The 113027-nt window shown below is 42.4% G+C and overlaps 5 protein-coding genes across 9 annotated transcripts; 4 read left to right on the top strand and 1 right to left on the bottom strand.

Moving 5' to 3' along the window:
• Positions 1-24815: 24815 nt before the first annotated feature.
• eda2r (ectodysplasin A2 receptor) lies at positions 24816-30331 on the top strand. The gene is made up of 7 exons (XM_036523798.1): positions 24816-24987; positions 27603-27702; positions 28253-28431; positions 28625-28713; positions 29099-29263; positions 29402-29506; positions 29700-30331. Exons 2-7 carry the CDS (start codon positions 27619-27621, stop codon positions 30329-30331), a joined length of 1254 nt encoding a protein of 417 aa, XP_036379691.1. The 5' UTR covers positions 24816-24987; positions 27603-27618.
• Positions 30332-45169: 14838 nt separating this feature from the next.
• On the top strand, positions 45170-49676 carry LOC118774263 (prefoldin subunit 3-like). The gene is made up of 6 exons (XM_036523473.1): positions 45170-45358; positions 46467-46591; positions 47157-47223; positions 47319-47417; positions 48319-48457; positions 49160-49676. The coding sequence occupies exons 1-6, from the start codon at positions 45278-45280 to the stop codon at positions 49234-49236; spliced, it is 588 nt and encodes a 195-aa protein (XP_036379366.1). The 5' UTR covers positions 45170-45277; the 3' UTR covers positions 49237-49676.
• A 3902-nt stretch (positions 49677-53578) lies between these two features.
• On the bottom strand, positions 53579-58388 carry LOC118774261 (ras-related protein Rab-39B-like). Its single transcript, XM_036523471.1, has 3 exons — positions 58021-58388; positions 56513-56739; positions 53579-55793 (listed from the first exon to the last, which is right to left on the bottom strand). Exons 2-3 carry the CDS (start codon positions 56725-56727, stop codon positions 55367-55369), a joined length of 642 nt encoding a protein of 213 aa, XP_036379364.1. The 5' UTR covers positions 56728-56739; positions 58021-58388; the 3' UTR covers positions 53579-55366.
• A 1002-nt stretch (positions 58389-59390) lies between these two features.
• On the top strand, positions 59391-62552 carry LOC118774262 (ras-related protein Rab-38-like). The gene is made up of 3 exons (XM_036523472.1): positions 59391-59769; positions 60672-60952; positions 62288-62552. Exons 1-3 carry the CDS (start codon positions 59577-59579, stop codon positions 62453-62455), a joined length of 642 nt encoding a protein of 213 aa, XP_036379365.1. The 5' UTR covers positions 59391-59576; the 3' UTR covers positions 62456-62552.
• Positions 62553-68974: 6422 nt separating this feature from the next.
• Positions 68975-107829, top strand: LOC118773950 (phosphatidylinositol-binding clathrin assembly protein-like). 5 transcript variants are annotated; one of them, XM_036522999.1, is made up of 20 exons: positions 68975-70100; positions 81311-81453; positions 86382-86457; positions 86654-86756; positions 86929-87022; positions 87723-87834; positions 88599-88705; positions 90471-90512; positions 92450-92535; positions 92920-93043; positions 95529-95662; positions 96061-96161; positions 97660-97770; positions 98968-99084; positions 99686-99716; positions 99908-100043; positions 100873-100896; positions 102211-102267; positions 102426-102542; positions 103209-107829. In XM_036522999.1, exons 1-20 carry the CDS (start codon positions 69971-69973, stop codon positions 103221-103223), a joined length of 1860 nt encoding a protein of 619 aa, XP_036378892.1. In that variant the 5' UTR covers positions 68975-69970; the 3' UTR covers positions 103224-107829. The 5 variants fall into 5 exon arrangements, with proteins under 5 accessions (XP_036378892.1, XP_036378891.1, XP_036378895.1 ...); XM_036522998.1 differs by having other exon boundaries at positions 98953-99084; XM_036523002.1 differs by lacking the exon at positions 97660-97770.
• The last annotated feature ends 5198 nt before the right edge of the window (positions 107830-113027 follow it).

The raw sequence follows: 113027 nt of genomic DNA, 5'->3' as shown, positions 1-113027 counted from the left end.
ATGTGTCTCAATATCAACCAAGAATTTCACTTATCTACATGTAAAGACCATATTTTGACTGGTAACATTTATTTGGCTTGCATAGGAATAACAAACCATAATGCCAACATTGCATTTATTAAACCATTTAGATCAGCAATCTTCCAATGTTTCATTAAAGTTATGCCAATGAATTATATTTTATTAATGTCTAGTAGGAACATTCCATATAATTGGATGTGGTCATTTTTGAATGAAACCACTGCATGGAACAAGAATTCATTAACTTTCAAGTCCGCACTTAAAAAATACCATTAGCCACTATTCATCTACAGTGCATCTGTTGCCAAGCAACATGCATTCCAGAAACAGCAAACAAAATTGTGTAGGCCTTGTGTAGTATTTTGCAGTTTTCTGTCATTGTAAATTCTGGTTCCTGAAACAACTGCCTTTTTTACATAACAGATATTACTCAGCAATATATGCTTTAAGTTTATGTTGCATGTATAGTGGAAACACAATGAAATATTAAGCACTTGTGCTTTTTGTTGTTGTGACAAAGCATACAAAACTGGAGCACACGTCAATAACTGAAAAAGTTTTGGAAGGGAAATTTTCAGACAATCCCTCACACAAGTACTTCTGGTGTATGAAAATGCTCTCCCTATTAGCTGTTTCTGACACCTCTCCCCCATCTCCATCTCTTCCTCCCCATGCTCTTTCAGTGTGTCCTTGCAGCCTGTGCAAACCCCACAACGGACTCCAAGACCAAGTTCAAATGTATCAGATACAATTCACAACAGAACTCCTTTCTGCACGTTTCATTTGACTGAAAATTGTTTATACTACAGGAGTATACAATGTATATTTTCTTGTCACAAAGTCTACATGTACATGTCTACATGTAGTACGTGTACACAGGTATACTCCCAAATTAGGACATACATGTGTTTGAACCTTTCTCAAATTTCACAGGATACATAAAAACATTCCTGGTAACCCAGATTTGTTTTATGGCTGCCTTTTCCCTTTACTGTCTGCCCATGTATATTTGTGTGACATATTTTTTTATTGTTTTTAAAACAAAAAAGACGTGCAAATTTCCATTTACTGTCTGCCCATGTATATTTGTGTGACATATTTTTTTTATTGTTTTTAAAACAAAAAAGACGTGCAAATTAAGTTTGAGGATGATCACAAAAACAGAACCCACAAAAACAAGAAAGCGATGACAACAAAACTATTTGACAAACTGTCAGAGCTTAAAAAGGAGGGGGGTACAACCAATATTTTTGTTACACATTCCTATCTAAAAGAACAACACATACAAACATAACCAAGGCAGGGGAGCTCATAAACTGAGTGTGTTGGATAATGCTTGGTAAACCCTGTTAATGGTAGGGACAGGGGCTTCATTAATTGCAGAAGCTAAGGAAGAGTGATGAAGTGTCGTTTCATTCAAGTTGGATTATTTTGTGCACATTTGTCTTTATTTTACTTTTTAATTTTTAAATATTCTGTCAGGTTTAAAATATTTGGTCAGGTTTTATACTCTTCTTTCAGTCTCTAATTAGCCCTTGGGGTCCTTTGCTGATGGATTGTTCAATAGGATGTAGGTGGGGCTTTGCCTTATTTATGGGCTGTCATATTAAATGAGTTTGGGATGAAGTGAAATATTGACTCTGCACACAATATTAGGGGTGTTCCTCTGGACCAGTAGAATATTTTCCCTTAATTTTAATGGACTAATTATGTTGCAATATTCGTGGAATTTCCTGGTGACATTTCATATTGCCTTGGTCAAGTTTAAAGGAGAACAGCTAAAATGTAATATACTGCTCTTTAGCAAGTCATGTTTTTCTGATCAAAATTCAGTCCGTCAAAAAATGTACAGATCACTGTACTGAACCTTCCAAGCCATTTACTTTTGATTTACTTCTCAAAAAAGAAAATGAAGCAGAATATAAGTTTTACTTTTATCCATCTATCTCCAGTCCAAAGAATGCACTGTGAAACTGACTGTACCCTGTCTGCCTTTTAGCACATGGCTACCACCCTGATAAAGGGAATTCTCACAGTAAGACACAAACCAGCACAATTTATATTGGGTAAACTGTCCCTACATCTTAGCCACAATTAGTCTCTATCCATCCATTTAAATGATCAACAATGCTTCCTAACGAGTGAGTGAGTACACAATTTGTAAGAAAAATTTGCAGGGAAAGAGAAGAGGGGGGATGGATTTTGGGCTCTGTGATGTTACCATTTTCACCACTTTCCACTTCGTGCTATAGAAATAGCCTTACTATCCCTTTATTTTCCCCTTCAAACATATATGACTCCTCTCTTTTCTAATGCATTTAATTGTGTATTTTGCACGAACCACTACAGGGTAGTGTACGCATTTAAAAACTAACAGGATTTTTTGCTGGGTATTCAGATAATGCTGAACTGCAGGTGCCTTTTACATACTGTGATGCATTTGTGGTTTGAACATACAAATAAAAAGGACCCATATAAACTGCACACAGCACAAGACAGCATCTGCAAGAAACGCTTATTGTGCCTTCTGTGTTGGACTGATCTCATCTCTTCCTATTTGCTCTGTGACCACAGCCCTCTCGGGACCTTCCAGTTTCCTACCAAATATTTGTGAGGTCTGAGCTCATTACAACGCCAGGGAGGGAACTGTAGCACCATATCCTGAAAAGCTGCTTTTAATCCAGAATTTCTTCAGCGGGCCACATTTTTTCATTCCCTTTACCCCACATCAAGTGTGAGGATAAATAATCAGGATCCGTGCACTACAGGTGGCAGGATAATATTTCCAGCCTTTCTGGACGAGCCACCAAAGGGCTGTTCTCCTATGATGTTCATGGGCCAACAATGTGCATACCATATTGACCTGCTGTTTCTGCTCAATTAAGTCAATTAAATCGTTATTTACAAGCAATCAACCATTTCCCCCAAGCTACTTGGAACTGGAGACAGACACATGTCTGTGGAACAGCTTTTTGTTTTCTGAAAATTCTTGACACAAGGCACCCAGCAAACTGTCTTCTTTTTTTTTTGCTTACAGTAGGCATGTTTAACTCTTTGTCACTTGCTGAGAAAATATAGAAAGAGACACACTTCAAGTTCACAAAACCATGCCACTGCTTTCTTCCAATGAAAACAATGCCTTACTGCCCAGAAAAAGTCTGTAAACTGCAGATAGTCTAGGCAAGAGGGTTGCGTGAACACATGTGTTTTTTTACCCCTACTGCAAACATTTGGACAAGTGGGGCAAGTAGTACAGAGTTCAGAGAATCGTTTGGAGGACAGCCAGGGTAGTGCTCTGATATTGGAAGTGAACTGTGTGTCCTTGGCTCAATGAACTCTTCCCAGACTAATCACACTCACACCATTTAGCTGGCAGAGACACTTGTGCTGGACATATTGCCATTTGCCACAAATACGAGGCATGATGGTGCAGATGTAACTCACTTTGCACCACTAACCTGGGATTACATACATTCCTCTGAAGTCAGATTTCTTTTATTTCCTTTCTCAATTATTAGATGCTGCACATTGATCTCAAATGCCTCTCTGTTGCCCCCGTTGAGTAAAAGAAATTCTCATTATCAGATGAGGTAGTTCCGGGAAAGCACCATAAATCTGTCTTACAAAATGATAATAATCATCATAGGATAATCAAACAGGCAGAGGAGACACTCTACCTTAAAGACAAGAGCTCAGCATATCTCCCAGGAATTTAAGATGCTGGCGCCATGAGCACACTGTCCTAATGCTATAAAACATCTAAAAAGCCAAGCACTGGAGCTTGAGATGGTTAAAGGGGAACTCTGTTCACAAATCAAACAAGCTCTTTTGTTTCTTACCAAATAGATACACAAAAGATTAATTTTTTGTCAAGGAGTCCTAAGAAAGTGTGATTTCTCATTTCTAGTCCTGTATTCCACAGGTCTGTCAGTCAATCAAAGAGCCTGAACCCGCACACAAGTTTGATATTTGTGAATGGTATACAATTATCCAGATACTTTTCATGCCAGTCATGAAACAAAATTTCTATTCAGAGGGTGCAGAGCAGCTCAGTTGTTAAGGTGTACAACCTGAGAGAAAGCTGAGCTTTACAGGCCCGGTTCACCCCTAGCCATCTTATCTGCCAATGAATCCTGGGAGCTCACATCAGCGGAGCAAATTGCTTCATTCCAGTAGGAATAGGGGTAGGCATGTTGGCAGGGGTTGCTCACCCCACCATTAGACACACTTGTATTTGTCAAGAATTTACAAGCTGCTTGGATAACGGCAGTAGAGTAGCACCTATCCTCCAATGAGCTCCCATTCTACTGTAATGCACTATGTGACTTGTAGTGCAAAAAGTAGCCATTGACTGCATGTGAGTGTATCAGAGGATTGCATTCACCTTAGTGCTCCTGTGGGAGTGCAGAGGTTGTTGTGGTAAAATGAGCTTAGTATAATATTATTCATTTTTCATAGTTCTACAAAAATTAAAATAATATACAGTATTAAGGAAACAGTCATGTCTCATGGGTGGGTTGAGCCAGCACATGATTCAGAACCTGTTGGTTCAAGCTCTTTATTACACTCAAAAAGGTAGTAGAAACTGTTCATGGTATGGACTGTATTTTGGGTGCAGGAGAGGCTATTAGAAATAAGGAATGCCACGCCTTTGGTAGGAAAGGATTTAATGTTGACTGTATTCCGATTTCTCTTTGAAAGTAAAGACATGCTTGAGTGATAACTGAAGCCAAATTATTCCACCTGAGTCAGCCTAATTCAGAAAAAATAATCCACCTATTTTATAACGGTAAACCACTGGAGGTGACTGAATATGGCTGAAATTAAAATCGGTCATTCAAGCCATTGTAGCCATTGGCTTCTGAAATGCACAATGTATGTGGAAAATCTAGCATGTATCTAGCAAAAGCTAGTGTATTACTCAAATTTTGAAGTAAAGAGAATGGGTTTGCATGGTTTGCCTCTTCTTGTGTGTGGTCCCTGTTTTGAACAGGTTTATCTCACAGAAAGAACTGAACTGGTCAGATGATTTTTTTTATCACGCACATTACTTTGTCAACAGGGAACACTCAGCTTGAATTTACTCACATGTGGTTAGGTCATGTTAGCCAAAGTGAAAGATTAATTCAGCCACCTGTTCTATTCTATTATACATTGCCTCAACCATTTTATAGCTGACTGATTCACAGATACAATCCAGGGTTACAAACATGTCTGTTTTAATATGCAGTGTATGAATATATTCACAAACATTGCAATATGTTTTACTTCATTTAGCAGCTACAACATACCCAGTGATTAGATTGGCATTTCTTTACAAATCAAATTTGTCATTAAAAATGTTGACACTCATTCACCTTTGCCAAACCTATCCAGTTCACTCCCATCTATGAAGTGGTAAAGTAGTTCAACGTTCATTGGGTTAAACTAATCTACAAGGGAATGCCTTAATAATAGATTGAGTGCAACAAATATAAACACATACAAATCCAACTGTATTTTTTCTACAAGGCAGAAAAAGTCTAGCTGAAGTGAGGAAAGAGAGAAAGGAAAAAGAAGTGCGGTGTTTTATTGTTACAAGGGTTTCCAAGATGAAAGTCAAGGATAAATCATTAGGTGCATTTTTTTTCTTTATTCAAGGTTAAGAATAGAAAACAGCATGTTTCATCCATCTATGGCTCTGACTTTGGCTCCTCAGATTTTTCACTGAGCAGTGGATACCCCAAACATTGTCAATGACATTTAATAAAGGAATAAGATAATGGAGAATAACTGAAGAAACTGCAAGAGGGCCATACTGAAAATATTACAGCTTGATTCGTGTTTGTACCATCCACATCATGCCAGACAGGCTTCCACTGCAACAATGAGCAATACCCCATGATGGTAACTCCAAGCAATAACTTTGAAGGTTTCTGTACAGTCCCACGTTAATGGGAAAACAAGCATTAGCTTGCTCTTCAGTGTAATATATTCATATTACATTAAGAAGTAATTATGACTGGAACATTTAAATGTGTACCAGTGTAGAATACTCTCTAAACTACCTCTCCACTTCCTCCTCTCAACTTTGTTTAGGATAATAAGTGCTGAGCAGTTTAATGTGTTAAGTGAATAAAAAGCATAGGCCTAAACCTACATTTTAATTACATCCTCATGGTTTGCCATTTTAAAACTATGTGACTTGGTTACAAACCCAGAAGATGAATCTTAACATCTGTTAAAGTGACACAGCCCAATAAATTTTATGACTAAGCATGACGCCACTGTAAGTGTTTTAGAGTTTTGGAATATAGAGAAATACATTGCATGTTTTGTATAGGGTGTGTTTGGGTATCATATGGTTAGCAAATTAACCTTGTTCTCTGGGTAAAAGGCAAAAACTGGGCTGTACGATAGAGTATAATGTTGTCTCTGTGACATGAGAATGTGTGCACTTGTGCAGCTTAAAGAACTCAAGCACATTATCTGAAGTTTCTTTGAACACACTGATTGATGATAGCCCAGTTACACTCATGGAAAAAGGCTACCTAGCTAACCTTATGTTCTCTGTTGTAGAACATATTATAGAATGGCAGGTAGTAGGTTGTATACTGAAGTGCAATACATGCAAGGAAGATACCAGCATACCAATCGCCTAAACATGCCAGAGTGAAAAGGGGGGCAAAACGTATAAACAAATGCCTATGTACAGGTTCTCAGGAAGTGTGGCATTTCCTTGAGCAACACTGCCACACAACAGCAGATAAAGTAATTAGGAGCAAACTAACTTTGAACAGACTCCTAAGGACAGGAATGCCCTGTGACTCTAATGAGCCAACAGATGTTGAAGTTTGGAGAAAACAAACTATGCACAGATTCTTATGAGGGGGAAAGAACCCCTTAAACAGAATGTTCATGAGACTGCCAGAGACTATGGCTCAGAGTAGGACCATGTACATAAGACACATTTGAAGATCCCACAGTCATTACCAAGCTGACTCAAACAGGTACTGTCCAAGGCAGAAACTCACAACCTGCTTAGAAAATCTACTATACCAGAAAGATCCAGAGATTAGCGTGAACAGTGGTGTTCTTAGAAGGTAGCCATAAACACTAAGCACTCAAGTTCCAAGAACGTGGTGAGGCAGGAACATTCAGACACTGGAATCTGGCAAACATGCATGGTGTTGCCTGCAGAGTTGCAGCATATACCATATCAACTTCATGAAACTGCCTCACTCCTGGTGAAGTGACTTAAGGACAGGAGAGTCACCACAGTTGTATGCCATCTTGCTGCCACAATCCAGTTAGCTTCTAAAAACAGGCTTGAAGGAGGAGCTCAGTGTCATTACACACAAAAACCTTAACATCCATGCTTTGCTTCAGAACATATTAGTACTAAGCCCATTGAACCAGCCATTGCAGATTCATATTGTGATCCTCACCTGACATGAATACAGGCACAAGTCTGTGGATCGGCTCATGTTGGAGGAAATTGGTACCTTTGGCACAGTGTAGTTCATAAGCTACATGAAAGAGTCATGAATACCATCCAACTGAATTCAGGAGCTGCGGACCATGCTGTGGACAGAGACATCCCATTTATGGAGAAACTGGCTGACACTTCTCATAAAAAAACAAACAAACAAAAAGAAAGAACAAATGTTCAAAACCCTAATAATTTATTTTAAAAACCAACAAAGACACCAGCCTACGCACACAGTCAGCTGAATAAAGTGAGCCTTTGTTCACCAGCCACACACCTGTATTTAACTAGGCAGGTGTGGCTTAATGACCAATGGATGGCTTGCACAAAGACAATTATAAATTAACAATTAAACAATTAACCTGTATGGGATGAAGTTGATGGTATTAGATCTGTCTATGGCAAATATGGTACCTCGGAAAACAAATAATCGTCCTTAAACAATTACCAATACAGCACATGACTAACACCACATTAACACTGCAGCCGTTTTGGGGACAGGTGAATGCTCCTCCTTCGCACAATCCCACTGGGAAACCCTTGGGTCAAACTTGTTCTCCAGAAGACCAGATCGCCCTGATTCCCTGACTATTGCACGCTGCATCCTTGCCAAATAGGTGGCAGCATGTAGACATTAAAGCAGTTATAGATTGCACCCAGTGGTACCCCTGCACATGTTTGGTCATAAATTAATCACCCTGAAGAACTAGTCATCCTACTCTGGCTATCTTCATGTGTCTTGAAGCATGCAGCATGCAAGTGCAGGGTCAAGGTTCTGGGTACAGGTCAGGGTCTGATCTCCTATGCTGGAAAACACTAGATGAGAGACTTCCAGTGCTGCTCAAACCTGGCGGCAGCATACAGCAATTTCTTCTCCAGCACCCTCACAAAAAACATTAATTCAAGATATGAGATATTTTAATATACATTAAAGTTTTAAACCTCACCTAATTTTGATTAAGGAATGCAGTTACATTCAGAAGTGGTGGCAGAATGAACAGAGAAACCAAAAACAAAACAAGAACAAAGCTTCAGATATAAACAACTCAAAATCCCTCAAGACCAGCTATAGATCATGAAAGCACACCAGTCACCTACAGTTAAAACCCCTGAAGTGGGGGTGCCACTTGTACCCATTATTGTGTGCTTCCTTAACTGGGTACATCACGCAACTTCTTCTCAAACAGTATGGGCAAAAGGGATTTAAAATTTCAAGGAACTTGATTTTACATTGACCAGGGCTACAAATGGAAACACCAACAACACCCCCCTTTTGCTGTATACAATCAAAGTACATAGAAATTCCAAAGATAAAAATGTTACAGGAAACCGCTACAAAATATCTGAAACGACAGTGGTGTGGAAAATAGCAAAACAAAAGATAAAGTGGAAGAAGGTCTGAAAATTATTACAGAACACAACCGGGAACACAGATTTAATGGTGTATTCGTGACGACAAACTGTTTGTTAGCAGGAATATGCCTGGAAAGTACAAACAAAAAAAAAACCTCATTTAAGACAGCTGCCATGCAATCAAAATGTAATAATGCTATTACCCCAAAGTATTGGAGAGTGAGTACTGAGACTCATTTTTTTTTTCAATAACAGTAATACATTTTTCTCTCAAGTATTACCTTTCTTGTCAGATATTTCTGGGACTAGGGAAAACAAAATTTCAAGAAACATTGAATTTTAAGAGCAGAACATCTGATCCTTGGGAAATATCCATGTGACATACCAGAAAATGATTAATATATTTTTAGATTTTTAAGAATTGCACCAGTCAAGTAAATTATGAGAAACTGGCTGAAATCCAAACGTCTAAAAAAGTTGTGACTGGAATTGTTTCTGAGGGTACACCCAACAGAATAGAATAGAATAATGGGAAATAAAGTAGAACTGCTTGTCAAGAAATAGGATAAGGTTATAGCACCCATGTTACACCCTTTGGCAATGTATATAATACACATATAATAGTAAAACACACCATGTGTTTCCTAGATTTCAAATTTGAGTGACCTGCCCCTGAAACACTGTACAGAATTTACTGCGTTTCTGAATTTCTGAATTTGTTTGTCTTTTCTTTCTTTTTCCCTTTCCATATTTTCTTTCTCCTTTTATGTCTCACTAAAAATGCATATATGTATGCGTATGTGTATGTATTGTATGTATACAGTACCGTTCAAACGTCTGGACAGACCTGACTAAGATAAGGGGAAACATGTATTCGAAACTATTTTGATCTAAAGACCTATGCATAAATGCTTGAAGTTTGTTTCTTAGATAAATATAAATAGTGATGTTGGTGCCTATGTATGAACTTCTTTCCATAAAATTTTATTTTTGAAAAATATTTTGGCTACTTTGAAGAATCTAAAATATAAGATAGTTTTGATTTTGTTTTTGGTCACTGCATAATTCCATTTGTGTTATTTCATAGTTTTGATTTGTTTTCTTTACTATTATTGTAAAATGTGGAAAATAGTAAAAAATAAAGAATAAAAGTTGTGACCAAACTTTTGACCATTTGTGTGTGTGTGTGTGTGAGTGTTGTGGCTTCATGCTGGATTTACTGTACATCATTAATGTATTGAAGACACAATAAAAGTATTAAAAAATAACTGCCGTGAAGTTGAGTACTCAATCTTTAAATAGAATGCTTTTGATTGGAGTCTGCAAAATTAAATTTGGCCACACCTGCCTTCAGTTCTGACGTCATTACACTATATTCAGCACATACTGTAACAGGCAGCATGCTCATCTAATCATGTGATGACCTCAGGTTTTATAAATCATGCCAAGCTCATGGCTCAAAGATCATACCCTTTGAACCAAGGTTGAGAAAGCCAATATACCTTCCATGTGAACAAGAGAAATGCTCTGCTTTCAAACAAGCTTTAAGTATTTATCATTTGGACTCACAGAAATGCATCACACCTAGAAGCTTTTTAGCAGTTTGCAAAGGAATGGGCAGTTGTAGATGAAGTCATACAATGCAAGAAGCTGGATAATGCATAACAGTGACTGTGCCTTGAACAAGAAAATACCTACAGTATTGGCACTGAATATGTGTTGTGTTTTTGGGCAATGAACAGTTTCTGCCAAGCTCTCCGAGACTGCCACAGATTACATATTAACATGCCCAGTGGCTGTGTACTGCCCACTTCTTTCAAAAGAAAGCTTAATATTGGATTTTTAAGTGGTTCTTGCCAAACCACATCAAATGTGGTTTATGTGTGGCTACTGCTGACCTTTTGGGTAAATACTCTTGGGCACAAATCGGTGTTGAAAGAACTCTGATGATGCAGTCTGGGGTACATCACAAGATTTGTGCAGTGATTAAAGATGTCACTATCATAGAATGTGTAAACACACACTCTGGTGATGATGGGTACATATGAGTAAGTGCTCAGCAAAATGTAGCCCAGACAAATGGGAAACTTTGAATTATTGAAAAATGTTTGCATATATTTCTTAGTATTTGAAGAATTCATTAACACAAGAAAGATTAATTCAGAGGACAACATGAATTTTTTTACTTTCTTTTACTTGATTACATTAGTGCTGCATAACTATGCCATCACTTCTCACGGATTTATTCTCACTGCAAAGAGGTTTGTTGTTAACTTTGAATGGTAAAACTAAGGTTTTTTTGTTGTTGTTATAATACCACATAATTGAGTTTGAAAAGGACAACAAAAAGTAACACTTGTGGGCTCCTGGGTGGCTCAGTCAGCAAGGCACTTGGCCCAAGTTTAAAACCAGCTGTGCCATCTGCTGACAGTGGCCAAGAGCCCACAGTGGCAGAACAAATTGCCTTTGGGCTGGTCGGCTAAGGTCTCACCACTCTCAGGCACCTAGCAATTATTCAGGCACATAGAAACTGCTTGGGTGATGAATTGTTAGTTCACCATTTGGAACATGCAGTAGTTCTTTTACATATTGCAGGACAGTTATGCACACAGAACTCTCAAGTGCCCACACTCTGGCCTGACGGTGTCCAGTAGCCTTATTTGTAGAGGGCTTTAAATGCGAGAAATTGATGTTGTATTTTTTCTTGGCTGGTCTGGATAAAAAAGACACTTGCAGATCATTTTTGTCAAAGTCCAATCCAAACAACCTCAGCAGGTAGTCTGGGTTGCATTTCCCCTTTTAAACTGGCACCTTCCTTTAGTTCACAAGAAGCTCATGACAATTTCTCAGAACTAGAGACAGTCACAGCAGCCAGGCCCACCTCAGAAACAACACTTATCAGATAGTGGGATCACACTGTCCAAGTGTTAATCCTGACATTCCTGTCTGAAATGGCTGAGACATAAATCTTCAGGGTGTAAGCTGACCCGCCTTCATCCAGAAGTGACTGGACAAACAGCAGTATTGCAAGTAGAGGGCTAACCATTGGCTTCACCACCCAAACTACACACCCTTTTGAGAACAATTTCCATTTGCAGGCATAGTAACCCAGAGGGAATCTGTTGCCTTTAGAGGAGATCTGCTGCCAGGTTGTGTACTTCAGAAAATTGCCTTTGAGGAGGCTAGAAGAGGAAGGGTCCGCATGAAAAGTCATTGGACTACGATGAGCGGAATGGATCTTGTTGGATCGCCTCCATCCCTGGAGCACCAGGGATGTGTTATCTGATCACACCAGGAAATGTGTGCCCTGCAGCTATGGAGGGAAGCTCCTCAGAAGAAAATAGCACTGGAATGACACAGAGAAGGTTCTCTTTGGAGTAGAAGTGGTTCACCCCTCCATAGGTGTATAGTTGAAGCACATCTGTTCCATACCGAAAGACTCACCCTTCTGTCCCATTTGAGCTCCAGGTTGTTCCTGTTGAACCTTGATGCCCAAAGTGGCTGCTACACAAGCTGCTATCAGCATACCCAGTTGCTTATGGAAGTGACAGAAAAAGACAATATTTTGTCCACTCCATATATCTTTCTTCTGTAGGATCTTAGAAACAGGGCATAGATCAGCTAGGTTAGAACTTGGATGGGACATTTCAAAGGAAACCCACATGGGCCCTGGATTTGTGGCAGTTTGGGGCACTTTATCTAAACCAATTAAAATGCTCTAGTGCAGTCAACAGTGCTGTCGGAAGGAAAGTGTAGAAAAGGGCCACATGTGTATGTTTCTGTCTTTGTCGTTGTCTTTGTTTGCGCACCACCCCCACCTCTCACAGGCACTTGTTTACGACTCAGTTGAAACCTGGCCAAACCGGTCCTGCTGCCCCCCTTATCAGCAGGACCCCCACCGGTAACTCGAGTCACAGGCGCACCCCCAAGGACGGCCCCCAGGTCACCATTTGCCCTCGGGCCTGCCCGTATCCTTTGGCCACCAATCAGGGCCTCAATAGGGCCGGGGATACGGGACAAGATAAAGGTGGTAGTGACCTCCCCCACCTCAGTACCACAACAATATCTGGGAGGTGAAGAACTGGGGAGACCAAGCCTTTGGGGACAAAACCTTGTGCTGTTGTTGTGTGCGTCTGTGCCAAAGTAAGTAGTATGCCTAACTTCAACTGGTTGTAATATAATTGCCTGTAGAGAGACAGGGGTGTGCATGTTAATTCAGATAGTGTGTCCTTAATGTATAAATGTTCTCATAGCCATTCCTGCAGTTTAAGTCTGTATGCCTCAATGCCTGTATGTATATTCTACATTCAATGGACCCAACAGTACTTATCATTCTCCCTGCTTACTCTTTGCAGGGAACCACACACACACATGCACCACAAACCCTCGCATCCATCCGTTCAAAATCCCCAATAAACACCTGAACCCGGAACCTGACTCCTGTGTCCTGACCGACACCCCACTGTGATAGCAAAGTAGCCTGAACCTAGTACGGGTGAAACTGCCCCCTCAGTTTCAGTGGTCCTTCGAGCCGGATTGGTGCTGCTGCAGTGGAAATGTCAGGCACACCGGGTTCAGCTCCTCCATCCGCAAGCCGCTCTTGCCGTGTGACCCGTCGCCCGGTCCACCACGAGAGCTACGAGGTCCAGTATGTGGGGAAGAGCACCCACAGACCTGCGGACGTCCACGCCAGTGAGCAGGAGGGACAGGCCGAGATGACCCCCCTCAGGATGCCAGAGAGGAGTTCCTCAGTCCAGCAGAGCCCATCGTCCACGACCCCACAGAGTCGTGATAAAGTGGTGCAACAGCTCCTGGACACCATGAGGCAGCAGAGTGAGCTCGTGGGGGACACAGTGAGGCGACAGAGCGAGCTCATGGAGCGCATGCTGCAGCGCTCTGCCACCTCCACTCCCTTCAGCGCCAGGTCCTCACGCCGGAGCTCAAGGCAGCCATCACCCCAGACGGCTCGCACCCAGCCTGTGCAGCCAGGACCTCACCTAGCCCTTGTCCAGGAGCTGACAGATCACCTCCATCGGATGCAGCTGCCATCATCGCCCCCGACGCCGCCGCCAGTCAGCCGCTCCTCGGCGTCCATCTCCAGTGCCCTGTACCACCTGCCACCGGGGCAGGAGGGCACCCTGACAGACAGTGCCACGCCCAGCCAAGTGTTGCCACGGCAACCAGCCCCTCCACAGCAGCATCCCCTGCTGCCACTGCAGGTGCACCCAACCCACCAGGGGGAGCACCCACAGGGCCAGCTCCCTCAGCTGCCCTGCAGCCGGTCTCAGCCTCAGCCAAGTTTTCCCCCTGCCATGCAGACTGTGACTGCAGACCAGAACCCAGTCCTCCTGCAGCCCACTCAGTATCTGCCGCAGGGACCAGTAATGGGCGTGCCTTCATACCTGACGCCCTACCCACAACCGGTTGCCACCCTGCCCTCCCACCGGCCAACGCAGCACTCTGGAGCAATGACGACGTCTCCACCACAGACAGCAGGAACAGCGCCCCCTGCTGTGCGAAGACGGTCCTACAGGAGGGTGGAAGGTCCGACCTTCCCAGACCTGACCAAGGAGGATGAGACCGAGTACACCATGCTCCGGATGGCCCTTGACAACCTGCTCGATCCAGAAGAGACCGAGCAGTACAAGTACCACATCCTCCTGGACCACCTGAAGGTCGACCAGGCCCGGCGGCTGGCACTCGCCTTCTCCAAGGCCCCAGACCCCTTCACGAGAGCAGTGAAGGCGCTGGATGACCGATACGGGCAACCACGCCAGCTGGCATCCCGGGAGATTAAGGCTATCATGGCCTTACCTCCAATCCGGCCAGGGGATGGGCAGGCCTTTGACAACTTCGCCCTCCGCATCCACGCCCTGTTGGGACTCCTTCAGACTATGGGGGGGCAGGGCCAAGCTGAGCTAGCCTGCGGCTCGCACGTGGAGCGCCTCCTGGAGAAGCTCCCCTCTGAGCAGTTCAGCAGGTTCAAAAGGTACATCAGCCGACTCAGGCCCGAGTCCATGATGTACACCCTGCTGGACTTTGCAACCTGGCTCCAGCTAGAGGCCCGCTGCCAGCCAAGGAGAGAGCGCCCCCCAGCTGGACAGAAGGAGCAGTGGCCTGCACCAGAGCCCACCAGGCGGAGGGCCAACATCCTGCACGGAACCAACCAGGCCACCAGCACCGCAGCCCCGAAGTCATCCCCAGCAGCGCCACCTGCTGGGAACCTCAGGGGGAGGAAAGACGCATACTGCCCCTACTGCGACAACGCCGAGCACTACCTCAGCCAGTGCACCGCCTTCCAGCGGTTCTCCAGGGACGAGAAGGTGGCCTGGATCAAAGAGAACCAGAGGTGCTGGCGGTGTGCTCGCGCTCATCAGGCTGCGCAGTGCACCCTGAAGTGGCCCTGCAGTACCTGCAACGGCAAGCACCTGCAGGTACTGCACGATGTGAATGAGAGGTCCGGGGAGAGGACACGCCCAGCCGTCCAGACTCTGTACCTGGACCGGCCGAGTGGCCACAGCCCTGTGATGCTCAAAGTCATCCCAGTCTCCCTGCATCACAAGGGCTGGTCCACAGAGACCTACGCGGTACTGGACGATGGTTCTGAGCGGACAATCCTCCTCCCAGCCGCAGCCAAACAGCTCCACCTGCAGGGCAAAGCCGAAGATCTGGCTCTCCGCACCATTCGGCATGAGGTCAATATCCTCCACGGGGCGGCCGTGTCATTCAAGATCTCCCCTGCATCCGGACCAAAGAGGACCTACTGGATACGGAATGCATTCACCGCTGACCACCTGGCCATGTCAGAGCACTCCTATCCAGTGGCAAAGCTGCAGAAGAGGTATGCACACCTCAGAGGCCTCCCGCTACAGTCCCTCAACCAGGTGCGCCCACTCCTGCTGATCGGGGCGGATTACACCCACCTGATCACCCCCATCGAGCCAGTGCGTCTGGGCCCACCAGGGGGCCCAGCAGCAATCAAGACCCGGTTGGGCTGGACACTCCAAGGGCCGGCACAGCGCCTTCAGCGCCGCACCTCTTCCCCCAAATGTCTGCTGACCTCAGTCAGCAAACCCAGAGAGGACACCACCCGCAGCAAGCCCCGGTTGGGGTTGGCTGAACCCAGCCAACGGGGCCAGCATGCTGCGTTCCCCCACCAAGGAGCAAATAAGGGACCCGCGAGACCAAGTGGAGCAGAAATGGAGGATGCTGCAAAGCGGCAGGAACCCAGCTTCTGTGGGCTAGTGGCAGAGAACACAAGCCCCTCCCTCCTAGAAGGCAGCCCAGTCAGTGGCTCCCAAGAGCTACTGGAAGGGAGTGCACCATCCCTTTACGGGGCGGCTGATCAGGCCAGTGAGCCCTCAGCCACCAAGCACCCAAAGGCAGAGGCCCAGCCCCTCAAGAGAGCTCAACGAGGCAGCTTTCCGGAAGAGCCCACTGGTTTGGAAGCAGGCAAGCCAGTGCCCTTCAGCAGCCACCTGACAACCCTGTCGCCCAGTTCGGGTGGCCACAGCTCGGTACGTAAGTCCTGGACTCTGCGAGGAAGGGGGTCCAGTCGACGGCACCAACAGAGCAGCGTGAAATGGAAGCGACGGCGAACTAAGCCTGCGGTCCCGAAGGAGACGGACCTCCCCCCTGCTCGCCTGCAAACCTCCAACTCCACCAACATGGCCTACCCTCCACCGTTTGAGAGGCCGTGTTGTCGCCGGTGGAGCTGGCAGAGACGGATAGGTTCGGACTGCAAAGGTACAGGTCGAGGACCAGACCTACACCCGCCCAGTGCCCGACTGGTTGTGATCCCTGCCAGACCTAACAACACAACCGGACGCCCTTAACGTGTATGATGTGGCCCTTTGTAATGAGCAAATTTCCACAAGAAATTTGGGGGCGGCTGTAGAAAAGGGCCACATGTGTATGTTTCTGTCTTTGTCGTTGTCTTTGTTTGCGCACCACCCCCACCTCTCACAGGCACTTGTTTACGACTCAGTTGAAACCTGGCCAAACCGGTCCTGCTGCCCCCCTTATCAGCAGGACCCCCACCGGTAACTCGAGTCACAGGCGCACCCCCAAGGACGGCCCCCAGGTCACCATTTGCCCTCGGGCCTGCCCGTATCCTTTGGCCACCAATCAGGGCCTCAATAGGGCCGGGGATACGGGACAAGATAAAGGTGGTAGTGACCTCCCCCACCTCAGTACCACAACAATATCTGGGAGGTGAAGAACTGGGGAGACCAAGCCTTTGGGGACAAAACCTTGTGCTGTTGTTGTGTGCGTCTGTGCCAAAGTAAGTAGTATGCCTAACTTCAACTGGTTGTAATATAATTGCCTGTAGAGAGACAGGGGTGTGCATGTTAATTCAGATAGTGTGTCCTTAATGTATAAATGTTCTCATAGCCATTCCTGCAGTTTAAGTCTGTATGCCTCAATGCCTGTATGTATATTCTACATTCAATGGACCCAACAGTACTTATCATTCTCCCTGCTTACTCTTTGCAGGGAACCACACACACACATGCACCACAAACCCTCGCATCCATCCGTTCAAAATCCCCAATAAACACCTGAACCCGGAACCTGACTCCTGTGTCCTGACCGACACCCCACTGTGATAGCAAAGTAGCCTGAACCTAGTACGGGTGAAACTGCCCCCTCAGTTTCAGAAAGACTTTCAAATTGGAAGTTCAAATCAAAAGTCTCTGGGGCCATTATAGATTTCTTAGCAGTCCCTCAGCAGACTTGTTCCACAGTCTAAAGCTGAGATGTTAAATCTAGGCACCTAATCATACATTTTCCTAAGTTAACTACTCCTGTACTGTCTCCACTTTTCAGTTCAACTGGTGTGTTGTCATTTTTTTCTGGAGCCTACCAGCCGCTGTTCACAGTGAGTGCAGCATGTCAATTCTTGCTTGAGGTAAAAATTCTGTCTTTATTAGGCACTTTGAACTGAATTGCTGAAAGCTGCAACAAAAATATTAGGAATTAATACTTATATACTTATATAAAATTATCTGACAGTGTCATAAATCTCATTGCATCTTTACCATACAAGCAGCATCATCACGCATTTTTCACTTCTGTTGGATTTATGCTTAAGTATTATAATATGAGTATTGAAGTATGAAGTATTTCTAAAATCTAATCTCATATGAAATCCACTTGAAAAAAAGAAAGATAATTTCCTATCAGAGCTCCATGTCCATCAGCATAGTATAACATATAATGTATATCAGCAATTTATGAAAAGAAATGCTGAATTTATCAATTGTCATAAATTTAATGTATTACAAACTCTCCATTTTGTGTGGCAATTGGTGGGAAATGTATACTGAAGACAATGAATAAATCTACGGATGGGCCCAGAGAGCAAGCAGCTGTCAGCTCAGAATCTTCTAGATTTGGGCTTGTTCTTTATCTGCAGTTAGCACCACCATCATCTCCAAAATAAAAGAAACCCTTGCAATCCTATTTCAGAACACAACATAATAAGAGTTTATATGGTAATTATGCTGACAGGCCACAAGATGGTACGTCTTGTTCCAAACATATATTTTTCTGGTGATGTGGGGACATGGGACAGCAAAAGACAAGGCGAGATAAATAACAAAAAATGTCTCCACCTTCAAACTGGACGTGATTTTTCACAAAGAAGGTTTATAACTGAAGATTAACTTTAAATCATCTTTTCATGGGAGTAGTTAGGTGGACTATAGGCATGTCTACAGGGCAAAAAAAATTTTTCGACACATCACTTTGACTGCAGGTGTGAAATGTTCTAGCAACATTCTTATCTGAAGCAGCTCGGTATCCGCCTGACAGTGTCTGGCAGCCTTTCACGGCCTTCAGCAGGGCAGCTCCCACTGGAACAAAAACCAATCCAATCCTTGAAATACACAGGACAGGGTGAAAGACCACTAGTCTCTCTGTGCCAACACTCAGGATTCCTTCTCCAGGCATGTCAAGCACCCCGTGGGCTCCTGGATAAGGTGGGAGCATACGGTGTGTTGCCTCTTTTCCTTTTAGTTTTTTTTTCCTTTCAGCATTTAGCTTCAGTTTTAACCAAGAGAGGAAGCTGGACATAGCTGGTATTTTCCTGCTGCAAATAAATAATTCACCGACAGGGATTTTCTGTCTTATTCATCAAAAATGTCTGCCCATTGAATGGAAAGAATAACCCATCAAATAACCCACAAAAATGGCATTTTAAATAAAATAAAGCAGCAGCAGCAGACTGAAAATAAAGTTTTAGAAGCTGGGAGGTCTATCTGCTGTGGTTCCTGACTGTGCATAAAAAATAATGAGAAATGTTACTTGAAAAGCACCTTTGTCCTATGATATATTGTGGACTCATGTGAGGATATATCCATCACAAACACTTACAGCAGCAGCCATCCCTGAAACCAAGGGGAAAGTTAAGGGCAACTCTATATTCAAAGGAAACACTTCTTACCAGTTACTCAGTAAACTCAAAAACGATGACGTCCACAGAAACTGCCTTCATTGTTGTTTTTTTTTTTTTTTTGAGGAAACTGAACAGACAACCACTGGACTTTCGTTGTCTGTATTTCCAGAAATTATATACAAAAAAACCCACACTCCCAGTGTCACTTGGATCCCTTTCAAGTATGGAAACCACACTGTTCGCACAAATCACAGTGTCACAGAAACCTTTGTGTTTGAAATAAAGCTGAGTGTATATGTGAATCTTCTCAGACAGTGATGTTTCTCCTGAGGTCAACACAAGAGATGACAAGCTCCCCGTGTGAAGATCCTTCATCTTTTGGACAGTGATCTAAGTGTCTGCAAGTTGAATCATGTGATTGCAGAGTTCAGGGGTTAAATCCCTACTCTTGCCATACATATTTACAATGGTGTTGTGTCTTGCACACTGCAGCTGTTTGAAGGGGGAAAAACTTGGTTTATATGAGTTTGCTGTTGCAGACGTTATCTTCTCAAGGCAAGACATGAAAGAGTTTTGGTGGTTCTCCATATATAGAACCAAGAGGGCCCTCTATGCAGTCAGTGTGTAGTGTCTCAAAGATTTATCATATGGTTACATATTATATGAAATCTCATGTATTCTCCATCAGAGTAGACTAGATCAACAGCACACACAAAGACTGTGAATATGGCAGGGCAAGACCTGCATGGGGGACAGCTTTACAGTTTGAATTATTTTGTATAGCACAATCCCAACCATTGCATTTATTTATCAGCTAACACTTCCAAATAGCACCATGGTTACTAGTACAACAAAATAGGTTGGCAAAAGTGTAATAGGATTTATTCAATTAGCTCATCAAAGGCTGCATGAAAAATTACATTGTTTGTTGCTGGCATACTTACAAGTCCAATGATCAGTTCTCCATATGGCACAGCTATCTCTGCTGGCTTGATTGAATCTTAGATGGAATGTGTAAGCTTTGTGCTCCAAAAGATCTAGCACAGCCGCAAAACGTGCATTCAGGTTACTGGCATTGGTGTATAACATGAATAAAGCAGCAACTGTTTGGATTCGTTCACCTACCCTTGCAGAGTAAGAGCTTTGCACACCATGTTTCACTAAAGGAGGACCAAACATACTGTACTATGTATCATTTGACTAATATAGTGTTCACAGGAATATAAGGGGCTTTTCTTCTGTGAAAGAGAGGTGTTTATTTTGTAAGGATTCTGTTAAAATACACTGATTTTATTGTTCTTTCTAAATTAATGATTACTGATAAATCCTTTCTGACCCCTGATTGTGTAAAACATTTTGTTTTAAGAAAAATATGACAGCTGTTTTAGAATATTCTTTGTTTTTTGGTGGAGATGAGGCAAACTGAAGCAACAACAGTATTGCTGCAGTGTCTGCCAGAAATGATGATCGCTGGAGGTTTTGGAAGCAAACTGTAAAAATAAGTAGCATGTGTCATGAAAAATGTACAGGAGCTCACATTTCCTGTAGTGCTTGAGTACTGACAATTACAGAATGTATAGCGATGGTTGCCCAATAATTTTGTGATGGGATGGGTGAATGACAAGGCATTATTCCATGTTAATGCAGTAACTTTTTAATGCAATGAAGGACCAGGGGAAATACTTTCAAGGACCAGGGCAAGACAGAGCTCACACTGAGCAGATCAGAGAAGAAGCTGAAGGTTCACAGACACATAAGTTTGTGAACAAGGCATTTCTTTTTGGGAAAACATGTGAACAGAATTATGCTTATTGTGTTATGTTATTGTATTGTATGTACAGAAAAATGTATGATGGCGGTATTGAAAAATGCAGACAGAAACACCAACATAACTATGCAGTGAGATAAATGGAGAAAAAGGAAGAGAATATGAAGAGAATATGAATCTGACTGGTAGAAGGTGAATTAATCTCTCATTTTGTCATTTCTTGAGAGAACATAAATTACATAGTTTGGTTGAAAGAAAAACCCAACATTTAAAACCCTCCCCTTAAAACACAGCATCTATTCAACTGTTCAATCACACTCTTATGACTGTAAGATCATATTTCAGTCATAACCACAGTCATACTGGTCAATCACACATGCCGGAAAAAGTCTTTTACTCCTTACCAGAACTCTGCCACAAATACCTACAAACATTGTACAAGGAACATTTAGGATTTGTTGAAAAGTTTAAAACCTTGAAATGTTACCATTTGGCCATTTTGGCTGAAGCATGAATTTATTTACAGCAATGGAAGAGTTTGTTTGAAAGTAATGTTCGAGACTATTCTGTTTCGTTTTACACATGGGTTAGTAGGAACAGTAGATTGATAACATATATTTTAGTGTGAACTGCAGGACATTTTTAACTTAATGGGAGCCGTTTTGTGTTAGATTCAGTGTAACTGACTGCAGAGTGAAGTGCTATTCCCTTTAAAAATTGCTATGCTAGCTGCTGAATGAGGGAAAGAAAATAGTCTGTTGTCTGATAGATTTCTTCATTTTATCAACTCAGAGTGATTTCTGCACTACACAGTTACCATGGTTACCTGAAATTTACTAATGCATTTTGAATGAAGCTGAATCCTTTCCCTTTATTTAGAAAAGAAATATGTATTCATGTTTCATTTTATCTTTTCAGTGCTCAGTTGAAAACTGAATATGTCCAGTAAGACCATTTCAATGGAATGCTCCTATCACGGTAAGCATTTAAAATAGAGCTCAAGATTTTAATTGGATCAAACTGCAATACCCTTGGCCACAACTCTAAGTGAAGTATTTGAGTGTTGTTCTGTACCATACAAACACATGACGAGTTTGGTGGTCACTGACATTAATGAGCATAATGTGTCAGTTGTATATGCTTTAACCTACAGGATAAAGAGCATCACAGTAAAAATCTGGGACATATTAATTTGGTGATAATAAAGCATCTTTACAGTAACATTACAATTTGCACTGGTGCTCAGTGTGTATGTGGATAGTACTGCCCTATTCAGTGAGCATTTTAAAGCAAGTGACAGCCATCAACTTCCAAAAACATAGGAGAAGGCATTGATGCTGGGCGTTAAAGTTAAACCTATTTCTGTATTCTGACTCAAACATTTCAAAATATGCATTTTATATATTTTTTATATGGCTATGTTTGAATGACAAAGTGAAAAAAACGGTTTCAAGTTTTTCCTTTCCAAAAGTTGAGTTTAGAATATACTGATTTCAACAGCAACATATGACATACCCACAGAACTGACAACTTCATACCCCATCTAGACATTCATTTTACAAAAGTCAGTGTGATTGTCATTCCATACAAAAGCCAATTGCCTGGAGTTGACACTCAGCTATAATGAGTTATACCTGTTGTTGTAGAGTTTCCTGTAGTGAAAAGAAGGTCTTTCTACTATAAATTCTATAATATACTGGCTGTATTAAGAAAATATCAAGAGTGAATTTGATAAAAAACAAGTAAACAAATAATATACACTGTTGTGTACACCACATTAACTATAGCAATCAAAACATTAACATAATATATATTTTAATGTAAATAAATAATATTTAACAACATCACACTAGAACTCTCCCTTATTAACTGTAATCTCTTCTACATTTCATCCTGTGAAAAACTGCTGAAACTGATTTCAAATCCCTTTCCATTTGAGAAAAATTCTATTTCCTCTATAAGATTATACCACAGGTTAACAGTGCAAAGAATTCACCATTCCTCAGAACAAATTAAACTTTAAGAACGCCTGTAATTTTAAATACAAAAATAAACACAAGGCAATATGAATTTCCATATATGAATCTGGCATGTCAACAACTGCAACAACACCAGCTCAAGACATGTAAAGAGTCTGATCTGGCAGGTAATTGGTTTGTCAATGGTCACATCCTCATCAAGAAAGAACATAACAAAAATATGTAATTCTAATGTAATGCGGGACAGCCCCACTCAATATAAATAATACGGTGAGAGTGAATGTAGAATAAAACTGGGGCCTTCCTGGTGCATTATCATTGTGAAACAGTGGTGTGGTTATTAATAATCAATTATTTTTATCAAATGAGTACTGATAAAGCAAAGACCAGCTAAATATGTTAAAGGCTCAAGATGACACTTGGATGACCCTCTAGCCTTCTAGTTTGTCACTCAACATCAGTTGTGTTCTCTCCAAGGTGTGTACTTGCACAATTATCTGCTGACATCTTTAGCTGGGGAAAGCTCCCACATAGTACAGTATGCATGTTCCTCCACGCAAGCTGTCCTGCTCAGGCTGCTGGTAACCCAATCTGCACAGTCACTGCCACAGTCCTGGAAGGACTCCACTTCAACAGCTAAAACACAACATAGAGCCAAGAGATACTTAGTTATACGTCTAGAAATAGCCAGCTGAACTCCACTGTCCCGGCATGAGAGGAATGTGACCATCACAAAACCAACTTGCTTCAACCAATCCTACTTGAATATTAAGCGATCGTACGTGATTTCCATAACTCCTGTAAATCGGGATGCGCTGTACCCTGAGCTGTCTGACCACCAGCGCTGAAATATACTGTATCCTGCCCTCTGGCTTGCCGTCGTGGACAGAGAAGTCCTGTTATTACTGGTTAATCCAGTTGCCATCTAGCGGTTGTGTCATACATAGTTAACTTAAAAGTAACTGTTCCTGCTATCTATTCCCCGCAAAGACATGCACAATTGCTCAAAAATACGTAAAACCCTTTTAAACCGTGTATTATAGTCCGTGTAACCGTTTCTTAATTTATTTTTCAGTGTTGCGCCTTATAATAACTCACAAAGAATTCCAGAATCACGTCAATAACTAGTCACGCATAAACTATAATGAAACGTGTTTTTTTATTTCCATTTAATGTGTTTACCGAGGTAGTTCTCTGTAGAACTCGTCACCTCAAGAGAGAAAGATGCTAATGCCTGCGAAATACATGGTAAAAAATACAGGAAACGTTTTGAGTGCTCAAGGGGACGCACTAGAAAGTTTGTAAACCGTGTACATTAAGTCGGATTGAATCGGATGATTCTTTCTCGAATAGAATACGTATATGGCCATGCGTTTCCTACCGATGGTACACTCAGCGGTCTTGAATCCATCTCGAAAAGATTGTTGTGATTTGACTTGCGCATGCGGACAATGGGACGGAAATAAGGAACTACAGTATCAACGTGGAAGAATTACCCTGATATTGCACAGTGTTACATCAACCTGTCTGCGCTGGCTACTACCCACCCTTTCACATAACCTTTTAGGTTCACGCTATGTACTTTAGTGAAACATTTGCAGTCAGCTACAGACCGATCAGAGAAGGTAAATGAAATGCTTCCTAGTTTAGTTCAGCATAATAGCTCTAAACTTCATATTTATTTTTATTATTGCTGGGTAGGTACTTATTCTTTTGAAATAGTTTTATTTTCCACTATCGTTATTTGTAATCGTACAACTATTGCACAATCATAGCTAACATAACTAACATGCTGTGTTAAATTTAAGTTATAGCGCATCATCGCGTTTTCCAAAGCTTAGCGGTGATGGTACGCCGGCAGTACGTCTGCTGGGTAAAGGCATGTCTGGACATGTGTGAAACGGTAAAGAGAGCTGAGTTAAATTTGGATCGCGCAGAAGTGGCTCCCAACTTCACAGACGCAAAAGTGCTAAATTAGTGGTCGAAGAACGAGAACAAGGTATTGTAACGTGTTTTTCCCTTGGCATAATATTACTCACCAGGTAGGCTAATTTTGGTGGAAAGGGGATCGAGGAGACTTAGCGTGCAATCTACGATGACTCAGTCGCCTGCTCTGTGAGGGAGGGTATGTGCGCATCATCACTTTGCGTTTTAAAGTCATAATGATAGTTTTCATTTTAATGTTTTCGTGGCCTTGCGCTGCTCATTATTCATTCAGTGATTTAACTCGGAATAATTACGTAATTATTATCTGTTGTTATTATAGTGAATATGTCTGTAATATCCAGTTATACGGATTTCAGGAAATTGCGTTTATTATTTTGGACAAAATTAGTTGTTTGATGTGTTTCTCCATCGATATTAAATAGAATTTCTCAAAAATTTTGCATGCTTTTATACGGATATCTGTAGCACGTGGAAGCGATTACAATATAGTAAATGTAAGGTCCATAAGATTAATGGTGACATTAAGAATAAGGCCATTAATACAAAAGAGTCACACTAACAAATTATTGTTAGTATTTAGCAGACACACGTTTGATGGCGATTCACATGGCGTGAGACAATTGGTATATATTAGTGAATGACACTTAGAATAAAATGTTTAAGTAGTCTACTTAAAACATATACAGAAAGAAAACATAGAATAGCAAGCGCTAAAATAGGCTTGCCCTCTAAAAGAACGGCCTTTTAAAATTATTAGACGTAGTGCACACACAGTGTCTATAGCTAGTATAAAAATTTTTCACATGCATGTTCCAGTCAACCTGCTTGTGTTTCTGTCTGTTTTTCTTGTATATCAAAGTTTTCCTGATTCCAATCCAACTGCAGAGTGAATGGCCATATCACTATGACCTCTTCTGCCCGGCTTGCAGAGCTCTGTACTTTGCAGGTGGTAGTGAAAACAATTTCTAGTTCAGGAGCATTAGTTCAAGCCTTTCTCCCTATGCACATGTAGCTCATCTTGCAGTCAGTAAAAGTACTCCCCACTGTGAGAGAGGAATCCTGCAGTCCAATCAGATCTTCATCATAGGCCTGCAGTCTTATTTATGGAGACAAACACTAAATTGTGTTAGTACCTCAAAATGCCCAAGAACCATTATTGACAGTGGTTACAAATCCATTATTATATAATCCAATGGGTTTTGGGTTTTGGGTGAATTGGTTATCCTGATATCCAGCCAAGGGTGTACTCATGCAGAAACACAAGGAATTTTAGCCATTTTGACTACAGCATGGCTCTGAAGGGTCATTCTTAGCCATGGTTGAACTGTGAACATCTCAGTCATAATGTGGTTCATTCAGATCAAATAAGGGCACTCTTTTCCAAACAGAGCCGTAAGTATCCTTTATTAATACACATCTAGGCAGACTAGTCTTTAAGTATTGTAGCTGAATGAATTTAATAGCAAAATGTTGTTAACTTCTAAAGAATTAGAAAAAAAAACATCTTAAACCTTAAAACATACCTCATGAATATATATTGAACACAGATTGATTGAGATGAATTAACACTCACATTTCACCTAAAACTAGTGCTATAATCATTACTTCCATTGCATCTACTGTTTTATTCCAACTAATTGATAGTCGGGGAGAAGAGGTCATAGGAGCTGGGCATTTCACTGTCAAGAAAAATGTATTTTCATTTCATCTTTTGCCCAGTTGCAGTGGCATTGTCTGGCTGCTTGACTGCCATAGTTCCACCATCACTGCTATTCATGAGAAATGATAGAGGGAGCATTGAGGCAGAGACCATTAAAGTGGAGGATAGCTAACCAGCTCACTGGTTGGCCATTGATACTGTAAACCGACAACATGTATGTACTTTTAAAGAGCAAGTGCAATTGTGTAGTTTTGAATTACTTCCTGTGATTTGTCTAGCTGCTTTAACAAATACAGTTTTTATTATAAAGAAATGTTGACTTTTTTAGAAAGGAGCTTTGCTGTAAGAGGCTTTGTTAACTGAATTATACTTTACATGTATCAGTATGCTGTACAGTTTGGGATATGATGTTATATGGGAATCATATCAATTATAATCAACAAATTCTAGGCGGGCAGCATTATTATAATCCTACTTAAAATGACAAGTCAGAGAAGATAATTACTTTTTCTGCAGCAACTACAAAAAGGAGATGTTGTATTTGAAACTGTGTTGTATCATTATTAGTGTTTGCACATTGATTTGGATGAAGTTTGAAGGTGATGAATCATGTTCATATAGTTTGAATCATATCTAGCTGTCTTTTTTCTAAATGTCTTTTTGACATTTTTTCCTGGATTGAAATGCTGGAAAAGAAAACATATTTTCAAAATTGTTTTTGTTATTCACCAAAGTTGGTATATTATTACAAGACATTGGCTTTCTCTATATGTGGGTCAAGGTTTGAGGGTTGGTTACATTGTATTAGGGTTGTATTAAAAATTATATTTTGACAGTCTACTGTAGAGTGTAGCCACAAATATTCTCCAAGAGGCCACATAAAAATTCAGTATATTTGTTTTTATGTTTGAGACATTTGAAAGGGGCAATTATCTGAATTCTAGCATGTGTACCTGTTGGTCAGACGTAAGCATTATTAAGATTCATTACATGTTAATTTTCTTCAGGCTCTTAATTTTTGCCATGGATTGCTCAGAAAAGGAGTATTACTACAAAGGCGAGTGTCACATCTGCCAACAATGCGGACCTGGACAGGAATTGTCTGAGGTGGGTATTAGTAAGTAAAACCAGACAAATATCCAGTTTGAAAATGACACATTATAAGGGTAGACAACAGGAGCACAATTTCTTTGTATTGAAAACATGACTACAGGGAGGTAGCAATAAACTTTCTCATACCCGGGCAATACACAGACCGCAAGTTTGCCACGATAAATCTTTGCTATGCAGAACAGCAGCAGAATACGGCAACAAGGATTTCTGAGTACTGTAAAATGGAACAGAGTTTGTTTTGACTGTGGTGAGCTCCTGCTGGCAAAAAGCGTTGTTTCAAGTTCACACAAGTAGACTTGGCTGTTGTGCTTGTGGAACTTCACATTTGCTGTGAGGGAGACCTCCTTGCCAAAAGAGGTTAACTGGTGACCTTAAATAACCCCAGCACTCCCTGGATGTGGCAGCTGAAACGCAGCTTAAAACCCGACCTCTAGCGCTGGCTCGGTATGATTTCTGCTACGTTTTTTTAATTTATAGTTTAAGTCCTGAAAATTCCTATTATTTTTTGGTTTGAGCTTAGGTTTTCTGTTTTTAAACCTATCAGGAGTGTGGCTATGGAAGCGGAGCGCATGCCTACTGCACCTCTTGTAATGTGAGGTTCTACAAAGAGGACTGGGGTCATCACAACTGCAAACTCTGCCAGTCCTGCAAACGTGTTAATAGGCATGAGTTGTTTCCCTGCACCACCAGGAGCAACGCAGTCTGCGGAGAGTGTTTACTGGGGTATGTGACCAGTGTCACCTAAATACATGTTTTGACATGCCTTTTTATATAACAGACTGAAGGGATGTCTCTGCCAGTGCATTTTGGCTGGTAACCAGCTGAAAAAATGGATGCCTGTGTGAAATACAGTAAGGATGTGTTGTTTGTTTGTTGCTGTTCAGTCTGTTTTTTTTTTCTTTTCATTTGATTACAGATTTTACAGTAAGACACGAATAGATGGTTTGCAGGATGTGGAGTGTATGCCATGTGTTCCTTCCTCGGGCAGTGAACGCCAGTGCTCCAGTAAGTTGCAGGAAAAACAGCCCTACAGCTTTGTGTAGCAAAGCAGCTTTGCGTGACAACCCATCGTTCCTGCCCCCAGGCCAGAATGAAGCTGAAGTTGTAAAACTTGCAGCCGCTCACGTGGTTACTTCACTGAATAGCAAGGCAATTATCTAGAAGAGCTTTTCGAGGACTGCTCAAACCTCAAACCATGGTTGTTCCTATCTAAAACTTAGGGTACATCTGTATTATGTTTGTATGTCGTATATTTTATGTCTGTTGTGTTTTCAGATAACCTGTGAATTGTATGCTTTCTGCAGCATGGTGTTGAGAAAGAAAGATTTTTTTCACTGCCTAGATCCAAGGCAGCTTCTCAGACTAGACTTACAACTAAACTCTTTTGCAGGAAGCAGAGGAGTGGGAGTGGAGAAAGTCTGGAGCTCACAGGCTCCGCCCCCACAGGCTGCTGTTGCCGCCGCCATTTGTGGAGCTCTGGTTACCGTGGCGGTTGCTCTGTCTGTCCTTTTTTTTGTCTACTGCAGATGTACCTCGTTCAGGAAATTGTTTAAAGGTACTCTTCCATGCACTCAGAGAATGTCTCACCCAGTAACATTTCAGTATTTCACGTTTCAATTATGACGCAGAGTTCGGTTAATCATCCAGCAGGTTGCGTTTTCGCCCAATGTAATAATTGTACCTCTTTCAATAGGGCGTGATAGATCACAGAGTGGCAGCCACAGTGAATGTAATCAGGCGACCACTGGGAATGTGGAGACCTTAATCCTGAACCTCGAGAAAGAGGTACAGGTTTCAGGTAGGAAACATGGCAACGCCTCATCCCATTGTTAAATGTTATTTTTACTTTGTCATGCTCTATTAAAGTGTTTTTTAACCTTCAAAGTTAAAAGATTAGACTTGCTAATTACTATGGACTTTGTTCCCCATGTACTGTAGAGTTTGCATTCTCTGAGAGCATGCGCTGTAAATTGTAACTTTCTTTGCGGCAGTTCCGTGCAAAGGCTCGGCTGCAGAGGACTCTCCCACCAGCCTAAGGTCCTGTCTCAAGGTGTACGCCTTTCCAGGACCCTCGGCGTCAGCCTCTGACCACCAACCCCGCTACGCCAGCAGCTTGTCAGAAACCCAGCCTCTGATGGTGGAAAGCTCCACCTGCAGCAACTGCTGTCTGGGGTGCGTCTCTCAGAGGTCGTCTGAGTCCACGAACAGCAGAGAGTACCTAATGGAATTGCCCCGCGCCCTGTTTGATGAAGCCAACCTCTACTGTGCCTCTGACCAGAAAGAGAGGCGCCGGCACGCACCAGTCGAGTGCACTGAATTAGACTTTAACAGTTCCATTGTTGTAGATGGCAACGTTGCAAGTGCTGAGATTACAGCATCAAAAGAGGCAACTGGAGGGTACGCCGAAACCTTGTCAGAGGAGCAACTGACCAGCCCATCTGCCCACCCCATGCAAAGCAACAACAGCTGCTTGAACAGAAATCAACAATGCAGCTGTAACAACTTCAGATGTAGCAACATGGTAATAAACCTGCCTTTGAGATACTGGGAAGAAGTCAGCAACGTTGTGCCACATGTGCCTTTGAACATGGCATCCTTTCATGCTGAGTGCCATTTTCTGTGACCTACAACACAAGTTTTTGGAATGCAAAATGAGTATAAATTTCAGGTCTGCAACTTATGATTCTGCAAGCAGATGTTAAAAACAGAGGTCTCTGTTTTTCAGGGTCATGGAGAGTCACCGTGTGTATGTTTGGTAGTCACTGGTCCAGCATTCGTGCTCATGTAGACAACTAAGGTCAAATAAGGCCAGGAAATACTTTAGAAACATCAGATGTCTGGTGTTGGAATGTATGTTTATTTCAAAAATCAATTTACCAACAAAAAGTGCAAACAAAAAAGTCTATTTGAAGTGTGTGTCCACAGTGTGAAAAACCTGTGCAGTGTAGCCAGTTAGATAAGTATTTAGAAGCCTAGGGATTAGCATTATAAGCAATTCACATTAGTTCGCTGGCTAGCCTAGTTAGCTAGCAAGGTCTCAGATTAAGTTATATGGCTGACTGGCTAGCTAGCTATATAATGTAGCTGAAGACTTACCTGCCTTCATCACCATGGCATGCATTTTGTTATTTCACATCTTAACTATTAAGTGTGGGCTGGTGCACCGGAATGCCAATAAATTTACGATTGTTTATAAAAATGGTTTAGCAGTTGAATCCAGAATTTTGTAAATGCAGTATTTCCTCTAATAGACACCATCCAAGATGCCTGGAACAACTTGGGTCTGTTTCCTCAGTTTTCTAAATGTGTACAGGCTAATTTAAGTGAATCCATTTCATGAATGAGGGACAGTTCCAGTCTGTTTGCTTGTTGTGTTGAAATACTGTATACTGAAAGCACATTCTCTTTGTGTTTGTTTTCACAGGTGCCCAATGTTCTGAGTCTCTTGAAGAGGAGTTGTCTATTAATGCAGGGTAGGTTACTCAATTCCTAATACTTAATTGTTTTTATATATATGCCAGGGGAAACTAAAATGAAGAGGTTCTTACAAATGTAGGTTTTTCATTTCTTTTTTGGTGTCACCCTCTGCCTTTGCTACATTTGAAAATCAAAAGCCCTCAGTGGGAGATTCAGATACAGAACATACTAGCATTATGTAAGATATGTAAGGACCTTCTTTAAAGCAAAGGAAATGTGTAGAGGCATTATCCAGAAAAGACTGTGTGTTTAATGTTTGTTGAATATGGAAGATGACTTGACATCATAGCTGGGTGGGAAGTTGGCCTCTTTGGAAAGAAGAGAAAAGAGACCTGTGCAGTGTTCCAATAATAAACTGGATAAATAGGATATAAATTTTTCCTATGTAATGCTGTTACATAGAAACAAATACATATGGAGTGTAAATTTTATGTAAAGTTGTAAACTTTAGCATGCTGCATGTAAACTTTAGTTTGCAGACTGCAAAAAACTTTAAAACATTAAAGGCGAACACAGGTGATCTAACTTTTGCCCTGATTAAAGACTTAAATGCAAACAGGCTTATTATTTTTATTACATGTTTATATAGCCTCCTTAAACATAATGGAATATTTGCAAAATACTAGAAACTAGTGTTGTCATACCATAATTAAAGATCAGTGCTGATTTCTGTGTTGTATGAATGAGAGTGTTACTAGCAGCAACAGAGAAAAAAGAAAAGAGTGTTAGGGCAGAGAGACTTTTGCTTGACTATTCAAATGCAGTTGAACAGGTATTTGCCTGGTATAACTGGATATTTCATTATTTACTATATAATTATCAAAATTCCTTGGAACTGAAAACATCATGTTAATATCTGGAAAGTGAAGCTGTAAAACATTTTTTCCAGACTGTTGGAAATACATGTTGTGTTTTTTAGTTAAATTATTTATTATTATTAGTTTTTTTCTTTACCAGTTCTGTTACATGATCAAGACTAACTCATAATTTCATATTATTCATAAAATGTTATTCATAATCTGTTTTAATACAGTGCTTTATTTTGGACATTGTACATTATTCTGCCAAAGTTTCTGCAGCTCAGGAATTTATTTGAATTTCAAACCAGACAACACTGGTGAATACATCAATAGCAATTATCAGTCCTATAGTCCTATGCTCAATTTCAGTCAAAACTGAAGCCTACTTTTAAAATGAAACAAAAGCAGCTTGTCCTTCATCAATATGCACAAAGGAATGCTTCTGGTTGTAAATTTCCAAATTGCGTTATAATGACACCGTCGACATGCATTTGCACTTTTTTTTTCACATTGATACATTGCCTCATTTGCCTTACAGTGCCAATGTTGCTCCAAGAGAGACTTACTGTGAAATTACACATTTGAAATATACAGTGTGTATTAACTAGGCAACATATTAAGAATGGCAATGTTTCTCCAAAATAAAATACTATCTAGAACAACCAATTAATGATCGTTCAAGTTATGACTTGCGTGTATAAAAAGAGGGTCTTTTGTTGTGCGCTGCACCCACAGAGGCCTAAATACATCCCAGTGGCTGTAAACATGATTGAAGCTGTGGCAGAATATGTCCTGTTCAGGTAAAAAAAAAAGGCTTCTCTCCAGGGAACACCATGCACTCAGATGTTACCAAACACTTGCACTGTGAATGAAAATGAAATATATTGAAATGAGCACCAAGGGCTAGAAACCGGTCGGGATTTGGAAAGTGTAGTACAATTATGGAAATGAGATGCTCACCTCGGTTTAAGAGCTGGAACATTGTGCAAATTGACTCGTTGGGAAATTGACACGTTCCTAAATTGCAAGCAGAGTCATGCAGAGCTGAGTGAGAGCAGCATGAAGACACACACCTTCAGAGAGGTGCCATTCATTTCACTGAGAGGGCTGTTAGGCGGCCCGTGATACAAATTTCTGATGACTTCTTTAAAAAAGATGCTTATTGACATGCTTATTACATGTCTCAATAGAAATCTATATCTGGACGGTGTTGCAATATTAATGTCCTATTCTTGATTTCTTTCTGCCTTTTTATGTCATATTTTAATAATACTTTACAGTGATGAAGGTCTCATTCTACTCTTTCATTAAATCAACAGCAAAACAGAAAAGCAAAATGACTTAATCTGCTGACTCTGAAATATACAGAAACAGTGATGTTACATTTTATCTTTTCATTCTGCATGTATGAGTAAATGGTTGGTTGCAGTGCTTAATTATATCTGCTGCAGGGCTGTTACCATATCAGTGTGTATTTTAGATGCGTTGTATCAAAGTGAGCATACCCCCTCAATTTTATATTTGCATATGATGAGTAGTAATATCAGTAATGTAGCCACATGAACACCAGTATATATTCAGCAAACACCAGTCACATATTTGAACAAAGATACAATGACCACAGGCTCAGCCAGTTAAGGTGTTTTTTCCAAGTTCAGGTCTTAGAGCTCAGTCTGGGGATTTCTGACAATGTTTAGGAGTCCGCAACAGTGGAAGACAACTGGCTTCATTTTGCAGGATAACAGTGGGTGTTGTTGGCCAGGACACCTCATCCTACAACTTTGGCATCTTCCAGAAGCTCAAGAGGCACCTGCAAGTGATACAAATTATATCAGTGGAGAGTGTGAACTATTGTCTAGTTGGCGTTCAGTCTGCTCTCCTGCACAATTCGACTTGTAGAGTGAAAAAGAATTGTACTATGTGCAAGTGTATTGAAGGATTGTGTGTGTGTCCCTTCAGCACTCCGCCATGAGAAAGGTACAGTTTGCAATTCCTAAAAGGGGGAAGTGCAAACAGAAAATAGTAAAAAATGTAAGTAATGAAAGAAAAAGTCCAAAATATGTTATAATAACCATTCAGAAGGCAAATAACCAAAGTATACAAAAAAGGGGAGAAACAGGGTCAGGGGAATTAAGATGCAGTCTTAAGAAGATGGAAGATGGCCAGCAACTTTGCTGCCCTGATCTTTTCTTTCTTTGTACTCATCCTACTATTTTGGACCCAGAAAGACAGGAGATATGAACGGGAAGTGTGTCCCCACAGGCAGGAGATGGCCAGGCATCCTGAACTTTCAGAGCGGTTGTGTCTGTCCAGTGTGTATGGTCCAATGATTGCCTACAGACAGGGTTGGGAGGGTTACTTTTAATATGTATTCCACTACAGATTACTTGCCCTAAAATGTAATTTGTAACGTATTCTGTTAGATTACTGACGGTAAGTAATGTAATCTAAATACTTTGGATTACCTTCTTACAGTTTTTTAAAGAATGTTCATCCGACTAAGCTTCTGAACGGTTATTTTTAGAATGTTCACTTAGCATTGTTGTGGCTAACATTTTGGCACCCCCATGTTAAGTCTATGGGCATTTCATCGCAGTTTCTTCAGAATTGTAAATGTTAATGTAAGAACTGTACACAAAAACACGAGTTAGAAAAGGCAAAAGCCACCCTTAACACATTATGAGTGAGAAAGGAGTAGCTTAACAATTTAATGTATGCATAGTGTAAAATTGTTCAAGTAATCGCAGTTTTGAACATGTGAAATTTCACTTGTTTTGTCACTGTATGTAACTCATTAGCTAGTTAGCTTTAATACTATACCTACTAGCCTACTAGCTAGCTGAATAGCTAATCCAGTGCAGCCAAACTATGTAAGATAGCTAGCTAGAGATCAATATTAGCTTAAATAATGAAAAAGAGAACTAACTTCAAAATGTTTCTTCAGGTTAGAGGTCGATTCTTTTGAAGCAGATAGCAGTTTGGTTGCTGGCAAACACAGCTTGCATTGTACTGTTATGTTGCAACCTTGAAAGCCAAATTTGAACGTAAAATGGTCCCGGTATTTCCATGACATAAACATGTTGCGCTGGTTGCTTTCTGTCTCACTCTCCATTGTACTGTCTTGTGAGTCCGATAGGCTGCACGATTTTTTCTTCTTTTTTTTTTCATATGGGAGATACACCCTGGAGTTGCCTATTATTGGATAGATTTTCCAACTGAATAAACATTAAATGAAAAAAATCCAATGTAATCCCTTCAGTAATCTAAATATTTTTAAAATGTAACTGTAATTTGATTACCATCAATTTAAATGGCAACTGTAACGGAATACAGTTACTCATATTTTGTATTTTAAATATGAAATGCCGTTACAAGTATTCCCTTACTCCCCAACCCTGCCTACAGATACTGAGGAGCTATTACCTTCAATGCCTGATGGGCAAATCTATTTCACTGAATGTGAGCCATTAACAGTAGCCAGAGGTGAGATGTGAGAATATTTTCAGAGGTCAGTAGTGTTGTAGCTGAGCTGTAGAGGACTCATAACATGGGCAGAGAGGCGAGATTAGTTGTTAAAGTCAAAGTGGGAGGGCATCAGGGCCTGGATCAGGAGCAGAGTTGAGTAGGCAGAAGAAGGGAGCCAATTCTTCTTCAATGTTTCTGATAAAAAAAAAATCTGTAGACCTGGCTCAAGAACATTATGACTAATGTTCTCAGCAAAGGCCAGCTTCTTGTCCTTGGTCACTAAAATGTTCTTAGCAGTCTGGGATGCAGACATTGTATCATTCTCCTGCGTGATACAGGGGTCTTGAAGTGGAGAGGGGGACTTGGCTTGGACTAGCACAGCTCAGTGTCAGCCAAGTTGAGCTTCAGGCCACTGTTCCTCATACTCTAAACACTGACCAGGCAACCCGATATGTGTGATGAGATCTGGAGGAGGAAAGGGGAGAAAGGTTTAAGTGTTAGGATAGCAATGACAGGAAAAGCGGTGGGAAGAAATAACTGAACCAAAGGATTTTTGCACAGGGAGCACAGAGAAGGCATGAACCAAGAGCTGTTGGAATCTCCTTTTGAAAGGCTGTGAGAGTCTGATTCAGAGCATCTTCCACTTACCTTTGAAATGCACCCAGAGAGGTTGGATGTTACACAGCTGGGAGCATTGCCTGAAATGCCAGTCTGTGCCAGGCTTGATAAAGGGCATGGCGGTCAAAGGCAAAAGATAGAAGATCCAGAACACACTGAATTCACTTTTCAGACATCACCTCAGTATTGTCAAATTAACTCTAAGGAAATGCAGTTGATAGATGTATTTCCTATAGCATCAGGTGTTGCGCTTAGAGTTCAGAATTTGAACAATGTAAAAGTAAACCCTGAATCTGATTTTAATTTAAATCATGCTTCGAACCTGGAGGCAATCCCTAATCCACTCAATCACCTGTATTCTCATGGGGACAAAACAGATCACGGTTCTGTTTTGCCACAGTTTAGCTCATTCATGTTGGAATATATAATGTGTGTAAAAGAAACTCTAGGTTCGCTAGTTATTGCAGACAGACCCAACATGATTCACAGACTTTCTCATCTTTTCTCATGCTTGCATAACTAACTTCTAAATGTCACATTTACATTTACATTTGCCTGTAAAACATAATTTGTTGAACGTGTTATTATAAGCTATTGAGGTGCTTCTTGAAGGTGTGAACATGCAGGGCTAGTATTGCCTAGAGAAGCAGCACTTTTATGCTAGGCCCATTATGACAAGTTATAATTACGGATTTCCTTTGTATACCTCCTTATCTAATGTGACTTATAAAGCTTACAATTACAAAGCTGGACATTTCTAATTAATGTTGTAGAAGTCAAAGGAGTATCAAAAAATAATTGTAAATTGTTATTCTTTACCCTTAACAGAGCTGCCATAGTTTCTTGAAAGTGTTTAATTTAACCCTTCACTGAGCCCTGAAGCAACCATAATGCATCAAAAGTGCTTTCGGGTAATCTAGAGTAATTCAATCCGGTGATTGAAACTGTACCTAACCAATTTGTTTGTGCAATTGTGAAAACTATATAATAATATTATTAAATAGACTTTTATTTAAGTGAACATTTTCTCAACCAAGTTAAATTTAGTGACAGTGGGCTGTAGCTCTGCAAAAACTTGGGTGGGTCAGTGATATCCTTTCACTTAAAGGCATCACTAATAAGGATGGAACTTTCTGATCTGCTTTCTGGATGATATTTTTGATTTAACTGGGTATTATAAGTAGCAATTGTTAGGTTTCCTACAGTTATACACTCCCAAACAGGAATTCCTTGGGCTAAACAAAAACTAAAATCATGGGCCTTTGATAGCTGTTTGATGAATTATTGTTCTATAAAATATTTTTATCACGATAATAACGGAAACCCTCTTGGCTAGCCAGTTAACTAAGGTTGCCTGGCAGATGAAAGCATTTGGTTTGAATTAAGAGTTCAGCTGCATTCTGTTTCTAATTAAAAGAAAATCCAAACATTCAGGCTGCCAGATAGCAATAACAATGCAATATAAGGAGCTTCTTAATTATTTTTGAGCAAACCATACCAGGTACCATAGTTGCAACATTTCCTGCATTAAATTTTACATATCTCGCTAAGAAGTAGTCTCATTTGTCTCAACTTCCTTTTGTCATAGTTGTCATATGAACACTATATACACTATTGAATATGGATAATTATCTGTGCTGTATGGCTCACAGTATTCAAATTACTCCAGGCCTACTGTGCAGAAAGCTATTTCCAAAGGAGGTTCTGCATCTTCATTCAAGGCAATTGAATGTACAAAAGTTATTTTCCACTCGGCAGTGCTGTGTCCCAAAACTGTTCTTTATCTTGGCCAAAATGTGTAGTCAGACCCACAGTGCCCCACTGTTCTGCAGGCTGCAGGGAGGAGGACACAATCATTCTGCCAAGATAGCAAGTGGCGTAATTGGCAGCGTCAAGGCTGTATTAATGGGGAAAAAATGAAATATGTCCCCTGAAACATTCCTTCGTCTTGTAGTCTGATTGTGAACTTACTTAGAATGCAGGCTGATTGCCATCACTGTGCTTTCCGAAAAGCTTCCAAGTCCCCCTGCCTCATCCCCCAAGCACAGACAATATGCAGGTACCCACATTCACATATACACACATGTACACACGCATGCACATATAAAACTTTGAGCTTTGGCCTGTGGAGCGGAGACCCTGATGATCTGAAGTCTTAAACCTGTCATTTCAAAGTTTAGTAGTGATGGAATTAAATGCCTTTATAAATCTAGTCATTGAGTTTAAGGTGTTTATTACTCTCCAGAGGGCATGCGTCTCACCCAAGCCAGCTGTTTGCAAGAAATACAAGGACACAATGCCGTACTGCAGTGTGACCCTTGACCGTCAATTTTTGTCAGAAGGATGGTTTTAAAAAGCACTTAAACATGATTTAGTCCAAGTAAAAAAAGCACTTATAGGAGTAAGGCTCCATGAGAAAACAAAATCTTACCAAACCCTCACAAATCATTCTTGAAAGAACCATTGAGTTAGTACATATTGAGGTCAGTTTTCAAATTCCCTTTGATTTCCTTCAGGTTGATTTTAAGGTCCATTTACGTATTAGGGGAAAACATGAATTTCTAGGTAAAGTGTTGATAATTTAGTTTTTTTTTTTTCTTTCAAGAAGATACACAATACTGTGTACACCCTGACTGTACTGAGCTTACACCAATCCACTCTACTGGAAGAGACAAACGGATTAATAAAAGGACCCATAAATGCATTTTGAGGCATAAATACCTTGTGTGAATAGGCATTGGGGGGGTGATGCCAACATTATAGTGCTGCCAACATTTTTGGTGTGAGCTTGGTTGTAGTCAGTTCAGTGATCAGCTGCAGTACACATCAGAAAGCTGCAGTGAATTCTAATCATGTGATCGGTTATTACTGCCACAATTAATGTCAAAAGCGTGGAAGCATTGCATCTGTCTGACTCAGGGTGGTCAATGCCTTGGGTTCTTTGGTCCCAAATGCAGAAGTCGTGTTTGCTTTTGCTTTCAGTTTTAGAGGTGATACAATAGGAACATGAACAGCATGGCAGAGAGGGGGACTCAGTGATTTAGGGAACCTAGCTTGTGACGTACAGGCGAGCACTACAGTAAATGTTCAACTGTGTAACTCAGTAACATGCGAGATGTAAATTTTAAGTCTCCCTGAATGTGGCCATGTTTCAAGCACCTGCAGTAGACAGTAAGAAAGAAGAACAGGGAAATAGGAACTACATCAGTGCAGTCATTGTAACCTGTACTTAGCTGTCCAGCTCTTTTTACTTTTTAGGCAATTGTCTTCATTTTATTTGGACTTTGTGCTCCTTTATGAAATAGTTGCCACAAAAGGTTTCAAAAATGTGAGTTTAAATGAGGACATATGTCTATATTTTTAATTGAATTACATGGCTGGTTTACTTGCATAGGCATGCCAGTTTCTTTTTGGTGCTTGTTCAGTGTTTGAGAATCCCAACTCAGTACAGCTGTTTTGACTGCGAGGTCAGGAACGGTTTGTGGTTCTTCCTTTTTAACATTTTTAGACATGGCATTTAATTACTGCATGCTGTAATTTAGTTAGTCATTTCCTTGGTTATAATCTTGCTACATTATTATTAGTATCATGTTCCATTTGTATGATCAAAAAGTAATTATGAGTATTCGTTGTAAAATGTATGTTTATCTTCTTTATCACTCGATCATTCTGTTTGCTCCCCATCTCCCTCGAGACACCAAGTTTATCTGAACCTGTATACCTGTCCATTGCAGATATACACTAATTCATACATAAATCTCATTTATGAGGCAGAAATTTAGTCTGACTATAATATGATGCGTACTTCAATCAACACATTTAAACGTAATGTGCATTTTTGATTTCTAATACTTTTATGTATTAAGCATGAAGACATTACTGAGTTGTCAAGTCAAGTATTGAAAAAGGTATGTGTTGCCTCATTATTTTACTCAAATTTAGGACAACAATGGAGGCTTTGCAGACAGTTTTGCAGTCTGAAAAGGGCAAGATGTTTTACAGTACAATGAAGATTTAGCAGTAGTTCCACATCATCACTTGCCTTCTGTTTCCATTCCAGGAGTTCATCTGGGAATGCTGCCTCAGGCTGTCGTGGAGTCTCTGGCCTCCAAGCTGGACCCAGCATTACCCGGAGTGAAGAATTACCAGCAGGTGGCGCTGGAGCTGGGGGTCCCTCCAGAGGTGCTGCAAAACCTTCGCGGGTTCAACCAGGTCTTCCAGTACCTTTCTTCTAGCACACTGCACACCGTGCCCGACCTCCTCAACACCTTCCACCACCTGCAGAGGTTTGACACTCTACTCCTGCTCTGTGAATATGCCACCACCAAGAGCCAGGTCACAGTCTGCTCACACTAACTGTCAAGGCTGCCAAAATCAACACAGCCAGGAGGGCCACAATGTGATGTGCAGGTCACGTAAAAGTGTTCCTCAGTGTTAAAAAAAGACACTAACTTGAAACTTAACGCATTACCAGGAGAACGGAGGGATATGTTTCCTGCTGTCATTTCTTTTCCTTTTTTGTAATTAAAGTATTTTTTTAAACATTTGAAATCCTAGTATGAAAAAAGTGAAACAAAAATGAAAGAATACTGTTGTATATATGGTATGGTATAGCATCATACAGTGTCATACAAAAAGTATGTAAATATGCTCCTGCTCATGAAAAATGTATGCATATGCCACACAAAATGTGTTCTTTAAAATATAAAATGAACATTCAATGTTAATTTGGCAGCAGGTGAAACATTTTAGGATTAGAAACCTATTCTGAGATGTATTATGGCATGTTCCTTAGGTTTTTATTCTATTTTAACAAACAACAGCATATTTTCATGACAGGAAAGATTTGTAGTTTTGTAAAGATTTTAGAAGATGTCTGTTTTTTGTTTTTTGTCATTAAATTAAAGTTCTGAGAGATTCTGTTTTGTTTTTTGTTTGTTTTTTACTGAAGCTATCTGTAAAACCTCAAATGTAAGTGTATAATATGCATCAGTTTTGCAACACATTGTCAAAAATACCTGTCATACGCAGGTTCTGTATTTCATGGATTTTCTAAATGCGAACCAAGCTTTGAAATGGAGAGCTTGGAGAAGTAAAGTACTCTTTCAGGTGATACACGTAATTACCTCATAATACTTTTTTGTTGTTTCCAAGGTGAAATTGTTTCTCTGAAATTCCAAAATAATTTGTGGTGTACAGTTTTAAATAATAGGTTACTTTCTCTCAAAAAGAAAATTTATTATCAGTATCATGTTTCATTCAAAGTTAAATCTTTCCGTGTTTGTAAAACAGTCTTTAGGTGAAAAGAAACAAAACATTTTCAAATTCTTAGTCACATTTGATTAATCATACAAAAGACATCAGTGAGGTGAATGTTGAACTATTTTAGGAAGTCTGACATTTTGAGGCTTTATTAAAACTGAATCTCAGTAAATCAACACTGATATTTGTTTAGCTTTTTCAGCACAGCATTGGAAACAAGGAAATATCATTCCGCTGTTACCATGATGTCAGATTACCCTTGATTTATTGCATTAAGATGGTCCTATTTTTTTATTCTTTACAACAGAAATTTCAGAACAGTAACTTACAGTTTTATCATATTATATTAAAATAGTACTGTAGCACTGTAAAAACTACACCCACAGTACCTAAGTCTCTTAAATCATTTAAGAGCTGGTGACAAATGCATTGTATTCTTATTTTGTAAGTTACTCTGGGTAAGAGCATCTAGTAAGTGACAGAATGTAAATCAACTTTTTATGACACTGCTGATAATATAATTGAAGTCATCCTTATTCATCTCTGTTATGTACTTACAATATATTTTCAGAAATGTCTTAATATATTTTTGTGGTTAGAGGCAGACTCTACATACAGTATGTGCTACAAAGCTGATTCTCGTGGATCTACATCAATTATTCTCAATGAGAAATATCCTGATAAACATCTTCAGTTTCATGTATGCATATCTACATTATTTTTGCATACATCAAGCACAATATATTTTTCTTTCTTATGTCTCTTATTGATGTGTAGCCTGTGGAAGGGCTACTATTGAGAAAGGTAAAGCATTTTCAACATATTGCTGAAAATTCACTCCATTGACATGTTTAAGACATTTATGAGAACTGTAAATTAAACTCTTAGTTCAAACATTTATTTGCATTTGAAGTGTCTGACTTGCAGTTTGCTTACATTTGAATGGCTTCTGTATGTATGCATCCACACTGGAGAAGGCTTGATATTAATTTACTTTCATTAATTTATACTTATACAATGATTTAAGTTATAATGTATATTTATTGCCAAGTAAAGAGACAAGGAAATATTTGCTTGTCATTATACTGATTACAGTTGGCCACAGTCTTTAATTATTGCATAACTGACTGTAAACAGGAACAGATGCTGTAACTGCAGTATTACAGTGACTAAAGTATGATAATGCCTAGAGTGCAGTAGCTACAGTTTTAGAAATATAAAGGGTGACAGTTGAATGAAGTTTAATTTAAAATACACACAAAATCCATGTTTTAAATAAATCTAAACTTGTTTCTTTACAAAAAGCGTAGGTCATAGCTTTACTCAGTGAGACAAGAAATATCACCAAATAGACTTTGAATCCTGTATGAGAAATACATATACTAGCATATATAATCCAAAATGTAACCAAAATATGTCATATTATGTTTGTTCTATTGTAGAATAAGTTCTGTGATGATAATTCATATTCTATGAATATGAATCAATATTACCTAATTAGTTAAAAGCTAGTATTTGGGCTTGATTAATGACAGATCAAATTAATGGTGATGCATCATATTTGCACGTGTGCAATATGTGGGAACGTATAACTCAAATTTGTCAAGAGTTTGTCATTTCCAAAAATGAGGTAATTTTCTGATGCAATGTGTGATAATGCAAAGCAATAGTGAGCTTCAATGTTGATGCAAAAAAAACTAAAAGGAATAAAACCCTCCATAGTAAATGGAGGAGTTTCTGAGGCAAATGTCAAACAAATGGAGCCCTCTTGTGTTCTCTGAATGGAACAGCCATTTTAAATTTATATTTAATTTAAATTTTAATTGTGAATAAAGGTTGAAAGCTGAGTCAAAATTAGACTTAAATGGTTTTCCCCCTACTTCCTTATGTTAATAATGTTTTGGATTTCTTTGAAAATTTTCTCCGCTTTTATCTTTTCTTGATCAAATTTTTTTGGTCTAAAGATAAGGCAGAAAGAAAAGGTACTCAGGAAACATTTGCGTAGAAATATCATGTCAAACACAATAATGTGTAAAACATAGTAGAGCAAGCCCAGTTCCCAGGGGCCTTGTCAGAGTCAACATGGCCTGCATCACCATACCTGCCTGCTGGCTCTAGGCTGGGGTGTCAAAAAGCCATCCTTGCTTGATGGAGAGCCTGTCTGGCTCCAAACCCTGGTAGCGATACCTGAGGCGGATCACTGCACCATCCTCGCCCGATGCCCCAAACCAGGATCAGCTGTCAGGAGGAACACTTTAAATCTTGAGGATAGGCTGATGGGAAGGGATAGAGTCATGCAATGTTCACATCACTGAGCCTGGACTATGTCACCTGGGTACTGTGGGGAGCTGTTAGTCTGTGGTCACCCAGTGCATACTAATAGGAGAAGAAGAACAAAAAATGAGGGGCTTGAGGGTGGTCCTGGTCATAGCATGACCCTAAATGCCCTTAAAGTCCCTAACAGCTATGGGCAAAAGGAACAGAGCCCAATTTGCCAGTCTGGGACTGCAGTGCTGGATGACTGTAGGCCTGCTGCTGCACTCACAACACAGCATCCATATGCACTCATAGGAGGAGCATAATCTTTGCTGTGCTGGTCCTCACTCTAAGGATGTGACCAGCACGATCTGGTGGAGTGAAGGCTGAGTGTCTGAAGCTTGCTGTGCGATGTCAAGGAAACTGCAGGGCTGGCAAGTGTGAGCAGTGGGGGATGTAGAAAATGGAGTTAGGGGTGAAACAAATACCCAGGGAAGTCAAGGAGCTAGTAAAGTTCCTGCAAGGCTGCAGATTGCTAAGTGCTTCAAAAGCATAGACTTTCTTTAGAAGTGCAGCTGCAGCTTGGTATTGATTTGCCATCATTGCCTCATCTGTGTTACACCATTAGTGTAAGATATTTGGCAGACATTTTAATTACATAGAGACACGTAACAACCAATAATGTGGTTACATAACTAGAGGTACTAAATGGCACAATAAATTCTAGTCTGTATGTGAAAGTATTTTATATACTGTATCAATACTAAAAGTATAATGCATGCAACATAAAAAATCCTGTAAAAATCCTTTCAATTAACACACATTATGTCTTTGCACCCATAATCACCCGTGTTGAAGTCTCTTGACTGATGTCATCGATATGTGCACAACAAACCTTGAGGGTAAGTACACTGCGGTGCTGGATGGCTTTGATCTCTTCTCCAAACAAAATGGTTAGCATTTGCTGTGTAAATAGGCTGCTAGCAGAAACAGTCAAAAAATATATATATATTGCTATTGTTGTGGGTCATTGCGTGTGTGCCGGCTGAAAACAATAAAAGTGCAGATGGATTAGTAAACAGCTCTTCCTTCAATGTTTCTCTCCCTCGAAAGAGCCTTAAGTTATTAAAAATTAATAAAAAAAGAAATTCTGAAGAGGTTGCAGGACTCTTCTGATAGACACTATAAAGGCAGTCCTATGTAACATCCAACCTTCTGTGTCACCAGGCGGATCTAGGAGCAATAACAGTCAGGAGGAGGTCCTGAAAACTGAACTGCGCTGGTGGTATGGGGGTTTGAAAAAGTACTTATCCACGGTACTTGGAAAATATAACGAAAGTCTCCCAGTTCTGTCACGGATTAGAAACTGTTGATGAAGTCCTCGACTTCCTCGACAAATTATCGACGACAGGTCTAAGACTTAAATGATTTAGGTTAGGAGACGCCTTCTAGTGTATTTTTGTCGCCCCCTGCGCCCCCTCTCTTCCCCTCTCTATTACTCCCAGGACAAGTAGCCTTTCAACGTCCTCGATCCTTACTCCAGCTCAGTAGGTGGCAGTACTGCACCTGAAAATTATATCGCGCAGGCTGTTAATATAAGAAACACAGTCACTGGAGGGGCACGTTTGTTGTGGGAGAAGTCTTAAACAAGTATTTAGTATCAACCTACTTTTGGAAGAAATATTATCAAGATGGCGACGACCACGGAAAATAACAATGCTGAAACTGGAGTCAAGAAAAAACATCTCGGGATTCCCGAAGCCATCTTTGTGGTGAGAAAGCAGGAGCGTCGCCGAAGTGCTCAGAACGATGGGCATGGACTTGCAGCATTTGTGCCAGTTCATAGCTGGCTGGCTAGCTTGCTTGCGTGCGGATATGTTCAATACAAATGCACCCGGCTTTGTCGACCAGCATGCAATATCCTAGCAAGCTGGTCCACTAGCAAGGTAGCTTCAAAGACTAACTATTTAACCATCCTAATGGTTCAGTGGTTGTTAAGTGAGCTGACAAATGTTGTTGGCCAAATACACTTATAGACAGCTAAAGCACTCACAACCAGACAGTGAATAGCAATCGAACATCAATTATCCAGCTAGCTAACTGTATTAACATGCAAAGTCTCTCTCAGGCGTAGCTCGCCTAAAGGGCAGTTAGAAACTTATCCAGTTGTTACCTAACTTACGAGTTAGATATGTTGTGATCATGTGCAGCCAAACTCCAGCCTTGCCAAGTCAAACAAGGCATTCTCAACGAGATCTAGATTGTGATTTGATTCAGCGATACTCCCTCAAGACATTCAAGCAACAGTTATACAAGCTAGCAAGTTGGCTATCTGTCTAACAGTGGTGTCCACTCCAGATCCTAGATCTAGGGTCCTGAGGTCTGAGGTTTTTAGATGTCTTTCAACCGTCAGTTGATTTACAAGATTACATTACACTACATTTATTCATTTGGCAGATTCTCCACTGGACACCAGTGATTTTTTAAATTTATTTTTAAAATCTTTAGCAACAAATAAGTAATATGTCATTTTGATTGTAATCCTTCACCCCGCTGCCAAAGTGGTATTCACCAATATCTGACAGCATTTTTGTTACATGTTCTACAGTAATAGCAAGTTCAATGGTAGTTCTGTCTTTAAAATAAGGTCTCATTTGCTAATTTACCCAAAAGCATGTCATATGGTTCAGGTCAATAAATTATAATGTTATTGTTTGGGGACAGTCTAGATGGGGGGTTGCAAGTCTGATGTAAAGCAAAGCTCTGCACAGGAGGCAATAAAAACTAGTGTATCCTCTGGATGCTGTTATGTAAGTCTGTGTTTACCAGACAATAATAAAAAGGAAAACTGATTTGTGGGTGTGCATGGCTGTGTTGCAGGAGGATGTAGAGGCATTCATGCAACAGCCTGGCAATGAGACAGCAGATTTGGTGCTGAGGAAGCTGGATGAACAATACCAGAAGTACAAGTTCATGGAGCTCAGCCTGGCTCAGAAGAAACTCCGGTATGGTGTCTGCTCTGCTTCCACACTTCTGCGAAAACTGTGCTGCAGCAGTACAGATTAGTTTCCATGAGACTGAAAGTGGGATACTGTTTTGAAAATGCTACTTGACCTGTATCTATCTTGAGTTGGTAAAATGAATTACTGGGACTCTTTGAAGAGGATCCTTGTGGTACGATGAGGTAATTTAGTTGTCATTGTTCTTTTATGTTACGTGCTGTTTGAGTAGAATAGCGTTGCTCTTTTCATTATCTTTGTGCCTGTAATATGCCTGCCAATCTTGTAATGTACTGATTATGTAACCAGAAAGCTGAAAGTGCAGATTATGGAAATGTTTTTATTTGAAGATTTTATACTGTACTTTCATTTTTTATATCCACCATATTTTTCTTGCATTCATTTTTACTACCCTCTTGTATATGAGGCAAACCTTATGAAATGTCAGGTCTTCAATGAATGTGTTGAGCTGATACAGTTTTTTTGGAGCTACACAAGTTGTTTTTTGTTATTTTTTTATAAGCTTATCATAATATATATATAATGTTTTTTCCCTTTTTGTCATTTTTAGGTTAAAAAGTCAGATTCCACAAATTAAACAGACGTTAGAAATTTTAAGACACATACAGAAGAAGAAGGTGAGAAGGGCATGGTGGTGCTTTCTTTCTTTATCCTTTGCTGCCTGCTCTCATTCTTTAAGCTCATTCGATTTTTCCCTATTCTTCACTCCCAGGACACCACAGACCCCATGGAGACGCACTTCTTACTGGCAGACAACCTGTACTGCAGAGCCTCGGTGCCACCCACAGACAAAGTGTGCTTATGGCTTGGGGTAAATTTGGCCAAAACACTCTGCAAACCACTGTGATTTTCTCAAAGGAGGTCATCTCTGATGAGCTGCTTTATCCTGTACTTCAGAATATGGCAAGAAAAAAAAAATTGCATTAAATGTAACGACCACCCCCCTTTTGACACTTGTTCGTATTTATTTTCTGTGTTTTGCACTTGCACAACTCAGCATTACGTTCTGATTGAACTGTAAAATTGCATTGACGGTTGCAATTTACCTCTAGTTTCAAGAAGTGGTCAGTAAGGTTCCAGTAAGAGTGGTAAGTGTGCAGAGCCATAGAGGCAGAGGAGCATGGGGCAACCAGCTGCTGAGTTTCTGCAGTGTTCTACACTTAGATCCCCCATACAAGGAACAGCCCTAAGGCATTAGCTAAATAAGCCACAATTTTAAATGCATGTTTTCCTTTTTGCTTCATTGCTGTATTTTATGTAAATTATATTTGTGAAGGTCAAAAATAACTTTAAACTTCAGGGCTTGGTCATTTGCTTCTTGGCACACTTCACCAGAATATGCCGTTTAGCACCTGAATGCACAGGCTTTGACTGGCAGCTTTTACTCTGGAGGAGGATGATTTATTAATAGTGTCCCATTCAGTAACTGCACTATTTACTCTATTTAAGTGATTGAATGTGGCAGGTTTTGTGTTTGCTCCCTGCCCTCCACGTCTCTCAAACAGGCCTCACTTAACATGATGCTTTGCAGCTGTGATTCACCATGTGATTTAGTGGAAAGTAAAACTTCAACTATAAATGGTAATTATCTTTAAAGCAGTACACCACAAAAAGCAGTCAAAATTATAAGGCAGCCAGAGAAAAAGAAAATTGCAACAAATTGCATGATAGGTAGGGATCTGCTGACTAAGCTCCTCCCTCTGTTGTCCTAGGCCAATGTTATGCTTGAATATGACATTGATGAGGCGCAGTCCCTGCTCGAGAAGAATCTTACCACTGCCTCCCAAAACCTGGACTCTTTGGAGGAGGACCTTGACTTCCTTAGAGACCAGTTCACCACCACTGAAGTCAGTATCCTTCTGCTAACAACATCACTGTTTAAGAACAGCAAATCTCAGATTTTGAGGAAGTTAATTGAACTACCTGGTTTGTGTGCATTTTGATAGTAAAATGTATCCTATTCAATGAACTAGTATTGTGGAAAAAGTGATAGGTCTCAGAAAAATTTGAGTTGAGCTGTTGGATCAGAATATTCCAAAATGGAATTTTGTTTTACATTGTGTCACTAATAAGGATAGTTGAATTGTTTACTCCCATCTGTTTACAAGGTTCAAAAGGTTCCTCTGCATGGTGTGATTGGAAGAGGCTAAATCTAAAAAATGCTGTCTGGAGCAGTGAAAAACATTAATTGAAAAGAATCATTAAATACATGTGCAAGGATCAAAAGAAGGCAATGATGGTAAAAATTGGTAATCATGAAGTTTGGGAGTTTTAAAAAATACTTTTATTATGCATACATAAATGCATGCACTACACACAAAAAAGCTTTGCAACAGCATTTTGGAGATGTTTTAGGCATTGGTCTCTGGTGTGCATGGTGATCAGAGGGTGAAGTCAGCTTTTACACAAATCCCTGGTATGTTGTACCGTGATGTTGTGAAACAGGTTTATGCCAGGTAAGTTAAAATGGGTGCTCAGCATAGTAGCAGCTGTTGTTGCCGAATTAGATCTCTGTTTCAGAAAAATTCTCCTTAACCCCCATTCCCCCTACAGACATGGCACGGGTTTATAACTGGGATGTTAACAGGAGGAGCAGAGACAATCTCTCAAAATTATCAGTCAAGTGTTAAAGCCCAAATCAAATGTACAACACTTGCCCTTACACAACATCCACTGGCCCAGTGGTTGACTCTTGATTTACTGGCATATTTCACCCATAGTTTCTGATATTAAAAGCAGTTATACAGAAGATGACGGTGGGCTATCATATGTTCTGCCTGTTGCTGCCCAAATTAAGTTTTTGTACTGCTATGATCCTTACTGGCGTTGGGCATGGTAGAGCTCTTTATAGCAAGTTCTTGGTGTACTAGGGCTTCAGTGAGACAAGTATAAATTTCCTGTGGCCCTATCAACCTGCTCCAATGACTATGACGGCCTGGCAGGAGAGCCCACCCACACAGTTTCAAAAGGGCCAGACGGTGGCCTCACTGGGTCAAACTTGCTACCTCCCAGCCTTCTTCTGAAACTTATGTCTTCTCTTTTTCAAGTGATATTTATTTGTTGTGTTCAGTAGTCATTTGGTGAAAAGTAAACTGTGAAAGAGAAACAAAATGATCTATTGGTGACAGAGGTCTGACCACTTGTGGTCTACTGTTGTTATATTTGTATGATCACTTTTTCTGAGATTGAAGTGGGTGAATCGTGCTAACTCATTTTGACTCCCATTCCCATTGCCTTCAAGTGCAGTAATTTTACATTGGCAAGTCATGTCAAGCTGGATAAATCGCATCTTCATACACCTGCTCTCTTATGTAGAGAAAGCGGGTCATTTGAGAGCAGATTGTTAGTAACAGTGTTAGGTAGAATTAACCTAAAAAGGAGTTTACTGGCACTGTTCTAAAACAACTTCACACTCTTGGTGACCTTTCTAGATTTTGTATTCTGCTGTTAGCAATGTATGTAATTTTATAAACCTGACTGAATTTCTTGTAGTTTTGCAATGAGTTATCTCTCTTGCATTGGTTTAAGTATTCATTTCCAGCAGTCTGTACAGTCGTTGTTGGTGGAGTTACTGTCTGTGGGTTTCACATTGATTCTGACTTGCATCCATGCCCTTGGATTTGTACCGGGAAAAGACTTTGGGCCTGTTTCATATGTACCCGTGATATACAGATTTTCCACATGTGCACATTCCATATGGGAACACCACTGTTGATGAGGAGCACTGTCGCACTGTCTGCAGACACTTACTGTAACAGGTCAGGACTGTGCTCCTCTTTTACCTACATCACACAGATTTTTTTTTTTTTTTTTTTTACGAAATGTTAATTGGCTTTCCTTTAATGCTTTGTTCTATCAGGTCACTGACTGCTCAGTCCCGCTGGCCTCATCCATTCATGCCCCATTTTATATTATGGTTTGGCCTGAGAGAGATTTTTATACTTGAGAAGAATGTTTTCATTGTAAATAGGAAAACTTAACATTTTTGCTGAAATGTTTTTTGCTTTTGTTTGTTTTTTTAATGCCATCATCCTCAACATCAACTGGCTGACACTCCAGATTTGCAGTTTGATAATTTTAGAGAATACAACTAATTATACCAATAAACTGATAAATTTTGTCGACTCAATGAATGTCTTGTTTGTTTCTAATTTTAAAGGAGCTGTGAGTTACTTTAATCAGTGTTATGCTACCCTCTAGTGGATGTCACACTGTAGCGCATTCCAACAATGCAAATACATTGTTGCATTCGCATTCAGAGTGTTTTAGTTTGTACATTTGTAACCCTATTTGCACAAGACTACAAAGCAGTGTTACAGTCATTTAAAGACAGGATCTTGGTTTTCTCCGACCACAAGACTTCAAAGCCAAATGGAATCTTTTTTTAAAGTTTTTCACATCTTGTCAACATAATGTTGCGGGAAAACAATCCCTAAAATTACTAACTGCATCAAAGTTAAAGCACATTTAAAGCTTCTGATAGACTATAAATTTAGCCTCTACATTTTTTGTGCAGCGATGTTTACAGCCAGTCCTCTGTCAATCCCGCACTGTTACACATTTGAACATTTGAATGTAATGTCCATTCTTATTGCGATAAAATAACCAACTTATCTGAGAGACAAAAGTTTTAGGAAGTTCTGTAAATGGAAAATAAGGTGAGGATAATTGCCATCTTAAAATAAAACTCAGACATAGGTCAGACACAAGAATGCCCAATTATCATTTCCCTGTGTATAATGTGTATAATCACTTCTACTTATGTCTGACAGTCACCCTGTCATTTTTAAGTGCTCCAGAGTGTTTCATATTAGCATTTTAAGCCTGCCTCAAGTTTCCCCTCCGTCTTTTCAGGAGTGCCTCAAATTTTCACGATTGTAACTCTGGAACGGCTGCTGGACAAACAAGCAATGAATTTGATGATAGGCACTCTAGGGCATTGAGCAATGTTACTTTTGTCATGATTTCTCCTTCATTTTGTTTCTGTGAAAACTGTTCTGTTTAGCCTGTTTCCCTGACAAACATTGTTAGATAACCTCTACCTTTTCTTCTTTTGGGGGTAAAAAAAAAACTCTCCACGTCCAACAATAAAACCAAAACAGTTTTATGTCATTTTGTTTTGACAAGAGAAAGAAAATATGTTTACAAGTCACTATTTTGTTTTAGTATATTTCCAGTGTTTTGCTAGATAAGTTCCATACCCATTTAAATAGCCACATGACATTGTACAGCTCTGAGATCAAAAGTTCACATTTCGGCACCTACAGCTTGCAGAGACTTGCAAAGAAAATTAAATAGAGAAGAAACAAAGCAAGAGAAGTACTGGGAGAAGCCAACATTTCTAAAATATTCTTTTAACGTTCCTGCATCGGGGATATGTGCTGTAGAAACTAGATTTTTCACCAGTGCTGTACAATGGAGCGCATTGTTCGTCAAGCTCAGTGATGCTCAGTTTTGGGAGAAAGGACTCAAAAAGCTGCTGTTTGCTTAGATAAGACCACTGGTTCTGTCAAGGTGAGGGGCCTGGAGGAGACCTCAGTTGGGCAGGTCATAGCATCTGGATTGTTCAACACATAGATAATGGTTCTGGAGTTGCTTTATCTCTGGAGTTTGTGGATTTCAAGCTAATTTCAGTCCAGCGTTGCTGAGCCACATTTTAATGAACAAAACAAGGGTATCTCGTGTAACAAATGTGACAGAGGTCAGTTCACATGTGTGTTTCTCAAAATCCTGTTACTATTAAAGTAAAATTACCCCTTTTGCCAGCATCAAAAAAACTCCACCCCCTTTCATTGACCATGCCTACCCGACTGATTCCTCAGACTTGCCCTTAACCTGAGGCTGGACACAATGAAAACTTACATTTCCTTTACACTTGCACCCCCAATCCATATTAGGAAGCTTCTCAAAGATACTTCCACACTTCCTCATTTCTCAATTCTCTTTAGCAGAAGAATGTTGAGTGGAAGGACATAATAATGGATGTATTAACAAATGTGTCCACGTGTGGCATGATTGTGGGCCATGAATAAAAATGCAACAGCATCATCTGTGAGAACAGATGCTAGGTATTTGTACTCATAATTAAAGCTAATGGACTGTAAATGGTCCACTGCATAGATACTTTGACCATAGACCAGTGGTCTCCACAGCCTGTCCAATATAGCTGCCATCCAGTTTTTCATCCCTGTCTTCTCAAATCAAACTCTTTCTTGAAGAGTAGGGCAATCCATTAGCACCTTACACTTGTGTAGGGATGATGAGGTGATTGACATCTCAAGTGATATTCAGGTGTGATAGAAAGCTTGAGAGAGATGGACCCAGATCACAAAATGGTTTTGCCTTAACTTTCAATGATAGCTTGAAGGCTATATTTTTTATATCATTAAAAACATTTTAGATATTTTTCTTTGTGTAGTAAACAGAGGTAAACATAAAAAATGTTTATGCTGATACTGTTATTGAAATTAAGACCAAACTACATTGTGACTTGCCTGAAATGCCCTCTAACTGTATGGAATATATTGATCATGCATTAAGTCTTTGGTTTACCTCTAAGGGCATTTTTTATTTCCCTTTGCACACTGAACACACTCTCGACTGATTGGTATAGATCTGAAAGATGAAAACAGGGAAGGCTGTTTCCAAAATGATAGTTATCTTGAATTTGTTTTTGATTGTTTTGCAAGATTTGCAAGTGCCAGGTTAAAAAGTCTACAGCTGATTCCTTCTTACTTGATTGCATCAAATGTGGTAGTATCACATTTCCATACATTGTGTAACAAATGTAATTGTTGGAAACATAAACTCATATGGTTACAATAAATAATTTTGACACAGAGATAAGAGTTTGGAAGTCAGTATTATCTGTACACTTATCTTTGCTATAATAAAAATGCTGAAATGCACAAATGTAATGCTACTACATTAAAAACACATTTAAGCATTAAAGAGATCATTTGTTGATGGGTGATCCTTGTTTGAATAGCACTTGTTAAAGCAAGACCATCTACTACAGGTTTTGGACTCCACTGGTTGTCACACATTAATTCAGTCAGAAAAGCATTCTCTGTATGTGAAATGAAAAGCAATATGTCTTCATTTAAAGGATGTTTTAATCACAACACTGTGATACCACTGAGAAATTAACCACCTCAACCATTTCAAACAAATGACTGGTTTAATTGTCCATGGTTCACAGGGACTTGCTCCACTCATTCTGAGATTGGTGATTTGGGGTCAAATGGAAAACAAACTGGGCAATAGACCTGGACCAGGATGAGTGTTGGAGACCACTGTCCAAGACACTGAGAGCTGCTTTCACAGACCACATCAACTAGCCATAGATCTGTCAACCTTCATTGCCATTATATGTTCCGAGGCTTGTGTCACTCTGAGTATGTGAAAGCCCTTGTAATAAGATGAATGGATTCAAAAAATTTATAGGCAGTGTTGGGCATCTGAGCAGACTCAGCTTTTGATCGACAGGTGAGAAAACAGAGAAGTTCAAATGAATAGATAAGGTATGGAGACAGGTACATAGCAGGTAAGATATGAGGTACAAGTCATACACAGATAATAAGCTTGCCCTAAAGTGGAGGCATCACTGTGGACTCAAGACGCAAAGTCTTTACCACAACAGGAAGAAGAGTGAAACCAACTAAAATAAATGAGAGTTTGAGTAATTGTGATTAAATAGTGTTCCTTCACCAAGAACACGAACAGCACAAATAATGTTGGCCCTGTTTTAAAGCTATATCGTTATATTTTTCTGTAGCGTGGGCATGTAATATCTACCCAAGGGTGTAACGGAAGAATCCTGCAGAAAAGTAACACAGCGACTTAAATGTTAAAAACTTTTTAAAAACTTCAAGAACTTTCAATTCATTCTCAGTAAAGAAAGATTCCATGAATTCATCAGGGAAGCCATGTCCCCCCCCCACCCGCTCATTTATATTAATTATGACAATATTCATATCTTTCATTATCATCAACATGAATTCCTTATGTCAGTTTGGGATGTCTTGCAATAGACTTCTGATTAATGTAGTGTATCACAGTGCATTTTCTCTCTTCTGTCCCCACTCCTTTGGTACTCATGAGGAGAACCAGTTCATGTGATCAGGTACTGTGCATTCCCTTTTTGTAGGCAATAGATCAGCTTGAATACCATAAGAAACAGGGCATGTCCCTCTATCATTGATTTTACCTCATATTGTCAGCTTTACAGACATAAAAAGAAGAGATACCACAGATTGTGTCTCACATATATTTCCCTAAGAGATATGACAGATTGTGTCTCCTCAATTTTCCTGAAAATCTGCACCAAGAAAAGGACAGATCAAGACCAGGTTCAGTCCACGAGGCTTCTATAGCTGTCCCTCTGATTCTCTTCACGTTGCTCAGCCGTAGATATGGGCTCTTTTTTGAAATCACAAAAGAAATCTGTGACAGGAGAAAGGGGAAAAAATCAGGAAAGGGGGGTCAACTTTCCCAGGTTGGAGAGCTAAAAGGCAATAAGTAGTTTGAAAATGCCCAAACCAAATGAGAAAGAGATATCTGTGGCAAAATACAGATCTTGGGTGGAGCAGGAAGTAGAGGGGGCAGCAGCAGACAGGGCTGGAACTGGGTCAGGGAGGGGAGATTGGAGGTAGGGTAGAGTCTAGGGTGAGGTAGAGGGCGGAGTTGGCGCTGCAGGGACAGGGCTCGTTGGGGCCACAGCAACAAGGGCATCCCAGGGGGCAGGGGGAGATGGTGGGATCAGCAGAGGCAGCGGCGGTCGCCCTTGGTGACCTCCTCCGATGAGTGCACCACGTTGGGCACGAAGCCGCTCTTCACGCCCTCCCAGCCCTCCTGGATGGTGATGTCCCCGGACTTGACCAGCTCGAAGATGTCCCGCGTCAGGTCCGTGAAGGCCTTCTCCACGTTGATGGCGTCGCGGGCCGAGGTCTCCACGTAACGCATGCCGTAGGCACCCGCCAGCTTCTCGGCCTCCTGCCGGCTCACCTGCCGCTGGGCCTCCAGGTCGCACTTGTGGCCCACCAGCAGGAAGACGATGCTGTGTGGCTGCACGTGGCTCTTCGCCTCTTCCAGCCACTCGTGGACGTTCTGGAAGGAGCGTCGGTTGGTGATGTCGAACAGCAGCAGTCCGCCCACCGAATTACGGTAATAGGCCCTGGTAATGGACCTGGGAATGGGAGGATGACGAAAATGAGCGAAGAAACAGATACAAGAGAAGGGGGAGATTGTGGAATGGAGAAGATGATACAGGAGAAGTTAAAGATAGAGAGATCAGAGACAAAAAAGTGAAAATGAAGTTGCAACAGAAACGAAATGAAGTGGGGGAAAGAGATATTATGCAGGAAAGGATGTGGCAATTTGACAGATGAGACAAGAAGATAACAGAAGGGAGGATTGGTGAAGAGAGTATGAAGACAAGAACCACAGTTTTGAGAATTTGTTTGCACTGTCCAGACTCTGTCTCAATTCGGTCATACAGAGAGGGTATTGAGAAAGCAATGAGATCTGCCTGAGGGGAATTGGGGCTTGGCTGGCTCATCCAGCAGCACTGCTTTAGGCTGAGAGCTCATAGTATTGAGATGAGATCATCACAATGATTTCCTTTTTGCATCGAGCGTTTAAGACTGCCTATGTGTTAAAGTACACGTTAACATTTGGTTCAGCATTTCGCAGGTACATCTTGAGTGTTACATAAAAAAGTCCAAAAGAAATCGCATCACCCCACCAAATTCATGCATTTTCTGAGAAAATCGTTGATATAGTTACGACGCCTTTAAGGGACCAGTGTACGGTATTGTTATATTTGTCCAGATTGTTCATCTACAATCGCCATATGGTGACTACTTGCAGGAATATTAGCAAAAATACACGTAAATTGCACTGTACCTGAATCGCTCCTGCCCAGCAGTGTCCCAGATCTGAAGTTTGATACGTTTTCCTGGCTCTATTTCCACCAGGCGAGAAAAGAAATCCACCCCCACTGTAGGATCAGACACCTGGGCAAAACGTCCCTCGGTGAATCGCCGGATTAAGCATGATTTCCCCACTGTCGAATCGCCAATTACAATCAATCGGAACTGGTACAGCCATATAGCTTCCATGTCTCACCTTGTCTGTAAAGAGATACACAAGTGAACTGATCACCTTCCTCTGGATTAGGACAACTTCATACCCGTTCTCCCCCCTGCAACGTTTTTCCTGAGAACGGTGCTTCTGAATTTAAATGAAGGTTTGCTGGAAACAGCACATGGTGATTCTTAAATAGTTACCGCCTCTCCTAGCAATGGGACGTCCGTCAGGAGAAAATTTTCATTGCGTTTCCTCCAGAAACATAAGGATGCGAAATCGTTAAAAGTGAACACATTTAACTGCAACGCACAGTACCTGTGTCGCACGATTTAAAAGAAATGACTTATTTTTCTTCGAGACGTTGTAATTGTGTCAGAACACTTCGACCCGTTATTTTTTAGCGACAGCCAAGTTGTAGCTATGCAGGATCTGTACAGCCTCTTAAAAAGCAAAAACAATACAATCTTATGGTCCTAGTAGCTATACATTGGGGCTCAGTATGCAAACACCATGGTAATAGATATTTTTAAAGTGACTGCTACGTGTTTGATTCAGCAAAAATCTGTAGTATTGGGTGCGCATGCACCATTCTAAAGGAAAATATTTAGGCTACGTTTATTTCATAAATCCGTGTTATATTTCCATATACTCTTTAAATTTACGGTTTCGTTTGACTGTCGACTTTAGACGACTAAATCCGCCCCCTCTCCCTCCACCGTGATTCATACTACCGGGCTTGTCTGTTCAAACAGTGTACTCAGCTTTCAAATGAATTCTGTAGCTCTCTTTTGTCTCATAGCGGACAAGTGACAAGCTACAGTACATACAGGCGGTGTTGTCACTGAATCGCATTGAGTTATTAAACGCCTGTATTCTCTATATCACGGAAACTCCCAAGGTCGGTTGGCCTCCATTTTGCAAACATCTAAACAACCCAGTTCTCATTCCTGACAGCGTTCGCTAGAGTTGTTTTTATCATTTACAGATGAAATTTTATTTCATTGATACGTTATACCAATGACTACGGTTAGTAGCAGCGAACAGGAGAAACCATTTAATATACAAAGGATGTTATCAAGTTGAGTAAAATTTAAAGGCTATTCACATAATAAAATGTTAAAGGTTATGTTTTTTTTTTTTTTTAAATAATATGCGTTCTGTTTCCCCCGAAACGCTGGAGTAGGGAACATAGCCTACATAAAAACAGGAGACCGTAGCCTATACAGAGGCCTTCCAGAAGACTACTTGCAATTTACAGAAAATCACTTTGCGAAAGCACTCCATTCAGTAATATTACTATAACAGGGGATACATTTTGTCATTACCGTTTTTGGTTAAGCTTCTCAGAGCTTGGGAACCACAAACTCCATGGCTCTGAAGAATATTTTCCTTCGGAAATGCACAGCGACTGTGATTCCAGGCAAACCATACAAACTCATTCAAAACCTCTTGCCCTGGGAAATGCTACAACTGGTCTTTACTGCGAAGACAGGGAGAAACAAACCCCACCGCGTCGCCTTTAAACTCGCGTTTATTTAGAAACGAATATGCGAATAAACCATTTCCTGCGGTTTCATATGGAGATAAAACAGTCGGTGGCCTTCGAGCTCTTCTGCGTTGTCTGTTTTATTCCCTTTTATGTTTTAAAGATGGAGAAATGTTTGGAAAATCTGCTGATGAAATGGCAGCAACATCAGCATCATATAGCCTGACTCATCCAGCATCAGCACCACTGCCGTAAGACCCCAAGCAGCAGCGCGAAAGAAATTCATCATTCTCCGCATCACTTGCGGTGTCTTTATTTATTTATTTATTTATTTATTTATTTATTTATTTTTATTATACACATATTTTATGTAAATCATAAATTGATACACCCCATAGGCTGGCTTGAAAATGTGAAGTTTGAATTAGTTCGCAGGGAGGCTTGTCTATCATACTCCGGAGTTTTATCCCACTATATTTAGAACACGTTTAACCTTTTTTTGCAGATAAAATGCGGATACACGGCGAACCACGCATTATAGCCACGTATTTTAATCACTCAGTCCTTTTGAACGGCTAAAGTAAAAATTTACCGTTTACAGTAGTGAAGAGTAAATGGCGAGTCATTACAATATATTACGACTTACATTTGAAGACGTACTGTAGTTTATTTTACTCATGCAGCGAAGACCGATAACTGGAACCAACGACTAGAAAACTACAAGTTCCACAGTGCAATGTAGTACCACAGGAAAATGGGTGTGGTCGTAGTCGTGTTGGGATTCCTCCATATGACAGCTGCCCAGAGCCATGAATTTGCAGCCGAACAGAGGGGACGCTAGGAAGTTTAGAACATAGCTTAGTATTAGCCAGGGGTTAGGGCTGTTCTTTCTTTGGCCCTCGTGGCAACACAAGTGTTTTTTTTTAAGCGAGCTCGAGTGCAGCCAACTCGTGTAATACCGTGACAGCATAGAGAAAATGCATTTTTATAAAGATGAAAACTGAACTTCAGATACATAAAGTAATCAAACTGGATTTAAAACTACACGAAGTAAAGAAACTATAGAAGGGGGTTGTCTTTTAACCCGTGTAAAATATGCCAGAGGTCAATTTTGTTTGAACATAATGCTACGTTTTTGGTATGTATTTAGTAGCCAAAGATATTATGACAAGTCAAGGCGACTTCGAAGGTAACACTTGCAAGACGCGTATGCATTAGACGCATTTGAAAAGATGCCTACCAATAGGCCTACGTCGACTAAATTGTTTAGGAAATCAGTGTAAAACGGAGACCATTTACAAGAAACTGATACTTGATTGTACTAAAAACGATTTAAATGAATGTAAGGGTATTTGCCTAGGGAGATTTTTCAAGCCACTTTAGCAGACACGAGTCATGCAGCAGGAGCACTTGTTCAAAGTTCTCGTGATCGGGGATCTGGGAGTAGGGAAGACGTCAATAATCAAGCGGTATGTGCACCAAATCTTTTCTCAACACTATCGCGCAACCATTGGGGTCGACTTTGCGCTAAAAGTCCTGAACTGGGATCATCAAACTGTCATCCGCTTGCAGCTGTGGGACATCGCTGGTATGTATACTCCACATTCCACACCTCCGTAGTATTGCGTGTGCATAGTCGCTAGTTTGCAATTTACAGTAATTCTTAAAATGATTCTTTGTTGACTGGAGTCATCATGGAGAAATATTTTTCAATTCAGACATTGACAGTACTCTCAACTTCAGGAAGGTCAATAGTTATTTATGTATTGTGGTGTTGAGAACACAGCCAGGGCATAGATAAATAATCCTATTTCACAAACGATATTAATACTTGTAGATAATGTATGCTGTCAGTGATTTTTGAACAGGGATATTTGAGTCACTTGATTTAATCTTTTTGTATAAAGGGCTTTCCTGTGTTTTGGAAAAAAAAAAAAAACTTAGAAGCAACATTTTATAGATAATGCAATGCAGTTTAGGACAGATAGTGTCCCAGTTTTTTTCCTTCTTTTCTTCAAATAACATGCTTCAAAGGTCATAGTTATATGGTTATAGACCATATCCTTCACCCCATCCTGCTATTCAGTCCTCTTTCCTTGTGTCTTGTCTTTTTTACTTTGCACTCAGTACCTTCAGCAGCTGTTGGAATGCATGTCTTGTGTTAATCTCAGCTGGTCTCATGCTCATATTAGCATCACATGAGCAGGAGGTTTTAGTGCCAGGAGACCTTCTCCCCTCTCCCTCTCACTCACATGAGGACACGCATAACACGCACACAGACACACAGACACACACACACACACACAAACACACAGACACACGCACACACACACACACGCACGCACGCACACATGCATTCACAAGCGAATCACACTAATCTTCCGAGTTAAGGGGTGATGGGAGGTTTAGACAGTATCACAATAGACCATTTAACTAGACGGCACTCCATAAAAACACCATTATATGGCTTCTCCTGTTTCTCTGTCCTAGGGCAAGAGCGCTATGGCAACATGACACGTGTGTACTATCGGGAGGCAGTGGGAGCACTTGTGGTGTTTGACGTGACCCGGGCCTCTACCTTCGAGGCGGTGCTCAAGTGGAAGGATGACCTCGACACCAAGGTCACCCTGGGGAATGGCAAACCTGTCCCTGCCGTCCTTTTGGCAAATAAATCTGACCAGTCACGTGAGGGCCTATGTTCACAGTTACCCAAGCTGGACACATTTTGCCGGGACAATGGCTTTGTGGGTTGGTTCGAGACATCTGCAAAGGTGAGGACGGAGATACACAGAGAGGGGAGGAAGAAAGAGAAAGAGCCATTAGTGTATTAGTGTAAAAGTGTATCTCGACCTTAGTCTGGCAGTTTACATGATAGTTTAAATTAATGAGCACCAGGAGGGTTTAAGTAATTAAATGAAATTCTCATTCTCCTTGATGCATTCTTGATCCAAACTGAAATGGAGCTCATAACTTTGTGTCAGACCACCTTGAAAGTGTGTGTGTGTGTGTGTGTGTTTGTCTGTCTGTCTGTCTGTAAGTGTATTTGGGAAACTTTTCCATGTAGTTCACTTGCCTTAGCTCTTCTGAGGTCACTATCCCTGCTCCAGTGGGTGGAGGGTTATTCTTAGCTGCCTTGCCTCTAGAGTCTACTTGGTATTTTGGAGGAGGAGTCTGTGTTTTGTGGGAAGTTGGAATTTATGATTTCACAAACTGGAGGAGTACTGTGGCCACAGGGTGTATAAGGCCTGTGTGATGTGCCCTAATTTGTGTGTATGTGTTGTGTATCAATTTGTGTGTATGTGTTGTGTATCTATTTGTGTGTGTGTGTGTGTGTGATGTGTGATGTGTGATGTGTGTTGACAAGTGCTGTGGTGGAGTTTGGACAGAGCTTGTCTGAGGAATGTAAACAGCAATTTTACATCTCCATGCCAAATTACTCCACCTTCCTAAGATGGGTAGCACATTAAAAAGCCAAGATCCTGTGATCCGTGCACAAAGAGTTGCTTTGTGTTGTGGACTCAGAATCTGGGAGTCAATGTTCATGTCCCTCCATGTTTTTGTCAACTGCAAATGACTCCACTACTTAGATAAGTCCTAGCATAAGGACTGCAGGAGAATGTAAACATGAGAGAAATATGAGAGAATATGGCCTGGGTTTTAATATCTGAGGAGCATCTATTACGCATATATGTGTTGTGTCACAGCTGCTATTCTGAGAGCACAATGACAACCAACCTGAACAGAGTCCTGCTCACAGTGCCACTCTAATGAATTGCACTGGGGGGTGTGAGAGCTGACAGTGTAAATGTGCTTGGTACAGATGAGAAGCAGCACACTGACTGAGGGTTGAAGATTCCAAGCCTGAGTGTGGTAGTTATTGTAGTAACAAGTCTGAGCACTCTCTTCTCTTATTTCTCTGTTCTCAGCTATCATTCACTGTATGTGAAATCTTATATAAATCCCATCTCTTGTAGTGCAGGTCAATTAATCACAGCATGAATGTCCACACCTTCCTTCTTCTCACATGCTGATTACTCTTCTGGCCTTCTTTTTCTGTCTCTCGACCCCTGTCTTTGTCCGTCTGTCTCTCTCGCTCTCTCTCACAGGAGAACACAAACATTGACGCTGCAGCAAGGTGTCTGGTCGAGAACATCCTGGCTAATGAGGAGAACCCGGGTGTGGACTCGGACCCTGACGTGCTGGTTCTTCCGGGGCTCCACAATAATATCAAGGAGCGGGGAAGGTCTGGCTGTACCTCATGCTCCAAGTTCTAACAGAACAGGGAGGAACAACAGGGGAGGAACCATACTGAATTACAGTGCAAGATGTGGGTGAAGCAGGTGATGATAACGGAATGAGAAAATGTTAAGACAGGGAGAATAAGAGATAGTATGAGTGTAAGTGTGCATGCATGCCAGTGTATCTGAGAACATGCTTGTGAGGCAGTAAAGAAGATGATGGTATTGATATTACAGAAGATAGAACAGTCCTGTACAGCTAGACACAGCTGGCCCATTTTGAGTGAAATATGAAAAATAAAGGTCCTGCTGCTGAAATTTTAAAAGGAGAATGCAATGGAAAACCAAAGATGATTTCACCAGAGCCCTTTGTTGCCACAATGAGACTGGCTAACAGATGCTGTGTTTCTTGTGATTGTGAAGGCCCTCTGCATGCCAATATACCTCTGCATTACAGTCACATAACTTGGGTGTGACTTCAAAGAAGCGATCAAAAAACTGACTCAGGAGTGCAGCTTCCTGGAAACGGAGACTGTAAAGTGGTCTCCATGGCACTGGCCCAGAGACAGTCTGTGACTAACGTGGTCGGATGACTGAAATGGCAAGGACAAGAACCTCAGAATGAGCGTCAGTCCGCAGGGAATGTGGATGCGATCCCAAACGCAGGGCGAAGGCCGTGACCGCAGCACACATAACAGACACCACCCCTTCCCTCCCACTGGCCCTTAGTGTATTTCTGTTCACATGATGGGTGAAGATTTATCTCCTGTGACTTATCTGTTTAGTGTCATTTTTTTCTGTTTCACTCCATTTTATCCACATTTCTGCTGTGTGTTGTCATGGCTTTGTTTTGCGGGGAGGAAATGCAGTATGATAGTAGTTATGCAGTGTTATCTTTTAAATATATGTTTTTATTGTTGATGTCAATGGGTGTGAAAAGAGGCTTATTAATAATAATCAAAGGAAGGAAAAACAGGATAGTTTATGCTAAGGTAATTTTGGAAAGAATGATATATGTATGTGAGATCTGACCCCTTCGAAGGGAAGTAATCACAGTTTTGACTCTGTTTTCTAAGATCACTAATGGGAATGTCAAAATCACGTTGTTGTGTCATGATGTCAAAAGTATAAAAATAAAAGCAAACATGCTTTATTGTGATGCTCCCAATTTACCAAATAAATGCATTTTTAATGTCAATACTCAATTCAGTAGTGTTTTATTTATAATTCCCAGACTAAAAATGGAATGAACCTGCAAAGAGGAAACAAGTAATCAAATAAAATAGAGAGAGTTGCATGAATATATATCAACTTCAGTGAAGCCAAGCACAATTTTGAATTTTCTGTGATTTTGCCACTGCATTGCTATGTTGTCCATTCATGACAGTCGTAGTCATAGATCCATGATAGTAAAGCGCTGCTATTACTGAAATGTACGTGACATATAATGAATACAGCTACATGTGACTCGATTGTTAAAGATGCACGATGACAGTGCATAATGGGGATACATCTATTGATGTCACATCTATCATTGAACACCATGGGGCACATTGCATTGCATGTATTGCATGATTGCAAACAGAGACTGTGCACTTCTCCTTGGTTGACTGAGAACTTAATAAAGTGCAAAGAGACCAGGCTTTGAAAGGGCCAAGTCATAAAGTGATAAATGGTAAAAAGGACGATGGAGTATCTTGGGGTCATTTACTGTCTCTGGCTCTTAGCATAAGTGTGTCAGTTAAATGTGAGTGGCAAGAGCATGAAGATGTATTTCATTGTGGTTAAGGGTGGAGTTATGGAAGTTAGGCCAGAAATAATTGGCCTGCATAGGTCCTCTGTGCTCATACTATGGTGATTAATTGCTTTCTCATGCTGCTGTGTAAAGTTCTTCTGTTCCTTCCTCTTGCAGCATTGCAAATTTATCTCCTGGCTACTGTGAGGTAAAAACCACATTAGGGGCTCAGCAAATTTGGCTGAGTGATTTTATCGGCAATATAAAGATAAACATCCATTTCTGCACAGGCAGAGAAACTTCATATAAGCCACAGATGTAGTAAATATCACAGTATCACTTGTGTAGATGAAGTCCAACAATACTCCTAGAGATACAAACTGCAACTGCAATCACTGATAAAAACTTCATTTGCCAAAGCAGAACCCATGATTGGTATGGTGAATGACAGTTCTTGAGTTGTATTCAAAGATTCAAAATAGGGACAAGGAGACTAAAAGTGGGGAACCTCTTCATTTGGGGAAGTAACTGTTCCATTTTGGTGGTTCATTTAGAATATATGCTGTCTCTTCTTGTTTGCAAACGTTGAAAGTTCCTTTCCAGAATGCTTGCGACACCGGTGGCCTGCATGTCCTTTGTGGTTATCTTACTTCCTGCGAACATTTGTAAACATTGTTGTTTAAAACATTTTTATTGACAGCCATTAAAGACTTACTGAAGGCATAGGGGCTCCCATGTAGCTCAGTGGCTAAGGAGCAGTCTTTGAGTACATGGTGACCTCTACAGCCTGGGTGAAATTCCAGTCATGTAATCAGTTGACAACAACCAGGAACCCACAGCAGCAGAGTGGACGGGCTTCATTCTGCTGGCGATAGGGGTGGGCATGTCAGCAGGAGTTGCTCATATCACTGCTCTCAGGCATCTTGTGACTTATCAGGTGCCTGCAGGTTGCTCTGAAAATGTCCAAGTCGAAATTCAAAAACAGGATTGCATGAAGGGGAAAATACATTTTTAAAACTCAACAAATGATAATGGCAATAATTTTCACTGAACAAGAGCAAATAGACTCCTGACAGCAGAAAAAGGGAATGTGCTTAACTGCTGGGGCACTTCTTGAATATTTCAATTGAAAAGTTCAGTAATTCCTGCTTACTGCTGATCTGATGTAGCATTACCATTATAAGATAATTCATTTCTATCTGGGAACAAGCAATGAAAAAGGTCAATGCTGGCCGTGTATATAGATAAACATTTTTTAGAGTTAATTTTATATTCACTGAGGTAGAGAATCTGGGAAATCATGCTCCACTCGGCAAGAACTGCTCAGCACAGCTTGGGAAGGCACAACCCTTGACTGCGATCCAGAGTGTTGCAGATACTGTCCTAGCTGTCCTAGCTTCATGTTCAGTGAACAGGGTGGCCAGTCCATCACACACACATTGTTCCATGCCAGGAATGTAATGAATGCATGTTATGTAGCTTTGCACAGTGACACATAAATGTTAGGGCATTATTTTGTTTGGGGCCCAAATGTTGTCTCTATAGCCCTGCAGAGTCATGGAGCCATCAGTAAACACTGTGGTCTGTATCTGGACTGTTTTCCCCCCATACCACCACCTCCACCTCCACCTCCAAATCAGTCTATGAGCAGTCCAGGTGTCTTTTTCACTTTCTTTTGGATGTGAGAAGACGACCATCTGTACATTTAAAGATGATATGTAAGTGTTTAATTTTACAACTATATAAACTAGACCCTGTTCACACTGGAGGTATGTGGCTTGCTCAGGTCCTTCTGCACTGGCAAAATAATTTGCCAGATGATGTCCCTGTAAATTTACCTTTCTGACCAAGCCAGACTCCATTGTATTTTGACTTGGCTGAACAAGGAAGGTAGCCTAAACTGAAAGTATACTGGACTATAGCCAGGTGCTTCATTTCAAGTCCTTTGACTCACTGGCATAATGCTATTCAGAATAATGACGGTTCACTTACAAGTAATGTAGATTGGACACAATACTCTTGTGAAAAAGGGTAGATACTCTCTGTTACCCTTACCATCTTGAGGTGTATTCACTTTGGTGAACAATTCAGCTCTGCTAAAGATGAGAAATGCTGGAAATGCATTCATTATTTTATTCCTTTTTGTGCAGATGTAGTGGAGTTTATGATAAGTGGGAGTACCTTTCTGCTGCTCCTGCTGAAAATAGGTGTGCAGTTATGCTGACACTGACAGAGGAATATGTACCTCTGTATGCTACAGTTTATCAGGAGTGGTTCTTTCAAGCCAGCCATGGAGGAACCATGGGAAAAAAAAAACAGGTGTCTAAGAAAACTTAGCTAAATATTTACATCATTTTCTTACGGTATTGAAATGAAATCCTCTGACAAGCTTCAGTTATTTACCTGTGGATATACAGATAGAATTGTAAGAATTGATTTGCTGCTATATTGAATGCATATTTGTTTTCATTGTCATTACTTCTAATATGGTTCATATATTAACCACTAACCACATTCCCATGTAGATGAGAACATACTTATTACTTCCACCATTTAAAACACCTTTATAAAAAAGAAAAAAAAAACACAAATGTAAGGACAACAAAACAAAAATGGGGCATTAATCTTGAAGGTCTTTTAATTATCTTGTCCTATATCATGGATCATTTGAAGCTCCTAGTGGTTCATTAAAGATGTATGCCAATTTACCATTTATTCACTATATATTAGGCATAGATAGTATTACTGATAACTGATTGTGTTTGATTCTGTCTTAAAGACTGACAGGCATAGAATTCCATATCTATGCACAGAAGCAAGTGCCTTTGCAGTTTCTGTTGCCATGGACACTGATAACTTCTACATGTGTGGTTACCATGGAGACAGTTCAGGCCATTTGCCACTAGATGGGGCTGGCTTCATACCTAACACAGAGTTATGCGCTGGATCCAGACTATTAGCTAGAATTCAAGGGCAAAAAACAGTGCCATTGGCTATTTGTTATTCAGAGGGAACATTCACCTGTTATCTTGTACATAATCCCTTGTGTATGATCTTAATATTATGAACATACAGAGTTACAACAATTACACACATTAAGGAGACAAATGTTAATGTAATTGAAGTGTTGCCTGTGCTCAGTTTGGTTTTCTCACAAACCACTTCCTTCATGTGCTAGGTGGGTTCACTCTCGTTTCCTGAGAAACTGTTATGTCAAATTGCAAACATCTTTCTGCATAAAGTGTGATAGTTTGATGGCCCACAGAAGCGTGTGATTAGACTCATACATACTTGCAACTGGAACGGACAAATGAAACAATTACTGCTTATCTAAATCTAGCTTGACACAGTAGATGTACTAATTGTAATGATAACTGTAAAGGAACACTAGTTTCTGCTTAAATCGTTGCTTTCATACGAATGTGCCATCTCCAAAAGTGACCAGCTTAAATGAACAGTAGTGCATTGCTATGGTTAGTCACATGGCAGATACACTTTGGCTCATACTATACCTATGATCTGCTGAATCTCTGCCTCTTAGCATCATGACTAAACATCCTCAGCAACATCAGTTTACTGACTTTAAGTTAATACAGGAAAGCCCAGAAGTAGCACTGTGAACTGTAAGATCATCACAAGTTACTTCATTATGTGCTTCTGTCATCACATCACAAGTCAAATAAAACAGCCAGAGGGAGCTTGCCCTTTTGAGATGCAAATCGATATCAGTGTCACTTGTGTTTCAAAAACCCATCAAAACCTTTCATTGCCTCATGGGTATCTACATGACGCATACACATACAGCTGGTGCAGTGCTGCTGTCTTGTCATGGGCTCACTGGCTGAAACAATCTCTTTATTCCTCAATGGGAAGCTGACAGCACATGGGAAATGCATTCTTCCGGAGGCCACGGCTGAGTCAAGGGAACAGCAGAACTGAGTCACCAGTGAGCTGCAAATGTCACTCTGGGTTATACTCATATCTGATTGTGCTTGTCCTGTTCCGCACCCACCAGTCTCCATGCTGCATTCAGAAGAGTGCAAGGACTACAGGCTGAGGATGGCCATGCTGGATGTGTGCAGGCAAAGCCACTGGAGTATTGGGTCTTTGCAGCACAATGATCACCATTCATCACTTTATAACTTCTACCCTCACCCCCTTCTCAACAATGCCAAGCAACAAAGTCATTAAGCAACACCCACTGTAAATGAACATAAAAAATCTGACGGGAGGTGTAAGTGTACATGTATTTATGGCAAGGCGTGGGGGCTGAAAGCCTCAATGGTGTCACCTTGTGTTAACATATGTTGAGTGACATGGACCCCACATCTAAGATCTAAATCATATATTTATGTTATTTAAGACTCACTCCCATCAAATGTGCACACGGTCAAACGTAGCATCACGTTCACACTAACGTCTCACCGGCATGTTATTAAACACTATGTTACAGTAAGCCGCAGCGGATTTTGAGCTTCCGTGGTCAATCAAGGACATGCTTTTTTAGTACGACCTTAAATTGTGTTCAACCGCAGACAGGACCCACAAACCTACAGATATTATCCTTTTGGACGCTGGAGACGATTGGCCTCTATGTTTCATTCACCGGTTATAAGTGTTCCTAATTATATACTGGTTATTGAATTGTAATGGGTGACTGATCGTTTACAGCGAAACCACTACCATGAAATATTCAAGCTGTTCCTGACATTGAAATTTTCCACCTTAACGACCCCCCTATTCCTGACTCCTTCTAAATCCACCCTCCTCCGATCACCTGATTTCTGCTCAGCCATTTTGTCTCTAGTAGCTAACGTTAATACATTCAGAAGCCAATTGAACTAGCCCCGCTAACAAAAAAAAAAAAAGCTGTGAAGGAGAAGAAGAAACGAAATCTTGACAAAATGAACAACTGAAATTTTATTAGAGAAACGGGGCAGGGAATTTGAACCGGGTCCAGGTTCTGACGCGGAACAAAAGCGACCAAAAAGGGGGACCGCGTTAACGTTAGCTTTATAAAGCCAGGTAGCTAGCTTATCACTGTGTTTTAGCTAGCAAGACTTTCCTATGTTATCGATTGCTTGCACTGGCAGGCTAGCTAGTTGGCATAGCATCGCTTATCCGCTTGTGCTGGTCTGAACCCCGGAACAGCTGTCTTCTCACGTGAACCCAGCCAGACGATTCTGTTGGCGAGCTAGCTTAGACGTTTAGCTTGCTTGCTTGCTGGCTAGCGGGCTTGTACACCGAGGTTAGCGAGCTGCAATTTGACAGCCGGCAAATTTGATGCTGTCTTGCTGTAACGATAGCTAGCTAACGGGATAGCTAGCTAGCCAGCATTCCACGGAGTTAGTGATGCCTTTCTGTTGTCTTATTGGACAGTTATCCCTGGAGACACTTTGACAGTTTTTCTTTCACTTTTGAACATTTGAAACCCGACAGTTGTCAGCTAGCTGATGTTAACCATCCATATATTGTAGAATGAGTTGCTAGGTTGGGACTAGTTTATTCGCTTGACGGTCTTCATTCTTGTTTGAATATTATTCTTTTGTGTTTGCAGCGCAACTTACATTGAATTTTAATTCACCTTAACGTGGGCTAGCAAGCTAAGTAGTTGGCTAGCTAGCTAACTTACAGTCACCGCATGTTTTCTTGTTTAGAGCGCGATTCAGTCTACGGTTTTGTTTCCAGACAGCCATCATACCAGGAGAAAAGGTCCCCCCCTGCCAGCTAAGTAGGTGTTTTTGCATCGAAGGTCCGCTAGCTAATTATTATAGTCTAGCTAGCCAACAGTTAGCTAGTTAGCTAGCTACCTAAAAATGTCGGGACAGTCTATTACGGATCGTATCGCAGCGGCTCAGCACAGCATGACTGGATCAGCTATCAGCAAAGCCGTCTGCAAGGCCACGACGCATGAAGTCAGCGGACCGAAGAAGAAGCACCTTGATTGTAAGTACCATTAGCTAACTAACCAAGGATCAGATTTTTTGGAAACAGAAAAAAAATATATAAAAAATGCATACTTCTCCAAGCCATAAATTTGCGCCCGAAATTTGGGCTGACTACCTTGCCATAAAGGAATCACTGACGTTAGCCATAGCGTGCTGGCTACATAAGTGGAGAGGTTTCCAGCAATACGATTATTAACGCTGAATGTTTGTATGGCGCATCATCGCATCTGGACACCAGTTAGGTAGCCGTGTGTGCTTCGAAAGCTCAGCAAGACGAACGCTTCGTGTAACATTCATCCACCGAAACCACGTTATTAATACATCTGGAATGAACATATCTCTTCTTTTCGCTAACGTTATATCATGGAAGATAAACTATAGGTGAGCGTTCGGGACAAATATAGTAAGTAAATATAGTATAGTAAAGTAAATATAGTAAGCTTGAGCAGTGGCTTGAAACAAAAATAGCTGTCATTTGTACATGGTATATAACGTTAGCAGGCTATGTCCCCGCATCACCAAATTGACCGACTATGGCGACGATGCTGTGGTTCGTCCACCGTGCGATGCTGTCCTAACTGTGAGGTTTTACTCCTTAACGTAATCGTGGAAGCAGCTAACCACCATCATTTCCCCAAGCTTTTATTTATTAACGGTTTTACACTCAACCTCTGCCTATCGTAAAAATGGCATCAATTTCTTTTATGATGAAATGTAGCAAAATCTTGCATATGAGCTACAGTCGACACATTCCGATTGGACAATTGCTGCGTATGTTGCCTGAATTGAACTTGTGGATCAAACGGCGCCTCTGCATTCAGTGCAAGATTATGGACCGCTCACATCCTTCCTCTTTTATATAATTGCGTGAACACTGCTGAGATTATGAAATGGACCATGTAGTAACTGCCTTGTGTTTTCCTGCGTTTTACAACACAAGCCTTTGTAGTGTGGTTTTATTCTCTTGCACTCTTTACCCAATTGTTGATTAAATAGGTCTTGTCATTTCAAGTAACAATTAAGATTCTCTTGCATGACTACTGATGTTGTGGAATTTGAAATTTTATTGTGTGCGATTGTTTTTTTGGAAGATGTTCAAAATAAGGCCTTTGTGGTTTTGAGTGAGAACCTATGACTCACAACCACAGGGACTGGAATGTCTAAATATTTATAAGTGAGATTTGTGACGTTTGGAATGATGCGGAAGAAACCCTGTTTTTTTGACCGTTTATTCAGTCATGGACTACATGCAGTTATCATCTTTAGCAACCAATCTGTCCAAATTTTGTGGGCCACTTCTTCATACTGTGTCACATGGGCCTAACAAGTTATATTTATTTTTGTGGAAAAACCTCCTTTGCTCTTTGTCCCACTATTCAGCAATAAAGATGTGTGGCTTGTGCTTTGCATTTGTGACTGGGGGAATGTTGGTTACAATTCAGATGGGCTTCTGTTTGTACCTTTCATTCCAAATGTGTAAAACACATGTCTCCTGAAGGTTGCCAGGGTTAAAATAACCAAGTAGCTCTATTAATGGCACCATGTGGCTTTTCTCCCATGTTTTTGCAACATGCATACAGTAGGCCTCCCCTTCCCTTTTCAGATCTACTCATCTGTAGGCCTGCTCTCTCTAGGCAACAGTAGAGCAATTAATTGCCAGTGTTAAGTATGACAGTTCTGACATTTTGAACTCGTGCAAGCAGGGGTCTCAGGCAGTGTGTGGTGTCATACATTTTATCCACTGCAGGCATCCACAGTTGTAACTGTCTGATGGTCAGATCCAGATCATAGATAGAATTTGCAATTTTGCATGACCATACTCAGTTTTGTATTAAAAGCAAAGTAGGGGTTATCTGAAGAGGGCAAAGCATCTCATACAAACATTCAGGATGTATCATGGAAAATCTGTACATTTCAATACATACACATATATTTGCCCTCAAAATGTCGGGCTGTGTTTATCATGTAAGGAGACAAGAGGTTGAAAGAGTTAACTCAAACATGCTTGTGTTTCCAAACCTATTATTTGGGCAGGTGTCTAATTGTGCCTGCATGCTCTGGCCGTTGCTGTGTGACAATGACATTTATGCACTGAGCCCTTAAATGCAGTGGTGTTGTCATGGTTTCCACCAGACACCATGCACTCAGCTATAACTGTAGGTGTGGAGTTTTTTCAGTTAAAGATTCTGCCACAGAGTTAGTCTCCGTCACCTTCCAGATTATAATCCAGTCATTTTTATAACTGCGTTCTTGTTCACTGGTCTCAGAGGCGGTTTGCCATCGTTTGTTTTTCTACTGACTAGGTAAAGAAACTAATGAGAGCCCCCATTCATAACCCTGCATCACACCACTGTCTGAACCTCCAGCCCAGTGATGTGCAGGCAGGAGTGGCGGAGTAGGAAATGCTCCATTGTGAGTCAGAGGTCTTGTGGCGCTTTCTGTGGCGCCGCGAGGCCAGGTGTGTTAATGGGCTAGAAACCAGGAGGATGCACCTTGGGTGTATGGAGCTCACCCCCAAGGAGCTGTGTGGAGCCAGGAAGCGTCATTGTGCAGAGGAGAAAGGGAGGACAGGGAGGGGGTGGAGGATGGGACGGGGGGGGGGGCACGGTATTGTTTTGGCCGGTGCTTTTCTGAGGTTGCGACTTTCAGGGGAACAAGCAGAGACTTGACAGATTTCCCCCTGGGCCTCACCTGTCCTCCAGCCTCGGCGCGGCTATTGAGGAGCAGCTGCGGTGAAAATCAAACACTTGGCGCTAAGGGAGAAAATACAACAGACTATTTGTTGAGGCGTCGCTGGAATGGCGACAGATGGCGTACACAGAGGACTGAGTGCCTTCCCTCTCGATTCCATGAAAGAACCACGCGCACTCCCCGCCGCACTCGACAGGAATGTACTCTCTCCCCTTTACGTCTGTGTGTGATTTTAATCATTCAGCAGCTTGTGCCAGGACTCCGGCTAATTTGTCCCTTGAAGCGTTCGCCGTGGAACATCGAGCGCTGTTGTCCTCGCGTGCCTTTCTGGGTTTATTTATAGCCCTTTCCGGCTTTTTGCCGGTATGACCAGTCTGTGGTCGCATGTACCTTGAGAGCACTTCATTCAGTCTGCTACTGTATTCAGGTCACTGTGTGCAGTAGAAGTGTGTGATCTCGTTGTGGGACAAAACTGCCCGGTGTGCCATTGGTGCAGGCGGGAATCAATGGAAGCACAGTAGAACTGGGTCAAAACCTCAAGGTGAATCTCCTATTGTCAGGTTTTTTTGTTGTTGTTTGGGGTAAGGGGGGGGTTCTACCTTCATAAGATCAGAGATCAAAGATGCAGTTAAATGACACAATGTCCCCAATTGATTCTGTCTGGAGTTGCTCAGGGAGAAAGTAGGTGGAAGCGATTTGATTCCGGAAGTTTCTCCAGTCATCTCTCTCTCTCCCCCCCCATCCTGTGAGTGACCTGGGGGCTGTACAGGGGGTGGTCTTGGAATGTCACCCTGACTTTTTGCACGTACTGTACTTTTCATCATCCTGTGATCACTTATGGACATTTTTTTTTGCATTTCTTCTCTTGCTTTACCCCTTTATTCTTTAATGTTACAGTGGCAGAGAAGCCTATTTCAGGAAAACTGATTAGGAGGGAAATCGTTCTTGGAACTACTGACTTAGAAAAGTTGAGAGAAGAAAGCAGGGTCAGGCGGTGTAAAGGGTCTGTCAAAGTGCTCACCCTTGGCTTGGTGTCCAAGTATGAAGGGCAATATTTTCATGTGCCATCCTGTGACATACAGTGGCACTGAGCAACTGTTATGGCCGGTGGACAATCGATAAGAAGCGATTATTGAAAAGCAAGTGAATAGCATACTAAAGAAATGAATGAGAACTTTTGCATAAAAGTTCATTAATGTGAACAATTAATTTTTTTTTTCTGTATATAATAGTGCTGTATCAGTTAAGCATGTGCTAAAACAGCCTGGCTTTTTCTACTTCAGGATACAATACAATCCTACCATGAAGTTTAAGGTGCACTAAGACTCAACTGCCATTGCATATGGTTTCAGTGTCACACTGACAGATGGTTGTAATGGGCCTGTCAAAGGATCCGTACAACCAAGTGCAGGTGGGCGGGCGAAGCCCTAGTTGACCTTGTGGTCGGTAATTAGTACTATGAGTAGGTTCTTATGGCTATAAGGGTTTGAGAGGCAGCAGCTGTGGGCGAGTCAGGTCCGGTACACAGGAGCCAGGACAGGTGCAAACGTTGACACCTGGCTTCCTGGAAGCCGAGCCACAGACTGGGTTTCATCCTGAAGAGCGACCTTGTGTTCTGCCTCCTGAGTGCAGGGTAAGGTCACTGCAGCCGACAGGGTAATTTGTTAATGGATTAGGGCCCTCTAGGAGGCACATGTGCCCGTGGATGGAAATGAGTATCAGAAATGGTCTTGGCTTTGAGGCCTTGCTTGTTAGTGTCTGCTTGAGTTTCAGCGCTCTTGGTCGTGGTATCAACAACAGCGTGTTGGATGTTGGTGAGGAACCAAACATGTTGTCTTCTTGAACTGCGAATTGCTTTCTCACTGAAATTGTCTAAATTGTCTTGTCTTGTAGTGGCCAAGCTGCTGTAAACGTTTTGACAGGGGACGCGTCACCACACCTCGACAGCTGACTTTGAAGGAAAGTTGCAGACGAAAAAGGAAAACTGACATTTTAGCGTGAAATCCGATTGAAAGGAAAAAAAAAAAACGAAGTTCTCAACATAGCCTCCTGTGCCATGTGTTTTTTTAAAACCACCCCCCCATGAAACAGTGAAATTGCAGTACTTTGATAAACGCAACGGAAAAGAAACCCGGCAGCCGATCGCTCATGTTTCCAGTTGGGCCGTCACCCCTCCCTGCTCTGCGCCTGCTTTTTGGAGAAGTTGATGTTGGAAAGTCAGCACTTCTGTATGAACAGGTGGTAGTCTTTTTGCATGCATCACCCCGGCACACTCTGTCACTGTCCACGGCGCATGTGCGACGTTGCTCCATCGTTGCACCGCTCTCTAAAACCACAGAGTAGGCCTACGCCCTTTTCCACAAAGGATCACGCTTCCGTTTGCACCCATGGCACACATTTTTGTTCTTTTTGCCTCTGTGGTGTTCATGGCCGTCTCAGATTATCTTTTTACGTGTATCACAAAAATGTATAATTCACATCAAAATAATTGTTGAGATGATTTTTTTGTTAATTATTCATGAGATATAGTTAATTGAACTATTGCTCTGTTTTGCTATCCGGGCATTATTTGAGATTAAAGGTCCTTAGAGCATTCCTGGGCAGATGCACTCGTGGGGTTGGTATCATATTGGGATTGGGATGGCTCTTGGGATGCCTGGATACGTTTTTGCCTTTTGAACTTTGTTGAACAAACTTTGATCTTTGAAATATCAAAAAAATGACCACGAACATTTAAAATATGGCATATTCAATTTTGATATTAATAAAAATATTTGGTATGCCTTTCTGACTCTGTTGTATGAGCACAGCTAATTTTGAGATGTAACGTGTAGTAATTGTAGAGATGTTGCGTATATCATGGTGATGGCAGGGCAAGGTTATTATGAAAACAGCCCAGAATATGATTGCCACTACATGGTACCATAACTGTAATTGGACTGCTGAGAGCTTGTGTTAAAGTCCTAATGGGCACATGTGTGCAGCTCTATCCTTGTGGTCTTCAGAAATGTGTTAAGTACTCCATGTTGATGTTAAATGGGCCTGTGTTTGTCAGGACTTTGTAGTCAGATACAAGAATATCACCATTTCTTGGATGCGAGAATGACTGGGCCAGTCCAGCTGGATGGAGGAAACTTACTTTGCCTCAGATGTCTTCTGGGAAAGCCTCCAGTGGACAGTCAAGCCATCATATTCTTCTGTGACAAAACCCCTGATGTCTTCAAATGCTGGCCAGCCCTGGCCACGTGGACAAACCTAGATTCCAAGATATTTGAAAAGGCAATTAATTGCAGCTTTCAAACAGTAAAACTTTGCGGATTTGTCTCGCCACAAAGATGATTTGGCATCCAGGCACGGTTGCATTTGTCTGCCCCGACTCATGTCAAAAATGCAGTTTGTGAGGATGGACAGCTGTTCTGATCACCTTAGAAAAACTCAAGAAACTCAGTTCAGATTGTTTAGATTTTTATTGCGAACGAAGATCTTAGACTAAAATTTTTCATTGTCAACCCCCCTCGGCCATTACTGGCCTAGGGAAGCCAGGTTCTTTTTTGGCATCCCCCCTGTTTTTAGCAGGCGCCATTTATGAATTTAAACTCACCAACAACAACCGTTGAACCCACAAGGGAGCACAGGCAAAATGCAAGCTGACAGACACACAAATACTGCAACCATCTTTCACACTACAAGTCCCACAGTGCACAAGGAAGTACATGCTGTCAGAAGATAGGCACATCCTTCTTATGCTGTCTGAGTAACTCACAAACCCCTTTGCAAATCCCAGGGTGGGGAGAGTGTAGCAATGAGGGGAACCTGACCTGTGTACCCACCCCTATCCCAGGCAGACCAAAGCCAGTTTGTTCAGCTGATGGAGGCTACTGGTCGTTGTCAAATGACTTGGCCATTTCAAACCCATGCAATAGGGTTCAGCCTATGCTTGAAACAAATGCTTTTACCGTCTGAGCCACTCAGGAGCAAAAAAAGTCAGCTTCTGATGACATTTAGGTTGTGCCTTAACAGGTGTGCTGTGGATGAATGTTTATACACACCCTCTCAACTGATTACTTATCCAGGCTGTGGAAAATTAAAGCGCAGCCAATAATGTACTATTTTTCCCTTAAGTCCAGCCACTTAGCTAGTAAAAGTCTCTTTTTTTGAGCTATCTAGTTAGCATGCAATTTAACTAGCTTGTGAACCTGAGCTTTAAGGCTACTGTGCAGTTGTCAGTAGGTGGTTGTAAAGATCAGGAGTAGATGTATATGGCTACTAAACTAGCTAAACAAAATGCTGCTAAGCGATTGCCACCGATGGAATGGCAACCCTACAAGGTGGGCTGTACAAAATGTCGTTCCAATTGATTTGCAGTCTTGCCACACACTGACAGTGGTTCTGGGCTGTGAGAGGTCTGGTGAGTTTGGATCATGGTCCTGGCTCCCATCTCCTGATTTTTATGCCATTCATTTCTTTCACATAGCATTCTAGTTTGTGTTTTTCATACAAACACAAAATTGCAGACCGTGCCAAAGAGCTGCCCCTTGCACATTCACTCAGTATTTACAAGAGAAAGTGGCAAATAGTAGTGTTTGAAGGCTTAATTTGAACCCTCACACTGTAGATTCAAGGGCAGAATGAGTGAAGTCATTCATTTTTGAATGGTCCTCCTTTTCAATCCAGATGCTCCTGGATTGGAGGAATGCAGAGTACATTTTTGTATGGATTCATGTTGAAATCCTCTTAAAACATTCCTCAAATGCAAGATTTTTGAACATAGGAGGGGTTATGTTACTGGTACCCTAGACATTGATTGGAAACAGACAAAACAAGTACAGTCATGTGCCGCTTAACGTCCATACTATATACTTCTGGTATCTGGTAAAGTACACTGTAATATATGGGTTAAGTTGGTTAATACTGTACAATACTACACATAATGCACATTAATACAATGTACCATTATGCGCCTAGCAGTGGAATCGCTTTATTTTCATGAGACATGAGATGCACGTGTTGCGTGCAGGAAGTGTTGCCTTCACTACATCCAGTTACGTCTGCTATGTCCCATTCTGCCATCGGGATTTTTAAACTTTTTTATAACCTTATGGGACTACAGATGTATATGCGAACGGATGTTGTCCGAATGGACGTTAAGCAGCGCATGACTGTATGTACATTTAGCATTAGCTCTGTCTTATATTTAGAGGCAAACTCTGTCTGCTGTCATTATTGATCCTGTAAATGTCCACAATGTTGGAAATGACCATAAGATCATTTTTTGTCCTTAAAGGCATGTTCACGTTTTATTATTGCCTCACAGGGCTGTTATATCATAGTGTAGTGAAAGGCATCTGTGAAGTCTGCTCTGTGACCAAAACATGAAGGGAGAGTTGAAGTGAGACGGGGATAGGTACATTTTGATATTACGCTAATCTCCATCAGGCAGAGGAGAACAGGTGCTCTTCTTTCTTCCCATACAACTCAAATGCAGAGTTTATGCTCTCCTTCATTCTATCACGAGACCGTGGGCCCTTAGACCTTTTATATTAAAGCAGCTCGCCACTTTCTCTTCAAATTCAACAGAGCATTTTTTAAAAATACCACAGCGTTAAAAGGATAATCTGATTTCCCTTCAAAGTACATGTGGAAATGTGCACACTACTTATGAGTATCTATCCAGGTTTTAGCAGCTGCCCTGCCTGCAGAAGCAATTGCCTGATGCTCTCTATGGTGGCATTTGCTCGAACCGGTGGAATGCTGAAACATTCAGCCCGTCTTCCGTGTAGATGGAAGGGGAACGGTGTCTTTTCCTCAAGAAGGGTGGAGTGTGTCAGCCTGCTGTGCTGGCATCAACCTCTCCTTAAAACATGGCCAGCGAATGGTGCAGTCACTGAGCTGACCAGCAGGAATGACCTCCTGAGCTACAAGTCGGTGAGAGGGGGCCGGAATTCCTGTGTCAGGAGCGGACCGGCACCAGAGGTCTGAACTCCCATGAAAAAACTGAAAGCCCATTCTTTCCTCTCCTCTGTGGGGACAATGGACGCTTCACACAGCTACGTGCCAGCGGTTCCCAGAGCGGGAGAAAAAAAACATGACCTCACAAGTCATCCCCCCCCGTAACACACACACCGTGTTGATGCCACTGTTTTTCTGCTCCGTTTAATTGTCCCTCTGTGTTGAATTATTTATCCTCAGTCTTGACATGCACCGTGCAGCCGGGGTCCCCTGCATGAGCAAACCCTGCCTCAAACTATGTCAATAACGGTCGGACTCAGCAGAGAGCGTCTTTAGTGGGTAGATTTGCACAGCACCGAGACGGGCCGACCGGGGGGGATTGTTAAGCCATGCGTCGTCAGGGCTCCGAGATTGCCTGGATAAATGTGTCACAAACTCCAGACAGAAATAGCCTTTGGTTTTTCAGCGTAGCCCTCCGTCCTCTTCCTTTGAAATAACTGGCTTTAACTGGCTCGTGATCGATGGTATCCACATACTGCTCACCCCCCCACCCCACTGTTTAAATCAACACATCCCTGCATTAAATCAGACTCTTTCTTCTGTGTCTCTGAGGGCCCAATCAGCCTCTGTGTACAGGCTGTAGGAAAATAACATGACTGCAGTGGAGAGCTGGAGAGAGAGAGAGAGGATGGTGAGACTTAATGTTAAAAAAATGCGAAGACTGAGCGATGCGGCGACGTCTATTACCCACAGCGCGTGAGTTTCCTTGCCCTTCACAGCGGTGTCAGCTCCGCGTCACCCTCGAAGATGGAAGGTGCGTGCCAGTCCGCGGATCCCGCTATCGTAAAGATGGAGCCGGCCCAGCGGAGCTCGCCCAGCGGTGTAATGAACCGTCACCCCCTTTATTAGCACGTCTGCACCATACCGCGCTGCCCTACATGGGTCTGGAGGCACACTGGAGTGCAGGAGGGGGGGGAAGGGTTTTCAGTGTGCCTGGTTATCACTGGCTGTGGTACAACATGTCTCAGCTCTTTCCTTTAATCCCGTTTCTTCTTCTCTTTTGCGCAGTAACACAGACTCAGCTGGAATGTTGCATTCTCTCTTTATTTGAACGCTGCTTGCTTGATGCAGGAAGGAATGTGTTCCTTTGCTTCGTTTTTTAAACGCTTCGTAAATTATTATTTATTTGCCATACAGCATTTCTCAGGTGGCTTATTACCTGGTAGAAGTGTCTCCAAGCAAATGAGTGTTGTGAACAGCTCTATTTAGCGTTACAAGAAGACTGTAGCCTATCTAACATGGTCCTTTGGTAAGCGCACAAGCAGAGTGGTAGACAGTGGCTGGCCAGCTTGTAGCTTTGCGCTAATGACAACATCTGACAGCAGGGAAGGCAACGTTGCATGGAGAGGAGCGGTCTGATGGAATCGAGCCATTAGAATATGTGCGGAGGGGGGAGCCATTGTTGCGCGGGGAGGCATATTTACACGGCACTCTGGCTTCTCGCCAGCTTCAGCACCACCCACACTTCACCATCAGCGGGATTCGCTGGCGGGTATTCCTTTGTGTAGATCCTTCCTTGTGTAGATCTTCATGCACGCTGAACATCAGCTTGGACATGCAGTAATATTCAACTTTGTATGCCAAGTTGGAAAAAAAAAAAAAACAAACAGTCACTTGTTACGGCACTCTGACTTCTTGCTAAAGCAAAGCGACTCCACAGTAGCACTTTGGGAAAACGCTGGCTCAACGAAGTGAGCCCCAAGAAAATCATAAAGTATACAAGCCCAGGTGCTGCTTGGAGGCATTTATGTTTGCAGTTAAAATCAAGCCTGAAATGATTGTGTGTACACAAATCTAAAATGGGTTTTAATTATATCATACAAAGAAGGTAGAAGGACCAATATAATACTTATTGGGCCAATATAATTTGACAATTAGGTAATTCCATGCCAAGTGTCTGAGGTTTGTTAGCTTGTCTGTCTTTTGCTAGAGAAATTCATGCAGGGCAGCAGGGGTTCGAGCATGCAGAGTTCAGAAATCTTAACTTATTTTTAAAAACATTTCCTCTTTGAGTTGTGACATGGCAAAACTTGCCACAAATGAAATACTGACCTTGGCCAGAAGAATGGGGTGAAGTTGGCATAAAACCTGTCTGAAGACGGATTGTCTGGCTACTTCTCAGATATGAGTTTGGGACTCATGGCAAATTGAACAACCTGCTGCACATGATGGTAGAGTTAAGCTGCGCCCAACTTATTTTTTTTTTTGTCAAGGTCAATACCAGTCTCATACAATTACAGCATAATGACCCAATTGCATTGCACTTCTACAGGTCTACTAAACAGAAATCAATATTTAGGTCGCTTCTATCTGTGGGAGTAGAAATTAATGTGTTTGCTGCTTCTCCCTCATGTTGTATCCAATGGCTGTGTTTCTTGCCACAATAATGATTCCAGAAGAAGGTTAAAAGAACATCGACTCTTCTTTGGCTCAGGAGTTTGGAGGCTTAGCCCGGTGTGCTGAGGTCCCGAGCCCTCACCTCACGTGTGCCTGTGTGTCGTTTGGCAGACCTGATCCACTGCACCAACGAGATGAACGTGAGCATCCCCCAGCTGGCGGACACGCTCTTCGAGAGGACGGCCAACAACAGCTGGGTGGTGGTCTTCAAGGCCCTCATCACCACGCACCACCTCATGATGTACGGCAACGAGGTGAGACAATTCTGCCATAACACTGCCGACGTGAGTGAGCATCGCCCGATAGGGTAGCCGCTGTGTCTGACCAAGCATCGTAACTGTGATAACGCCACAGCAAAAAGTGACTCAGTTTCCTGCAAAAGTATGCATTAATGTGGCATGCAGTATATGTGACACAGATATTTCAACATTCAAAGGAAAGAATTTTGCGTATATAAAATATATCTGTACTAATCTCCCTTGAAACGTTTTTCATGTTCCTTTGAACTGAAATCTAGAAATAAAATTTTATGCTTTCATATAAACTTAACAGTATAGAATATCATTTACTTATCTGAGAGGAATGAGTACATATTTCTACACATAGTTCATCCGAGGCTTCTTTTGAGGATGGTTACCATAGTCAAAATGTGAAACCGAAGCTATACTAATTCCATGGCAACTTTTTCATGTGTATTCTTTGTGCAGAGGTTTATAAAGAAATTAGGAGGGCAAGCAGCATTTTATTTGCCTACAGGGAAATTAGTGTAGCTGGCAGCAGATATTGACATTGTTTTAGAGAGGAATTTATAAACTTAGCTTTTTGTGGTGTTTGAGAGTTGAAACTGGGCAGTGCAGTTACAATGAACAGTTAATGTGGTAATCCAACGGTTTGCATAAAACATTCAGTATTAGTACTTACTGACATTTACTGTTATGGTTTGTGCGTATTACATTCTAATGTCAAAATTGTGAGTCAAGAAAATCAACATTGTCTTCCTGTGGCCCAGATGAGATGTACAGTATGTCGTTAGCTGAAGTTCATGGTATCAAAATGTATTTCCATGTGACAATGAAGACAACTTTCTGCTGTTCTAAGAGTGCTGAAGCCAGCTGGCTGGTAACCAGTATGAAAGTGTTTAGTTCATTGCTCTGACAATCACAGCATATAATCCGTGAGTGTGCCAGCGTCATGTCAGGCCAAAACAGTGTACCTGAAGAACCTGTCTTTTACACATATAGTACAATGCATGTATTAAAAGAAACACTGTGAACAATAGTAATTTTTTTATTTACTTCCATGTAGTGTAGGCACTTCTTTTGGAATATTTTGAAAATGAGCCTAAATGTATTTCTGAATATAAAGTTTATACTTAATATAATGTAGGTATATTTGATAGCTTTACTTAAATGTTTGGATTATACAGACAACTACTTTAAACAGATTACTGCTTCACTAATAATGGAGACTAACCACAGAAAAAAAGTATTCTTGTGGAATTCCATGAAGTAGAGATGCTTGAAAGCTGTGCTTGGTTATTTACACAGAGGAAATCTCTCCCCTGGCATTGGTCATTGTGTACTGGAAGCCTCATGTGGTAGAAGCAGAAGCTTCAGTTAGTTTGGTACCCATCAGAGGTTATCATTTATCAGTCATGTACTGTAGATATGTGGATGTAGCATTACCATGCAGCCCAAGGACAAAACTGTTCTTAAAGCTCACAGTACATTTCATTGCATTACATTGTCATTTATTAGGTGGTCCTATTCAGAGCGACTTGCACAGCACCTGTAATAAAGTTGCTGAAATGGCAGACAGCACTAATCGCACCTGAGTGAGTGTCAGTGCCAAACATAGTGCTGAGTGCTACTAGCACTAACCTAGCCTTCAAACCAGAGAGATTGATAGTCTACCCTTTAGTTCTACATACAGTAGCTAAACTGTAAATGATTCCTATTTTTAAAAGCTTATATGTCCCCAAATTCTCTTTATACCTGTAAATTAAATGGTCATTTATTTTTATTCGCAGAGGTCAATTTTAGAATGCTTGCAGACATTCCACTACTTTTTATTGACCTTTTTCTTATCAGGTGATTTATATGCTTGTATATGTATGTGCCGATATCACAAAGACACAGGTGTCTTGACTAGAGAAGGCAATAAGCTAAGCTGTGGTTGTGACTGCAGTATTTGGATTTGAGGGGGGCCAGGACAGGCTCATGCCGCTGCAGAGTACTACGTATCTCTAAACAGCTTGAGCACAAGGTCAGTGGTCAGCCACACTAAAGCCAAGCACACAGGGCTATGGAGAGAGACCGCCTACAAAGCAAAAAGAAAATACCTCCAGGATTTCAACAGACATAAGTGCATTGCAACCAAACATTTATGCTTCAGGGTACGGGAGAATTGTTCCGCTTCGATTTTTTTCCTTTGAGGAGACAAGCCTGGCCTCAATGACAGTATACCTGCCCATGGTGCGCATGGGTATGCAATTTCACCCCGCTGTTCTGTAGGCCGACTCCATTCTCGAATAATTCAGAGGTTTAAGATCCTTTGTTTGGCCCGACACCGCGCAGGGAAGTCTCATTTCTGCAGGAGGTCTGTCGCGCAGGTGGTGACAGGTCTCTGAGTGAAAACAAACAAAACCCGAAGAGGCTCAGACAGTAAACAGGGGACAGAGAGAGCTAGCGCCCACACAAACCGATTACCGGAGCTGTCGGCTTTCTCCTTTCGGGTGCCTCAGTCTCATATCACTGAGCGGGTGGCATTACAGGGGCTTCTGAGAGCCTGCAGCCTGCCTGTACCTGAGCGAGGATTACGCGGCAAGAAGACCCAGTCTCACCTTAATTAACCTACCTTCCTTTTTGCCCTGTGAAAACAGCTCGGAAACAGACGGATTCCACTCCACGCCGTGACTCCCTGCAATAATAGCAATAATGATAATCCTGACCTTATTGCCAAAACATTATTCTGTAATTATGCTGAAAGCAGATGTTATCGTGAAGCTGTTATATATGCAACGGTGGACATTTGTAGTCTGCAGTGTTCCTTGGGCCAACCTGGCCAGACTCAGAGGCATCAGGGAAGTAGCAGAAGAAGTGATGGGGGAATCATGAGAATGTTGTATAATGTTTTCCCTCTTTCCCCTGTGTGTGTGTGTGTGTGTGTGTGTGTGTGTGTGTGTGTGTGTGTCTGTGTGTGTGAGAGAGAGAGAGACCGAGAAAGAGGCATTCTGTGTGAGTGTTTGAGCAATTTGTGAGTCACCCTACTCATGTCCCAGATTTTCGAATGCAAATAATAAGTGTGACGCCACCGGAATCGGATTGCGTCGAAACCACACACAAGAAATGGAGATGGCGGAGGATGAGACGACGGCCTCCTCTGCATCACAATGAGGGATTTAGCAGAGGGGCTGGGGGCGGAATTTTAACTGCTCGGAGGACCGCATGGACCCCGTTTACTGTGTGTCCAGGGAGGTCAAGGCAGGCTTTTACTGTATGCCAATCATCTCACAGCCATGCAAACGTAGAGAACTTTTAACCCAGAAGGGCTTCCGTTAGGGACACACCCCCACACAAAGGCTCAAACCGTACAGGAAGCACAGCAGTGCAGGTGTCTGTTAACATTTCGAGTGCGAGCCCAAGGCGAAAAGGTCAGTGGCAGGCACAGCCACGCCCAGATGGGTATGGTGTTCTGGAAGCGCGGTGTCCATCCCCTCCACCGAATGGGGAAAGCAGTGAGACAGAGTGGGCAGGGAGGAGCGGAGGTGGCGGAGCCAGGAGGCTCAGCGTGGTCAGGTGACGCTTCATGTAGGATCAGCAGAGGGACGGTGATCTCTGGCGCAACTGAGTCTGTGTGACTCTCAAGCCTCCCCTGAACGCCTGGGTCTGACTCAGAGTAACCTACACTGGAATTCAGCAACAAAGCATCTCACCATTTCAGGGAATGTGGTTCTGCCTTCAGGAAAAAAATGCACCTCTTTCATATAACAGGGGTGGGGTGGACTTCGGTTTTGCTTTTCTTTCTCAAGTGGTAAGAGCTCGAAAAACTGCTTAGATATGGCCAAGGCAAAACTACAACAAGAATTACATCCACTGAGCCAATTTCCACACACAATTGTGATGAATAATATCTGCTAGTCACGCTCATGAGACAGTTAAGATGGATTTTGAGAAAGAAGACAGATCAATAAGCCTATTACTTCCACAGTAATGTTAATAATTGTGTACGTAATTTGCATTGTGTTGGATGTCCTTCATAAAGATTTGTAGATCTTCTCAATGGTAAAAAATACTAAATATGATTTGACTTGACCCGGCCCTCCCCACCCTGACCTTTTTAATTTATTATATTGTGAGATTTTTGTTAATTTTGAAAAAACCCTTTAACACTGATAAATCCCACTCAGGGTGATGTTTCATGCAGTCATGCTGCTCTCTCCTTGGTCAGCAGATATTAACAGACCAGCATGAAGGTTCTGAGGCTGAATGCTTTAACCTTAGTCTCCTTTTTCTGTGAGCAAAACACTACAACTCTCCTCTATTCATTGAGCATATTTCTCCCCGCTACAGGGCCCGTCTTTGTCTCAGAAACCTCGGCCTCCTCTCCCTTTTTGAGTGAGTGAAAGCAGCAGAGCTTTTTCAGTGAGGAAATAAATGACTTTGAACCTGAGCTTTTCTTTTTCTGCCTGCTGATTCTGGAGTCTGTAGGAAAAGTGATGCAGCGTAGTTTGAGCGCAGTCCACTGAGTCTAGTGAGTGATGAGCTGGCTGTGTTCGTCGGCCGGTTAACGGTGCGTTCAACGCGAATCCCCCTCCGTTCCCAGACCGCTGGACGGTGTCTCATCTGGTAGGGCGCGGCGCTGTGGGAGGCGGCTGCTTCGTGTCAGCGCGGCGCAGAGCGGGTTCCGTTTCCGTGGGATTCCTGGCCTCGTTTCCCACTGCAGTGGCTGAAGCCAAAGGAAGGGAGTGGGGAAGCTCTGCCAGTTTTCAGCGCCTGCATTTGGGAATGTTTTAGGGGAAAACAGAACAAGTCATTAAACGGCAATGCGCTGCTTCACTGCCTTGCCTGAACTTTTATCCTTCCTTTCAAAACACGGGCTGAAGGTTTTTGCAAACACTGTTAATTCCGGGCAGCCAGAAATGGTAATCATTCTCCTTTGTCCTTCTGTTATCCCCTCACAGCGATTTATCCAGTACCTGGCATCCAGAAACACACTTTTTAACCTCAGCAACTTCTTGGATAAAGGTGCATTGCAAGGTAGGCTAGAGCAAACTGTATCATATACACACAGACATGTTCACACACACACATTTGGCCCAAAAGATAAGGTTACAGCATGGTCTGTAGACTGTTCCGATGAATTGGAGACCAAGCTGTACAGCATTGTGCATTGAATATGTTCAAAGCCTCAGTTTTGCCAAAGTTGAAAGTAAAGATTTGTCCTCTTTCCCAGGCTATGACATGTCAACCTTCATCAGGCGCTACAGCAGGTACCTCAATGAGAAGGCACTATCCTACAGGCTGGTGGCAGTGGACTTCACCAAGATGAAGAGAGGGTAATGGAGACTCATACTCTGATTCCTTGGTGCCTCTGTCTGAAATAACCCACTGGGTTTGTGGTGTCCAAGGTAGAATGTTATGGTGTTGTGAGTGTGTTTGAACCTAGTCCTCTGTCCTCTGCTGACAATCATTAGCCTGCTTATTTTAAAAGCTGTCTGTGTCTGCCAGGATTGATGGAGTGATGCGCACCATGAACACAGAGAAGCTGATCAAGACTCTCCCCATCATCCAGAATCAGCTGGATGCTCTGCTAGACTTTGAGGTATGGAGCCTTCATGCTGAAACAGCTGTCACTTCGAACAAGGTGTGCGTGGGAGTGTACGCTTGAGCTTGAGGCTGTTAAGGTGTCTGTCCATGCACAGTCCTCGTGGAGGTTCTACAGCAAACCTATGCATCATGTTGTCCAAGGGGTAGAGGCTTTGGTGTCCAGCTGGCTTTCTTAATGAATAATCATGTTAAGAGTATCAGAATTGAAAAAACAATACGGATCTGGCAAAATTAGCCATTTCCACCACATCCGTTGCCAGCATTGTTGTGAAATACCACTCTACATCAGGAATGGTAAAATGCATTTAACTGCAAATATATTTATAAAATTGCAATCATACTTTTCACAAAAGTTCTCACAAAGTGCCTGGTTCCCAGTGCCTGTCACCAGAAAGGCAAGTACTCTCTCCTCTAGTATCTCTGCTCCTCTCCAGCGAGTCACTTCCCACCTGGTGAGTCCAGGCTCTTGCTGACACATCGGCTGCTGTTTCTGTCAGCCGGGGACAGCTGCTACTCCGCACCGCCCTTTTCATTATTCTGCAGCATATGGCAGACTCGCGCCGCGTCTAACACCTGGACATTTCAAACTGTCCCCCGAAGTTCTGCAGGGATTCTTTGTACTGTGACACATCTGCGCTCTGCCAAAGCCTAAAACCCATCTCCTGACACCCCGTCCGCTCTCCCCCCATCTCCAGGCTAACCCCAATGAGCTGACCAACGGGGTCATTAACGCCGCCTTCATGCTTCTCTTTAAAGACTCCATCCGCCTCTTCGCCGCCTACAACGAAGGCGTCATCAATCTCTTGGGTAAGAAGCTGTGTCCGGCCATATCTGGCAGGTTGTTGCACTCCCTCTCCTAGTGTGGCAGTCACACATATTTTTTGTCTTAACGTGCTGGATCCAGATTTGTGCTTCATAAAAGGTTGAGCTGTAGAGTCTGAAGAGTGAAAGATAGTTCCCACATTTCTTGAGGGTAAAAAAAATGCACTGCACAAAGTACGTTGAATAAGTGTTGACTTAAGCACCTTGCTTAAGTGACTTCGCCATGTTCTGAAACTCATTTCTTCTTCATAATTTCATTTGTTGTATTGTGCTTGTTTAGATGAAGTGACCAATACCTTTGGATTCTTCGGTGTGACTTAACTCAGGATCTCTGAATTGTGGGCAGAAATTATTTGCAAATGGTGTATTTGCATGCGATCAAGGGTGGTTTCACAAAGCATAGTATTGAAAATAAAGCATTTTGTCTAGGAAATGGTGTACTGTAAGCATGTACTTTTCTTGCAAGTAGAATGGGTGATGGCTAAACATGTTTAATGACACATGCCTGAGGTGCAGTTATGGTATTTTACAAATGACTCCCATTATTTCAGACAGAAGAAACGTATTGTATGCTGTCATTATCTGACACAGAGTTCTTGGCTGTTGATGGTATGATTCTGCCTTACATTGTAATTATGGTTCTCGAAAAAAGCTTTCTGGTAATTGGAGGTTAGAAATACGTGTGTGTTGAATACAGTGTGCTGTAATTGCAATTGTAATGGTTCTTTCTCTTTTTCCTCTCCTTCAAGAGAAATATTTTGATATGAAGAAGAACCAATGCAAAGAAGCTCTGGACATATACAAGAAATTTCTCTACAGGATGACAAAGCTGTCAGAGTTTCTCAAAGTGGCCGAGGTAGAGTCTCACCCTCTCTTTACCTGTCGAGGAGGACGGAAGGTTAAATGAAAGTCTTTTGGCAAGTGTGAGAGCAGGGCTGGTGCAGGGCTGTCTTTCCATCGTTCCCCTTCCCCCCTCCCTCTGCCCACCCCTTCCCTTTTTACCCGCGAACCCCTAAAAACCCGCACTCTTGTCAGCGTCGTCCACAGCTGGATCTGAAGCCTCATATCTCAGGCCGAGATTGACCCCTCCCTCCTCAGCTCAAACCTGCGCTACCACCGCTGCACTGCTAGCAGAAGTGGTCCCAAACCCATGTTGGTTCTCCTAGTCATATCAGCTGTCCCTCTGAGGTATCTCTCACAACATGTGTGTCAGCAGTGCCACTGTCTTTAAGGTAGAGTGCCACACTGTGCAGCAGCATGGGGATGTGGGAGCGCTATCTCTTCTGCTCATGCTCAGGCTAGATTTAAATCTGCACAGTGCTTTGCCCCTGTGTAGAGTAGTCCTGGAATGTGCACGGCCATGCCTCACTGCGTGACCTCCTGTGGAGGATGCCTTTACTGAACTGAGCGATCACAAGCTCTGTGCCTCTCAACGGGGTGGCAGTGACATGTGGCAAAAGAAGGGCTGCAAGTAGGAGGGTACCCCACAGTCTGGGGGGATTAGGCTTAACCCTAGGCCCCTAGCCCCACCCAGTTCCTGTCCTCATGCTTTCTGGAGTAGCCCTCCCACAGCACAGAGATTCCCCCTGGCCGCTTGCACAAGGGTGGCCACATGTGGCTTCCACATCTACATGAGTAGTCTGAGTGGGCACAGTCACTTCCTTATTTTTGACTGCTAGAACTTGGGCCCTTTTTTCAGACTTTAGAATTGATAAATCCTTTTCCTGTTATGGATTTTGACATGCTTTTACTGTTGAATTTGTAAGGCAGTCTGATCCCACCCGACACATACCGCTGTGTCCCATCTACAAGTAACAGGTCTCGCCCAGAGTTCCAGATCGCATTTGTATAATCAGAATGTTCAAAGCGTCAGACAGCTGCGACCTCCAGCTCTCCTCCCCCCGATGTCCGAAAATAAAGATGATTGAGCGCATGATCCTGTATTCGGAGAGAGCGGCCTCCCATAGCACCCTGCCTCCCTCTCCGTAAGAATGATGAATCATCCAAATAAGCCTACTGTCCTCCTGCTCCCAAAGATTTATTGTTTCCAATTGTCTCTGTACTGTGTTTTTTGGATGTTCATTCAGACACGTGGAAAATATTTGTGTTATTTCTTTGAATTTCTATAGTACCAGCTTGCTTCCTTTTTGGGGGGCAGGGGGTTCAATGCAGAGTTAACAAAAGTTCTAAGGAGGCATCATTTTCTTCGGTGTACAACAAGAACGAAACTGTCTACACGTTGCGTGTTATGTAAATTCTTTTCCCCCAAAGTCGGCATAATTTGAGCGTTTGTTTTTTTTTTTTTTTTTTTACATGTGTGTTTTGTATCTTTCTCACTCTGCGGTCACATGAGCGCCACATTCCTCTGTCCCAGACTCACAGTCCTGCACCAGTCCAAAGCATTTCAGTGTGAAAACCCATTCCTGTCCAGTCCTCTGTATGTGGGCGTGCCAGCATGCATAGACCTCCCCCCCCTTTTTTCTGTTGTTTCGTTTACAGTCACTGCATGGAGTAATGGATCCTTTTGTTATATTTTTTTCTTTTCTTACCCCTCCCTTCTTCCTTTACCCTGTTGTTGTTGTGTTTTATTTTTCCGTTCGCTCCCCTTTTTTGTGACACAGCAAGTTGGGATTGATCAGGGTGACATCCCAGATCTAACGCAGGTCAGTGTACATTTCATCTCGATTTCTCCCTCTGTGGCTCCATTTCGAAACGCTGTCATTCCCTGCTCATCCCCGTCTTTCACCCCCCCCCCCTCTCTGTCTCTCTCTCACACTCTTTCACTCTCACCCTCTCTGGGTACCAGCTCCTCACTTATCTGCAGGCCATAGGGCTTCCACAAATGTGCTGTGTTAGAGCCAGTTACTCATAGTCATTTTTTTTAATCTGAAATGCATTCAGACAGGCAAACACACAGTCTAGTTGGTTTGGTGGTCAGGGAAGTGCATTCTCTGCTATTGGTGCGTTTTTTGTTACTGTACATTATCAGTGTTACTACAACCATTATCATTTCATTGTCAGAGCTTTTTATTTTTTAATATCTTTTCAAGAGTCAATGTGGAAAGATGTAAGAGAAGGTTAAGAAGATAAGATCTGTGTGGCAGTGTACCATAAATTTAAGGTCTGAGACATAATTAAAGGGTTTGTTGCAGATGAACTCCAGCACACTGCTGTAAGTATGGTCATGGAAGTGCCTTCTTTAATATGACTCAAAGAGTAGCCGTTGTATGTGGTTGGTTATATTTATACTGTTATTTTACCATAAAAAGAGTGCAGAAATACTTCAGGACCAGTAATTTCAGTGGTTTTTATGAATGATTCCTACAATTTCTCATAACACAGGAAACAATCGAGCTCCAGTTCCATTTTATTTCCTTTGTTGTATAGATGTTAACCTTGTCAGTATCAGTCTACTCAAGTATTTCGCCTGTGAATGGACATTTATAATATTGCACAGACAACCAGGAGAGAACCAGATTATTAAAATTTCCTCCTTTTTTCCTTGTCGCTCTCAAACTGACCTATACACACCATGTAGCTCTTACAGATGTTCCATCCTCATCTAAAGCCCTCTTGTTTAAGTGGCTGTGGGGAGAGCAGCAGATGGTTATTTCCTGAAAGCAGTATATTCCTTATTTTTCTTTCTCCCCCTTGTGTTCTTTTATCTGTTTCTTATTTTTGGAGATCATGGCTTTCCGTTCTATACCGTTTCAATTTCTCACTTGAAGGATGTCTTGATCAACCTTTTTCCTCTTTTCCAGTGCAAATGTCTGAGATAGCTGTCCTTTCTGCCGTTAGCCAGCTTTGGCCTCCAAATTCTTTGTGGAAATAAAGTGCTATGTGTGTGGAATTAGATCTCAAACTGGGCATGCCTGGGCCGATGGAGAAATAACATCCATTGAAAATTCCCAACCTACATGTAATAACAGCATCACTACTGATTTCACTAAGAAGAAATAATACCACCATGGAAGAAAATGGAAGCCAAATGCAAATTGTACTTATACTTATTGTGGATGTTTGTTAGTTGTGTGTGTGTGTGTGTGTGTGTTTGAGAAAGCATATAAGCTTGCCTTTGTAGGAAGAAAAGCTCCATCTGTTATGTCAACATTAAGGATGATAATATCCTGTTCAGTGCTAATGGAGCAGAATAACATGACTTCACAGGCCTGTGTATATGCTTGCATGACAAGCAGACTGTGTGTGTTCAAGTGTGCATGTTGGGCTCAAACCCCATTTCCTTTCCTTTTTTATACTTGTTGTTTTGTAGTTTATTTTATCTGAAGGCTTGTTAAGCTAATACTAAAGGCATGTAACCATGGTTATTAATGGGAGAATAATATACTTTGTGAAGCCTGCAGGGCTAAAACCCTTTCATATGTGTGTGTGCTTGCGTGCGGGTGTGTGACAGAGAGAAAGAGATGGCGAGCTGTGCTGTGTGTTTGTGAGATAAGTGTCTGTGTGTGTGTTGGTGAGGTATGTATGTATGTATGTATTTTTTTTGTGTTTGTACATGGATGTGCGTGAGGTATGTGCTGTGCTGTGAAGCTCTATCCAAGGTGGTGTCTCAGTGTTGCCCCTGCCCTGCTACTCCCCACAGGCCCCCAGCAGCCTACTGGAAGCCCTGGAGCAGCACCTGGCTTCCCTGGAGGGGAAGAAAACCAAGGAGTTCACTGCAGCCAGCAGGTACAGTAAACACTGAAGTGCGCCACCTGCTGGGCAGTGTTGCTAGAGTGATCGTAAAGCCCCATATGGTGCAACTTGCTGTAGTATTATGGAGTACACTGTGTTTGGATACTCCATCTTCTGAAGCGAAATTCAGTGCTGCTGCCTGTGAATATGGCTGACATCATAAGGACTAAGCTTCATAACTAGCGACTGCTGCCTCATTAGGAGGTGAGGACCTTTTACGTCTGCGGTAATGCGCCTGCTTGCAAGAATGGGGTCCTGAGGTGAGATCTCAGACAGTCGGACCGTTCCTGCCAGCTCCGCCTAGTAAGCTCCAGCGGGTTAGGATCTGTTCCTGTGGAGAAGTACTGGCCTCAGCTGCCGTGTGCTCTGCCTCTGCAGAGCCAGCACCCTGTCCAGCGCCGTGTCCTCGCTGTCCAACACCGGCATGTCCTTCAGCCGCGTGGACGAGAAGGAGAAGCAGCAGGCACTGGAGGAGGAGCAAGCCAGGCTGCAGTCCCTCAAGGTGGGGAAAGATTCGCCCATATACACACTGATGTACTGACAGTTACACACATCCTCACACGCTGACCTTCAGACCCCTAGACACTAAGACAGACAGACAGACACACAAACACACACACACACCCACACACATGCACGCACGCACGCATACAGTGATCTACTGATGGTTCCCCCACACACTGATTAAGTCGAACAGACCCCTCCCTTATCACGTGCTAAATCATGCATTTTCATTTCTCTCCTGCACTGTAATTATTTATACTTGACTGTTTGTGTGTTTGTTGTCATTATGTCTGTGTAGGTATTCATAGTACAGAGAGCCAACTACATTACGGCATAAGGAGGGAAATTGATTAAACCTCTGCCTGTGTTTAAAAAGAGTAATGTGAAAACAGTGACTCACCATGGTTTGTGGTTCTCCGGAGCACAGCCTTGTGTGTGTGCATGTTTGTTTCGGCGGTGGCACCTCACTCCAGCTCTGAGATAGGGGGAACATACCTTTATTTCATTTCAAATGTTGTAATTCCTGTGCTTTCTCAGTGATATGTTTTATATGCTGAAAGGGGGTTGTTTACTTTGTAAAACAGCACAGAAATATGATTATGTACTAGATCATGCACAAAGTAAAATATGTTCCCTGTGTTATACCTCATGTGAATTAGTCCAGGGTATGTTCTTCTAAAGGCTATAAAAATTTGGCTGGTTAGCTCACTTAGGGGAGACTTTCATAGAGGCTATTTCCTGTGCCTGACTTCTGTGTGAGGCTAAGGGTACACTGGTTGCCTTGAACAGAGGCATTAGCCAGTAGGGCTTGCAGTTTACTTTATTGTTTTTATTGTGTGTGTTTTTGATGCACCTCTGCTGTTTTAGGCTTGCAGAGTATATACCAACCACCTGAACATTGTGGCACTTTTGTATATAACCACTACATAACCACTATCACCACTATTTTGTATCATCACTGGAAGCATCCATGTGATGGCCTGTTCCTCTCTGTGAACCCTACACTACTTTGCCTTCTTCGCACTGACCTTCAGACCTGATACACTCAAATAGACAGACAAACACACACACACACACACACACACACATACAGTGACCATCAGCTTGCCGCAGTGTTTTGAAGGGCCTCCTTTCTTACCCAGATAAATAAAAACTGCAGAGAGTGAAGAGGCCAGAAGGCCACCCATTCTGTGGTGCTTTTTCACTTCATACAGTCTTTGTGCATTTTGTCCATCTGGTTCCTCAGTTGACACTAAACACAGCCTCTGCAGTGGTATTACACTCCTCTGCCCTTCCACTTCACCGCGCTTATTTAAAAAGAGAGTTTGTAAAAGTTACGTCTTTTAAAGGAGGGCAAGCGGAGCAGGAAGTCGAGGAGAGTGTTGCTGAGTAGCGGGAACAGCGTGTCCTCCCAGCGGAGTGGGTGAAGCATTTGCTTGGGGGTGTCGTCGCCCCCTTTGGTGATTACCTTGTGGTGGCGAGTAGAGTGAGGAACATCCAGCTCTCACAGAGGGGGTCATTAAATGCAGCTGTCCCTTCTGTGTCAGCACTGCTGTCCATGTGGGATACCAGAGTCTCCGCCCTGCAAATTCAAAGTGTTCTTGTATATAAGAAATCAAAGCCTTGGACTTTTATTGTACAGTATATTTTAGTTATAATTGAAATAATGATGTTATAGCTAAATCACTGAATGAAGTTGCATGGCCAGACAAGTGAACATCCCCAGGCACAATTTCCCATCTCCCTGTTTCTGAATCACTTGCCATAAATTTTTGCATTTGGTGAAGCCTGTTAATATCATAGCATTCTTCAGATTGAAGGTATTACTGCCACTGGAAGTGAAATAGTAATGAGAATCAACCATACTGTTTTTTAGTGCCTTGACTTTGTTGTAAACATAATGCTGTTGTTCAGCTTTTGAGCCTTTGCTACATCTGCAGGGCTGCGGAGTTGGGTCATGGTCGGCGTGGTTACTGCCCATACGCAGTACGGTAGGACAGGTGTCCCACAATGGGGCAGGCAGCTGTGCTGTGTAGACTGCACTCAATGTGGCTCCACAACCTTAGAGAAGCTGTGTGTCTCAGTGACCAAAGCAATGTGAAGTCATTTGAGCTCTGACTTGGTGCGGTGGTGGTCCAGCACGGGGCCACTGACCTGACCTGCTGCCCTGACCTACAGTTCCAGTCGTTCCCAGTATCGGTCGGCTTGGGATCTTTTGCCAGCTCTCTACATACAGTCTTGTCCACCAGCTGGAGAATCCTGGCTCTTCACGAGTCATGCACTTTTAGTTCTCTCTAGCTCCCTCTGCAGGTCCCAGCTGGCAGCTGTAGAGCCACAACTGAAGCACTCCCAAGTCATTGGTCTTTTCAACCTTCAGACTCATTTTAGCAAGCTATTATATGTTCCGTTATGTGTGATGTAACTATTCCAGATCGCCAGTTAGTTTTTCCCTGAAAGAAAAGGTGAAATTCTCTGTCGTGCAGGACCAGCGATTGAAAGAGATTGGCATGCAGACCCCAACAGCGTCCCCAAGCACGCAGTCCATGGGCAGTGCCAACGGCACCACTGCTGGCATGGACCTCTTCACCAACCATGCCACCGCCCCCTCCACCAACAGGTAATGCCGAGGAAGCCTCAGTCTGTCCTGCTGCAGTGCAGATCACATTGTGAAATCTCTGTGCGTACGTGTGTGTGAAATATGTATGGGAGTGGGGAAGAGCTGTATAATGACCTGAATGAACTTAAAACTGAGGTCATGTTCTGTTTATTGACGGAGGATGTTCTGTTCGTAAACCCTGCCGTTGTTCCTCAGTTAGGCTGCGCTCTGTCCAAATTCCTCTTTGTGCAATTTGTGACTTAGTGAGAGGGCATGAGGATCATGTGAAGCCCTGGGGTGTGTTCCTGCAAGCGGTGTTTCGGTGGTTAGGCTTTGCGGAGGGAGTTCTCCCCCGCAGACTGGCCATGTGACTGTGCCCTAACCGTGCGTCTCGCTGTCCTTCCCCCCCCCCCCCGCAGCATGCCAAACCTCACCAGCGACCTGTTTGACCTCCAGCCTGCCTTCGTTCCCACGGTCCAGAGTACCCCCTCCATCTCCACCGTCAACAGTGCCTGGGGAGGTAGGGCCGCGCCGCGCCTGTACTGCCACTCAGAGGCGGGGAGGGAGAACTGCAGCGCAGTATGTGTGTGTCTGTGTGTGTCTATGTCTCTGCGTTTTTGTCTGTGTACTGTATGTGTCTGTCTGAGTGGGTGTACCACAGAGCTATGCCTTTCTGTGTATGTGTCTCTGTGTTTCTACGTGTCCATTTGTCTGTATGTGTCTATATTCATGTGTGCGTCTGTATGTCATTTTTGTCTGGGTAGTAGTTCAGAGATACAGTAAGTGTCTGTCTTTATAACAGAGTATCTTATGCCTTGTTTCCAGCTCATTTGCCTTCAGGTTGTAGACAGAACTCCTTGAAATGCTCCATGACTTAGTATGTAGTCAACCTTCATGTCGGTGGTACTTGATAACAAGCTGAGTAGAAGGTTCTTACGTAGAGTCTGAATAAGCACTGCACGCACCAGAGCAGTGGGTTACCCCTGTAGGGTTTCTCTTCCCTGTTCACCCCTGTGTCCTCTGAGGGGATGGCATTGCGCCTTGTGCCTCTCGTTGTACCTGCGCCCATCCATTCATCATCAGGGGCCGCTGCCGGAAGTCCAGGACACACACAGAGCAGAGCAGCTTTTCCTCTCATACTACTGTCATTTTTCTACACAGTCATGTGATGAACAGAGTGAAATGTTCATGAGTGATTCTGCACAATATAACATGATTCTTATGATGAAGTTAGATACAAATAGTCCTCATCGTGCCCTTCTTGGCAGGTGTGCTGTTGTTTGTGATAAGGATGGTAGTCTGCAGTCTCTACAAGCTGCCAACACCTGTTAGAAGCAAAAAGAGGCACATTTAAATGAGGCTCAGGATGATCAAAACTACCGCCCTTAAACTTAGGTCAGGAAACTACACATCTAACTAGCTGTAAAGAGAAAAAAAAAATGCTTTTGCAATACACGATCAGTCTGTTGGCCCTCTGACCTCAGACTAGCCTGAGAATCCCAGAGGTGCTCTGCTGTCAGTGCCTCTGTGTCCTTCTTTGTAAAGACTCTTATACAGAGGCCACAGTATGAAGACAGGATCACAAGACAGATCTCTCTCTCTCTCTCTCCTGATTTCCACGCTCTCCATGTACGAGTTGCATACTGTTATATTATGCTTTCATGTGTGTACTGTTCGAATCGTACATGTATCGTAATCGTTTGATGCTGCTTCTTGTCCAGGACTCCCTCATGAAAGAGAATTCATATCTCATTGGGACTTTTCCTGGTAAAATAAAGGATAAATTAAATAAAATGAAGGGCAGCTCTTTGCCACATGCAGAACAAAGGACAGAAGTGTGTGGTGTTGGAGAGCGTCAGACAGCACACATTTCCTAGAAGGATAGTAATGGAGGCAAAGGCCAATGAGAGAGAGAGAGTGAAGCGTCATGGGACAACATATTAGAGTATGCACATTTGCAGTGAGGGAGGCGGTGGTGTGTTAGGTGTGAAACGGTCTGTAACTGCTCTGTCCCCCAGGTCTGGAAATCCATCCCATCCCACAGGCCGCTCTCCTGCCCTCAATGAACGTAGATTTCGATGCTGTGTTCGGGAGTAAAGTCGCCAGTAACGATGTGCCACCTTCGTCTGGTAAAATATTATTTGCAATAATAAAACTGCGCTACAGGGCCTTTCTTGCTCGCTAAGCACAGCGTCCAAAAACGAAGCAGCCTGGCCCTGCAGGCCTCTAACCGCAGAATGCACTTTGCCACGGCTAACACCACCTCTCCCGACTGCTGTAAACTACCACTGCTGTCACCTCTGCTAATGACACACTCTGTGTGGGTGATACACGCTCTCTGTGTGGGGTTTTCATCCCGATGGACTCCTCAGAAGTGCCCGTCATAACGCATCGCATACCCGGTTTAACAGTCCCGCATGATTTTCAGAAAGGCAGCCCTAATGTGACGCGAGGTATCGGGGCTCGTTTGCGGTGAGCCCCGTTAACGCGAAGCCTCTGCCTGTGTCCCCTGCTGCGTGTCGGGCAACGCTAAATTATCCCCTCACAGTCTTGCGGAGCGAGCGAGTGCCTTCACGTTCCTAACGCAGGTCTCTCTCTGTCTCTCTGTTTTCCTCTGGTCCCGCTATCTGTGTTTCTTCCCGGTGGCTTTTCCCCTGACTGGTGAGTGGGCCTGTTTTTCTTCTCAATCGTTTTTCTTGCTGGCTAAGCAGGAAGGGAGAGTTTATGAATGCGGCCTGTGTCAGCAGACTGCCCAGAAGCCAGCTGCTGTTTCCTAAGAAAATATTGTTCCCTCTTCTGTTTCGTTTAAGCGAGGGGGAGGGGATGTGAGACAGGCCTCTGCCACAGTAACCCTGGCTCCTGTGCATGTCCCTCCTCCTAAGATACTAATGTCCGCCACCCCCCCCCCCCCCGGTGCACGCTCTCTCTGTGGTAATGTGCACCATTAGCGGAATGAGTCCTGACAGAGGGTTGTTTTCAGAGGGCATTACTCTGCACAATTGCCTGTTACTGTTTAGCACAAGAGCAATCAGGCCACTGACCGCAAGTGGCAGGCCCACGAGAGCGTTCGATTAGCTCTCTTACCAGATGACGACAATCCCTCATGTCAGTGCCCGTGCTGGGACAGGGTCTTAAGGCGGAACTAGGAGCGTAGGGGTGGGGGGGTAGTTCTTAAGACTATGTCTCTATTAGACCAGCAGTCTCTCTCCTTCCCTGTTTGCTCTGAGTCCTCGCTTTGGAAGCTCTGTGCTTGCACCCCTTGCATTGTTCCTGTTCAGGTATATGAGCCCTGCCCTATCTTTGTGGCCCAGGTGCGGATGCCCCAGGGGACCTCCTGAAGCCCACGGTGTCTATGCAGAACCAGGCACCCGCCATGCCGCTGCACTCGGGGGGCAAGCTGCTGGCCAGCGACCTGGACTCCTCCTTGGCCAACCTAGTGGGCAGTGAGTTCCGGCCCCTCCCCCTAGTCCGGATCCCTTTACACTGCACACGTTCTTTACAGTAGTTTTGCACCTGTGCAATGACATGTAAAAACCATGCAACATTATGTAGGTCAAACGTCATTTTCTTAAGTGTCGATTTTCCGCACAGCAAGCCCCTCAAAGTACTTGTGTATTCCTTGAACACTCTATGCAATTAAGCAAGCACAAAGACATTGTCTTGCTTTCACTCATTTCGCCTTGGTTCTTTTGAGAAGGAAAAGCTTGAGTGTAGTCGCCCCAAAGCATCTAAAATGGTAAGCACAGATGTCTTGGAAAGGGTTGATTTTATTGTTAACGATGCACAGTTAGAACCCCCCCCCCAGGCCTACCACAAGTCCCTCAGACCGCAGCTGTCAGGCTGTGCAGCCCAGGTGTGAAGAAGCCCGGGAAGATTAGCGCGGCCTGGAGGGAGCTGCCGTTTCAGAAAGGCCTCTTCCTGATGTTAATGAAATGGCTGCCAGCATTGTGAGAACAGGGTGGAGGATGTGGAAATCAGGGAGGGGGGGTTCCATTAGCTGTCCCACTGAGTTTATTTCTCTCCTTTTTCCCTTCCTGTCCACAGACCTGCAGTTTGGAGGTACACCAGCCAAAAAGTAAGTGTTTGACTCATGAAAGGGAAGTGTTTTCTTAATGCACCCATCACAGACAGCGATCTGCAAAGCCTGCACACAACCACGCGAGAACGCGCATACACATTTTAGGAGACTGCACTCCGTTATTCTGTGGATTAACTTGTCTTTGGATTTGCGCGGTGCATTTTGCCATTCTGCGTGCCCGTGCTCAGGCCGGACATGCAGTGGACCCAGCCGGGCGAGAAGAAGCTGACGGGCGGCACCAACTGGCAGTCCAAGACCATGAGCACCACCACGGCCTGGAACCCCGCGCCCATGGCCCCAGCCCCCATGCCCGTGCCGCAGATGGTGAGACCCGGGACGCGCCGCCGCCCCTCTCAGATCATGGTGGCTCACAGCCGCTCCCCAGCAGGGCAACAGGCCGCCATGTCCAGCGCTCCATTTACTTCTGCTGTCTTCGGGACAGGTTTTGGCAAGCGGGGGTTGGGGTCAATTCCATCACGATCGGTCACTTCTACAAAGGGATTGAAATTCAATTCATTCATTGGAAAGTCTTCCTAAAATGGATTTTTCAAGTCATGAATTCAATTTCAGTTCGTTCATTCCCTGAATTGACCGAACGGGAATAGAACTGGCCCCGACTCTGTCAGCAGGTGGTTTTCAAACAGCGGTGAGACCCCAGCCTTCCACCTGTTACTCATTTGTGCAGCTCACCTGAGCGCAGGCCATGTGTTGCATATTTTCTATACCCAAATACTAGGAAAGGAATTATTTTCATGTTTTTCAGTATTATCCGATGTTTGCATTTGCAAGGTAAAGATTTTTCCTCAGTATCTTCACTCTGTCTCTTATTGAGTTCCCTGCTTCCTTAAATAAATATTAGAATGCTGAGGTGCCATGGAAGTTATGCCCCTGCTGTAACATGCAAATGAGGGATGTGCTTTCTTAACTACAGCTGCGAGGCATTTGACCGGCAAACACCGTTCTCTGCGCTGTGTGGATGTTGACCTTGTCTGTAATCGTCTAGTACATCTCTCCTGCCTGTTTGGTTTTGACACTAACCCCCTGCTTTCTTTCTCCGCCTTGCCCCCAATCTCTGCTCACTGTATTATCTTCATCTACTGACCCCCTTTGTGTCATCTTTGTCTCTCCCACTCTCTTTTTCCTAATTCGCCAGAACGGAATGATCTATACTGGCTATGTAAGTACTGTGTAAGGATTTCCGCTGTTTTTGGGCTACGGTCTGTGTCTCGTTGCATGTGTCCTTTGCTTTTATAAGAAAGGTCTGTAGCTGTAAAGGTCTGATGAAGCTCTGCCAGATGCTTCTGTCATCACTTCTTGATTGCAGATGACCTAGACATTGTGCAGTCTGATTGGCACGTTTGTAGTTACGCTTTCTCCTTGTGTGAATGTGGCCCTTATTAAATCAGTTCAAATCCAAAGCTTTACATTGCCTGTATGTGGTGCAAGTGCTTTGCCCTCTCAATTGCTTCTAAATCGTTGCTACCATTGTCATCATTGGTATTCAGCAGTTGCAACTCACAGTGCATGACATTTTAGAATACAAAAGTGAATGTAGTCGTGCATTCTAAATGCAATCTGGCGTAAAAAATCAGAATACATCAAAAATATATAACACATAAAATGCAATGCAGTTAATATGCAAGGAATTGAATTGTGAGTAAGCAATATCTTCAAGGGAAAAAGAGACGTTATTATGTCTCTATGTAAAAAATAGAGGCATGAAAGACATGGGTGAAATTAAACAGAGTAAATGCAGAGGGAGTGTACAAAGTAATGTCTCTTCAGGAGACCACTAAATGCTGTAAGAGGCTGTGCTTGTAGTGTTCATTTCACCACTGTAGCAGAGAAATATAGCAGAGAAATGACAAGCTTTGGCAACAATGTTTACATTTCCACTTTTTTGCATGGGAGAAGATTTCTCGGCCTAATTTAAGTAACACTGCAATTATTATGGTTCTAGTGGTCAGCTATACTTGCAACAGTCTTGCCTAAGAATATCCATTAATGCAGTGGCTGTAGCTACAATACAATACCTAACATAATGTAGGTTATCATGTAACCACCTTGTTGACAACAGCAGCAAAGTAAAGCTAGTCAATAGTAGTGAGAGGTTAATGTTGTTAATGTCAACCTTTTTTTGTACCAGGGGAATACTGAAGCACTAGCTGTACTGTTCTTGATGGATGTAGCTACTAGTATGAGAAGACAGCCTATTAGCTGGCTTGCTGTGTAATAATAGTTGTTCACACAAATAAGTGGCTTGCTGTGCTATGGCTGAGGAGCAGGGGCGCTTTTTTGATAACACTTATCTTTTTGCTCTTTGACCATGGGAGGGAACCAGATTGTTTAGGATGATTTAGTATGATTCGTATGCTTACATAGGTTTGAGGCAGACTTGATGGAGTCCCTCTGTCTAGGGAGAAGTTGAAAAGGACGTGTATGAAAGCATTTATCTCCTCACCAAGCTCCCTCTGTCGCTGTGTCTCCACAGGCCCCAGCTCCGATGGCTTTCCCCATGACGACACCTCAAGTGCCTGTGTATGGAATGGTGAGCCCTCTCCTGTGTAACCCCTCTCTGTCTGTGAGAAACCCAGGTAGAACCCCATTGCCTGACACCCGGCCAAGGGCTGTGGCCACTGTAGGTGCGTCACTGAATTTTTATTGCCAGCATTTTCCCGGCTAACCGTCTCTCTCTCTCTCCTGCAGCTCCCCCCGCAGATGGGGCAGCTGGGCGGGGTTCCTGTGATGGCGCCGCAGCCCATGATGTACAACCAGCCTGTTCTCAGACCCACCAACCCCTTCGCCCCCATCCCCGGAGCCCAGGTAACCACAAGGAGCTGGGTGAGGTGGGGTACGTCCGGCCTCCTTAAGCGGCCCAGAGAAATGGCTCCTGCACGTACAGGAGAGTTTACAGTGCAAAGCTTTTTTTCCATTTGAGGCGGCCTGCTTTTTAAAGCCTGAGCTCTGGTAGTTTCCTTTTCTGCCGACTCAGTACTTTGTCAGCAGAGTCTGCCAATTCGCTCCGGCTGCCAAGTGTTCAGTCTCATTCATGCTCCCGATGAGGGGGCAGAGAGGCCGCGGGCGGCGGAGCACCGTCAAACGGGGGCGACTGACACACTTTAGAGCCGCAAGACCCCAGTTTGGTTTTTCAAAGGAACAGGTAAAGATGCAGACACTGCAGCAAACTAGGCCGCCAGCACTGCTCGGTTCTCAGCGCAGGGACAGAGCTGGCCATCTTTCCTAGTTCTTTACAGTGGGCGGAGACTTAAATTTTAGCACAATGCAGACGCTACTTGCCGACTTAATCTGAATGTTCTTAATCTGAATGTGAATGGCGGTATGTGACGTGGTGGAGTTGTGTAAGAATGCTGTCATACAGTATAGCTTTGCTGTCCTTACTTGTTTAGTTTTTTGCCTATAAATACTCACAGTGCTGTAGCAGAAAGTCTGGCACGTACTGATATTGAGCTGTTCGCTTTTTCTTTACAGATGCAGTTCATGTAGTACTGGCAGCAGCGTCGGGTTAAATGTGGCAGCAAAGACCACGAAACGAACAAGCAAAGAAGAAAATCCAACAAACCAACGCCAAATACAGGGAGAGAGGGAGAAAGAGAGCGAGAGAGAGAGAAGGAGAAGGAGGAAACTGGAAAGGAGAAGTGCACACATAGACTGAGGATGCGTTTGTCTCATTACTGTTCCAGCGCTTTGTCGTCCATTGTGCGAAACAGCACCCGCCCCCCCGCCCACACCCTGTCCGAGCTCACTGTTTGCCCCCTCTTCACATGCCGGGGGCCCTTTCGACGGCCAAACTGGACTTTCGTTTCCTCTCTGGTTTTTGTTTCTTTGTGGGTGGCGGGGCTCTATGTGGTTAAACTGACAACCGAGGTTAGGGAAAGGGTATAGATTGCAGTTCGCCAGAGGCTGGTCGATGCTTTCCTTTTTCCTTTTTCTAGTCTGACTTTCTCTTGCCCTCCCCCTGTTTTGAGAGGTCTGGAGGTTGGGCCGCAAAAGGCCGTTTCCATGTTGTCTTGTTTCTATGGGTTGCGTCTGTTACTGTGATGCTGTTTGTGAGCACTCTGGTTGATGTCAAGTGTAAAATCAAGCTAAGGGCACCATCCGGCTTGTGGCCTCGTCTAGCCAGGCTTGCGGAGGTCCAGGTTGGTCAGGTACCTCTCTCAACCAATACGTTTTTTTTTTTTTTTTGTTTTGTTTTTGGTATGATCCGTCCATGCTACCTTTTGCACAGCGTTTTCCTTCGAACATCTCTTCACATCACACATCCAAACATTTTTTGAGTTTACTGTGGACGTTAAATGTGAGTCGGTGAAGTGTGTATTTTCAGATTCAGGTAAGGAAAAGGATTGGCTATCTGAATTGGTGCTTTGTACCTCTGAGCACTTTATGAGTAAGTGTGCGTGCGTGCGTGTGCGTGTGTGCGTAAGCGAAACGGAGATGTCGCGTCCTGCCGTCGCTCCCCCTCACATCAAGGTCACTGTGAAAGCTGTGGTCTGCATGGCGGTGAATCAGCCTTGATTAGTTAGTCCATGTGCTTGCACGCATGCATGTGTGTGTGCCTGCCAAGTACCAGTTACATTGTCAGCTGTCCCCTTAGAGCTACAGAGATATCAGCAGTTTGAGGGTTTTTTTTTTTAAATCCTTAAGTTTCTGATGTGAGCATGTTAAGTCGAGATCAGTTGAGGTTTGTCCCTCCCTGCTTCCCATCCTTCCCCGCTGTCAGTGGCACCGTGTGGGTTGCTACCGTAGCGGGGTCGAATGAAACAGGTGAAACGCAACCCGTCGATCCCGGTGTGTGAGTGTCTCACTTGCAGTTTTCACTTCTTTTTCAATTGTTGTTCCAAAAATCTTTCTTCCCCCCCTGCATTCCATTACTTTGAAAGGTCAATTTTTTTAACCGAGACTTTTAGCTATTGAGTTCTTTGCCTTTCTTGTGTTTGACCTTGTAAATAATCTTCTTCTTTCATGTTGGGAATGAGGAGACCCCTGCCCTCTGGCTCCTGTTCACTGGTGTATAGGGGGGCACCCTGTGAGGGTCCTTCCACATCAGTCATAATCTGATTAATAGTCGCACTTCTGCTATGATTATGGTTAGTATTATTTCTGTGTCTTTGTGTATGAAAGCTTAGTGTCATTTAATGGCCCTTAATACAAGTTCAGTCTTGAGTCCTGCGAGGGTAAAGAGTGGTGGGAGAATGTAGGAGTCAATTTTGATTTGATGATTTCATTTGTTTGCCATCTGTTTGAGATTATCTGAAATCCGGTTTGCTTTTGGTCTGAGGAGCAAGTCGATTTTGTCCACTCAGCGGGCCACAAGGTGCTGGGCTGCCATTAGCGATGGACCAGCCTGCCTCTTGGACTTGTGTCTGTAAGACCCTGTGGATGTAACGAGCAGATCCTCGTCCAGCGATACAGTAACTGTGCTTGACATTTCTGCCACAGCCTAACAATTGCTGAATGAAAGCTCCTCAAACTCACGGGGGCCACTGCTCCCATGACCTCCTTATTGTCACTTGACGGCTGCTTTTTCCTCCTCGTTGTAGGGTCTGTGACAGTTGGAACATTTTGTTGTGAGAAAATCACTTAACCTCCTCTGATGTAATCGACAGCCTGTGGTTGTGAACACAAACGCGGGCGAGATTAGTTTGTGAGAACCACAGGCAAAGGGGGTGTGTCAGAGAGAATCAGTCCTGGGCTGTTTACCCTCGTGTGGGGACTTCTGGGTAAAACACAGGACTTTTTGTTTTTTTTTCCCCTTGTGTACCTGGCCGAACAGATCTGTGTACAGCTCTGACAGGATTTTCCAGCCCGGGTTCACGTTTGTGTTCCAAACTGGACTGGCTGGCGTCCTGTCAGAGAGTGTCTGCTACTGCTCAACTCGGGGTGACATGGTCAGCTTGTAGAGTTGCCGGTGGGAGCAGCGGGGCGGGGACGGGGGCAGGGTTTGTGAGGGAGGATGGGGTGTGTTCATGTAGTAGTCGTCGTCGATGTCTGTCAGGAGTCCAACCTAGATTTATTGTGTACCAGCATCACTATTGTATAGCGTTTTAGCACAAGAGGGAAGTGGGGAGTGAGTAAGTGATGAACAAAACTGCACAAAACTGAATTCCAGCTGCTGGAATTGTCACGGGGGGAAATTTTTCCCTTTTTTCCCTATTGAGGATCATTTGTACTAAAACACAAAGGGAGTTTTTAAATATCTCGTCCTTTTTTTTTTCTTGAACGTTAATTCAAGAATAATAATTGAAGCTAAATTCTATGAAGTGATAGATGATTATGTTGATCCAATAACCTTAAACAGGGTAAATCCCAGCCCCAGTGTGTGACTTCTGTGTCCCAGTGTCCCGCAAGGCCAGTCGTCACAGTCGTTGGCTTATGTGCTCATGGCCAGTTGTAGTAAACGGTAAATAGTCCTGTGCTGTAACGTGTCTAACCTGTCCTCTGTCTGGTAGATAGTTCTAGAACTCTCCAAGCTGCCTCTTGTCGTCTTGCTTCTGTCCATCTCAGTTCCATTGCGCTGCGACCGAGTCCTTTTGTCTCCTACTTTTGCGTCAACATAGTACAGTACTCCATCTGAATGTCCACTTTCTGGATTTTGTGCTTAACGGGGAGTAAAACCATTTCTGTCGTGTCCACCCTTGTATACGCCATCCCCCATTTGTCAGTGAACGTCTTCACTTGCTGATAGAAATTCACACAGAGAAATGTGTTTTTTTTGTCTTTCTGGTTAGGTGGTAGCGAATGGGATATGTGTTGAGGAGCTGAGCTCTCGTCAGTTCAGGGAGACGTTCCCTACTGCTTTGTCTGTCAAGACTGTTAAACGTAGTGTTGTTACTGAGCTCTTCAGAGAGAAGTCCCGTCAACCAGTTTCGCGAGCATTTGGCGTCGAGGTCTTTGAGTACGACTTCTCACCTCTTTCTATTTCTGATTGCTCTGGGTTTTTTTTTTATTCGTTGAATCCTTTTTTGCATGGAATCCTGTCCTGTTTGTATAGTGGAGGTTGCCTGTATGTATATAGAGCTGGTGGAGCTAGGGAAAGCACAAAGAGACCAGGGGAGAATTGTGGATAGGGAGACTGTAGGGAACCTCTGTCTTTGAATGCATGGTCAGTGTTGTGTTGTTCTTTTGGGGTGCATGATATTATATGTAGTCACGTTAATTTGTAAAGTGTGGGGTCATCGTGCTGGGGTCAGGCCTTTGGCCAGACTGAAAAGAGTGACTTAGGCTGTAGTATTTTTTTCCGTCAAACAACCTGCAGGTTTCAGCTAGCCAGACCATACGCATTGATGTCATTCAAGTCACCAGGGTTATTGCCCCCAACTGCAGCGCTAAGACTTACAAGGAGTTTCCAGTGATGCTGCTTTTAAGATCTGTGTCAAAGCATGGGCTTTCCATATTTGCATTGGCAGCGCCCTCTGTTGGTGACTGAGTATCCTGCACCGTCCCCTCCGTTGTGACGTCTGGTGTTCTGATCCCTTTTGTTACTGATGTCCAGCTTCCGCCTTGATTCCTCTGCAAGTTTGACACAGCCTCAGCCTCACCCAGTGGTAACTTGATACTGCTGTGTAACTGAGCTGTGTAACTGCTGCAGTGAAATACATGGCGAAATAAATGGGTTCCTCCCCACCTTTCATCATCAGGGAATATAACAGGTAGAATTCAATTTTTGGTCAGTGTCAAACCTGCACATTTTTCAACATGTACTTTCAACTGCTGCCTCAATACTCTGTGTATTCATATTCTGCAATGTATACATTTTAGCCTTTTTAATTTTCTGACATTTTATATATGATATAATGCCTCATATATGATATGTGTATGTGATGCATTATATACTGCATAAAGAGCATAGATACACTTAATCCATTTGTATTTGACACCAGGGGAAGAAACGCTGCAACTTTGTGTAGGTCATCTTTAATGCCAAATGATACTCAATGATGTTGAGAGAGCCCACACCTTTCAAATGTTCAGCTTCTTTTTCTTTTTTGTACATTTTTATTTATATATGCATAATATCAGGATTTCAAGTCTTACATAAGATTAAAAAACATTGAAAAATAACCATGAGTTTTTATTTTTATGCATAATTTCATACTGGGTTACTTGTTTGTTTTTATTTTTAAGGAAAATTAATAAAAAGGTTATTTGTCATTCTTAGACTGTATGTTGTACATTTTTTGGCTACAGTAATGCTGTTGCTTAATGATGTCTCTGTACCCTTTGAGAAGCAGGAAGGAGATTTTTGGATATGGCAAACTGCTCCACCACCTCTGGTGTTCATGGGAGATGTAGTCTCCAGCAGGTCTCCAGTCCACCGTCAAGAACCTGGTGTATTTGAAATTGCACTTCATACCCCTGCCTTACTGTACAGACTGTGGGCTATTGATGCATGCTTTTTCTAAAAACCTCTGAAGAAGTACTGTACTTTCTAAATGTCTTGTCATGACAATACTTTGTTTTGTTTGTTGTTGCATCCATTGCACGAGGAATGCAGGGTAGATTCTTATCCATTCCAGTTTTTAATGGGGAGAAACCCAGCTTCTATCCAGGCTGAGATGATCAGTGTGGGTCACACTTTAAAACAGCAGCCAACTGCTACCTAATACAACCAGCTGGATTGAAAGGAGAGGATCTGTTGAACTCCCTTGCAGTTCTTGCGCGTCAGACTCAGGCTCATTAATCCTGTCTGACCCTGACCCTAGCTTTAATTCTGGTACATTTAAAATGTGCAGAACTCAGAATTGGCTGCTGCTGTTTTGAAGCGTGGTTGTTTGACTGGGAAGCTATTCTGGGGGAGTTGGTGGTGGAACGGGGGCTTGTCAATCATGAACGTCTGAATCAGTGTCTGCTGAGAAAGGGGTGGAGGCTGGTTTGCCACCCCTCGACTTTCTCCTTCCTGCTTCTCGCCCTGGTATCGGTGCGTGCTGAAGGAAAGTAGCTCTCCCTTGAGATTTGCACCATTTTCTCACACATCTCGGTCTGTTTTTCCAGTCCTGCTGGTGCTTGCACCCGTCTCCCTGACCTCTTGTGGCTTTGCTCGAAGCAAGTGGCTCTGCCGATCAGTTATCAAGGAGACCATGTTGAAAAATGCTCCGTCATATAACTAAAAGGGACATAGTGGGGAATGCATTTGCAAACTATTGCTTAGGACCCCTGTGTGTCCAACACTTGATAACTGAAAGCCGCTCCCCGCTCATAAAGTTGAATTTTACATCTGACACAGACACTCCCCGGGTTCTTAATTTTCAGTGCAGTGGAACATGGTGCACTCAGACCTGAAAACAGTCAGATTACTGGATTGTAAGTGTGGTTCATGTTAAATCCAAACTGAGATGTTCTCACAAGTGGGGAAAAGCCCATGCAGTGTGATGTCTCAAATGCGATATCCTGCCTTTAATTTGGTCGGTGGCTGCTCTCCCTTCCTAATGTCCTCGTTCTCCTGCCGTTCTCCTGCCTTTTTCTCAGATAATCCTGACCTGTTCACATTACCATGCCTTTTTTGTCAATCTCAGCTGTTTGCGCTGTCTAAAACACTAGCTTAGTGTTGGACTAAGCGGCCATATAAGTTCTCTTCTAATATGTTTGCATGTAATACTTTTACCTGAATGGAGAAATCAAAATTCAGTGAATTGTTGCAAAGATGAATTAAAATTGGTGCTTTTTTGTGTAAAAGGTCATCCTTGTTGGTCTGGAGGGAGGGCGCTTTAGGCGACGGAAAGTCTGCCTTTCCTCAAGTTCCTATTGAAAATGACCATGAGTGCTTGTTGAATTTGGGAGATGCAAAGTCATGGGTGCTTTGTGTTACAAAAATGTGGCATGAGAAATAGTTGGCATGATGTAATTATTTTAATGTGCTTGTGTCCGATTCATACATGGGTGCCAAACATGCTGCGTTCAGTTTTGGGTGGGGCTCATACCTCGCACTAACATGTGTTCACAGTCCCTACATAAGAATATAGTGATACCAGAAACACGGACAGCTCCTGCCCTTCCACTTTGCATCGTGTCTGTAATAAATGGCTGAGTGAGTCCGCTACCCTAATCTGAATCACAGCCCCAGGTCTTTCGGATTTTACCTACAATATATTTCACCGAAGAAGTAAAGGATATTGGAGATTCTGCTGGTCATGCATAAAATGGTGGTCATGGTAAAGAACGTGTGTCTGCGGTGGGATTTTTTTTTTTTTTTTTTTGACGGTTAGGCCAGTGGAGACTCTTCCTCCCCTTGTCTGAAAGCCCCACAATGCACACACAGCCCTGAAACATTCTCCACAAACCCCACCCCTTTTTTTTCACTCATTCTTTGTGTCCTCTGTTTATATTCACCAGATGATGTGTCTGGGCCCAGTTTCCAGTATGGCCAGCTCAAATTTGTGGGCCACAGGCAATCTTGGCTATGTTTCCATTACAAGTGTGGAACAAAAAAAAAAGCCTGGAACAGTTCATAATTTATGCTACTGGGTTCAGGTTTGACTGCCACCTTCCTGCAAGGTCCTTTCACATTCTTTGAACATTCATTCTTTATTAAGGGCAATTTCATTTTAGGTCTGCTTGTTTTAGTTGTATTTCATGGTCAAACTTTTGAACAAAATTCAGGGTTTTTGGTGTAAGGGGGAGAAGAGCATTAAAAGGCTACCATGAAAGCATTGCACACTGTCAACATGTTTCCAGTTTTCACAGATTCTATTTTTTGATGCAAGCTTGTATGTACATGTTAACCATTTTTTACATTTGACAGCAATGACTATAAACCCTAATTAACAGAAATCTTGAAGTGGCTTAAATATTGACAAGGTCATATTTGATTCTGGAATTTCATGTGTTGGTGAGTATGTTGCTGTTTATTATCATTATTGCATTAATAAAACATTTTTTCATAACTAAATGTTTTTTTTTCTGTATTTAAATACTCCTAAAATTAGCAAAACTTTTTACTGTAGTACTGATACAGGATGTATTTACATTGTTCTTTCACTGCCCTGTCTACTGGCTTCCAATTTTGGTACTCTTCCTGCTTGTGTGTGTGTGTGTGTGTGCGTGTGGATTGTGATTGTGTGTGTGGATTGTGATTGTGTGTGTGTGTGTGTGTGTGTGTGTGTGTGTGCGCGTGCATGCATGCATGCATGCCTGCATGCATGTATGTATGCATGTATGTATGTATGTATGTATGTATGTATATGTGTGTGTGAGAGAATGAGAAAGTAGTCTGAACCCTCACAGATTTTCCTTGTTACGGATCTGTACACACAGTGCGTGCAATGAATAATGAAAACAGTGATAATCTAAAAAAATAGCTTACACATACGTTTCTGGACACCATCCTGCTTCCAGTGCATCAATGAGGTTGTATTAATGTCCAATGCAATGTATTCTATGGTTTAGTTTGTCGCTTTGCCTTTGTTGACACCTTTACCTCAACAGCGTAGATCCCTTTCATACTATTCCCTCTGCCTTACGTGGAATTGATATTTCTGCCTTTATGTTTGCTTTCTCTCTGAAACTGTAACATTCTGGGCAAGTGTAAAAGGGGGTGCCTGACCCCTGACCCTCAGTGTGGTCAACATACATTAAAAGAGGGCTGAAGGGCATGTCTTTGCAGTGAGTTAGTCAAATTAGCCTGGTTCTTCTGGTTTTACGGCCCAAAAGCACCTGAGCGTGAAAATTCTATATAAATCCCCTCCACAGCATTACAGCAAAGATACAGGAACCTCATCCGTTCCTGAAGATTTGATTCTTGTAAACAATTGATTCTTAAAGGCAAAGTTCGAGATCGATAGATAAAATTGAAGTCTATGTTTTCAACGTTTTCCCTCATGTATGATAGAAATGTCCTTGGGAACTTGAATGTACTTGAAGTGTAAAACAAACAAAAAAAAATATTACAAAAAATTTCAGTCGTTAAGCTGTGCGGGTGAGAAGGTGTGATATTTGATTTGCAAAACACTGAAATTGCATATTGTGAAATCTCATTTGCATGTAGCGTGATGACAGCCTAAGCAAAATGATACTTTGCATTTAAACGATACTACTAGCTCGCACTAGTGGTGTGCATCTGTTTGCAATGTAACCAGTGAACTGATTTTATCCACCTATCACCGACTAATTTCTCGCCAGATTGAGATGTAGAATTACCTGAGACACATTCAGTAAATGTCGCACTGCCACTAGTAATATAGTTGTGCCGTGGTCCAAGTGACTATGTTTTCTGTGCAAACCCGATTCTTCTATGAAAGGTTAGCGAATTTAAAAAGAGGCGTGTTACTGTCCATAGTATGCAAAGGGTTAAACCTGTTAAATCTATAACTGATTTCGATGTTAACTAAATCCCTACTGTTCTAATTTATTATTTACAGATTTATCAGGGCAGTTAGAAATATGCAATATTGGATAATATCACAAGATGGCGCTGTGCCATTGTTTAATCTTTCACTATAACTTGCTGTTTGCTTGTTTGAAGTATTTTACAGGCGTTAATTATAATACGTTTCACACTGCACAGTTCAAACTGATTGTAATACTTTATTTTTCACTTCCATGTTTCCAACACTTTTGTGAATATGCTCTTGGTTGACATGTTGACAGGCAAGAAAATTACACTGGGGCCTCTGAAACGTGTCTCTAGAAAGAGAATTCCAAAAATAAATTCATAAATAAATAAATGAAATTATAATCCAGCAAGTAAACACCTCAATTTCAACATTAACAGCCTGTCATAGCAGTCTTGCCCCATGCAAGCTCCTAGTATTTTCAAATCTAGTCAAAGTCCAGATGATGCTTACATTCAAATTTACAGTGCAACTGATGACATCACATTAATGGCTTTAAAAATTCCAACAGCTCCGCTTCACATACCCAGAAAACACCAGCTACAATTGGACATTAAGACAAAGCGACAGTTTTTTAAAATGTTTGACATTAATGAGCAACATCACACGTTTTCTAAAGCGACAATTATAGGTTCACATTTAAACACAAACGTAATGTACAGCACAGCGGTGAAGTTTGCAATACTCACCATCGTTTTCAGTTTGAAAGGAATTTCCAGGATTTTTTTTTTAAAACACATTTCTGCTTTGTTCCATTTTTATTTTGTTGATGTGTCCCCCAAGAATGAAAATAATGACTGATATCTTCACAAGTTAAACAAAATTGATTTTACTAAGTACGCAGCCAATAACGCTGCCGATGAAATTGGCTTGAGGGAGTGCATAGACATAGGTATGAGTGCCCTCCTCCTCTCATAAAGTACGGCTAGGCACCAAAGGGAATGAACACGTCAGCTACAATCGA

This window comes from Megalops cyprinoides, chromosome 3 (assembly GCF_013368585.1).
Source record: "Megalops cyprinoides isolate fMegCyp1 chromosome 3, fMegCyp1.pri, whole genome shotgun sequence".
Taxonomy (NCBI): Eukaryota; Metazoa; Chordata; class Actinopteri; order Elopiformes; family Megalopidae; genus Megalops; species Megalops cyprinoides.
Note: the sequence above shows the minus strand (reverse complement) of the source record. Positions and strands in the feature narration are given on the sequence as shown.

Bases quoted from the DNA above. Each gene is read 5' to 3' on its own strand.
- eda2r (XM_036523798.1), top strand. From the start codon at position 27,619: ATGGATTGCTCAGAAAAGGAGTATTACTACAAAGGCGAGTGTCACATC. The intron at 27,703-28,252 runs GTGGGTATTAGT...TAAACCTATCAG, and splicing joins CTGGACAGGAATTGTCTGAG to GAGTGTGGCTATGGAAGCGG. The intron at 28,714-29,098 runs GTAAGTTGCAGG...ACTCTTTTGCAG, and splicing joins CAGTGAACGCCAGTGCTCCA to GAAGCAGAGGAGTGGGAGTG.
- LOC118774263 (XM_036523473.1), top strand. From the start codon at position 45,278: ATGGCGACGACCACGGAAAATAACAATGCTGAAACTGGAGTCAAGAAA. The intron at 45,359-46,466 runs GTGAGAAAGCAG...GCTGTGTTGCAG, and splicing joins TTCCCGAAGCCATCTTTGTG to GAGGATGTAGAGGCATTCAT. The intron at 47,418-48,318 runs GTAAATTTGGCC...CTGTTGTCCTAG, and splicing joins AAGTGTGCTTATGGCTTGGG to GCCAATGTTATGCTTGAATA.
- LOC118774261 (XM_036523471.1), bottom strand. From the start codon at position 56,727: ATGGAAGCTATATGGCTGTACCAGTTCCGATTGATTGTAATTGGCGAT. The intron at 55,794-56,512 runs GTACAGTGCAAT...TCCCATTCCCAG, and splicing joins GCTGGGCAGGAGCGATTCAG to GTCCATTACCAGGGCCTATT.
- LOC118774262 (XM_036523472.1), top strand. From the start codon at position 59,577: ATGCAGCAGGAGCACTTGTTCAAAGTTCTCGTGATCGGGGATCTGGGA. The intron at 59,770-60,671 runs GTATGTATACTC...TCTCTGTCCTAG, and splicing joins GCAGCTGTGGGACATCGCTG to GGCAAGAGCGCTATGGCAAC. The intron at 60,953-62,287 runs GTGAGGACGGAG...TCTCTCTCACAG, and splicing joins GGTTCGAGACATCTGCAAAG to GAGAACACAAACATTGACGC.
- LOC118773950 (XM_036522998.1), top strand. From the start codon at position 69,971: ATGTCGGGACAGTCTATTACGGATCGTATCGCAGCGGCTCAGCACAGC. The intron at 96,162-97,659 runs GTAGGGCCGCGC...TCTGTCCCCCAG, and splicing joins CGTCAACAGTGCCTGGGGAG to GTCTGGAAATCCATCCCATC. The intron at 102,268-102,425 runs GTGAGCCCTCTC...TCTCTCCTGCAG, and splicing joins AAGTGCCTGTGTATGGAATG to CTCCCCCCGCAGATGGGGCA.